Source organism: Amblyomma mixtum, chromosome 4 (genome assembly GCF_055824585.1).
Source record: "Amblyomma mixtum isolate Tamu chromosome 4, ASM5582458v1, whole genome shotgun sequence".
Lineage (NCBI taxonomy): Eukaryota > Metazoa > Arthropoda > Arachnida > Ixodida > Ixodidae > Amblyomma > Amblyomma mixtum.
In genome coordinates this window covers 78,785,985-78,907,880 of record NC_143015.1, presented here as the reverse complement: position 1 = coordinate 78,907,880, position 121,896 = coordinate 78,785,985, and the positions used below count along the sequence as shown (strand labels likewise).

The following is a 121,896-nucleotide window of genomic DNA, read 5'->3' as shown; positions in this document are numbered from 1 at the left end:
TTTCCAGCAAGGGAGGTTCGGACGGCTCACCAGAGCTGTGATGGATGCTATTTTGCAATTTTTTTTTTACTTTCTTAGCAATTCAGAATAATTTTTCACGCACTTCTGCGTGATATGTATTCCAGAAATATGCAGTGGTCAGCGGGCCAGTTATTTTTATTTTGTAAATTTGCCTCGTTTTTGATGTTGGAAGGAAGGAAGGGAAAACTTTATTTACACTAATGGTTTTTCCTGCGGTTTGGGGGCATCTTCAGAGACGTCTTGGTTCTACCCCCAGGAGCCTTCTCTGTCGAAGTCGTCCGCCTCTAATCAGTGGTCGGTTGCCCTCAGTCCAGGGCTCCGCTGGCCACTGCCGCCCGTTGAGCTCGCTGCACCAGACCTTGTTGGTCTTCACAGCAGTCGCTGGACAGCAGAGTCTCCCACTGCTCAGCACTCGGGTTTTCTATTTTGGGGACCACGTGTATGTTTTGGCAGGCCCATGTGATGTGGTATAGAGTAGGTTTTTCGTCGCACCAGGGACATTTCTCCGTGTATATCGTAGGGTGCATTTTGTTTAGTATATGTAGGTTTGGGAAAGAGCCTGTTTGTAATTGTCTCCAAGTGACAGCTTCCTCTCTGCTGAGAGATTTGTGCGGTGGGGGATATCGCATTCTTCTGCCTCTATAGTTTTGTAGTATGGCCGAATATTCCCTTGGGTGCTGGCGCGAGTTCGGCGGTCTCGTCGGATGCTCGGAAAGTACTGTATCCTCGAGCTATCCTGTCGGCCTCTTCGTTCCCTGCCACCTCCGTGTGCCCCGGTACCCACACAATTTTGTGTGGGATCTTGTCGTTTTGTTCTTCCTGGTTTTTAATTCTGTCGCTCGCTGCGAGGAGTATACGGAGGCGATCGTTGTGCATAAAGTGTAATATTACAATATAAAAAAAACCATCAGCAGGCAACTTCAGATTTGGTTACTGAAAGCTAAGCTGCAAGTTTACTGTAGCCTATCACGAGAAAATACTCGAAGTGTGAGTGAGCACTGTTTATTGAAAAATTCAATACTTCAGCATTTTCAACTCACCCCTGGTAAGACTTAAATCTATAAAATGCATTTTCGTTGGACTTCGCATGTAGGAGGAAAAGAGCGGAGGGGGGGGGGGGGGGGAGGAGTGAAGAGAAGAGTGAAAAAAGATATAGAGGCAGGACCACTTACGTGACAAAGAGGAACGATGCTTTACACATTCACGACATGAGTATTCCCAGCACAACTAAGTGGAGACTGTGAAGCGCGAAGAGCGGAATAAAGCTTCTGCCTCTGTCTCCAGCTGTCCGGTTTCGGTAGCGTAGCGGTCACTGATTCGAAAAAATACTACCCTCATCTCGTTTTCGCACCTGCTGCAAATACAGGTGTCAACTGTTTCTACTTTTTGCGAGCGGTAAATTTCGATGGCAGAGTCTGGCAGTGTGCGACGCTCTTTGCCGCTTTTCAAAGAATAATCGCTGTTGTTGCTGCTGGCTCCCAAATGCTTGTCGCGTAATGACTTACATTCATAGAAGCGGTGGACAGTGCCTTGCCAAAAAACCCTCGTGTGTGTCTACTGGTGATAGTCCAAATGAAGCATCTGCCCAAAGGGTCGTTTGCGGTTCTCAGTCTACTGCAAATTATTAAGGCGGAAGCCTTTAATGCCTCATCGTTGTAAGCAGGAGTTGTCGACAGAAAATGTCACGCTTTTCAATTGGTCGAAATGCTCGTGACGTCACAGTGCGCGAATTTCAAATGGGGCCAATTGTACTTTGGCTAGTAACCATGCAACCAATCAAAGGGATCGTATAGTGATGCTCCAACTAAGTGGGACTGAGTTTAGTTAATTGCTTAATTAATAAATTAGCCTAATTAAGATAGAGGAGAATGAAGAGGTCAGAAGACAGAGGAAAAGAAAAGAAAGACGCGCGTCGCAGCGACAACAGCATCCGCGGAAGGAGACGCTGCTGAAAAAAACAGATAAGTACGAAGCCTCGTTCGCTCCACCACCACGCACTTCCCCACTGAGTTCGACGTTGCTCGTTTCATATACGTTGTGTCGAACATCCTAGACAGTTCCAACATTTGACAGGTGAATGACAGAACACGATGGATAGAAATACAATGATATAAATATGAAATAGCCTAATTAACCTTTCTAGTTAGACCGCATAAATCAATAAAACCGAGAACGAAATTGGTCGAGTTGGGGAATCGAACCAGGGTCTCCGGAGTGCGATACGAGCACGCTAGCCACTCCGTAATGCCAGCTGAATAGTTTGGAATGAACAAAGGCGCGTCTAGCTAATACGGCGTCTTCGTTCACTCCAATCTTCCCCCTTTCCCTTACGGCGAGGTGCAGGTGTCCACCCAGATATGCGAGAGAGGTACATTTCCTTTCCTCAAAAAATAAATTTACCGTCCAGCAAGGCGTACAGCCGAATTGGCGATGGCGTTCTGTGGACTCCCTGGCAGCGTTGCAAGACGCTGTCGCGTTCCACTCTTACAGGCGAAGCTTAACATGTTAACCACACATCAGTAACACACGCAGACAGCCAATGGACGCGTCATTCGCTGGTAGCACTTGAATCATCATTCACAACCACATTCGTGGCAGAATGCTGTACTCAGGCTTTTTATTCGTCTAGAGTAAACATTACATGAGTGCGAAAATAAGCGGTGTCCTGTAAGGAGGACTGTTGGCCCTAGTTAAAACGAGTCGCTGCCGCGCTGAAATACCAAAACGTGCTGTACAGAAGAGGAAGTAATAACTTCTAAAGACCACGGTAATTATAAAATTTGCGAGATGTGAGAGGAAGAGACGGAAAGAAATTTAGTCACGTAGATTAGTGAAAGATGGTGATTTTTTAGATCTATGTGTTGAGCACCTTAGTATAGAATTGAATATCGCGCTTTATGTATGGATATTGCAGTAGAGCTGGATTCTACCCGGAAATAGTTTTAAAGAGCAGAGAAAGCTGATGACATTTACAGTGACTGCTAAGTATCTCACTTTTAAATTGTGCTCGTTGGGTTCCAACACACATTGAGATTGACGTAGGCAGCATAATATCTTAGTCGTACTTCGTTTATGAAAAACGGTGCGAAGGAACTTTATAACAACGCAGTACCTGTGGTAGGCAGCAAGGTACGCAGCTGAAAACAAACCTTTATGTGGTTCAACTTAGACCTTTAAAATTGCTGGTCATCAATACGGCAGCGCAATTTTTAATCCGCTGCGAGCTCGCCGGTTTTGGTGGCGACGTTAAAATCACAAAAAACTGATATCAAGGGGCAGCAGTAACTTATTTATAATACTTAAGTACAAAATATGGTCTCTATAATTGAATAGTATATATAATTTGTGTTTTTGTTATATACAAGACTTATTATAATCTCTGGCCGATGAAGGACCAGAAACATAACTGTATAATGTCAATTTGTTTCTAGTGTAACGGGTATAGTTTCTAAATCTAAGTTTTATTGTTAAAGAAACGTCGCAATATTAAGATTGCTTTCGCAGCCCTGCAAATATACGCCGCTCTTGTAGCAATATGCTCGTAGCCTTGACGAGCAATGCCTTTTTGTCTAAACCCTCTCACGTCAGTTTTCATTCGTCGCTATGCAGTTTTGCGAATGCGGATCACTGATAACAGTTTGCGGGCTGGTCGCATGTTTTCAGATATTCGGCATTTCAGATGAAAACAGTGGTGCTTTAAGTTGATGTAAAGGTAGAATTTATCGATGCCAAACTATCGCTGCCTTACTGCACGGGATTGTGCTAAACCTTTTCTGCACGAATAATATTTTACGAATAATGAGGAAACAATTCCAGGCTGTGATGAGACCCGAGACCTCAGCTCATAATCTGGGATCCATTATTCCGTCCTCTACATTTATAGAACACCTAGGCCCTAAGGCCTTGAACATTCTAGGCTGCACACTTAGCACGATAGCGATTTCTAAAGGTAAAGTCAGGCAAGACATCTGCGCCTTTCTGAGTCACACTTGTTTCCCATTTGAGTTTTAGTGAAAATGACCACAATACTGGCCACCTGTGGTGAGAACCAAACAAGGAACGTAAAAGAAAAAAAATAAAATGGTGAAAACTTTAAAAATAGCACAAACACTTACTTCATGCAGCAAACACTCCGAATGGGCATGTCGTATTTAAAAATTCGGCAATATTTATTAGTTTCCTGTGTGTCCTGGCAATGGACAAGCCTAGGAGAACGTGGCTGGCATCGGGCGGACCACCACCAAGGTGGTTCTTTTAGTCTGCATGATTGAAAGTTCAGTTTGGGCAAGTTGGTTCATATTTTCAACGCAAGAAACCAGCGTTTAAAATATAGGGAAACAAAGTTTATTTATTTGTTTGTTTTTTATGGTGTTTAGCTTCTTAAAGCGACTCAGGCTACGAGAGAGGCCGTAGTAGAGGGCTCCGGATAATTTCGACCACCTGGGGTTCTTTAATGTGCACCATTTCACCTCCATAAAAATGCGACCACCGCGGCAGGGATCGAACCCACGTCCTTCGGGTCACCAGCTGAGCACCATAACCTCTAAGCCGTCGTCATGGCGGCTACGTACAAAGTAAGAGCCAAGACAAGGCGGATGCTGTTGATGGAAACTTTATTGCGGACAAGTTGGTTCATGCTGGAAACATAGGTGACCAGTGCGATAAAGACGAGGCTAAGGAAACACTTAAGTAGGACCGTACGGGCGCTGTCCTGTGTTGAGTATATCGTTGTCCACCTATTTCCCGTGGCCACCAATAATGCTTCTGATATGTTTTTAGGTCGCAGCACATGGAGCAGGGGTCACACAGTAACTGCTGTTCGCGAAGGTTTTGCTTGATGAAGTAATAGCAGCTGGCACAAACATGCCCTCTTTCAGCGTAATGATGCAATAACTAAACGCCTGCCTGAGCGCAACCATCGTACTGGTCGATGTCAGCCGATACTTAGAACTCAACGGTCAATTCGTGAGTGTCGTGGTCTCCTGAGCTGTCAATTGCTAGCTTGGCTAAAATTCAAGTGCCGCTTTGTGGGATAAAGCAAATATAAAATGGCGGCCACACGTTGTCTTTAGTTTTGTTGGCGTTTAAGCTCGTGCTGCAACTAGCTCAAGAAAGTGGCAGCATAGTGTTCAAAACCCCTCGCTAGTAAATAATACTTGTAACTGGTTTGGTTTGGTTTGGTTTATGGGGTTTAATGTCCCAAAGCGCCTAAGGCTACGAGAGACGCCGCAGTGGAGGGCTCCGGAAATTTCGACCACCTGGGGTTCTTTCACGTGCACTGACATCGCACAGTACACGGGCCTCTAGAATTTCTCCTCCAAAGAAATTTTAGCCGCCGCGGCCGGGATCGAACCCGCGTCTTTCGGGACAGCAGCCGAGCACCATAGCCACTGAGCCACCGCGGCGGCAATATACTTGTAACTGGCTGGTCACCGTCACATCGGCAGTGATGGTTGTGCATCGTAAGTTCGCGACAGTGCCAGCCGTTTACGTACACTTGTAACGCATGAACAGCTTTCTGCACTTGGACAATGATTGGGTAGTGAAGGTTCAAGTTTTGAGTACCTTGTATGGGTGAGGCAGAGTAGACCTTTCTGCCTCTCCTGCAGTTTGAAAGGTTAACTGATAAAGAAAAATAGCTATATATTAAAAAACAACAACAGGAAAATACATGAACTCAAAAGAGGTGATGTCTTCACGCTTGTCCTTGACGTCTTTGACCCTATGAGACAACTTTGTACTCGACCCAGTCTCCCCAGGGCGCTCGCTGTTTACAAGTGTTGCGCAATGGCTCAGAAAAGTGGCCCTCGCGGGCGATGTAGTCGCTGCATAACTCATTGGAATCGGTACAACCTGTAATATAATGAAACCATTTATTAATGCACTGCAAAAACATCACAGGGAAATTACGAACTAACTGCTCAACAACATCCGCGTCCTAGCGTACATGTCATTTAGAACCGTAATTGCTGCTTAATTGCTTAATTACTGCTTAATGAGTAATTACTGCTTTATTGAGGTCTACTCCACATTGCAGGTTGCTCGCAATTGATTGCAGTCTCCAATGGGGAATGTCGTAAATCAAAATCATTTGCTGCTTCCTGTAACCCTTGGCAGCTTCGTTGAATTTACACTTAAGAGACATGAAAACCATCAAGAATTGGTTAATCTTTTTTTCCGGTGAGAGATATTTGCGATGGTGATAATAGTCCTGACAAATAGAATGGTAAGACAATTGTGTAACTGGATATTTGCTGATGAATACAGCTTGAAACGTTATCGTATTTGAAGGAAAGAAAAAAATGTAAGGGCCCCATAATTGTGCTATCTTTTTTCTGCCGTCTGATCGTACAAGAAGTTTCGAAAATGGTCTTCTTAACACCAATTTTTTGTAAAGAATTGGCTTCCCATTGGCTTTGCTCTGATCCACTTGATCGGCAAGCCAAGAACAACAACTACAACAGGCTTGAGTTACGCGATGGGTCATAGTGGGCTGCCATCAACGGTTCTCGCCGCTGTAAAAGTTAGATGAAGGCTAACACGACTTAAAGCACTGCCTTTCGTACGTGAAACACAGTTTCGTGGTAGCACTGAGATTTGTAGAACAAGGACAAGGAAAGATAGCAAACTGAAGGCTCACTAATAGGCAGAGCTGAAGAAAATACTAAATAATTCAGAAAATGGGGGACACTTACCGAGGAGTTGGATGGTGCGTTTGAGTTCACTCCTGAATATGTCCAGCACCTTTTCGACTCCTTTTTTGCCCTGTTAGAAACAACAAATGGTTGCGCATTATACAACATGAAACAAAAATGAATGAGTTCAAGTAAGGCTTCTTTAAACATAGCGTTTAACAAATTATCTTTTCCTTCAGACATGTGCAGAGGATGCAACGTCTCAAAAGGGGCTCAAATCAATTAAGTGTTTCTGCAGCGCAGGAACAGAGCGTTTGATGAGCGAGAAATGCTAGCTGGCAGCACACGTCTCAATGAAGACAAGGAAGATATCGAAATACTCTAGGTCATGGAGAGAACGACTGATATAATAAATTTTAGAATACAATAGAAAGCGAAGCTGCAAATACCTTCAAGATGCTTCACAGGGTTGTGACAGGTTTCCAATTACCCTTGACGCGACTGAGCCTTTCGGCTTAGCTTCTTTTAGGCAATTCACATTGACATTTCATGCTCAGCAATCCGTGACTGTAGGAAGAATATTTGCCTAATCACTAGCATCCAGTGAGACGGATGCCCTAGGGTGGTGCATCGCAACTGTTCAATAAAATATGGCACTAAAAACATGACGACGAGAATGATTTTGGTGAGCCCTTCTTATTAAGCCTCATATGTCTTGCGTACTCAGGGATCTTTCGGCTTTGGTACGGGTTTCAAGGCATCGAAAGTAAGGATGAGTGAGCGAGGCGTACGTTGTAGGCGAGACCCCAGAGCACAGGCCTTCCGACGAACACGGCGCGGGCTCCGAGGCTGAGCGCCTTGGCGGCATCGGCACCCGAGCGCACTCCACCATCCAGGTACACCTCCATCTGGTCTCCGACAGCAGCCACCACCTCGGGAAGGGCCTCGATCTGAATGCGAAAGTACGCTGTGTTTAAAAATTTATTCAACCACTTAAAATCACCCGAAAAGAATGCAGGAGCCCATACGTTGGCATGGAAATAGTAAGTAGTAAAGTCCTTGCACACAACAATCGTTTCACATGAAAGAAAATAAAACAATTTTTTTCAGCATTGGATAAACTGCAGGAACGGGGTTCACCCGTCGCGATGTGGTGTGCTTGTGCGTCTGTATAATTCACCGTTTTTAGCGGGCAGTGGCTGATAAATCTAACGGCACTTCAAGGACAAAGCAGACAAACACGAAAATAGGGCAGGAGTGCAGCCTAACAGTACGCTCAGAAAGCATAACAGGTAAGCGCGTTCATAGAAAGAATGAGCAAACAAAAATAATAGATGTAATTACGCTCGTAGATCTAGTAAGAACTGTCTCTGAATCGGTGATTACGTAGCTACCAAATATGCAGTAATTAACTGCGAACGAAAATGGTGCTCTGTATCCTGGCTTGCTGTTGACTGCATGCTGTCGATTGCAGGTGTTTTATTACCTAAAGGGGACGGTGTGGAATACAGCGGAACAAAAAGTGCAGGTAAGGGATCCTGCGTCGCAATCCTCCATGTCATTGACTTTCGCAGCTTTTACGTTAATTAGTGAAAGCGAACAAGAGCTAGTAGCGCCTTTCTTTGTCGCAGTCTGGATAGATATTGCATTTTCATATAATCTCGCACATTTATAAGAAAACGTTAAATAACCGTACCGCTCGGTAAAATGCCAAATAGGTATAGTCAGGTGAAGAGGAAACAACTTGTGAATGGGCTGCGATGTCGTTGCGGCCGCAGAGTAAAGTAGTATAGTAAGAAACTAGGCACTTCCGTGTTTGGCTCCGAAATATTCCTAAAATCCAATATAGGACCAGAACTGACAGGTTTCCACAAATATAAATGTGAATGCGCCATCAATACTATTCACGAGTTATTACCTTCAACGCCTTGATGCAATATTTTTTCCGCTGTAATAATTTACCAATTTGGCCTTAATTATGGCTTCTGTGCGTGCGAATGCATTCTTAATGCATTACTTCTTAAATAAAGTACATGCTTGTGTAACACAGCGACAAGGAATGTAATCAACGTCTGTTATTGCCTGGTAATCTTAACTTGAATGCTCCCATTGCAGATGACAGTACATCTGAGCTCATCTGAATGCTTAACAACTGCACATTTACAATTTCATGCCAGAGACAACGAGAAGTTTTCAGACTGCCAGCAGGAATCGGCAACAAATATAGCTCCGCAGCCGCGGTGGCTCAGTGGCTATGGTGCTCGGCTGCTGGCCCGAAAGACGCGGGTTCGATCCCGGTCGCGGCGGCTGAATTTCTTTGGAGGAGAAATTCGAGGCCCGTGTACTGTGCGATGTCAGTGCACGTTAAAGAACCCCAGGTGGTCGAAATTTCCGGAGCCCTCCACTACGGCGTCTCTCATAGCCTCAGTCGCTTTGGGACGTTAAACCCCATAAACCAACCAACCAACCAAATATAGCTCCGACATATGGCCGGAACGGTGCTGCAGTAACAAGCGTACGTGTACAAGTGATTATTGCCTCATTTTTTTATTGTTTTACTGTATGTCTCTTGTCCTTATGTGTTTTGTGCCATCACTCATGGTATCGTAATGCGCCTCGTAACGATCTATTATATGGCGCCGTACTCGCAGGGTAACGTTCCGAGTAAGACACAAGCGTTTACGAAGATTTGCCCGTTAGTCCTGAGAGGTTCTTTCCACATGAGCTCTGCAGTGTCGGTTTTAACTTCATCCGTAGCATATCGACTGGAAAAATGTGCAATGATCTGCACAACCGTTGCAGGAAAAAATAATTTTGCCTCTGATTCCGCCTCACGAAACAAAGCAACGCGCTTTGAAATTATTGCTACGCTTGCGCACGAGGAAATATGTGAAAAAAGACTCCTCTTGCTCTGAATGCCACGCTTCAGCTTTGGGGACCTTCCGGATCTGCATTCTTTGTGAGACGCTGAAGCTTTCCTGATTCCTTTCTACCATCTCACAGCAATAAGGCATGAAAAGAACTCGATGCGGTTAATTTTGGAAAAGGCATGAGTCTCATAAGTGTTCAAGCGTACCGACGCCGGATCCCCGTCTAGCTGTCGTCCGCCGTGGTTGGAGACAAGAACAGCCGCTGCACCATGCTCCATAGCTCTCAGCGCTGCCTCTCCTGCAAGCATAGAGGAAAAAAAAAAAAGAAAGAAACTCGGGAGGGAGCATTGGACGATAACCTTGAAGGCTAGCCCTAAAAAGTAAAAAGAAGAGAATAGGTATCCATGTGATCACACCATGTGGTAGCTTGCATTGATATCCATCACTTCTGCGATCGCGCATGCGCGGGCCTGTGCCAAAAACTGACTATAGACCAATCTTCTTCCTGTAGAAAACAGCGTCATTTGGGTGCGCAGACACGCGCACTAAAACATACCCACATCAAAACGTTAGGAACTCTCACTAGGAGAGCGAAAAACCAGGGGAGGGAGCGGATTCATGTGTACTTTGCTTGAGAAGGCTTGCCGCTTGTCGTCGCGCTTTCTCCGAAGTTTTTTTTTGTCCATATCAGCAACCATGAATGTGCTTTCATCCACTGTATGTCTTCGTGTAGATCACGACATCTTGCTCCCACATACACAATATTTCAGAATATGTCGAACGCAGACACTGCGCAGTCATCGTTCAGCATCGATTGCTGTTGGTGCCTTTTGGAAAAAACTTGGTTGAAAAGGATTGTATACTTTCTGTCACCAACTCCGGCTAGATTTTGCAATAGAAGCCCCAGGCCCAGTAATGGGATGGTAGACGCAGCACTAAAAGTTGCGTGGTTAGTAGTGCATTCATGTCTATCTACGTAGGAATGGGTAAGCACTGTGCGTCCGTGGGCGCACATTGAATGCCTGTCTCCCCGTACGTACAGTCTTTGTCAAAAGTAACCCGGCACAGGTGGTTTGATTCTTACTCCCGTAGCCAAGCACTTACGGCAGCTCCCTTAAGCTATGCATCTGTCTAAAGTAAGGTGAGCCCCTTTCCGCATGTTTTGACGCCATTTGGTCTTTAAGGGCGTGGTTAACGCTCCACTATACGGGTGCGAACCAAAAATCTGTTGCTCGGTTACTTTTGGCGAAGGGGGTATATGTAACCACCAAGTTTCGAAGAGGCAGTAAACGCATGAAAAGACTTACACCACCCTCTGCTTCAATTTCTCCACTGCTATACTTCCCGTTCTACGCGGAAGTGAAATTTTCCCGCCCCAGCAAAAACCCATCACAAGTGCTGTTTTTAGTCTGTTTGTGCCTCTCAAAAAGTGCTTTTTAACACTGACCGTTGTGTGCATTTGTGAGTAACCATACTAGACACAGTTCCCGTCATACCTGTGAGAATACCCTTGGCAACGATGGGTAGCCGGGTGATGCTTCGCAGCCAGCGGATGTCTTCCCATGTTGCCGCAGGTGAGAGAAGGTGGCCAATGAAGTCACCACTCGTAGGGTCAAAGGTGAACGCGCTGTCAGGACTCGATGCCTCCAAATTGGCAAACCTGCGCGGTAACACCCAACAAGCATTCATTAATATCCGTTCCATTAGATGCTTCAAATTAGCACCAGTCTTTCAGCTCTGCTGCTCGCCAACATATTGGTATGCTGTGATGCTATACTGCTGCAGCTCTTTTACCAGCCTGGGCTGCGAACGTACTGCATACTGACACTGCACGCACAGGTGATTTTTGCTATGAATCACAGCCTAGGTTTCGACCGAACTTCATCCAGAGGTCAAAAATGTTTTCTTAAGTGCTGCCCTTAGCACCTGCAAGTGAAAAGCTTGTTCATGGTTCCCTGACTCTTGTGATGTGAGAAACACTAAAGGCTTATAGAGACTATGCACGGCTGCGTGAAGCAACGCTCTTGAGCCTTAAAATTAGTGCGAGAACAATTGGTCGAATCACTGTAGGCAGGCGCGGTACTGCTTCGGTTCAGGGAGAAAAAAAAGCGGCACTTGCTCCCTGCACTCTAAAAACAAACCCTAACCTAAACACAAATAAGGCGATATAGGAGTAAAAACGACGTATGCTGTCCCCTAAGGAGTAAAAAGGGAATAAGCTGTCCTCTAGCGCACTCTCTTTCAGGGGCGAGGAGTGCTGCTGAACCCCGAGATAGATTTTCATTATTAAAGTAAGGAATACTTATGGTTGGCAACGAAACGAATTCCCTCTTCAGAATATGCGCAGTTCTAGTAGTTACAAAGTTTGCAATCCAGGTTTCAATCTTCTCTTTTTATTCCCCTCCAGACATTCCGTGCTGCATTTTAAAAACCTCTTTACGTTTCTAGCAGCATCAACCTAGTATTATTTAGAGTGGGAATATACCTCTGTAGCCTCTAGTAAGCACCCCGTATACATAGTGATCAAAATCCGCTCGCGAAATGGGGAAGCATCCCCTGCCTCTGAAAGCGAGTGCTCTAGAGAAGAGCTTACTTACTTTTTTCTTCCACAAAGACTGATTCGTGTTCGGAGTGTAAATAAACTAAATCGACCTCGACTCTTGGAGGCTCTTATACGTTGTCATGTATGAAGACATATAAATTAAAGCGTGGTGCTTCAGCATGACACATATACTTCCAGACACCACCTTTTTTGGGGCAAGCATGCGGAAACTATAGATTGGTGTAATGGAATATATACTATACGTCATGTTTATTTGACCTCTATACGAACCACAAATCGCCGCTATTTATGGTTTTTGCACTCCGACATGACCTAGCCTTGTTTTATACTCACTGCTGCGTTCCAGCTAGTTTTCACGACTTCAGCATTACTTCCCTGGAGGACTTGAGGAAAAATCAGCTTTGAACTCTGTATAAAGAACTGAGAATACCTCTGCCCAAAGTGAAGGCTTGCTAACATTATTAGACTTCTTGAATAAGGGAGATCTGTAGTTAATTGGATGAAGATCTGGCTTAGGCAGTATTTTCCTGACGCTCCAGCGTGTTATAGTTGGCACTTTACCCGCCGACATCGGACATTCAAAAAGTTCTACGACAGCATCACTTCGAGAACAGCTGACGTACGAGACTTTGCCCAAAATGCGTCACCATGTTGATTTTTTTATCAGCCTTACAGAGCAGCGCAATAGCAATCTTGAACATTCTAAACTTCGGATAGGTTACGTGGCAAAAAATTTTTTCTCTTTCGCGGTGTTCTAAATGCTGAGAGCGCAAAACTAGCCGCACTAGATAGTGCGGAAGGAAACCGAGGTGGGGTGATTCTGTACATTTTAGAAAGGCTGTCACTTAATGTCAACTCGTGGTATTTGAGTTTGTCGAAAGCATTACCTGATGGCTTAAGCTAATTGCATAATTATACTTAGAGGAACAGTGAATAATAATTAAAAACCACAGCCATTCACACCGATGATTTACGTCGTGTTGTGAAGCTGAACCCTTATACGGACTCATGCAGACTTATTATACGTTTATACATGACAGGACCGCTTAACTGTGCCTCGGATACTCTTTATCTGCATTGCATTTATTCGCCGAGTTTCTTAGCCAAACCATCCTTAGACGCCCTCCTGAGCTGCTCTGGATAATGTTGCACTGGGCTAACGGTGAGGACATGAGAGATCACCTGAGTCCCTGAGGAAGCCGGAACATGTTCTTGGTGAGGCTGATGGCTTGTCCGGCTACGGGGGAGTCCATGGTGACGACGATGGCACCGAAGTCCTGGGCTGCAGCCCTCCTCACCATTGACTCCGTGAGGGACCGGTTTGTGAATAAATAGATCTGCTGCCACAGCACCAGGTCCGGCGCACTGGCTCTGATGTCTTCGAGGGATGCGGTGCTCATGGCGCTGACGATCATCACTGTGCCGGCGTCACGGGCCGCTGCAGTGGAGAAACACTGGAATATGAGGAACGCCATGGCACTCAAAACTTTTTTAAACTCATTCCTCTGTGTTTCGTGTTGTGAAACTCCGAGCTAGATGTGTTCTGCCAGCCAACATTGGTACCCCAATTTAGTTCTTTTCTTTCACCCCCAGAAGATTACAATGTCTCCAAAACTCAATGCTAAAAATTGTAGCTTGACAGTAGCAAGGCGCCTTTAACTACATGAACCTGTAAAATAATGTCCAAATTACGATGACAACTTGGATTTTGCGTTGCGGCTTCTTAGTGGTTTGCGCCGTACGTGTAAAAATTTCCTTTCTATTACTCTGAGTGATGATTTATTACTGCATTTGATGCTGTAAGAGCCTGCACATAAGTGCATTACCACAGATACTGTATTTTGTAACAACATTCTGAATGCTTGTGAAAACCTTTAACAAGGTGGTAGACTTAAAGTCTTAGTAGAGGGCCGGTAGGTCTCGAAGCTAACCGGTGGGTTCATCACAGCTACGGGAGCTAGTGCTTCGTCAGCCTTGCAGCTAACTTTGATCTACTTTGTGATAGGAGCACCGAGCACGGTGTTGAGCTGGCTAATGTAGTTTCGTGTTATCTTGAACGCCAATTACTACCAACAGCCCATCGACGTAGTACATAGATCCGCAGCAAGAGATGCACTTCTCAAAGTTCACTTTTGTTCCCCGCTTGCAGCCATCGCAGTTAAACGACTTCCTTAAACTCATCTGCCTAATACACTCATTTGAAGGAAGCTAATTTTGACTCAAAGCAAGGAAAGAATCGGAATTTTTTTTTTCTGGGGACTTAAATGGGAAAACAGTAGTCTAATCATTCTCGCCTAAATGATCTTTTTTTAGAAAGTAGAGAGAAAAAGAACCACATGATTTCAATGAGATCAGAGTCCACGACCTTGACGTGTAGTTTAATGTTCTCCTCATAATAAGCTATAGCGCGGGCTGTCGAATCTTCTACTTTAGATTGTTGTTACGCTTAACCTAACCTTGAGAGTGTTCCCAAGCGCAGCCTTTGCTCATAGCGCTGGGCGAAGAATGTCGTGTTATAGTGAAAGCGCCACGTGCAAAACGTGGTCGAAGTTGTGTGAACGGCAGCTCACTCCTCTGTGAACACTCTGCGTGAACACGCAGTGAACAAGTGTTAACTGCCTGAACACTCTTCTGCTCTTTATGGCATCAAAACTGCCAGAAGCGAAACCTTGTTAAGCTACTGAGTAGGCATGAGTAGCGACGTGAGAAGTCCGTCTAGACATGACTAAGCAGCGTTTGAAGACCGGTCTGCGTATTTTGGCGTACGGTGCTCACCAACTGAGCAGTGGCGGCGGCTGTGGAGCCTTCTACTTTCGGCCGTAATCGTGTTGGTTTGTATGTAAGCTTACTGCCAGTTAACCCTATAAAATCTTGTTAACCTAACTCCTCATGGTTAGGTTACTAGCTACACGATCACACTCGAACATAGTAGGTTGTCTAGCCATGACCCGAGCACAGTTAATGGAGCGCTGTATGCATTACATAGAGGTAAAGGGGCGGAATTTCATTGGCAGAACGAGGCTATTTTTTGTACATTTGATCAATTATTAGTCACCTGAAGTAAGTAATAAACTTACGGTTTGTGGCTGAAGATTCGCATAAAAAAATTGTACCCTGTGCTTCCCGTGCTTTCGGTTACTGTTGACTTCATGAAATGTATATATGTTATAGCGAGCCCGCCATGTCCCCACCAGTACCTGCTCAACTGCTTAACAAGCGCCTTCCGTTCAGAAAATATTGCCACTGAGAGCAGTAACAGAGTCATCGACCAGACGTACCTCGACATTCGATCACGTTCCACTGTTAATTGCGGTTTTACAGGACATTCAACATTCGCCGCTGTGGACGGGATGGCGCTGGTATACATTCCCAAGGTTCGATTACATGCAACACAAATACGCACGAATGCACAAAATTGGACAGGCGAGCTAGTTTGCCAAAAGTGAATTTTAAGCCCATTGGTATGCAGTTTATACGTTTTATGTCTCCTTCCCACCTTTTATTTCTTGGTTCAAATGTTAAACGTGCTTATTTGTTGGCTAATCCATTACAGTAGAGGCACTATCAAGGTGCTTTGTATATGACATCTGTATACAGCTTGTTCTTGCACATAAACGTCGGCAATAAATAAGACTTTGTAAGAAATTGTCGACATAGAACAGTGGGTGGAGCAGCGTACGCGGCATACGTAGGTCGCGGGTATGCATCTCATTGGAGGTTGGTGGGTGTTTTTTCTCCTACTCCCTAATCATTTACTATTCAGACAAAAATGGTAGCAGCACTGAATGAAAATGGAGTAACCACCGATATTAAAAAAAAATTTCCCAGCGCTTTCGTTGTTTTCGCTTACTGCTGGCTTCCTTGAGATGTATGCCATATCAAGACCCTCATGCCCACACGCTAGTAAGCTAAATACCAAGCTTGTTGTGACGCGAAAGAGAGCGATAAAAATAGTTGATCAGAAGCTCTAGTTTATTTGTTGTGCTGATAACAACATTTCGTCGGCAGAGCCATTTAGTCCTCCGGGCAGAAGTGTAAACTGTGAGGCTTAACGTCCCGAATTGACACATGTTCTATGAGGAGTACCATGGGAGAGTACTTCGTAGTAATATATACCACCTAGTGGTGATCAACACGCGCTTACGTAGCAGAGCACGAGGGCTTTATTGCATTTAGCCTAGACAGAAATACGACTGCCGCCGCCAAAATCAAGTCCACGACCTTGTGGTCAGCAGCCGAACTCCAAGGCCTTCTCCGTGTGGTAAGATGAGAGGGTAGAACCGCATACACACAGAAACCATGCTAAAAGTTTGCTTAAGGTTCACGGCAGTTAGGAAAGCTGAGGTACTTCGGAGGCGATAAGGTTTGACCGTGCGAGTTTGGAAGCTATTCAGCTGCTTGTTATGGGGTATGTGAAGTGAAGGTTTTGGTAACATGACGTTGGAGGGTGGGCTTTGTTTGGAGCGTCCTCCTGATGTGCTAGTGGGTGTTGACACAGAGCACACAAATCTGCCATTTCATATACAGATTAACATTCGGTACCACACCGACAGCAGACGTGATTCCATATAGATGTTCGGCTTTTATTAGAGACATGCGCTTCAAAATAGTTGCTACCGAGATCTCAACGATGATAGCAGAATACACACTGCGTATGCGGCTCACCTTGAGCAGTGCCAAACTCGCCGACCCGGTTCGCTATCATGTGAGCGGCGGACGGCGAGAATCCAATAGGGAAGGATATCCTTCTGCCCAACACGGTGGTGGCGGTGTTGACCTTGGAGACGTCCACAAGAGCTCGGGGTCGGAATCGAAACCTGTTAGATGACGCAGGAGGAAACACAAATGTATACAAGTAATACTGACTTTGACAGAAAATACAACTGGAAAAAGAGTAAAAACGATCCCTAAAAACTCTAAACCTTTATCGTGTAAATGTCGTGTACGGTAAAGGTAACTAACGCAACAAGACCACCACTGCACTGTTAACATCATATTACTCTATTCAGTGCTGAGAAAAATTTCGTCAGCCCAGAATGTTTCGGCGACGCGAGCTGACCTTTGTAAAATCGCACAGGCCATTAATGCTCTCTGGTTTCTTTTATAGCCTGAAAAGCTGCTTTATTCTGACGATCATTTTTTTTTTCTACGGGCGGCTGGTCTGATGGATAATGCTAGGAGTATCCCCATTGAAAGAGGAGTATCGTCCAGGTCCTATCACTAGCGGGTACCACCAGCCGCCACCACCTACGGCGCCATCTATCGCCTGGCTGGATCCCAGCCACAAAGCTGGTATGTGCGTCGCGCTATAGCAGCGCGCGATTGTACTACGGGAGCTGCTTCCCGGACTGCTTTATTCGCATCTGTTGACGCACTCCTCGCTTCAGCGGTGACTGTATAAGAAGGAGAATCGTAGAATGCGGTTACCAAAATATATCGCGAGTGCAAACTTGCCGCGTACAAATATCTTGCCATTTTTATCTATACAAGCGAAACACCTGGTCACTAGCAGGCCTCTGACGTGCGAATTCACAGCGTTTCCAGATACAGCCATGCAGTGACACCGTTTATTTTGCTCTGCTTGCTCTCGCTTCGCGGTAGTTGAAAACTCACAGCTAAAAGGCTTCTCATTAGGTTAGCTCGTGACATTGAGAGCTGCTATTACTGAAAATTGCTCTTTGAAGGTAGGGAATAGCAGAGTAACTGTCTCACATCCTGGTGCGCACCTTAACCTCGCCGTCAAGGAACGGACAAAGGAGGAAGTGAGTGAAAAAAGGAAGAAAGACGTGCCGTAGTGGATGGCTCCGCAATAATTTCGTCCACCTGGGGATATTTAACGTGCGCTGACATCGCACACCGCATAGACGCTTTTTGCGCTTCGCCTCCACGGGGAAGCTGCGGTCGGGTTCGAGCCCGTGAACTCCAGATCTGTATCGAGCACCCTAACTACGGAGTCAGCGCAGCGGGTGCCTAATGCTACAGTGCCGCGTTCCCGTCGCAACACTGTCAAAGCCAACGTATGCAGCGTACACATATTTCATTACCGCCATGCTGCTCAAGGCGCGATTGAGGAGTCCACTCACCTAGGGAGCAAGTTATGCCCCTTCCCGTTCGTGACTACCTCAGAGGCTTCGCGTCCACGTGTGGATTTTGTCGGGTAGGAGGCTAATAGTGCTTTGGCATTGAAATAAGATTCCTCCCAAAGCTGCGAGGAACTGAACCCAGATCTTTCAGATTCCGAGGTTAGCATGCAACCCATAGGCCACAATACCGCGCAGCTGTGTGGCAAGTAACTGTGAACCTTTTATATTGTTGATAGAGTCGACGTTTGGCGCAGTTGCCGGTCGTACTGATGAGATCTTTGCTGCAGCAATTTCTCCATGTGCACGGCGTCGGCCAGGAACTCCGCGACGATGTTGGGCGGGTTCCGCACGAGGCCGGAAAAGAGCTGTTCTTTTACGCCGCGCATCAGGTGCCGCAGCTTTTTTTCTTCAGGCATGGCCGGATCGGCGCGATGGCAAAGACGCTTCACGTCCTCGACGTACATGGCAACACCCTCATTGGGAAGCTGAATTCGAGAGGACAGTGCACGCTCTGCGCTCTCCCGGCGGTCGCTGTTGGCGTACGTACTCAGGAGCTGACGTCGAAAGTCCGGCCACGTAGAGAAAGTAGTCTCATGGTTTTCGAACCACGTTCGTGCAGAGTCTTCAAGGCTGAAGTAAACGTTAAGCAGCTTTGTAGCGTCGTCCCAGCAGTTAAAGGTCGCGACCCGTTCGTAGTGAGCCAACCAGTCTTCGGCATCTTCAAACAGGTCGCCGTGAAAGGGCTTAGGCGTACGTGGAGTCTGAAGGGTGAGATAGGTGGGGCTGGCTGAAGGGACAGTCGTAGGCAGGGCGGGCAGTGGCGTCGCCATGAGTGGAGTGGTAGTTGAAGGCGCGCTGACAATAGGAAGGGCCTCGGGCGACAGGCCGCGGATCCTCCGGCTGGCACGATGGACAGGGGTGGTCACAAGAGACGGACGCGTCGAGTCGTCCTCAGGAGTAGGGAGCATCGGCCGCACCTCCACCAGTGTCACGACCAGAGGAGCCGTGAAGGTAGACGTCGGGAAGAACCCAAGACCGGGAGCCTTCTTTTTAATTATGGAGCCAGCTTCCACGACACAGAACAGAACAGCGCGCCACAAGAGCCCACCGCCGCTTCGTCGTCGTCTTCGACTCAGCGCGGAGGCCGCGCGGCGCGTTAGGCGCGTGGCATTATGCGTTGCCTTCCGACCGCATGCTAATTAGTAGTTGTCCCTTTAGAGACAGAAACAATTGCAAATACGTGAAAAATAACGAAATAAAGCGAAGTAAAAAAATGCTTTCGCGTTCAAAGCACGTAAGTAGACCTAAATACCCTCCGTGACCTTATATGCAGTGTCTGTCAAAATAAAAAGAAAATTGTCCAAGTGGAGATTTTCCCAACACGGGTGCCGTATGTCACACTGTCTGGCAAGATGCCAACATTGCGCCACAGCCCAGTATTCTAACGCTAAGCCATACTGATAACGAGGTACTCAGGTGGGACCTTCGCTACGAGCAAGCATTTTTTTTTCATAAAAAATACAAGCGTTTGTTTTTTGCCATGCGCCTTGCGGCAAGAAACAACTGAAATAATACGCTACCGAGTATTCCTAGAGCCGGGCAATCATATTTCTGAGAGATTTGTTTCCAAAAATACCACGTGTGATCAATTGGGCATGCTCGCAATGACACCGCAGTTGATTTCGCAGGGTTTTTTCCTACGAGACGTATGTATGGAAAAACGATGACGTGCAGCATGCACACTGCTGGACCGTTCGCATGGTGTTGAAAGAAGAAATAAAGTTTTAAGGATTGCATTTGAGACTACAAGTGACAGCAGCAGTGGTTCATGCCATCCCGTGAGAAAGACACTTCCGAGTTTCACATGAATGACGTTTTGATTAACCTGCAGTTTATCCCGGTAGTATTGGCTCAGATTTGCTGCTTCCGGCATTGCTAGCGCTACTACTTCAACTAATTACCACTACTCCCACCAGTACTACTCGCGGAGCTACTATCACTACAACTAGTACAGATACTGCAGTACTTATAGGGATACTACAGCTACTATCACGGCGTAAGCTCTTAACGCATCCGAAAGAGCCAATACAGTTGTCAATGTTGAAGGGCAACTCCAGACATTTTATAAAGTTGTTTCAAGAAAGTTTTTGTCGATTATGGCGTTATAGCTCTAAGACCTTCGTCGCATAGTTTTCATGTGTGGTTTTTCGAAATAATGAAAATAACATGTTTATCACAGCAAAACTTTGGTGCGCGAAACCGAAATTGGGTTTGTCGCAAATTGCGATAATGGCGTTACGATAGCGAAATAGAATGGTATCAGCTGCCACAGCCACAAAACCACTTGGGTGTACGTTGAATGGCTGCATCAGCTACTGTAAGCGAGACTGTTGCACATTAAGTGCTTGAAACGCCTCAAAACAAGCTCGACAATATTTCCTTGAAAGTATGCGGACGAACTATAGACATGAGTGCAGCTTGTGCCGGTGAAATCGGGACGTACCGACGGCACAAAATAGAAAATTTTCATTTGATCTGCGCGAATCAGGGAAAACGGATCAATAGACTCAGAGCAGCTGCCATGAAACTTCCAGTAAAATGCTTATCCGGCGAGGTGGCTCAACGGTTATGATTCACGGCTACTGACCCGAAAGACGCGGGTTCGACGCCTGCGGTGGCATTCGCATTTCTGCGGAGGCAAAATGCTAGAGACCCGTGTACTGTGCGGTGTCAGTGTACGTTAAAGGATTCCAGGTGGTCGCAATTATATGGAGCCCTCCACTACGGAGTTCCCCATAGGCTGACTCGCTTTGGGACGTTAAACCCCATAAACCAAACCATACTAGTAGAATGTATGCATATCTGAAATGTTGGTTGGTTGGTTTATGGGGTTTAACGTCCCAAAGCGGCTGAGGCTATGAGAGACGCCGTAGTGAAGGGCTCCGGAAATTTCGACCACCTGGGGTTCTTTAACGTGCACTTACATAGCACAGTACACGGGCCTCTAGAATTTCGCCTCCACAGAAATTCTTCCGCTGCGGCCGGGATTGAACCCGCTTCTTTCGGGTAAGCAGCCGAGCGCCATAACCACTGAGCCACCGCGGCGGCTGCATATCTGAAAAGTACTGCGGTTGAAATTTACGAATCAAGATGCTTACCTTGTGAAGGCCTCTGTGTTTTCTCTGAGCGTCTGCTCCTTTTCAGCACCGCTAGCAATGTAGCTCCTTGTTGCATTGTCAAGGCTCGCCTCTCCCAGGCGCTGGATGTCTGCTATGGTAACCACAAGGTTGTCTTCATCATTAAGCGGTTTTCCATGGATTCGATGGCAGGCCACTGCGCCAAGAAAATGTGGGCAGAATTTAACTTCACGTTCTGAGGTCACGTTAATCGATTAAACTTGACTGAAGCCAGTCATCAGCTCCTGAGGCCTCGATACATCTCACATAAGGAAGAATAATTTGGAGAGAATCGAGCAGGCTTCACAGAACGGAGGTCGCCTAAAAGCGGTAAGCAGAAAACTAGGCATAGGCGAAAATCAACTATTTGCGCAAATATACCAAGGGATGTTGCAATTTTCAATATGAAGATTTATTAACGCAGGCGAGTAGTGGTACACAGATATATACAGTAGTCGAAGTAGTCAGGGTGGTAATGAGATAAGGAGTGATGCAGAAAAAATTGTCATTCAGCTCTTAATGCAGGAGGAAGTAAAGAAAGCATGGGAAGCAATGCAAAGTGGGAAAGGTGTGTATAGATCATATATCCGCAGATGTGTTAAAGAACGGCGGTTGGAGTGTCACAGAAAAAGTGGTCACCTTATATGTGCATTAGAAGCAATGCAATGTGGGAAAGGTGGAGATCATATATCCGCAGACGTGTCGAAGAACGGCTGTGAGAGTGTCAAAGAAAAACTGGTCACCTTATATGTGCAACGCCTCTCGATCTCGAGCATGCAGGATTATTCGAACAACGTAAGCGTTACCTTATTGAGCAAAAAAAGGGATGTCAAGGAATAGAAAAATTACAAGGAGTGGAAACAAGACCACATTCACACAATCAATTAGATGAAAGAAACGTATGAAGAATGTAATTAACCCATATATATATATATATATATATATATATATATATATATATATATATATATATATATATATATATATAAGAGCCGCGAAGGAGAGATAGTTGAGAATACTTTAGCGGCGTATTGCTGATGACACTGCTTTGCTGATTAACTCAAAGGGTGAATTTTAAAGCTTGCTCAATGGCCTAGATTGGTAAAGCGGAACTTGATGCCTCTCTGTATCTTGTAGAGACTTGAATGACGAAAGGGCAATCTTTTTAGGGGGTTATGATAGGCTCTGAGTGCTTGACGCTTTAATGTGAGAAAAGAACGGCCTTGTGATGACAATAGCTACTATTTTTTCACGGAAGCGATCACTCCTACAGCATTCATTGTGTGTTGAACTGTACGCGCAGCTTCAGAGCACTTAGAATCACACAGTGACATGAACGGAAGAGATATAACACAACAGAGCAGTGCCTTCAATCGATATATTTTTATTTTCCAGGTTTGTTCCAGTCGCTACATTCACTTACACATAATGCACTGTGCGGGGGCGCCGAAGAGGACGTTTTGCTCTGTGTATTCGCCTGGAGGAAAATAGGGCCGATCCGTAATGTGCGTTCGTTAAAAAAAATTGCGAAGATGCAAAGAAGCTGTTTCCCGATCCTAAGTCTTCGCAGTAATTAATTTCTTTGGGTATACCTAAATCAAGAACACATCGGCAGAGTCTCAGTATGAGTTGGCAAGCCGCCGCGGTGGCTCAGTGGCTATGGTGCTCAGCTGCTGGCCCGAAAGACGCGGGTTCGATCCCGGTCGCGGCGGCTGAATTTCTTTGGAGGAGAAATTCGAGGTCCGTGTACTGTGCGATGTCAGTGCACGTTAAAGAACCCCAGGTGGTCGATATTTCCGGAGCCCTCCACTACGGCGTCTCTCATAGCCTTAGTCGCTTTGGGACGTTAAACGCCATAAACCAACCATAAGCCAACCAGTATGAGTTGGCGATGCCGTTTGCAACATGTTCTGCGTCCAGGCTCTATAAAATGTTTGGGTAAAGTCATAAATCTGCATTTTCTAGTTTTTCGCTTAGGTCTCTAGCCCCAAAAAACTCGTAGCCTTCATTCTAGCAAATTGTGTGTATCGATTCAGAGAAAACTGGTTAAAAGACGATCCAATCATAGTTCTTTTGAGCCACTTTCCTACTGTGTAAAGCACAGAGAAGAAGAATCCCTGCTCGTCTGCAGCTTGCTCAAACCTCTTTCGACAACATAACGAGTCAGCGCTCACGCACTGTACATAATTTATTTAAATCAAAGTGCCGTGCTAGAGCAAACGTAATAGAAACGGTATTTATGGTACTCACAATGAAGGAAGCAGATGACAACCAGGTGTACAATCATTCTTTCCCTAGAGGCTTGCCAGCGGAACATGTTAATATGACCTCACAAGGTGCCCGGAAGTTTTTTCCGCAGGCGACAGGTGATTTCTGCAAGCACACAGAGAGAAAAAAAAACAGAAAGGGAGGTTTAGAAGCGCTGTAATGAGCAGCTGCAGCAGAGTGGTATTCAGTGATGGATAGAGGACGCTCCTAATGCCTTAAGTTTCTTGTCCTGGGCATGGAGAGAGCGTATTTTTCTTGCATACTTCGGTAGCTATCTTGCGACGTTACTCTTAGCCCTTCTAGATAACGTTTCGGGCACTTGCTACCAGATATCGTAATCTAACAGACCAGCTTACTGTTCTGTGCAATCTTTGTGAAACACATGTATAATGGTCTTTTGCAGTTGCAGCAAGAATATTTGCGCTGGCATTTGCTGTCTTGTTACGTTCGTCCTAATTCTTATTTATCTCTTATGAAGGCCATTAAACACAGAACAACTAATTGCAGACCGTGTAATGATGGTGTAGAGACGGACAAAAATTTTTCAAAGTAAAAAAAAACAGCTGTGCTAACAATAACAAGAAAAAAGAGAATGTTCCGATTGTCGATACAGTATCGATAAGGTCCTGCTCACGGCTGTCCATGAATGCAAATACATTGGCGTGCTGCTACGTCGAGACTTCAGGTGAAACACAAATACAGATAGCATCACATGAAACCTTATAAACCTAGTGTTATTCTTTAAAAGAAGCCTCCGACTTGCTCCCTGATGGTGAACTACTAACCTACAAAATGATCATCAGGTGTATCCTATAATAAGCTAATTTCACGTGGTTCCCATTTACTAAATAACGCATACACAAACTAGAGCGAGTGGAAAGGAAGGCAGTGAGATTCTTTTTTAATAAATGCAAATTAACACACTCTCACACTGAGCTACTCAAGAACGCCTATATTCTCACTCTCTAGTGAACTTTAGGTAGATGCACCAGCTAATTCGCAAGCAAATACAAATACTTCGAGATACGTTAGCCTTCATACAACAAGGACCACAAGGCACAAGGATTCACAAGCGGTAACCGAAAAAACATTTCCCGCAGACGGCTTCAAATTGACATTTTTTCCCTCGAGAGAGAATGAAACTGACTGGATTCTTCAGTTCTTACACCTCTTCAGTGGATAACTTTGTTTCAGTGCTTACGCGCCACTTACATGAAACACCATTACAAAATGTCAATGTTTTTCTTTTCCTTCTCTGTAGCAGTTTTGTCTATAATGCAGTTTATTTCAAGATGGACAACTAATATTAATCTGTATATTTGAAAGCCCATTGTTCTTTTTTAGCGTTTTATTCTTCTCTTACTAAATCCGCTGTAACCCTGTAATAACACTAAAATGTTGTCAGTTAAGGACTATTTCAATGTACCTGTCGAACATATATGTGAACATCCCAAAATACTCCATATAAAATTGCCAGTGCCTGTAAATAAATAAAGAAAGAAATAAATGTACGAAATATTCACCAAAAGGCTAAAAGAGAGACTTGCGTGACGAATGGGGTCATAAATTGGAGGGTGTTGAAATGATTTCACATGGTCTCTATTACTATTCATTATTCACAACAGCGCGCGAAACACGGACAAAAGGGGGGAGAATCGACAAAACGTTGTCGATTCTCCCCCTCAGACTCCCAGGAAGAATGAGTGGGATTGGGGATCGGGGGTACTGGCTTTGGGGAAGGACATTCCCAAAGGTAGTGGAAAAGTGTGGATCTGGGCACGCCACAGGTGGTACAATCAGGAGGAAAGGTGGGGTGAAAGCATGAGAGACAGGGGGGGGGGGGGGGGGGGGGATAAAGCAGCCTTTCTGTAATTGTCGCCATGTGGCGCTGGATGAGGCCGACAAGGTACTGTGGAGTGATGGCAGTGTCATGCGGCTGAGTTTGTAGAATGTTGTGATTTGATGATATGTGGAGAGGCCCGATGAAGCCTGTTCTCAGGACCAAAAAAAAAATATGGAGGGCACTTAAGACTGTTTACGTTGCGAGGTTCACGACAGTAATTCCTTTCTAATGACACACCTACTTATCAGCATACTGGGGTAAGGAAACGCATACACTAGATCCACCATTATTTGCCACGAGGGGGCGCGGTTTGCTTAGCTTGTGTAGTGTTCCTGTATATGCTCCCGCAGGGAGCAGAGTTGCGCGTCTGTTTTCCCTCGCCGCTGCGAACGCCATTCGCCGAGAGGCGATCACATAATTTCCGTGACGTCAAGTGTTCAACACTCAGCGGAGAAGCTGACTTCACAGGCGCAGTGCCGAGCGAACCCTTGTCAGCTCGACGCCTCATGTGAGCCCGCGCTGTCGGCTACATTTCATACATTTTCCGTGTTCACCTGTGACGTCTGGTTTGGTGTGCTGCAGTGGTAGTGACGGACGCAGTCGTCGGCTATGACTGGGTGCAGTGCGCCAAACTGCTGCAACAGCACTGGAAACGGCAAAGCGTTTTAGGCATGCCATGTGGAAGGTCGGCGGCTGAACTGCGTCGGCGGCCGAAGTGGCTTTTGAGAATATGCCGCGATAACGTTAACGATAACGATAACGATAACAGATCTTGATGCCGCGAATAATTTCAGCTAGAAGACAGCAAATCAGCCTATAACCTCTGCTTGAAAAAAATCCAGGATTCGCGAAATGTTTTGATACTGCGGCCTAAGCCGACTCTACGAAGGAGTACAAGAATGCAACGCGGAACGTTAAATTATTTTTTCCGAACAATAAGAATGAAGCAGGCAGGAAAACCTATTACAGTAATCAACAACTATTATAATTTAATAACTAAGTTGAAAAGATAAATAACGCTTTTTTAATAAAAATGAGGAAAGTTAATAATATCAGCGTCTAATAGTACTTTCATGGTCCTTTAAATATTAGTCATTTCACTGCATTTAGCAACGAGGTAGATTTTGTGAAATGTTGTTGGGCAAGCAATTGAGTTTTAAATTTTTTCGTTATGTCAGACTCGCCTGTTCAATGCATTGGAGTTGCTTTAGTCTGCCTCCCTGCAACCAGCCACAGAATTATTTTAATGTGGTTCTAGAGAGATGCGTTTTCGTATTTTCCGCGCATAACTCGCACAGAACACGCGGCGGTGCTAGTGGTGAAAAAGAGAGAGAGAGAGAGGGAAAGGCAGGGATGTTAACCAGAAGGATTCCGGTTGGCTACCCTGCACAGGGGAAGGGAATAAGGGGAATTAAAGAGGAAAGAGAGAAGTAACGGGAAATAATCACAGTCTGTCAAAAAAGTAATTCATCGCTATACTCTTTTTGTTCCGCGCATGAATACAGGACTGGACAGACGCTGTCTCGTCCGGAACGGGAATGGTTGTTCAACTGAAATTGCTTGTTCCAGAAAGAGAAAAACAAAAACTAGTAGGCCGTTTCCAGTATCTCTCCGTCAGTTTGTCATGATTACAATTTGCTGTTAACCTTTGGCGATTTTTTTTTGATGCTGTATGCACACCCTTGGAAAATTATCGATTAGTTTTCATAGTTACGTTTATAAACTTGCCATCGAGTGCAATTTGTACTCAATTAAACCAAAAAGAAGCCGGAGCGCTCTACGCAGCGAGCTCTTTAAGGCAGCCTCGGCTCATGAACGCAGTGGCTTTTCCGCACAGCTTGGAACATAATGGCTAACCTTCGCGCAACTCCGCTCCCTGCGGGAGCATATACAGGAGCACTAAGCTTGTGTACCGAGATGCAGAGGAGGGGCTCATATGTTGTCACCTTCGGATTTATGGGGGATTGGGGCGGCTGATTAGCGTTTACGCTTTCAGCGATCAAGCAAGGAGAGTGGATTTTTTAAACACCTAGGTGCTCTTATTTAATCTTAGCGGCACGTTATTTTCATCTGTGAGGTTAACTGCGTGTGTAACCCTAATGATCGCTCTGGATTGAGTAGAAATAGGGATAGAAGTTTTGTAGTGATATCTATCTTCCACTGAGAACACACGCCTACTAGCCACTGGGCTGTTTGGGCCGATGTGCTGCTCCTACACATGTCTCTAAGGAAATTCGCAAGCCCGTCTGGACAGGGTCTACGTATCATCGGCTCTCCTTACCCCGCACATATCGCGTTTCGCAAAGCCAGCGTCTTTCTCTGATTACAACTTCGTTATTGTGTCTGTTGGTGAAAGCAGCATCCTAACTTCCAACCTCGTTGGGCTCTTTGGAATCTAAATGTTATGCTGATTGGCAACGAGTGTTTTAGAGGGCGCGTAAATTTAGCTTACCATTCTTGTTTCTTAAGGGGAATTCATTTACATGCAGCTTGGGAGATGTTTAAGCGGGAAGTGCGCCTGCATAGCAATTGGAGTTGGTTAGGTTAGGTCCTACTTTAGGAGCGCTGAAGAGAAACAATTGCTGAAAACACAAAACCTTTATAATCGTGATTGTGGCGCTCCTGTTTTGCACTCCGAGGAAATTGCTAGTGTGAAGCGCAAGCTTCAGAAGTTTGGCGCTGAATGCTTCAGGGATGTCCGTACTCTGTCTCATGCCAATTGCGCCTTGCACTCTCCGCAACAAACACGTCAGCCTACACGATGAGTTCCGTCATGTGGCTGCCCAGAGAATATTAGGACTTCACCGCGGTACTTCTTTAGTAACTAGCACGGGTTTAATATTTTTACAATTCGAGAAGTACTACACGTCCTGCTTTTCTTCTTCCTCCCAAGGCTGAGATGCTGAGGGTGTGGCGCGATTCTCCTCCCTTGTAAAGCCCTTTTAAGAGGATAAGTGCTCGATAATTAGTGGCTTTTTAACTTTAGTATAACTAGAAGATATCATTTATCAGTTGCTGCTTGCAAAGACACCTGGGCCTAATGGGCTTTCTTGAAAATTTAGCAACGCCTTTAAGCCCCTCTTGTGTCTGTGTCTAGTTAAGATTTTCGCCGTTAGTCACAATATAGGAGTTGTGCCACAGACGCTTACAAAAAGTAACATTGTATTGATACCAAAGAGCACTTAAAAATAAGAACTGCAACATGTAGAAAGCTATAGGCCCGGGACGTTATCTAAAGTAGACTTAAAGATTTTGAAGTCTAGGCGGATTGGTTAAACTTTGCAATGTCGACTCTCACTGGACGTCATCAGATATGTGGTTGGAGGGGCCCTTCCATTAAAACTAACCTACATATCACCCGGGCAGTTCTACAGTTCTGAAGCAACTACCGGGAATAACTCGAAATGCGTCAAATTAACCTTGCGAAGACCTTTCATCGAGTGCGCCACAATTTTCGTTCTCACCGTTAGAACTGGTTAATGTGGCTTTAGTTGTCTGCGAAGGAAAACGTCTTTTCTACATTAGCTGCTCCACCCACTTCATAGTAAACGGTTCTCTTTAACAACTTGTGTCCATCTTTTAGGTTGTCAAACAGGGGTGCCCATTATCACTACTTTTGTTTGCACTCTACTTAGATACGTTATCTATAAGCGCTCGTCCTTGTCTGTTCCCTCTGCATCCTTGTTGTTTTAGCGCTTCGAAAAATGTCAAATCTGCCCCAATTAGCCCGATCCGCTACCCTATGAGCACTCGGCTGAGTAGTGACACTCGAGGTTTTTGTATCCTTAAACAGCTCGAAGTATTAGCAACTGCAGAATATTTGGCGTTTTTCCGCCCAGACGAGTCCCGCGTGCACTAAATTTTTCGCTTAACCAAGCGTCTCGAAGCAAGTTCGCAGCACGGCAAAACTAGGACAGGAAGAAAACACACATGAGAGGACGGATGCTGTACTTGCAACTAAATAATTATTCAGAAAAACCAAGCATAAGTATAGCGCTATTTTTGACCCTTGGCAGTCAATCGTGTTTGTCCAAAAAGGCCACTTCATTACCATAAAGAAACAAGGACGGAGTGCTGACACATTGAGCACCTGGTTTTCTTTTGTGATACGCCTCAATAATCTTTCTTTCAATCTGGTCATTTTTGGGCGAAAGAAACTTAGTGTTCTGAAGAATGAGGCAGAGTTTTCAGAAAACTAAGTATCTTGAGCGCGGAAAGAATCTAGGTCACGCATAACCGAAAACTAAAATACAGATTATCAAAGTTTCAAGATCAGGACTATTGGAACAGAAAACTGCATCAGCACAGAGTCAATAGCCCTCAACGATTGCGAAATGGAATGGTGGGTATCCCTGCTCAGAATATAGACAGGAATTCGGAGGCAGTTTTCGGATGGAAATTGTTTATTTCTTTCTTTACTCTCTCATACAATCCTGTTCTGTACAAAAACGCCACATTCCTTGAAACAAATAAGTTCAAAGTACGTACTTCGTACGGCTATGATGCACTGCGAGTTCTTGAAACTCATGCGAACCAACTGAAAACACCCTTTCGAGGGCGACTGGTGGAGGGCAAGTTATGAATGTTACATTTTTAAACCACGCCGTAAGCTTAGTTGCAATGCCTAATTCATCCCATCCTCGAAACTGTTTCGTGGGGGACGTTCTGGATCTGAACCATGAGCTTTCAATGCGCAACTACCGTTGCAGTGGCAGATTTTAATTCTGCTTGCGTTAGCCTATTACTTGCAGAGCGAGAAGTAAAATCAACTGTATCGATGTCTCGATGTTTTGCTAGTTTACACTACATGGGCTGTTAATTAATCAATGTCTGTTTTCCAACTCTCTTCACAGTTACCCCATGAAAAGATAATTAATTGCACAATGGCACCGCATGCTACAAATGACAAGAAAATACTAAGGAAGAGTAAATTTTTTTAGTGTGTTTAAATTCTAACAGTTCCTTCGGAGATGCGTGCACAAGGATGTTTTGGTGCCAGTGGTTATTTTTTAAAAAAATGTCAAAGGCAGTGCCTGTGGGCATCGTAACTGCCTAACTAAGCCGAAAAATATAAGAGAGGACGAATACAGCTCACGCTAATGTCTTGAACCAAATAAACCAAACTTTGAATGCACGAGGCCGTCCAACAGTTATTATTTCGCTTTGACAACTTAGTAGCGTGAGCGGAGACTGGTTTTCCATGTCTAGATTGCAGCGACGCTGAACTTTTTTGAGGAGATTCGATATTGTCGTTGGGGCTTTCCCCATATAATCTCGAAAGTATCTTGCACAATTTCGTTATCTTGGGGGGGGGGGGGGGGGGTGAATTCCTCGCTGCTGTCCTCGCATGCTATACAAGATTGATTCACACGATGGACCGGGGACCAGGTGTCACGTGACTTCCTACTTCCGCCCCGTTAGGTCCGCGCCTGTTCACTGCAGAGAAAATGTCCACATGCATGCCTAAATATGTAAAGCGCTTACTCTTGCCTTCTCGTTTCGGATGTGGCAATAAGAGGCTAAGGCGTCCGCAAGGGCTTTCTGCATGCTACATCCGTCAACATCGCAGGCCAGGCGCGAAGACCAAGCTGCAGAAGTGGGGCGTCGTGTGATGCCTGGTCTGCGGACCAACGATCCACCTTTCGAACCACCTTCACCACAGGAAAAAACTAAAAACTTCCTCCCGCTCTTAATCTTAATTCTGAATTTTAACTCTTACAATCTGAACTCTCTAATTAATAATTGAGAAACAAAATAACCCTATTTTCTTGGATGAAATTCGTTACGACAAAGGAGGTATAAAGTTAAAAAAGAAAATCGCATGATTTTGAGCAAAACTAGATTTCAGGTCAGCGAATGGAGCAAAATTTGCTGTGGGTTATGGTTTATGGGGGTTTAACGTCTGCAAGCGACTCAGGCTCACCTGCTCTACGGAACGGTGAAAAATCATGAGCACTGGTCGGCGCTTTCATTTAAGCGCATATTGTTGCAAAAACGCAGCCTGGAGTGTACAGCGACCGTTGACCCGGGAAAATAGAGGTGCACGAATAAAAAGTACCTTCCAATGACCTGGACGTTCCGAATGGCAGCAGCAATTTTCGATATCCTGTTTCTGTGTTCTAGTTTCGATAACAGAATTAAACTGTGACACGAAAAAAACAAATCCGCCCAGCACTTCCATGCACTCACATGGAACGGTATGTTTTAGTGGTACAAGCGCTAAAAAGCTGCGCATTCGTTCTCGTCACCAAAATAAGAACAATTTTTTTAGCATTTGTACTTTATATCTCCGGCTGAATTTCAAATCTATATGCTACAATTTATAGTTTGCCCAAAAAGCTCTGCTGCTTTGTGCCGTCTGTAATACCACAATGTAAGGTTCATGCTAGGCACTCCTGTGAGGAACATCAGAGTATATTGGCTAATGTATATTAGTGCTATGACACGGAAATTCAAGTAAATGCACTTTCTTTCACCTCCTCAAAGGAGACGTACTCTCGTGAGAAATATGAGAAGGAATGAGCTTTAAGCACAACATTGCAAATTTCTTGGTTTCTTTTCTGACTTTAGTATTCCTTTCGGTTGTTGTAAGCGAAGACGTAAACTATTCAGTAAGCAAACAGTCTCTATCACACATAGTTACATAGTAATGAATGAACGAATGCTCAAACTTAGTTCCGTCTCATATTACTGACCTCTGTTCTTGCGGCGATCTCTTAGCGGGTATGGAATTCGGCTGATAAGCCAAAAAACGCGCATTCGGATTGCAGCCATGGCGGTGGCATTGCGCCGCCGTGGTTCGTTTTCTTTGTGATTTCAGTGATTGCTAAAGCATTTGCGGAAGTCGAAATTAATGCGAAATATCCGTATGAGTTCTTAGAATTTCGAAAACACAGTTACTCTCGGCGCTGTGGCCCAACGAATTCTCGCTACATCGCGCTAAAATACATGCACTTTCTAGAAGCATGTAGGCAAAGCAACCTCTTCAGTGCACGTAACCGATCGAAAGAGCCGAAATTTGTTGGACCACACTGCCGAGGGTAAACGCATTTTCGAAACTCTTAGAACTGATATGTGTCTCACTTCAGTGATGAAGACGAAGTGTGGCAGGTGCTCTTCACGCACTCGCACTCACAAGAGAAGAGGATGAAGTAGAGAGAATACAGATCGGCTCGACCGTGTGCTGCGTGTACTGCCTCTTAATTTCTAATTAACCCTACATACGGTACAACATATTTTGGCGAACAGTATGGGACTTCTTGTCCGGCCATGTCGCAGATGTACAGTGAGTGGTTTGAGCAACTACCGCGTCGCTGATGGTTGCCTCTTGTAGCTCTTCTAAATTCACAGCTGGGGATAGCAGGCAGACAAAATCGTCGTCAATTGCGTCAAACTCCGCTCACTACATGATGTGGTCGGTACGGGAAGGCGAGACAGAGCATCCGCAACCTAATTGTCATTGCCTTTACGGTATTCTACAGCATAGTTGTAGCGCAACAGGCGAGCCGACCAATGTGAAATTCCCAACGGCCGATGTGCCGTTCGTTTCGTCGACAGCAAAGTGACAATTGCACTGTGGTCGGTGCGTAGAGCAAAAGGCTGGCCACACAAATACGCGTGCCAGCGTTCGCACGCCCAAACGCAAGCCCACAGAGTACTTTCTTTCTTGGTGTGTCAAAGTACGGCACACAAACACAACAATTTGCAAGGAATGGCCGTTGTCTTGCTGAAGCCCCGCCACAAGGCCATATCCGGAAGCGTCAGTGGCTAGGACCACGGCAAGGGCAGGGTAAAAAAAAGTGCAACACGTCGCATGACGTCAACATGGACTTCAGTAGTTTAAAACTTGAATCCACAGCAGCGGTCCAAGCGAAGGCTGAGTCGCTTCCACGAAGTAGGGCGGCATAGGCTCAACGACGTCGGAGTAATGCGGGATAAACTTGGAGTAGAAACCAATATGTCCAAGGAGGGAGCGAAGCTCACCGATGTAGGATAGAGCCGGAGACTTCGTAATTGCCTCGAGGGCGGAAGAAAGTGGAAACAGTTCTTCACCGCTGACAACGTGCCACACGAAAGCGAGCTTCCAAACATCGAAGCCACGTTTGTGCTTCAGCTTGAGTCCGGCATGGGACAGGCGCTCGAGAGCAGTACGAAGGTTGGTCAGGAGCTTCTGCCGGATGGTGCCATGGACTATGGTGTAGTCGATGTAAAAGAGGACACCCTTGCTCCCTTTTTTGGAATGAAGTGCACCATCTTCTAAAAAGCCAGAGGCGCCGAAGCAAGGCCGAAACAAACTCGCATGAAGCGGAAGAGGCCATCATGGGTAAAGAATATGGTCGATTACCGACTCTCAGGGATCGGCGGTACCTGATGGTAAGCCGAGGCGAGGTCCAACTTCGAAAAACGCTGAGACCCGGCCAAGCTACGTAGAAGTTCCGTTTGAGGCAAGAGAAAACTGTAGACACGTACAGGCGCAAAAAAAAAACACGGACAGAGAAGAGACTTGAACAACACGAGCGCTCGTGTTGTTCAAGTCTCTTCTCTGTCCGTGTTTTTTTGCGCTTGTACGTGTCTGCTATGAACCAACTAGCCCAAAGGTCTGTGCTCCTGAGAAAATTGTAAACCGCAATATCCTTGTTCGGCTCATGCAAATCCACGCACATCCTAATGGAGCCGTCCTTTTTCGAGCAACGACTGTCGAATAAATGCACTTGGAAGCGTCGACCCGTTCAATGATGTCTTGAGCTTCAAGCTTCCGGAGTTCCTCGGACAGCCGCCGTGGTGGCTCAGTGGCTATGGTGCTCGGCTTCTGGCCCGAAAGACGCGGGTTCGATCCCGGCCGCGGCGGTTGAATTTTTTTGGAGGAGAAATTCGAGGCCCGTGTACTGTGCGATGTCAGTGCACGTTAAAGAACCCCAGGTGGTCGAAATTTCCGGAGCCCTCCACTACGGCGTCTCTCATAGCCTTAGTCGCTTTGGGACGTTAAACCCCATAAAGCAACCAACCAGTTCCTCGGACACTTGTTGTCGAATGGCAAACGGGAACCGTCGGTGCTTCCAAGCAACAGGAAAAACGGAATCCTGCACTCTGATTTTATGAAAGTAGCCACGGGCAACTCCGAATTCTTTGAAGAAGTGATGTTCGAAGTGTATACACGCAGCTCATGAGTCAACAGAGGCGTATCTGGTGTCCTAGAAAGACATTCCAACGATGCACCTTTGATCTTCATTTGCAGGGCTGCAATCGATTCCAGACTCAGCAGCGTTGTTCCTCCCAAGACAACGTATAACAGGATGCAGGTGATACGGTTGTGGAACTTTGCTGTGGCAACAAAACACCTCTGGACTATAATCCGAGGCTTTGACTAGTCCAAGAACTGAACTGTGGTTGATTTAAGTAGGAAGGTAGGAGCGAAGACTCGGTGGTACAGGTCTTCAGAAAGAGTAGACACGGATGAGTCGGTGTCAATCAGGAAGCGTATAGACTTGCCTTCAGTCAAGGCCGAGGCAAAAATCATTCTTGGTGGGAACAGCCGAAAACACAAAACGCAGACACAGAAAGGAACAACCTCGTTCCTTTCTGTGTCTGCGTTTTGTGTTTTCGGCTGTTCCCACCAGGAAGTATGAACCAACTAGCTCAGTTTTCTACTCTTTTAACGAGGCAAAAATTTCGTTTTTTTTTAGATTTAACCTTGAGAATAGACGCACTGCTGGAGTCCTCCGGCATCGATGGTGTGTCAGCAGTATCTGCGACTCGCTGAACTTGAACCGGATTCTCGGACGACTTGCAGAGGAAGTCTAAATGGCCCATCTTGCCGCACCGACGACACTATCGTTTGCGGGCTCGTCATGTGAGGTTGTTCGCCAGGTGGGCCGTAGAACGGCAACGGTAGCACATTCGCTCTGATATTGCAGAAGAAATTGGGCGAATACGAAGTGTGGTGGGTGCGTTGCACACATTCTCACGCAGAAGAAAAAAGGAAGAAGTAGAGGGAATACAGGTCAGCTCAACCGCATGCTGCGTGTACTGCTTCTTAATTTATAATTCACTCTTCTTACGATATAACGGTTTCCATGGGCTACACGCCTCTCAAGGATTAAGCAGCCCTACAGTAATAGTTAAAAAGTTAATTATTCAACACTAACCAACCAGCCTGCTGGTTAGAACGCATGAGCTGTATTCTGATGGACTACACCACTGAATGGCATGCTGAAAAAAGCGCTCTTCGAATTCGAAAAGCCTATTTTGAAAAGAAGTGTGTAAATTGTTAGGAGAACCAATTTGTATATGATTTCAATTTGTGATACAGACAGAGCGTGCAATATACAATTTTGCGCTTTTAAGATTCACTTCAATGGTATTGACAAAAAAAACACCTAATGTTTCGCACTCTGGTAGAATAGATGCATGAAATTCGTACCGACAGCAACATAACTGAAAAGCTTTAGGCTGAAAATCCGAGCACGCTGTATCATTAACAAATTCGTCACAGCTTTTTTTTATCCATCTCAGTGCCTTGTAGTTGAACGCTGAGAAACGCTGAGGAACGAAGAGGAACGCTGAGAGATTTCTGTTGTTTAGCGCGCAGAACCCAGGTAATCCCCTTTCAAATCATATTCCCCACAGTGGCCGCTGTGTGAAAGGTCGAGGAGGCCATATTTCGATAGAGGCAAAACGCGAACACTTCAGTATGCTATGTCATGTCAGTCCACGACAAATTTCGATACGTGGTCGATAATAATCTTCTGCTCTTTGCTTCTTCGTCCCGATAGCCCATATACAGATCTGGAACATGAAATAACTAGTGCCCACTTTTGAGCTTTTCAAATTAACAAGACTTTCGTTTAGATCCGGCCGTATGCATAATTCTCTTTGCCAGATATTAGAGACATGTTTGGCGAGAAAGAAGATTAAAATTAAATGACAGCTTTTTGCGCATTGCCTTGACAAAGCCGCTAGCCTCCTAAAGCCCACTAGTATCCTACGTGCGTATATCCTGCACAGTATATAAAGATTAGTGATTTTTTTCTGCTTTTATGCGAGAGCAAAAGGCAAACGATGCATTTGGTTGCTCCCTGCTAGTTTTTATTACGCCAGTCGTTTTCGTAAAAAAAAAAGAAGGCAAATTTCTTGCCTTGGCTCATTTATGTCTATGCTTATGTCATTTATGCTTATTTATGTCATTTATTGGCCATTCCTACAGCGACCACTGTTAAAACCCTTTTCCTGAGTTTAGCGTCCTTGTAGTAGTTGTAGCAGTCGCAGTAAAGGGCAATTCACACTATCGAGTCGTGGAGGTAGCGCGACAAGTTTACATCGATTTGGTCCGCTTCATCCTCGCTATCCTATTGCTTTGAAAAACGCGGCTAATTGATCGAAATCGGTCCCGCGACGTTTGTGAGTCGCTAGTGTGAATCAGCTTTTACACTGGCGAGTCAGAAACATTGTGCGACCAATTTAGATCGATTAGCTACTGTTTACGGAGCATAGCAAATCAATTTAAACCTGTCGTGGGACCTCCGTGCCTTGCCAGTGTGAATCCAACTTAACTGGAGGATGTTAGACAGGGGAAGGGAAGTACAGGCTGGTTGCCGTGGAAAAATTCAGCAGGATACGGCGAGAGCCCAGGAATGCGCATTCGGAGGGAGGTTGCCATAGAAGCCACCTTAGGGTGGTGAACGTGGAAGAAGAGTGTCTCGAGAGGGGCGAAACGTATAACCGTAGGCGGGGTGGGGTTGTCACCGGGAAAACCCGAAGGTTGGGTACTATGCAAGGAGGACAGAGAGTGTAGCGAGAGCGGCGGAATGTCAGTGCACTGACAGCAACTCTGTCAGTGCCGACATTCAGCTGGGCCAAAGGTTTGGCGAGTTACCAAAGCAACACGCTTCTACGCGGCACTCTGGTGGTGGTGGTGAAAAAAATTATTAAGAAAGGACAGGAGGTATGCTTGGATCAGCCCGTAAGGGACCGATCCTTACAAACACTAGGTGGAGGTCCCTAGTATGGGACCCCAGTGGCGGTGGCCGCCGCCCGGGCGCGCCCGACTAAGGTTTGTGATAGGTGGCTGACACTATGTGATAGGTGTCAGAAGATACCGCACTGCAGTCCGGCCAGCTGCCGTTAAAGGAGGGGTCAAAATGCTTTAGTGCTGCCGGGCACAGCAATGTATTGGTGAGAAGGCGGAGAAGGAGCCGCTCATCCGCCTTCTTGAGGCCTTTACATGGGCTAGGGTAAAGGCGATGACTGTTTTGAGAATAGGTTGTAATTTCTTTGAATGTAGACACCGGATTAAAATCGGGTTCCTGATCGGGTGGGGAGAAGAAAACAGCCCGGTGAGAGAGCGCGCGGCCGGCTACGTCTGCTCCCTCGTTTCCTGCCAACCCCTGATGAGCAGGAGCCCATATAAGGGGACGGTGTGCGGGGTCCGTATCCCGTATGCAATTTTGGTATATTCGATAGGCTAGGAAGGAAGTGCAGCCTTGTTCGGCGTTCCGACAGGCCCCTCGCGAGTCGGTGATTATGTATTTTGAATTGGAATGTGAGGCCGCGAGAGCAATCGCGACCTCTTCTGCTTGTGTTGCACTTCTGGCTCTGAATGTGGGGCCGTTAACTGTGTTGCTCTCGTGAACTACCGCGACCGTGTACCATCCCCCGTGGTGAGGACCGGAGGCGTCCACGTAGTATACACCTGTTTTGTTGCCATAATGTCAGGCTAGCGCCTCCGCTTGTGCAAGGCGCCGACCATTATGGTCTTCGTGTGACATGTTTGCTGGAAGAGGCCGCACTTGGAGGGCACGTCTCCACAGTTCTGGGATGTGAAACCTGTCTTCCATTGGAGGGGTGTGTTGGATATGGAGTCGAGCAAGAAGGCGGCGACCCGACTCCGTTAGCGACAAGCGCGTGTACTGGTTTTTAAGGTGCGCCTTCCGGAGCTCCCGGAAAGTATACGCCACCCCAAGAGCCATAAGCCGCCTGTTTGAAGTAACGATGGGGAGGTCAAGGGCACGCTTAATAATTTTGCGAAGGATGACCTCAAGCGCATCCTCCTCTTGTTTGCTTAGGTAGGGATAAGCAAACGAATGCAGAATTCGACTGGTTACAAAGGCGTTTGCCAGCCACAAGACATCATTACTTCGTAGCCCCCCGCGTTTGTTGGAAACCCGGCGAACCATACGGCCCACCTGGTCCCGCACCTTTTGGAGTTTGGCCAATGTAGTGTCTGGCCGTCTGTGTCTGTGGTTCCTCTGGCGCTTCTGTCGAGGGTGTTCGGGCTTGGCACTTGATCCCTCGTTTTCTGAGCAATCCCTCTTCATGCAATGCTCCAATGTCCGCGAAGAAGTTGCCCGCCAGCTTTCTCTTCTGCGCCACGTTCAAGACCCTGTGTGCCCTACTGCCCGCCTAGCGCCGTCCCTCGTGCCGGCTGTCTGCTGTGTTTTTCAGGAGCAGGTCGCTGCAGTACTGCCATCCAGACACGCGTTCTCCTGTGCCAGCTCCACTCACCTGTGCTGAAGCCGTAACCCGGACACCGCGCTTGCTCACCCAACCTGCGTGTCGCCGCAGCCCTGCCTATTATGTTCCATCGTCGCCCGTGCCACCTACGTCAGCCTCGTTCCCCGCACCCGTCGACACCCTACGAACCGTTGGCGCACCGACAACCGTCGGCCAATCTGCTATGCTTGCGGGCTTCCGTGTCATGTCGCGCGTCTTTGTCGTCAGCGCTTTCCTCGTTCTGGTGATGATGTGCGCCCGTGCAGACACGATCAAGAGCTGCCCTTGCCCACTCGTTCTTTTGGTTCGTCTATGCCTCGCACACCGTGTCAAACTCGCATACGTTCAATGTCCCCAATGCTCCGGCGATCGGATCTCCTCCCTGAGAAAAAATGAATGCCGCAGTTCCGGAGGCATGAAGTGCGTATTTTGCGAACTAGTTTGCAACACATGGATTTAGGCCTCCTCATCTATCATTTCGTACCGTCTTATGCCCTGAGACAATCAATATCGCATTAAAAAAAACCGCTAGATCATCGTGGCCGCAGACCACCTCACGCGTTACGTAGAGACATCGGCTCTTCATCTGATACCGCCCACTATATTGCTTCCTTCATGCTACACATTCTTGTTCTTGGTCATGGCACTCCGAAAGAAGTGCAAAGTGACCACGGCCATGTTTTTCTCTCGGACGCCGTCGAGGCCCTGCTAAAGCAATGCCAAATCCTTCTTCGCTGTACCAAAGCCTATTAACGCCAAACCAGCGGCATGACTTGGCGGTTCAACCGCTGACTCATTGACATGCTCGCCATGTACGTTAATGCCACCCAGTCCAACTGGGACGAAGTACTGCTTTCGTCCCGTACGCATATAGTACGGCTACGCAGACAACGACGGGGTTTCCTCCTTTCTTTCTCTTATATTGCCGGGAGCCTACATCCACCGTGGACACCATCCTTCACTGTCACCCTGAGCCTTCATAGACCACATCACTATCCGACGCTCACCTGTATGCCGAAGAATGCCGGCAACTTTCACGCTCTTTCAATACACAGCTCCAGTGGTACCAGAAGCAGCGTCGGATTCCTCGTACCCTCCCGCGTCCTATCCCTCCGGTGCACTCGTTTGGCTCTGGGTGCCTTCCTCCACTCGCAGCCTCACCGCGGAACTGCTTTCTCACTGTCACGGACCTTACCGCATTCTGAAAAAAATTTCTCCCGTGGAATACAAACTCGAGCCCCTCGCTCCCTCTTCCGACCACCGTCACCGGGAACACGAAACTGTGCACGTCCAGCGCCTCAAGCCTTCTTATGACCCGTCGATGCTTTCCTCCCGGTAAGTCGCCATCATTTCTCCTTTTTCGCCGGGGAAGTCACTCTAATGCGACCGAGCGGCAGCAGTTCAAACAGCGCAGCGAAGAGGTCAACGAAGTGCAATCGGAATCCTGAGTGTCCGCTATGCACCCTTGTCAGTCTCCCACCCTGGGTATGTGCCGTTAATCCTGAGGACATCATCATCATCATAATTTTCATCAGTGGCACCTGTGAGTGTGTCCGTTGCGACGGTCTTCGATCAGCGGCCAACGAACTGCTTTTCGAATAAACACCTTTACAGTTTACATATTTGATGCGTTCATACTGTAACGCGCTCGCAGCCGCACCGTCTGCCAGAGAAGGCTTACTATCACGTTTGTACTGCCCCAAACTGCAAATTTTACTTTCGCTTGTTATGCAGAACGCGACGCCACCGATCCAATGCCTCGAGCCGGCAGCTGTACACTGGCAGGCACACACAAGTGACATTGTAAATGGTAAACGTGGAGAGAAACAAGCAAAAAATCTTGACAAAGTGAGATCGTCTTCTAACCTACTCCGCGGCTTTTCCTTAAAAGAGAAGAGGCAAAGTTATCTTGTGGAGACTTGTTGCTTGTTGTTGTGAAAGGAACTGCTGAAAGGACACGGCGTAAAGTAAAGCGGTGAAATCGCTTTTCTACGACGGCTGCCTTCTTGCTACTGTTTATAGCTTTAAACGATACTTCCTGCACCGGTGCGTTTTGGGGCCGATTCCTAAAAGCCATTGGACTTAACAAATTTGCGACCATTGGTTGGTGAAGGGCCGTTTTAGTTTCACTTCCTGTAGCATGTTCAATACCGCCAGTAAGTTAATATAGGACAGGATGAACAAAGCCTTTATCAAGAGTGGTTTAGCCAGTGTCCCAAATTGTGGCTCGAAATGGTACTTTGGTTCGCGTGCTACTCTTCATGAGCATTGTTTTCAGCTCACACTTCACCAGTGGTGCCCTCTTGTGCAGAAAACATCAGGATCATAATAACTTTTTGTACAAATTGCTGGCTTGTCTGATTCAAATTTTGGCAACTGAAATTTACTCGAAATGCGGGCTCTTACAACAAATCTGGTATAAAGGGAAACACGGCTTCAAACAGGACAAAAGTTGTTCCATTGTCGTTTCTCAACATAGCAATATTCTAGCACTTTAAAATCAGCCAAGCGATCACTCTTTTAATGCTACAGTATTACGATGGTCGTGGAGGCGAAAACTGTCCGGTGGTTTCGACGTCTGTGGGACGCCTCCGCCCGGCAGTTGGGGTTTAGAGGAACTTGGCTCTCACCACATGCCCCTCGTCAACCTTCCACTTCTCCCTTTGCCCCTCTCCCCGGTCGAGGAGTCAGACACCTGTAGTAGAATTACTCAGCAAACAGGAAAATGACTAAGAAAATGACTCAGACAACCACAGTTCTACATGCAAAATATACAGCCCTGAGGAACAATGTTTGCGAAAGGTGGCTCCGCAAGAGCAACCTGGATCTCAGAAGCCCCACCGGTAGCTGTGATTGAAGCAGCCATCTGCAAGTGTAGTGGCGCTTCACTTACCTACAGCGCCCCTGCGGCGATGATGGTATGAAGAATTGCAGCGATCTAACAATGCGGCGCATTTTGTGTAGTTGCAAAGTCGGAATTGGAAAAATCTCAGTTCCATTAAGTTGGGGAGTAACATGCAATGGGCTCAGAATGAAAACCGAATCATAACTGGAATAGAATCAGAACTGGAACAAATTGGCGAGCGAAAGAAGCATGCTGTCGCATTTTTACCACATTAATAAGATTTATCACCGAAAATTTTTCTTTGTGCTATTCCCGCTGCAGTCTTGCACCGACAGCGTCACTATGCACGCCACTATCAAGTCCTGAATGGGATATTATTGCTTAAGCCATAAATACAAACACCCTTTGTTTAAAAGGCCCAGGTTTTAAACGCCATTTTCGTTGTATATGTCATTGCTAACGTGAGCTTACAATTCACTGGCACATAAAGCGCCCTGATCATGGCCACATACTATCCAGCAGTTTGCACGCCTGAGTAAGAGAGTAAATAAATAATAAGGTCTGAGTTCAGTCATACGGTTACAAAGAAAAGAAATCTGCCCTGTTTTTTGGGTCACTGAATACACAAGATTTTGGAAGCTTCATTATTCGGATGGCCTTAGTTTCAATTGAAACGACACGCGGGCATGTGTTGCATTCAGGTTAAGTAACCTTAGAGGCCATGCAGCCCATTTAACCGACAGAGGCACGTTTGGTCTTTGACCTGTGTAGCCGTAGGCAAAATGTAACCAATATTAACGTGTCTCACATAGCACATTAGCCATGTGGAAGTTATCATACGAGCTATATATGCGATATCCTTACATCGTGGATAAATGGCGCATAGTAATTAGCTCATGCTTCAGTACAAATATTTACCATATGAATAGGCCCGCAAAGATCTTGTGGTACACAGAAGGCCAAGTTTGTGCGAATTTATTGCAAGACTGAGTAATACGTGATTTTTGTTAGGGCTTCTTTTCTTACTCCATGCTTTGGCTGATTTCGACCTTTGAGCTTAACAAAAATGCGACATTTTGAAATTTCGTGCAATATGAAATTTTACTGTGTTCCGGCTCAGCTGGCCTCCTCATATTAACTGAGATCTGGACTAAGATGCTACCAAATAATTTTTATTTATTAGTATGGTGATACTTTTGATAAATAAAAAGAGAGGTATGGTTTAGAAATTTCTGTCGGCAATTCCGTACTGTTCCTACGTATGAAACGTAAAGAACGATTTCTAAAGAAGGTGCAAGGTCCGGTTTTGCAGATATTCAGTAGCTTGCACTCATGAATATTTAACTGCAGCGATTAATCAACGAGTTTAAAGGTATATTTACTGTCAACGGCTAAGTATTCGTGGTAACCTGTTTTTCTCGACTTTGGGGAATTGCGCGCAACTCGCGAAAAGTTGTTACCCAAATATTTTAGGCAAAATTTCGATTCCTATGGAGATAAAGATATAGCTAAGATCGTGTTGATGGCCTCTCCTTTAGCATTTTAAAAAAATAAACGATAAAAGCCAGAATTCAGGCTTAGTCAAAGAATTTGTTTCCCAATACATGCCACAGTTTACTCGTTGCGCACAGCATCTGTGAGAAATTCGAGTTCACGATATATCATGTGGGTTCCAACACGCTTGCTATTACTCCTTTCAGATATGTCATTAGTGTACAGGAAAATGATTTGTTTGATATAATAAAATTTATTTTAGTGTCTTGCATTGTTAGCTATACCAAGCAGTACCATGTTAATATTCTCAGTTGATCAAAATTTTCAAAAATGATTTTGTAACGTTTTACTGTAACATCTTCCTTTGTAGAGTGCTAAATTTGCCTCTCACGTCAACAGATATAACTGATAACTGGCGCACAAAGTAACGTACACCAACATGCTTTGGAATTTATTGAGGTGCACCGGTTAGCTGAGCAGTGAACTGCAACAGTGAGTCTGCAATGAGTTCGCAGGTTAATATCGAAAAATAAAAACTGAAAACCTACACTAAAATTCTCTTTCTGAAAGAATGGATAATCAGGTAACATGCCAGAACATAAAAGCCTGTTGATTGATTTTAGTAGCCCATGTTCATTGCATGCAGTTTTATGTAATAAATACACAAGCGAAATTTGAAGAGAAATGTTTCACTCAGTATAACTTTATTCATGTTTGCATAGAACAAAAAAGAACACATTATGATTTTGAGAAAAATAATATCGAAGATTACAAGTTTCATATACACATGTTTCTATGTGCACAAGGAATCGAAGTCCTTGAGTGTTAAAACGCTCCACGCCTGCAGGAAGGCTCTCCTTGAGCGTTTCTTTGTCTTTTTTTGCATATGTCACTGTTTGTTTTTTATTTTTTTCTCTTTTAATTCATCGCGGTGCAGGTAACATTTACCGTGTAACTTTTGAACGGCATTAGAGAGAATGATAATTCTTTTTTTAAAATAGTACAATAGTGTTTGCGGTTATAAACACAAATATAAGTGCAAAACATCATTTTTGAAGAAGACTGTCATGATTCTCGCCATGAACCAATAATTCACTTTGTACAAAACTGTGTGCATTGCAAACTGGGAGCTTTTTGCGCGAATCTGGTGTTCATAGCGCTGATTTGATTGGTGCTTATGAATCTGAAAACATTCCTTGTGCATGTCCCGTGCATTTAACCTTGTGTAGCCTTCTGAGTGAGTATTTTCTCACAAAAATGTGACCTTAGCCTCACGCGTATCCACATTTTCATGTATTCGGAGTTCGCCGCTCCATGTCAGGTTTGTGCAGCTAAAAGCAGCCTTAGAAAAATGTTTACCGGACTGCAAAACAATCAAATTGTCTATTTAACAAGTGATAGTGATTAGCTTTGAGCAGTAACTTTTCAACACCATTTGTGGATGTACGCAAGTGTGTACAAACTGCTTGGAGAGAAGTGAGCAGTGTGCTTCTTGCAGCTAGACAGCTAGATGCGCTCAGCAATGCGTATGTGCATTTGCTTGTCGTCAATACTTTTGTCTAGAATGCTGTATCGTCTCCTCTTTATATTAAACAAAACTGCATAACTGCATAACAGACAGCAAACTTTTCCCCATTACCATTTTTTTTTATATCTGGAATCACCCCACCCGTCAGCTGGGGAAAAACTAATTTAGGGTAAATAGTACGCTAAAGCTACCTTCAACACCTGCGTGAAGGAATGGAGGAATCATTGTATTTCTGACAATGCAGCCACGACCTAAGGTAAGACAGCGCTGAACGAATAGAAACCTGCGCTACGGTCTGCTCCATCCGCAGTGGTAGACACGCGTGGCGCCGCCTCTCGCTAATATAGGTTACAAGGCGCAAATGTACTTGCGGTAGATGCAGTAAATGTTTCTGCACGCATCCCTTGTAGAAACGATGGCCAGCATAATCGACGATTTTATTGCGAAGTTGTTTTTCTTCGCGATTAGCCATTAGCTCAATAACTGGGCTTCCTTCGTTATCACCTTGGTTAGCTCAGGTAGCGCAGGTGGCTATGAAAAGAAAATGGAATCAAATATCTACAGTTCTTATGCGCCCCCTTGCCACAGATCTGTGACCATCAAGGCGCTTCGTACATAGTTGTACGAAGAAAATAGTTTTGAAGGTTTCTCGAAGTAAAACAAGTAATGAGTTCATTTAGACCCCCAATGAATAAAACTAGAGATTTCATTTTACGGAAATGGAGAGAGGCTGATGAGAGGATAAAGGCTTATTTTTAATTCAACTGGACTTCGTCTTCGTCCTGCTGCCTGTTGCACGCGTGGAGCACGCCACTACGTGAAACTACAGTGCACAAGAACAAGGGTAATGGAAAAAGCGCGAGCTGCTGCGCATAGGAGGCTTGAAGCCGGAAATGTCGACTGCCGATAGGGGTGTCGACATAGGGTTAACGGCACTGGTTTGCAACTCCCGACCGGATGACGCTGCGTCGCTACTGCCTCCATCGCTCGGCCTACTTCGGTTGTCGCCATTCTTCGGGCGTCGTTTGCTCGTTGGAGGCTTGCAAGCGAATAGGTAAGTTAACCTCGAGGAGTTAACCCTGTGGAGTTACCCCTGCATCTAGTTTAATGTAGTGAAACTTCTTTCAGAAGAGGGGAGCACAAAGGGCCGTGGAACTACATGTTGAAGAAATTTAAATATTCCTGAAACGTTCGTACATTGTGACTTCAGCCATTTTTCGTGAAATGTTGAGCTTGCGAAAAAAAAAACATCCTTCACAGCATATCTCATGTAGATGTTTATTACGCACTATATGCATTTCTAAATTTCACTGTGTCCTTGAATTGTATTTGTAATCACAAGTTTATGCTTTCTGTGGTTGGGTTGAAAGTGGGCTGATTGCTGCTGTGCTGCTTGAAACATTATTGCGATTATTTTTTATTGAGTCCCTTGCAGTCGTGCCTGGTCCTAAAACGAGCAGAGGTTTTTTGAATTTTACAATAAATAATACGCTTGAAACTACTATTTTAAAAGCTTGCATGCGCGAAAGCACTGGAGACGACCATCAAAGATCCGGCTAACTTAAGTGGCAGCTAGTTAGCGTCTCCCCGCCTCAAGTTACTGATTATCAGGGCCATTATTAGGCGTACATCATTCGCTGAAAGTCGCGGCACCTTTCGAGATTCGGTAACTCGTCAAACGCGCCAATGCGAAAAGGATGGTTTCGAAGTGAAGCTCGAACGCTCGAGTGGAACGTTCTCATATCAGAGAATGAAGCACGGCGGCCCACGGCGATGAGCTTTCTCTAAGTAGAAATACTAGCACATTTCACTTCTTATAAGCGTTCAACTCAGAAAAATTCTAGCGATAAGCTCTGTGACCTGGCAGCTTGTATATGAGCCGTTTTCTCGCACACAGAGCACAAGGACTTGCTTGCCTGAAATTAGGGAGGACGTTTAAAATGTATAACTGAGTAAAAACATACGGCAGTTGTTATGGCATGGTATGTGTTTCATGAAAGCCGAAACTAATTCTTTTAAAGATAATGTTTTTGAGGTCACGAGAAGCTTTTTGTGGCCTAGTAATACCAGTGTAGGCGGACGTAAAAAAACAGGCGAATCTTGGTAAGTAGTAAAGTGGCTGAAAAAATTCCAATAGCAAACTTTTTAAATATTACCGATGAGCCGCTGATTTCATTCAGAGACTTGTAGCTGGCCGTTAGTAACAGTCATATCAGTTTTTAGAATTTGGAAAACACGATTACCGTCGCCGCTGTGGCTTTAATAATTAAGGCCATTTCTCGCGCTATTCGAAAATCGCGCGCGTGCGGGCCCAAAGCGACATCAATAAAATCGCGACCCTCCGTGACGCACATTCAATGTGACATTCTCTGTCCCGCCCAAGCGGGAGCAGCTAAGTGGCGAGGAGCGGTGAGCACTGCAGCACATACAGGGTTGAGTTCGTCGCGTGGTATGTGCGTCACGGAGTGTCTCGATTTGATTGACGCCGCTTTGGGCCTTCCCGCAATATCGTTATTTTCGAACGGAGGCTAGATGGCCCTAATTAATTAGTCGAGCCGCGGCGACGAGGAAATCGCGTCTCAGAAATTCTAAAAAGTGTAGTAGCTCTTACTAACGACCGGCTAAAAATCTCTAGTTGCAATTGTGCGCCTATTCATAATAGTTATGAACTTAACAATTCATCATCATCGTAGTTATCATCATCAGCCTGACTACGCCCACTGCAGGCCAAAGGCCTCTCCCATGTCTCTCCAATTAACCCCGTCTTTACTAATCAACATGATTCGCTTGTGTTTTGACGTCCGCCAACATTGATATTGGTATGGCGCAAAAAGCATCTCCCTGAATAATAGTAAGGCAGCAAGTAGGACTAGTTGGTACTCGTTCTTGATCGAAAGAACGTTACTTCGTCACAAAAGTGGCAAGAGATGATAATTGCAAAAAAGGGAGGCGATAATTGCGTCAGCCTGACTTCTGTTTCACTTATAGAATGTGAATTTTCACACACGGAAAATACACGAAATTTAATGTCAGTGCTACTGATTTGCATACAGTTCACGTAGGTGCATTGGTTTGCGTGGTTCGTTGGTTTTTCTCTGTGTATATTCGTTCTGTTTCTCCCAACAAAATTAGTTGTGAGTCTTCGAATGTCCTTTGATCAATCGTGGTTAGTCCTTGTCTCTATCTCTATTGTGGCGCATTAACGTCCTTTCAGGCATGTATTTAAAAAAAAAGCAGTGGCAGCTTCACTGAAACACAGTCCACTGACCAAAGAAAGAGGATGAAGAAAGCCGGGAGAAGCATCAGAGAATGAAATTCAGGAGGTCTTTGCTGATCTGGAGCCTACGGACGCATGGATAGAGTATGCAGCCTTTTTAACCAAGCCAAGGTAACCGAGATACGTAAATCAAAGATAACCGTGTTGTTTATTCGCTCATTCAACTGCCCATCCTCAACTTCCAGCTTACTAGCATCGGCGTTTGATCGCCGAAGAAGTTGGAAACGTAGAGCATCACCTCAGGAGATATAACGTTGACGTCAATGACGCAGTTTTGACATTTTCCAGGTCTCGAGACCTTCCCGTCCGGGTTTACACCTATAGCAATATTGAACGCCTCCGAGACGTGGCTCTGACTTGCCAGGGCCCACCTCTATCTGTATTTGTCACGTTGTGATACTTCGCGATAAATGCCACAGTTGAGGTCCTACCAAGGCTTCCGCGAATGGCTCATGTGATTCTTCCTTAGTCAGAACATGTGATACGGCACAGAGTGTACTTAAATGTTCAGTGACTACGTAAATGGCCATGTCAAGGATCGCAGGGCTGTAATCTGTTGCGCATAGCCCGAGTGATAAATGGCTACGTTTGTGTACTCCCGTCAGACGTCGCAGAATTTTCGCTACGGGAAAAAAAAAACATCCTTCTGCGTGGGGGTTGAGGGGGAACGAGAAAGCGCACTTACTGGCCCGAGGATTAGCTACCTTCCGGGATCCCAGGGGCGTCTCATCCCCCTCGCGAGATGAAGAGCCCCTACGGTTCGATGAGATTCTTAATACATACCAAGAAATTCTAAATCATTACAAATTAGGCAGAGCGACATTTCCAAAACCGAATAGACAACTCACTAAAAGCGAAGAGGTCGTGTGGCGCAAGCTTCAAACTGGAGTTTTCCCGAACCCGTAGCTCTATAGTAAATGGCACCCGGATATTTTCAGCCCCAGGTGCAAGCGTTGCAAGGGCATAGCGGACATGGTCCATATGATATGGACATGTCCTAGCTTTGGAGAGCCTCACAGAACTGCTGAGTCCTGGGAGGCACTGCTTCTGAAAGAGGACGAAAAAGAACAACGCACTTTCATTCGTCTCGCCCTGGCCGCTGCCGAGATCCAGGAGATTCCGGTCGACGGTTAAGGGGGAGGACATGGCTGGGACCGAGCTGCGACTCGGATCCGGGTCAACCTTCTGACGGGTGTCAATAAATGTTATTTCTCTCTCTCTCTCTCTCTCTGCGTGCTCAGGAAGTGCGAGAAGGAAAGCGAGACTGTATTTGTGCATTATTATTTTAACACTTCTAACAGATAGGGCAACATATCAACTTTCTCCTTTAAAACATACTGGGTTCCTGTCCAAATGCTTGATTGCACTGCCTACAAACTCAGAATCAAACTCCAAATCAGTTCAGTTCCCTTCAAACAATGAAGAATGGCCGAACAAAAAGTGAAGCAAGTTCATTGTGTCCGACTACCTTTTTTCACTGTATAGAGTGACGACTGGTTCTTATTCTAATAGAACGTCTGCTCTTGAATTTCTCAGTTTAAGTATAGAGGGCGAGATAATAGGAATTAAATATTACACAACTCAAGCTAAGTACTCCGACCAACATCGATCGCTCCAGCTGCAATTGACAATTTTTTTCCATACGCAGCAACTCCGCTGTCGAACACAAGAAGTTTGCACGAGTCTGTTTTCTTTCCGAGTACAAAATAAATTCTCTTCGTCTGCAGTAAAATGTTGGCGAGAGGAAGTAAGGTATGCAGCGAGCATAACGAGTTTACGCCTAAGTGTTGCCAAAACTGCCTTAAGAAGAATCTTAAAATGTACGGTCTTTTCATAAAGGAAAATTTATTCTCCGGCGTTTGTGATGTTACAGCGCCTAGTAGTCATGCGCTGTATAGAACGCGGTTTCTTAAAAGACATTTACGTCATTATTATTCTCTTTTGAATAAACTGGGAAGCCTGACAGGAAAGCTTCTATTGTATTTCGAAAATAGCCAGCGTCTTTATGTCCTTACTACTTGTGTGGCCAAAAAAACATAAAAAAGACCTTTCAAAACAACAGTAATCTGCCTTCGCTTTGGCAGCGCTAGGCCCTTGTAAACAGGATAATTACCTCATGCGCAAGGCTGACCTTCTGACGTAATGATCGCGGTGGTTTGAAAGGTGGCAGGCTGCAGAACCGGATTGAAGGCTGGACGTTAACCTCGGCAATGTCTAGACCACCTAGCTTCGCGCTGTTCCCAAGCGAGTGATGGGGAAATTATTAGCCTCGTACGGCACGTGGCGAGAGTTTAGAGGCGTCGGTCGTATGGTGTTTGGCTGACACACAGATGTGCCAGCGAAATGCTTGATCTGTTTGAACATTTTCTCTATTGTTTTCATTATAAGGTTGTAGGCCTATTCACGCCCAGCTTTCCAGCACATCTCCCTTATCACCATCTGCCAACCCCCAGTAGCGAATGGCGTGTAACTTATGACCATATTGGCGCTTGAAATTGAGAGAAAACTGTAGAGTGCGATGAGACGGTGCCTGAACAGGCTGATACTGGCGGCATACTCGCGTTACGTGCTGTGGAATTCGCCTAACAAAATGCTTTGCGCGCTATCACCGTCTGGCTATGGCGGCCTGAATGAGTGAAGGTAAATGAGGTGAATGAGTGAAGGTAAAGACAGGTCATTTGGCCTGTTTTTATAGATTACGAGACTATAACAACAAGGACGCTACTTTAACCAAAACGGATCTTTTATGATGCAGAAAAGGCCAAAAATGAATTGTATGCCTTTAATCATCGGCCGATTTCACGAGTAAGCAGCGTGCGTCGACGCAGTTTTTGGGCGCGGATTCGAGAAGATATGCTGTAACATCAGATATGCCCGAAAAGTTGCCCCGGGCAATACGCACACGAGGGGTTTTTAATTAAAGGCGCGTTTATCGAATAGTCCGTCAGTCAGTCGTCAGTCGGTCGGTTGGTCGCTCGGTCAATCAATCAACAAATCAATCAATCAATCAATCCGTGCCATTTATTTCAAAACAGTGATCAAGCAGCCACTTTCGGTGGTTTCGTCAGAGGTTTCAAATGAATGGGGGTTTCAAACTTTTCAAACGTTTCTAAAGTTTCGAAGGTTTCAAACGTTGGTTTATGTCAGGTTATATTATTTTTCGTAAATAACCATTTACCGGTAGAAAATCTCTCAGCGGACTTCAAAACAAAGCTATCATGAAGCCGCGCTGTGCATCACCCCCGCAGCTGCATTTCCGCGTGTAGCGGGCTTTTTGTTCTCACAGAAATTGAGATTTAGTGAAAATGGCCTGAATGAGCAATAAACACTCCTTTCTGCGTTTGACAATAAATATTTGGCCGTAGAATCACGTCAATGAATTCTTAAAAAGCTATAGCATTAGTGTTACTAAATATTCAGGCGTCTAATTACTGCAAAAAGTACCGAATTTTAGAGTGATTTGCTAACCATTGCTGCGTAGTCTGCTTATATTCCTAACATTGTCAGCGCGCTTTGAACTTGCAGACCTGCATCTACTAAAAGCTTTGGTTAAGCGCACAAAGCAGTCTAGTCTCGTCATTGCTCGCAAACACCTCAGTGGATCAGTGGCTTTGGCGTTCGGCTTCCAATCCCTAAGTCGCCGGTTGATTCCCGGCCGCGGCTGCTGTATGTTCATGGAGGCGAAGAGCAAAAACCCGCATGTGCTGGCCGATGCCAGCGCATGTTACGGAGTCCAAGGTGGTCTGAATTAATCCGTAGCCTTCCTCTACAGCGTCATTCAGAGCCTATGTGTCGCTACGGGACGTTGAACCTAAAATATACGAATTTGTTTTTGCAAGCCCTTCAAGCTTTCCTGTGGCCGGAAGAAGTTGTTGAGATCTCGTGGCGTACACTTCGATGAGGGGAAAATATTCACGAATGTATTGTAAGCCGGAGTAGTGAGGACAGCATTTTTGTGCATGCGTACGTGACCCTAATTACCTGGCTCAAGTGACTTAAATTTCGAATAAAGCCACTCATGCGGCTGCCACTCCGACGTTTCAGCGCTTTTTAGGAGCTTTCAGCAGGTGGACGCACATGCTTGCGGACAGGAGGCGTACGCACATATTGACGTGCGCGTGGGTCCTCCCATATGACTGCTACTCTTTTTCGGACGCAGTTTCTGATGATTACGGACAGCTGGCGGTCTTCGCAACCGGCTTCCGTAGAATCGCCCTAGAATCAACTCTTCAAGAGAGCACCGCTATATTGTGATGCATGAGACACACGCTGTGAATAAAGTTTTGGTGTACTGATTCTTGCCTTGAACTGGGTGCTGAGCAAACAGATTAATAAATGAAATTTACTAGGTGCGGAAGCAATTAGCTGAATGTGCTCGCGACATGGAGTAGAGTCGTCCCCTGTTGAGAAGCATAGTACAAATGCATATCAATAGAAAAGACACGTAATCTTTCTCGAACGCAATCTTCTTAGTCTTTTCACACCTCGCTAGTATGTACTATAACAGCTCGGGAAATCGAAAGGTCGAAAATGCACACAGCTTAGTGCGGCTATGTACCTAAGCCGATTTAATATGAGCAGCGATGTGGCGAAAACCTCCACTGCCCTACCTAGTATTTCGATTCTTTTATTTCAGTAAAAGCTCCGCGGGAAAGAGCCCGAAAGCTTAAGTTCCTCAGCCTAATGAAACAGATGGTTTTGTTCTTGGTTTATGGGGTTTAACGTCCCAAAGCGACTAAGGCTATGAGAGACGCCGTAGTGAAGGGCTCCGGAAATTTCGACCATCTGGGGTTCTTTAACGTGCACTGATATCGCACAGTACACGGGCCTCTAGAATTTCTCCTCCAAAGAAATTCTAGCCGCCGCAGCCGGGATCGAACCCGCGTCTTTCGGGCCAGCAGCCGAGCACCATAACCGCTGAGCGACCGCGGCGGCCCTAATGAAACAGAGATAATATTTCTAATGTACTATTGGTCAGCATAACAAAAGAACAGCGCCTTTCGAAGCCCTGTTTTAGGACAGGGTTTTTTGATGCCAACATAGCCATAATGAGGGGCGAAAAATTTGGAGAAAATAAACGAAATTACGCCTGTACAAGCAGTTAGGCATGCAAGAACGAAGTCATTAGTCATAGCTTAAAACTGATGCGTCACCTCTCAGCAAACAAACAGGGATCGATAGCGGTTCCAAGCGAAAGAGTCCTCTGAATACTAGTTGATATATTCCCTCACAGGATTCCTTCCCACCAAGCTAGAGAATTAGGTGTGGCACATATTTTTTAAGCTTGGGGTCACGCTAGTATAGCTATGGTTTTTTTCTTCAAAGCAGTACTTTATAGTGACTAACTGCAGGTTGTTTAAGATGAAACAGAGATTTTTGTTCTAATATCGCGCCTGTCTACGTCAATGTGAGGTATATACGTACTCTTCACGTGATATTACATATACATTATGATATAGCTCTCGCAATGAAAACGCAGGATACTAAGTAACTCATCTCGGGGTCTCTACTCACATTTGCGGTGGCGACCTTCGCAGACCGCTGCTCGCCGTCAATTCAAGAGTGAACGTCGGAGTGTAACAGCGCTGCAGGAAAACGTGACCTTGAGTGGCAAAACGGAAGGCGCTTCGCCGCTTTTACCGCGCCTATGCGCCGACGTAAGTCACAACGTCCGCCACCGATTTCGCAGTTGCGCAAGACAAAGAGAGAGAGACTGAGGCGATAAATAAGCCGTCCGGGAGATCATTTCAAGCGACGTGCCAGGCCGTCGGCCCGAGGCAAGTAGCCACTGTTTCAAGAAAAACAAGTTGCTAGTGCAGTTACCCGCCGCGGATTACATGCTTCCGTCGGCACTTCGTGGTAGTGTGTGTGCTGGACGAGAAAAAATGGCTTTGTTCAACGGGGCTTCAACCTAGTCATACGAGCGAAAGCTTTGTTAAGCATGGCCTCAAACGTCTCACATCAAATGCAAAGGTCACCGGTCAAGGCCAATTGTCAAGGTCAAAGGTCAAGGTCACATATTCCATGGTGATAGTCATATGATCACGTGGTCGTACTACCATTTCTTGGGCCATACCATCACGCAGTTAAGTTCGAATTGAACTTGTGAGGCATTGAAGATCGTTGTCGATGTGGTGCCCATTTTCTGAAATGAAATATGAAGGTCATGGTCAGGTACCCAGTGGTCATAGTCACATGATCACATGGTCATACTACGTTAGCTTGGGCCGTACCACCAAGCACTCAAGTTCAGCTTGACCTCGTGAGGCATTGAAGGTCACCGTCTCATCCACATCGATATCGGAAGTTGTACCCCGAGGAGTAAAGCTCTAACTTTAAAAGTCATGCGAACAGTTTTCGTTATTCGATGCATTGGTAGTTTATTCTTGCACGCGTTAAATAAGGCAGCGGATAGTGGAATCTCGAAAGGATACTTCAGATACACTGTGGAGATTCCCTTGTGCTGAGTGGTGGTATATTGTCATGTAGTCGTGGCTCATATCCAGAGAGTAGAAAGAAAGCGAAAAGGGCGCATAACAAAGCTCTTTCTTTGGGCAGGCTTGCGCCTACAATGGACTGAATGACTCGGTGGTGGCGTAGCAACGGGCGTGCTCGGCGGTCGTCGAACAAAATGCCCGCCGCTCTCGGTAGTGCTCAATTTAAAGCCTACTGCGAACTTTCGAAACACGGCGTGGAAAGTTACTACAACATTCTGGAACAACGTAGAATCGGCTCCGCCTGGATGTGATCAATCGAGAGAAATCCAGGCGCGTCTTGCATCACAAACAAAGCGATGAAGCGGCTTGCCGGCAGCTTCGAAGAATGAACAAACAAACGCTACAAATATTCGCGGCAATATTTTATACTACTCAAATGAAAATAAAAACATCATGGGGCCAGCAGCCAAAAAAAGTTCCGCACGTGCAGACATTAGCAAATGAAGAAAAAACCAGTAGCCTTCGGATAGAACACAAGTCTGCATTTGCGACAGACGGACAGGGATTTTCCCTAAGCTACCGTCTATGTGAAAGAGGTTGTCAAGGCTGCCAAGGTATTGCTTCTGGCAGCGTTGTCTGGCAAAGGTGAATGACGGTGTTTGGCGAAGCTATTCTCCGCACGTGCTTTCGCGCTCATTGCATAATAGACGCAAAGAGAAGAAATGTGGCCGACTTTTGCTTCAACTCGTTCGTAAAAAAAAATGCAAAGTGGTGAGCTGGCCGCAGACACGTAGCAGATTCGCACTCGGCTGCTTTGAGACGGCAGAGCAAAAATTACGAACAGGATGTCGTCGCGCAGCTGTTCTGCCGAAGTACGCGAAAAGCGCATATTCTGCACAATGTGACAGCGCATGAAACTCAACTGAACACGAATGTTCGCCTGCGTACTGGAGACTTGGCTGGAAAGCCGCAGCATTGGCTTCTCCGGCAAAGCACTTTCGAAGTTCGCGCAGAGAAACAAAGACCATAGTAAATGTGTTGCTTTACGCAAGGTATAAAATCGCGCGAAATAAAAGTTTCCTAAGAATCGTGAATTTTTCAGTAAATAACCCAGTTCGAAATAATATTACGACAGCTCTCCGAATAAGTCGAACTTTTACCTGCCCACCATTTGGCAATAGGTGACAAACCCATTTTCACTATTTGTTACCAGCTCAAGCATAAAGAGTGGCTGCCCTTCAGCGAACTGCGAACGGCGGGCCCTAATAATTGCGATAATAATTATAAGAAAACATTTATGGCACTAATAGCATATAACGTCACAATGGCGTGGGTAAATCAAAGCCACCGTGAAGTTTGCTGGATTTGGCCCAAAGATAAAACCATTTTAGATGCAGTGAGACACAGCCAAGGATAGTGAGAGGCAGGTGAAAAATACATGCCCAGAAATTCTGGAAAGAAGCATATGTCTACGGGAAAGAGTTTAAGAACGCAATTTTTTAATGTAATAATGGATTTCGCTGTAGCAGTCAATTTATCCGGAGATTTTGCCTAGACAGACTAGAATTTGTTTTGCGATTAACAAAAATATCTAATTAACAAAAATAGAAGCGGCTAGGAAAAAGCTAGAACCCAGAGCCAAACAAACAAATAACAAAATATTCGAAGCTCCTTTCGTCACGTGGATTTGTCCCTTTCTGCTTTGCTGCCGGCGCTTCTGACATGAAGCCACTCTTCCGCCACCAGCCTGATGCGCTGGAAAATTACCCGCGCATTTCTTTTAAATGAATGCTCCAAGGTCGTCAGCGTGCTTGCAGACTTGAGACCTACATACACGTTGGCTAATTTTTAACTTTGGCGCCACGTGGGAAGCCATCGTGAAGGAGTGGGCACTCAGCGCGTCGGACAGGGGAGGCAAGAGGGGGCGGGAACGCCACAAAAAAATTGGCGAAGTCTTGCATACTCCGGTTTTCTCGCAGCGCCGGCGACGAAGTCACCGAAAAGCGGTTTGAAAAAAGGCAGCGAAGCCGTGTAGACGCAGGCGATTGTTAACAGACAATCGACAACAGACAAAAAGAGAAAAAAATCGCTGTGGCTTAGCTTGGTTAAGCCCGGTAATTGCAAAAGCAATATCCGTACCTACGCCATGGTACAGCTGGTAGTGTAGCTGGTGGTGGTGCTTGTGGTTAGACTTGTGGTGATGCATCGGTTATACAATCCAATCCAATCCCATCCAATCCCATCCCATCCCATCCAATCCCATCCCATCCCATCCCATCCCATCCCATCCAATCCAATCCAATGCAATCCAATGCAATCGAATCCAATGCAATCCAATTAAATCCACTCCAATCCAATTCAATCCAATCCACTCCTATCCAATCCAATTCAATGTAATCTACTCTAATATAATCTAATCTAATATATCTAATCCAAACCAATCCAATCCAGTCCACTCCAGTCCACTCCAGTCCAATCCAGTCGAATTGAGTCCAATCCAATCTAATCTAATTCAATCTAATGCAATCAAGGTCAAATGAAGGTCAGTGGTGGTCACCGCCGCGGCACAATGGTGGTCACCGCCGCGGCACGGCAAAGGCGTGAAAGTGCAAGTAGTATTGCTTTCGCAAGAAAGCACGGAAACCAAGCGTGCAAATATTCCATACGCTGCGGGGGTGAGCGAGGCACTTGCACGCATTTTCAAAGGATATGACGGGCACAATGCTCATCAGCCTACCAGCAAGTTAAAAAAGCAGCTGGTACGGGTTAAAGACCGCCTAGAACGCTCAAGATACCCTGGTGTGGTGTACAGGATACCATGCCAAGGCTGTGACGCTGCCTACATTGGCGAAACTGGAAATTTCAGACGAAGGCTCAAAGAGCATCAGAATGACGTCATGAACGACCGCTCTACATTTAATGCTTTGGAGGAACACAACGCATCAACAGGACACCCCATTGATTGGGGCGAAGCATCTATCATTGCCACAGAGAAAAACTTGTCATCGCGCCTCCTTTTGAAATCACTCAAAATATATCACAAAGCATGCTCTTAACAGGACACGTGGTAACCTGCTGGAAATCTACAATCGCTCACCAGGAAATTTTAAACGTATATAAGCCACTGTCGTTCCATGCAGCGCTCTTGTGATCAAGGGGACCCGTACGGGCCCCGAAACGTAAAAAAAAAATTCCTTTTTTTTTGAAGAATTTGGCCAGTGTACGTTTGTTAATTACGCTATGTGCGCTCCTCGCGAGATGGTATTCCGTCAAACTCTCAACTATATGTAAACAGCCACCTTCCGTTAAACGCTTTCATTGTGCAAAACGGACTTCCCCATCATAGCGGCGCCGCTAAGCCGATAATGACATCGCAGTGCGCCGCTATTTTGAATGCGCTTGCGCGGGCCGTTCGGGCAGGGAGCATGGAAAAAGTGCTGCGAAGTTCAGAGTAGTACAGCTGCCCCAATCAAATGCAAATAAAGCAGAGCTAAGGACGTCATAAACGAGTCGCGGCCTCACAGCAGCGATATGTTATCATTACCGCAAGCGATGTCATGTAGTCCAACAATAATAGGAGAAACCTCCGATGTGTTTGGTTTGGTTTGGTTTATGAGGTTTAACGTCCCAAAACGACTAAGTCTATGATTGGTTTTGGTTTTGTTGGGTTTAACGTCCCAAAGCGACTAAGGCTATGAGAGACGCCGTAGTGAAGGGCTCCGGAAATTTCGACCACCTGGGATTCTTTAACGTGCACTGACATCGCACAGTACACGGGCCTCTAGAATTTCTCCTCCGAAGAAATTCTAGCCGGCGCGGCCAGGATCGAACCCGCGTCTTTTGGGTCAGCAGCCGAGCGCCGTAACAACTGAGCCACCGCGGCTGCCCGATGCGTTTGATGGGCAGAGGAAAAAAGAATCCGAACAAATGGCTGGCATTGTGCCTGATGTAACGTTTTTCGGGCCTGCACGCGATGAAAAATAACGACTAAAAGCATTTTAAATACGCTCTTGAGTTTCACTCAAAACGCTATTATAAAGCATTTTATGTGAGAAAGAGGGCTCTTTTTCACTAAAGAAACATTTCTCAAGGAAGTTTTTTTTAATCGTTTGCAATGGGATCGATCCGATGAGTAAAATAAGCCTTTCTGGCAGCAAACAGTTTTTTTAAGGTAGCAGAACGTTTACAGTCCCGCTCTGTTAAAGATAAATTAAAAAGGCTTTTATTTTTGTTTACAGTGGCTACGCGGCCATTACTTATATGTTTGCATATTTTGCAGCAGTGAATGAAAGATCGATAGCTTACTTCTAAGTGTCTAGTTCTTAACCAAAAAGGAACCCGTGAAGGCGGCTTTTATGCAGTCAGAAAACAATTTCAGAAGTTCCTTATATGAATCATCAGAGGATATGGACTCGAGAACAAATTCCCAGTGTAAGACGCATCTAATTTATCAAAATGGCTGAATTTAGAGAAGGTCACTTAGAATCATTGTTTCTTTCTCTCTCTCTCTTGGTGGTATACGGCTATGCACAATTAAGTGAAATGTTACTACATGTTGTGTAAAATTTTATGTTTCTGCTTAATTTTCATGCACTTGTCTACTAAAACAGAGCACTGTTTCTCGGCTGTGTGATTCATAACCTCGTTCTGATGGTCGCATAGACAGCTGCATGTAGACTACAACTGCAAGTCCTATATTACGCACTCGAAGTGTGTGCTGAAATAGAAATATTGAGAGACAAAATCTAGGAGGGGCTTGGTTGTGCCAGTGCTCTGTGATTACGTGCAAAGAAATGGCGTTTTGCACATGTTATTGATGCATGCGTATAACAGATGGTTGAATACGAAGAATGAAAAAATGAGACTCAAGTCCTTAAATGAAATGTGCTGGTATGGAACTGAAGAGATAGTGCATGTGCGCTATCCTTTCTGCATATCAGCCGCACGTGCGTTTTTGCTACCGATGTAATACAAAGGTAGGTCACGCTGCTGGCCTCCACTATCCTAACCATCTGGTACAATCGTAAGGTGAAATAAAGGAAGTTTTTTAACGCACGTGCTATATAGTGGTCCTGTATTACTTCTTATACGTGTTAAAGCCGAATACTGGCTATGCTATACGTTTGAAGGCTGCTTATCATTGTTGCACATTACAACGGTGGGCATATATTGCCGACTACGTAATTGAAGCCACTACTGTAGTTCAGGCAATACCTGAAACCTTGTTTTACCTCTCTTCTGAGCAGGATATGTTATAGAACATTCTACATTGGTATTATTCAAACATATTACAAACAAGAGACGATGAGAATACAGTTAAATATATTGCTTACACGTCTGGAGACTTTACGTGCTGAGACTCTTTCATACCTTTTAGCCATGGGGCGCTTAGTTGGTGAATTGATGCTGTGGGAGATAAACCCTTTGTACCTTTATAGGGAACATATTTCGCCAGGTGCCTCCACATGCGATGCCGTGTCAGCCATGAAACTCGGTAAAGAAATAGTATGACTGCGCCTCTTCATGAGTCGGGTGGAAAGAATTCCTCGAAATACCAGAAAAATCCTCCAAAGTGCAGTGAACGGCGAGGGATTAAATCGTGTTCCCAACAATTAGAATACAATGTGAGCCTGAGATGCGCATTGAAAAGTTTTATAAATTATGTGTATTTTGAAAGTCGTTATAGCCAAGTAGCTTTTAAAATCGTGCAAAGTCTCCAGGAAGGGTTGGTAACGGTGTGCCTTAAAGATGTTCAAGCAATCACTGTACGGTTATCAAATGAACCTTTTACCTTGCTTTTTTAAATGCACATTGCGTTTCTTCGTTAGCACGGCCGTGAGTTATAATTTGTATTACGCTCCGAAGTAATTTTTCTACGATTCCATTCGAGCTTCCTTATCACATATCGAACTGAAATGGAACTAAGAGGTTATTCTGTGCATTTAGGGCGATTTTCCTTGAGTTTTTTTAAAAATTGCATCAAGGTGTTCTGGCGGGGTAGTTGGTTATGGAGCATCATAAAGTGAAGAGCGCCGTATGAGACACAAACATGTGGACAAAGAAAAAGAACGTGCACAGCGCTGACTGTCAGCTGAAGGTATTATTTCCGTGACATCGAGTATAAGTGCACGTACGACAAGAAATTGATTCAGAACATCCATGTCAAGAATAGGAAAAAATAACAACAAAAACAATTGCTCAGGAGAAGAGCAATACAATGATTGTGCTTCCCCCAGAAGAGACAGTTGTTTGTCTGACAGTTCATTTGAAGCGGTGCTGACTCAAGAATTTTGCAGCCTTCTATTCTTCAGAGCCTCGATTATTTGTCACGTTCATTTGTCACGATTTCTTGCCACCACTGTGGTATCACTGCACCGCGGCACGGATAGCTTATCTGCGTTTTTTGCTTCTTCGCAATCTCGAGAGTGAATGCCGATGTGACCAGATTCTGAAGTTTATTTTTTCTTTCTTTTCAACAGAAAGACGGAGCCGAGGCAAAAGGCCAATTGGCCTGACGAGGTTCCGGCACCTGAAGTAGGGGCAGCGGTGCGCAGCACATAGCAAAAATATCCAAGCATGATAACATTACGGCAATCAAATACGAAGAATTAGTGATATTATGTACACAAAACGAGATGAAGAGGCACAGTATTAGAAAGTGTGGCCGCGGTATATAACACACAGGAGATATAATCTATATTGACATAAATGCAATGGCATAACAAGAATGCAAGTAAAGAAGCGCTGCATGCATTTGAGACAACGTCAATAAAACACAAGATACACAATAATTATACAAAAGAAGGGCACAGGCCCTGCAAGGAAAACATAAACCATGAAAACATTGAAAATTTACTACTTAAAACAGTGCGCAGGGACAGGACAAAGTCGAGAAACACACAGACACACAACTGTTTCTCGACTTTGTCCTGTCCCTGCGCACTGTTTTAAGTAGAAAAAATGAACCAACTGGCCCCGCTACTTTCCATGAAAATTTTACCAATGACTGAAATCGTAGTAAGTTAAAAAAGTAACATGATATGCAGTAAAAAAGTAAAAATAACCAATATACGCCATAAACGAGACAACCTAAGAAGTTTTCGTGTTAATAGAGGGTCAGTTTCTAACAAAAGCTGCTTGATTTTTTTCTTCAAACCATTTAGAGAGATGGTAAATTCAGTTTTAAGGATAAACACATTGAGAATAGTTGGTACCTAGTAATTCAAACTTTGTTTGCTGTAGTTTGTGAGGATTCTCGGTACTACTTTCATTATTTTGCGGAGGGGGTACCTCATTCTCGGGGTATCATTGGGGGTATCATATAATCGATTTTTGTGTATATGCTGCAGCAGGCGAAAGTTACAAATCTGCTTAGTGTTTAGCAGACTATATTTTCTAAAGAGTGGAGCAGTTGGCAAATTTAGCGGTAAGCCATAAAATCCTTTTAATGCCCGCAAGGCTCTTTTTTGGATTGTGTGAAGTTTTTTAATGTTACCAGCTGTTGTGGTTGCCCAGACTAAAATAGAGTACGAAGAAAAGGCATAATATATTGCTAGCTTAAGCCAAAGAGGTATTAAAGGTGTGTAAGAAGAAGAAGAGGACGACTCCGCAGTGGCGCACTTCGTCGTCATCGCTGGTGGTTCGGGCGCGAGTCTCGTGCTGGAGCTGCTTCCTTCGGCTGGTTCTGCCGTCCTGCTATGACCTGACCGCTGCCTGCGTTGGTCGCCGTGACCCATTAATAGATCCACTGTTCAGGTGCAATTTTATATGGCATCCAACAGCTTTACTTAATTCATTAGTTAGTTTTGAAACATGAACATTTCAGGACAGGGTTTCATTAAACCAAACGCCAAGAAATTTTTTGTTAGTAATCCGACTTATTGTAGTGTTTTCATATTTTATATTGATAGATTGCGACATGGGGAGATTAATAGGTATGAAAATAATGTAGTTCGTTTTTGCCAGGTTGAAACTTAGGTTATTATTTTGTAGCCACAAATGAATTTTTTTTAGATAAGAATTTACACTTGCTTCAAACTCCGACTAGGAAGTAGCAGAAAAGAAAATATTAGCATCATCCGCATACATAAATAATGAGGTGACCATGGTATTTTGGAGGAATCAATAATATAGGTGATAAACAGGAGTGGTTCTAATATTGACCCCTGCGGCACTCCCTGTCTAATAGCACAGTGCCAGGAAGATACATTATTTACCTGCACATACTGAGATCTATAACATAATGTCACGCAATACCATGCATGCCATAAGTTGCTATTTTCTGCATGCTGTGCACAGTCGAATGCCTTACGGAAATACAGAAAGAGACCAAGCGTGTATCTTCAATGTTCGATATTTTTCAATAATTTTCTCCATCCTTGTTAATAAAGCATGTTCTGTTGACTTGTTCGTCTCTAATCCGCATTGTGAGCTATCGATGATGTTATATTTATGTAAGAAGCCCATCAGCCTATTATTAATGACACCTTCAGAAAATTTAGAAACAATTGACACAACTGAAATAGCTTGGGAACTTTGTAACAGTCTTATTTTAGTCTTTCCTTAAGACACCGTCCAGGGCAATATGTTGTGCAGACTGCACGGTGCCTTAATGAAGGATTATAAGAACACTGCTACAAAGATGCACAAGTTAAATCTGGCCACCTGGGCATTCACTGCTGAGGTTGTGAAGGAGAAAAAAAAATCTGAAAAAGCAATGCGTGCATTGAACAGTGATACCAACGTGATTGCAATAAATGGGCACAAATATACGCGAAAAATAATCGAGGCTATCAAGATTAGGAGGCTGTGCAATTCGCTTTTCCCGGCACCTTGAATTGCACTGTTGGACAAAGAATTGTCTCTTCTCAAGGAAGCATAACCATTGTATTGCTCTTCTCTTGTGCATTTGTTTTTGTTGTGTTTTTTTGTTCCGGACATGGATCATTAGTTTGAATCACTTTCACTTCATTTGTGTATTTATACCCGATGTCGCGGAAATAAAACCTTCAGTTTGTAGTCAGCGCTGTGTTCTTTGTCATTCTTCGTCCCATTGTCTGTATCTCAATTTGGGGGATTCACTTCATGACGTTCACAGATATTGTTTCACTTCTATTGTGCACTTCATTGGTGTCTATGTTCTGAAGCGCCGGTAGGAAATTCGTTTCACAGCAGAAAATTCAATTATCTGTATCTCTGAGTATAGGGTATTTCATTTATATTACGCTAACGTGCCAGCACTGTGGCAGGTTTTGCGATGATTAAGCGGGCAGGTACGCCAAAGAAGAGAGCGTGTAGGCTGCAAAAAGAAAACAGCAAATATTACATACATAACTGCATGGACGAAAAGTTTAGAGTTTCTTAATTTAGCTCAGATATGGTCACCAGCAAGTGTAAGCCAGTGAACCTTTCATCACTGCGGGGTTTATAAAAGTTCCCCTTAATAGAAGTGCATACCAAAAAAGCCAACAGTAACTAAAACCAAAGGAAGCAAGGAGAAGTTTTATTTTTTGGCATGTTTTTTTTCTCAAACCTGAGAAATTAGTCGTGGCTGACGTTTCCTCTACTTTGTGCTAAATTTCCAACCATTTAAAGTGTGATTAAGCTACAAACTAGTCACTTAATGAACACACCCTCATAAAAAGAACACTGACTAGTGCCTGCCTGGTTTCACGAACTGTTGACTTCATTTGTGCAGAGTGCCCACGTATCGCGAGCATCCTCAAGCAGGTGCAAAGCTGAGCTGGGGGCTCCAGAGGGTCGGTTGGCGAACGTTGCAGTTCAAAATTAGAACGTCTCGATGACCAGAGCCCCTTTCTGGGTGAACCACCGCTCTTGGCGGCATGCTGAAAAAAAAAATTAAAAATTCTTTAATGAGTAAAGGAAATGGCGCAGTAATTGTCTGATATCGCGCTGGACACCTGAACAGCGCTGTAAAGGAATGGAGAGATGGTAGGAGTTAAGGAAGAAGAGAGAAAAACGTGCCGTATTGAAGCGATCCGGAATTAGTCAATTCGACCACCTAGGGATCATTAACGTCCACTGATATGGTACAGCACACTTGCGCTTTTGCGTTTCGCTTTCACCTTAAGCGACGCCGTCCCACAACCCCGTTCGGCTGCACTGAGCCCAGTGTGGCGACTGGCCGTTTGGCAGAGAAAACTCCCGCTACCACGCGGAATTCAACAAATATGGTATTCTTCCAAGACAGAGTTGCACCACAAATTGTTGAAACAGTCAATCGCAGCAAGTTACACTGAAGTAGATCACCCTTCGCAGCTAATCTGGCGAGAATATTGGCATCTTTCGAGCAGAGGGCGTACCACACTTCCACAGCTGGAGTAGCGCACCTATTCCAGTGCGGTCTGTTGACCTTAATACTCTGCATTTCATTTCAATTAGTTTTTCAACAATCACAATTACTTTTTCGAGCTGCAGTTGCATCTACCAAAGCTTCTCGTCCGCAATGAAATCAAGTGCGAGAAGTAGCCTTTGACCGCTGCTGATTCCAGTAACTGCGAGGATGCAAGTTCGGCATTATGTCTCTTCCCAAGCAAGAACTGCTCTGGAATGCAAGCGTTTCGCTTTTATTAATTCACATGCTTTGCAGTTGTTTGTTGGTCTGCAGCTATCTCACTAGACCAGCGATCGCCACTTTTTCTTTTTCTATCCGCAAGCTGTCCCGAAGAAAGCGAAATATCTTTTGTCTTTATTCAGTGTGGGCAGAACACCCAGGTATACAACAGCCCCTAATACATTCATCTCCGACTGCTGCACCACACACAAAATATGAGCTCATTCGAAGAAAAGGGAAGTGGCCCCAGGGAGAGCACTGCCCTCCTTCGCCTCAGTTGTGCATGTTTCGAGCGTTTCCCATCGCCTTGCTTCCCCCTATTAGTGACACCTCAGTACGCTTCGCAGCCTTCCTTCTCCAAATTGCAGCCGCCTCGGTGCATATTACATCTTGTGCAACACGCTGTCCGCAGTCGCATGTTTTGTCTATCAGAGAAGAAACACGTGCGCCGATGACAAAGGCCGGAAAAGCTGTAATAGTCCTGCAGCTGATGGTACCAACTGTGGGCAAGAGTTAAAGCCTGCCAGACAACATAAAAATTTGCCGAGCACTTTTTTCAGGACCTGACGACGAAGACGCTTCCCAATAAGCCAGCCCTATTATTTAGGAGCTCTCGAAGGAACGACTTCGGGATGTTCTCGTCGCTAAATTTTGTTCTGTTGATTGTATCTTTATGCCACATGGGCATTATAACATACTTTTTCACGCCAGGTCACTATGGATAGCCTGGCGCCGTGCCTACTTTCTGCGTGTCAGTAAGTAAAGATGCCACGACTGTGTGACACCAACGAAGGAGAGCCTTTTTTTCTCCAGTTGCTTATTTTGATTCCCTTTTTTATTGATTTTCAATAAACCACTTCTGAGAAAACAGAATCCTTTCGTTGGCTCTGTGTGGCCGCATCAGTAAAATTCCTCCGGCATGTTTCTGGGCAGGTTTTTACCGCCGGTTACTTTTTTGTTGCCTCTCGAGGGCAGCAGCAAGGATAAGAGCTTGTCTGTGTTTTTCACTCATTCGTTTCTTAATGCGATCTTTACGTGAAACGTGATTTTCAATCTAGCCCGCAACCATACCATAATGAGAGACCTATTCCTTGCCCGAAGGCTACCCTGTGAGACGGCTAGCCGGCCCTTCTGAACAGATAGAGCAGACGGTTCCACGGAAGCCAGTTAGGCGGCCTGTGCTACTCCGTCTACCATTAATAAGTTTTACCTGCCGGTGATAATGGGATAAAAACGTGGTTATCAGGAGTTAAATTTGGGGGTTTTCAATGTGAATTAGTCGCTCTTATTTGCTTTTTCTTAATGTTTTGAAAATAAAAAGAACTTTTCAGTTAACTTTGTCTTTGAATAATGCCACTAAGCAACTAAAAATCAGAAAGACGTCGTCGCATCGTATCATCAATCTACGAGTAGCCAGCACCGTCTAGAGGGAAACTCGACCATCTCCATGCTTTTGTTGCGGAACAAGCCACTAAGGAAAGGGGTGGAGAAAACATGCCCATTCGGTTTCAGATGTGTCGTGATCTTTCAACCCCAGATACAACCTTAGATTCCTGCCATATCCGAGAAACTTGGGGCCTTGTGAACTGTCCTTATGTTCGAACGACAAATGAAGCATAATTCTACGGAATTGAGCGACCGCGATACTGTAATTTATGGCTACAAAGGAAGACCGTACGACCGAGGTTCGTTTTCAGTGCACCTGGCGGATGAAGAACACAACATCCCGATATACCTTTTCGATTGTCATGCAGTCGCAGCTACTGCGTCAGGCATAAAACACACTCAAAGCTCAAAAACACTACTGCCACGGGCGAATCAACATTCTAATGCCTATTTCCCGTTCCGTCGCATTATTGCAGTCGCCATACAATCGCATAGAAACCACGCCACACGCATAACACACTGTACGCGAGCGGCACGTGGGACTCAAACTGCTACCGCGAGGGAGGAACGGCGGCCCAGTGTGATACGAAGGGCATCACGACCCTTGAAGCGGAGGCGAGTGGATAACAAAACACCCTATTCAAAACTAGTCAGGAGAGCGTCAAGGCAATTGAGGTTCGCCTGAGCGCAAAGTGCTGTCCGGTTACGCTCGTCGCCACTGAACGCGAAGGGGAACCAGCAGACAGGCCACCGATGTCGATTCTTGGGACAGCCAAGACAATAAATAGCCTGCGTTATAAACACAGACGGCGAAGACAGCTCCAGGCAGCAAGGTGTTGGGTTGGCACCCGTTTCTTAAGCATTGTGAAAGTTACCGTGCTGTGGTGCAGTGATCTAGGTGCAACAATGGCGTAGAGGTGGAGCATCCGCCTCGCGTGCGACAGGAACGGGATGCAAATTCTGGCGCTGTGCAATCCTTCACCGGATGAAAAAAAGAAGAACTCCGCATGCCGATGGACTTGCATAACCAGGCCTGAGGTGCGGTCTGCTCTCTGGGATCAGAACCGACAACGCACTTCCTCACCAGAACAGGATTTGACCACACCGTTGCAGCACTTCGCCACAACCTCCTGTATGAACAAACCAACTAACCCTAGGCCCTCAGTTCCCAGCGGCAGCGGAGCAGCTGCCCAAGGCGGCGGTCAGACCTGTGTAGCAGCGGGGCGTGCGTAGAATCTCTTTCTCCGGTCAGGCCGTTGTTTGTAACTGAGCCTGGAAATGTGTAACTCTAGAACCTTATCTAGTGGGGCAAGTCTAGATGTGCTGTTCGAGTAACTAGGGAATAATAAATGGGATATATCACGTGATTTAGTGAAGTTAGGAGGACTGATGAGACGCATAAAGTGGTAAGCGGTGAGCACGTACTGTGCTGTCACTGATCAGTGGACAGGCCAGAACGAAGTGTGGGATTCCTCATCTATTGGGGCATAGCTGGCGACATAGAGAAATACCACAGTATTATCGAGTGGGTGGTGGTTATTGTAATTTCGTTGAATAAAATGTACAACTCAAGGTGGTACAGACCTAGGCACCTACATCAAGCAATGATGACCAGATCGTAGAAAGCTTCTGTAGGGACGTGGAATCGGCAATGAGCAAAGTAAATACACAGGAGACTAGGTAATTTCAACACCGACGAAGGAAAAAAGCCGGCTGGAGACCACGCAGTCGGTGGCCATCGCAGGGGCTTTGGCAGTAGAAGGGCGGATTTGTTATCAGAGTTGGCAGGGGGAAGTAATTTACCCATCATAAATATGGTTTTCCGCTAACGAAAGAACAGAAAGTGCACGCGGAATAGCCGCAATGGGGAGACAAAATGAAATGGAGTTCACACTTTTCGCACAACTTGGCGTTGTGCAGGATTTGGAGGTCCTCGGAAAGGTGGGTTGTGGCGACCAGACGATGATGTGGTGTCGAATTACCATAGACTCGAAGAAGCTACGGAAGCAAGTACTGAAGCGGGGTCCCTTTTTATGCGAAGCATAATTCTAGAGCTACACTACAGCCCATCGAGCGCGGCGGTGGAGCTACCATTGACCTTTAGCGTGACCACGTGACACCACGTGACAACATGACGTCACAGCAGAGGAGAGATGGGCTGCCGGCTCGCGCGGTCGGCCGCGGCGGTGGATGCTCCACATCAGAGGCGCTGCAGCTGACCACGTGACGCTACAGCAGCGGTATAAAGCTGAGCTTGGCTCGCTCTCCGGGCACTTACGAGGCGGCCAGGTGTTGGGATGCCGCCTAGAAGCAGGGCTGATTTGAATAGGGAATGGTGGCGGTGGTGGAATAACTAAGGGTGTTTCCAATGTACTTTCCATGGGCGCCAAGAATGCTGTTGTAGCCGGTGCTGGGGCAGCGGTTGTACACTCTGCATTGAATTCACCGATGATCCCGTATATAGCTGCCACGGCAATCCTTCCTACACTTCTAGTGGTTGTATTAAAATGACCAAGTATTCAACCAAGGAAAGCCATGTATTACCAAGCCCAGCCATCAATATGCTTCGCATCTGACTATGCTTAACCTTAGCTAAACCTCAGCCATTTTTTCTCTATTAGCGTTTAACGTCCCAAAGTGACTCAGGCTATGAGGGGCGCCGTAGTGAAGGGCTGCGGAAATATCGACCACTTGTGGTTCTTTAACGTGCACTGACATCACACAGTACACGGGCCTCTAGAATTTCGCTTCCATCGAGGGATCGAAACCGCTTCTTTCGGGTCAACAGCCGAGCGCCATAACCACTGAGCCACCGCGGCGGCTGAAGCGATGCCCTGTTAAGGAGTTAGCGATAAGAAAGTAGAGAAAATCAAAACATCGCTCTAGAACTCATATTCAGCTTTAACTGAGCACGCAGACCTTAATGTTAAAGGTATAAACGAAAATCGAAGGGCTACTAGTACGGAGTGCGCAGCAGAGGTAGGTGGTAGGATAATTCGTCAGGATACAAGCAAGCTCTTGTAGGAGACGGAAGATCTGATTAAGACACGCCAAAGCAAGAAGCATCGAACCGAAGGACGAGAACTAGCAGAACTATAAAAGTTAATGAACAAGCGCAAGGTAGCCGTCATACGGAAGTTAATATCTAGAATAAACCATTCTCTAAAGAACGGAGCTAGCCTAAAAGCGGTGCAGAGGAATCTAGGCAGAGGCACAAATCAAATGCATGAGTCAAGAGACAAAGAGGGCGATGTCATTAGCGCCATGGGTACAAAAGTTAAAGTAGCCGGAAAGTTTTTCACAACTCTACCGAGTAGCGAATGTAATCAGGATGTATTTGAGATATGCAGTATCACATAGTAATGAGACATCACGCCAGTGAGGAAAGAAGGAAGGAAATAGACTTTAATGGATAATGGAGAGGTCTGCCTGGTTATAGGCCTGGCATGCTACTCCAGGTGAGGATGAAAGGAGAGGGTGAAAAAAAAAAGTGACATCAAACATACTCAACACTCACGCACTCTCACACACACAATGATCATCAAAGTATGTTCACTAAAACCGTGTCCCTTAGATGACTATCCAAGTACGTCCACTAAACCCGTGTCCCTTAGAAAAACTAAGAGAGATTTTGTCCCTCGCTCAGCCGAAATTGCATCAGTCCAGGGTCCAAGGACATGCTCCAGGTGCACGGGGTCGTCCTGACGAAGTCCTAAAGCACCTAACAGTGCCTTGCGATGAGTATTAAAGATTTGGAAGTGGCAAATCAAGTGTTCAATATCTTCGCGCACACCACATGTCGGGCACAGAGGGCTACTTGATACACCAATTTTATGAAGATAGAATTTAGAAAAGGCAACGTCCAGACGAATTCGGAGCAGGCAATTACAGTCACGTCTATTTAAATTCCGGGGCATGCGGAATTCACAAACGGGGTCAATGCGAAAGAGGGGTCTGTATTGACGCCGAGGATCACACCACAAAGAGCGTTGCGTCTGCCAGGCTTTAGTAGCGAGAAGTCTCGCGCCATCACTACGACAAAAGGGTACCGGTAGAACCAAGGAGGTGTCGCCATGCGCCGATCTTGCTGCACCGTCAGCACGATAATTGCCTGCGAGGCCGCAGTGAGCGGGTAACCACTGAAGCACAACACGATGACGTAACTCACAGGCCTCGGTGTGTAACCTATTCAAGTCATCGACGATCTGCTCTTGAAGGCTTCCTGGTGAATTTATCGCCTGTAGTGCAGCGCGAGAGTCACTGAAGACAACCCACGCTGTTGGTGGTTGTTGTAGGATGTAAGTAAATGCAACACGCAGAGCAGCCAGCTCGGTAGCAGTAGTCGAAGTGCGGTGACTGAGTATCGCTGAAATTGTGGTGCATGTCGACGGAATCCAGACGCCAATCGCAGATGACAAGGACGTGACAGAGCCATCAGTGTAGATGTGACGGTACGCATTGTAGCAACTATGAATGTGCTCAAGCGCAAAGTATTTAAGTGCAGGATTGGGGGTGTTTGTTTTTCTTTTAATGCCAGGGATTGTGATCTTAATTTGCCATGCTGCATACCTCCAAGGTGCGGTGGAGGTTGTGACAGGACGCTGGTATTGTGATGGGAGAAAGTTAGAAATTTCCTCTATGCAGTACTCAGCGAGTGGGTGGTTTGGTACACGAGCCACAAACCGCACCTGGGCATGAAGGAGCTCCTGGGTTAAAAGCACTGACGCCGATAGACGTCTGCTCTTAGCTAGAGTACCCATTGTTTAGGTGTTTTTGGGAAGGCCGAGACAGATTCACAAGGCTTTAGCTTGCATGGCCTCAAGGATTTTAATATTAGTTTGCGAAATACCCTCCAGAGCTGGGAGACTGTAGCGCAGAAGGCCTTCACAGAGGGCTCCATACAGTCGAAGTAATGATGGTGTAGGACAGCCTGTTCTGCTGGTGGAGAGCATACGAAAAATACAGGCGTAAGAGCAGAGCTTGACTTTCATCTGTTGCACATGTGGGGACCATGACAGTGACCTGTCAAACGTTACCCCCCAGAAATTTCTGGGTTGTGACACACGGTATTGTAGTACCAGCAACTTTCAGCCCGTAGCGCGAAAGATCACGCCTTGAAAATGCAATTGCTGAGCTTTTATCGGACGAGATGACGAGACCGCGCTTGCTTAAGAATGATTCAATGGAGCCTATTGCCCTCTGTAGACGGGCATGCACAATGCGCCTATTGCGTCCGGAACACCATATACAGATGTCATCTGCATAAAGGGAGATTTCAACTGTCGGTGGCAAGCATTTTTCCAAGCCAACAAGTGAGAGATTGAAAAGGGTGGGACTTAGTATACCCCCCTGAGGTACTCCGCGAGATATTTGATGCGGAGCTGTGTCACCTTCACATGTTGACATAAAAATCGATCTCTCATGAAGATAGTCACGCAGCCAGTTATACATTCGTCCGGTAATGCCAATTGATTGTAAAGCTGAGTGAATTGGCTCATGTGTGACGTTGTCAAATGCTCCCTTCACGTCAAGAAACACTGCAATGGTCATAGCCCGCACTGCTTTGCTGCATTTGACACAATTGGCAAGGGCAATAACATTGTCAATGCTGCTGCGTCCTTTTCGAAAACCAGACATGGTCGGAGGATAAATTCCCCTGTTCGTCAGGTCCCAGGTTAAACGGGAGTGAACCATTTTCTCCATCAACTTCCCGACGCAACTTAGAAGGGCTATAGGACGATAGGCGTTTAAGTCAGTTGATGGTTTTCCAGGCTTGAGGATGGGTATGACACACGCACGCTTCCAACACGTTTCAAGGCGGCCGCACTCCCAGGAGGGGTTATAAACTGCAAGGAGTTGAACCTTGGCGCTACTTGTCAGGTGAGAGAGGGTAGTGTAGCTTATTCCATCTGGTCCAGGGCAGGATCTTTTATTGGTAGTTGCCAGAGCCACATGAAGTTCATCCATAGTGAACGGTTCGTCAAGGAGGGCGGTGTTAGGTGAAGAGATAAATCCTTGGGGAGATAGTGGCACCGATACGGCTGATGAACGAGCAATTATCTTAGAACAGAAAGCCTCCGCTGCGTCGAGACGAGAAATATTCGCATTCAGAGCTACGCACTCAAAAGGATTTAATGGTGCCGGCTGACTACTGAGGCTGCGCACAATGCTCCAAATATTCGAAAGGGGCTTTCTGGGATCGAGCTTTGCGCAGAAAGATCGCCATTCCCGTCTTCCGAGTTTGTCCAAATGGCGCTGAACGTGTTTCTGTGCACGCCTAGCAACGCTGATGTCTTCTCTGTTATTGGTCCTGCGTGCTCGTCTCTCTGCTCTGCGGCGAATTGCTCGAAGTCGCTCATATTCAGCATCTACACTTGAGTACACTGTTGGTAAGGTTACAACTTTAGTGCTGGTCGTTTAAGCACGTGCTACAGCATCAATAAAGTTTTCATAATCAAGGTGGGAGAGCTGCAATTTCTCTACTGTGTCAGAGAAAACATCCCAATTCGTGTAGCGTACCTTACGCCGCTCGGAACTTAAAAAAGCACCACCAACCTTAATATACGGAGGTAGATGATCGCTACCATGAGTTTCTATGTCTACATTCCAAGTTGCTGAAGACGACAGATGCGCAGAAATCACAGAAATGTCAAGGGCACTGGACCTTGCACCTTGATAAAACGTTTCCAGGCCGTTGTTGAGGAAAGTTAAATTGTTGGACTGTGCAAAATCAAATAACTGTTGTCCTCTGGCTGTTGATCTGGTGCCTCCCCAAGCAGGATGGTTTGCATTGAAGTCGCCCGTTATGATGTGTGGTGCAGGAGTACTACGTACTATATCCTGAAGGCGGTCAACGTCGAATGTGACACGCGGGGGTATATATCTAACGATCACTGTGAATGACATAGTCATGATCTTGACGGTGGCTGCAACATATTCATTCCGTGAGTCGGCAGGTATCGGATGTGGGATCGAGGTGACGCCTTTCCGAACAGCTAAAAGAACTCTGCTGATGTCAGTGCCGGTCATCGAGTTCTGAACGGTATAGCCTGAAAGACGAATGGTAGTACGCAGACGAGATTCTGCTATGGCAACAATCGGGAAACGGTGTTTTGAGACAAACTGTCGGAAATCAGACAATCGTGGACGAAGGCTACAAGCATTCCATTGAAAGATGGTGGCCGTGTTACGGATGCTTTGCACGCTAGGGAGAGTAGCTGGTCTATTGACTGCTACTGCCATTGTGCAAGAAGAGATGAGATGAAGTCAAGGATTGTAAGGATGGCCTGTGCCACCGGCGAGGAGAGTGGTGTAAGAAAAGCGCGGATGGCCTCAATAAGTGAGCGCAGTAGGGAACTGGTACCGTCGGAGTTTTGGCGAATAGATCCTTCGCGCGAATGGTTCCATGCTGTATACTGCGGCTGCCGTGGAGTATTCAGACTTGTACTCGCTATCGGAGGTGGCTGAACGTTTTGGCGCTCTGGAAGAGGAGGGAACTCAACTACGTCCTCAAGGCGTAGGTGACTCGCTTTATCTTTATCTTTATCCGATTGTTGAGGAGCTTTCTTCCCCGCGATGATTTTTTTCTGCTGCGACTGTTCGAATTTTATTTTGCTCAATTAAAGCAGATTTTGCTGTCTTATAATCTGTATTTTTGGAGTTCTTGTATTTGTAGATCATCTTCTCCTTTTGATGGGCAGTGCAATGAATAAAGGTCGCTTCATGCTGCTTCCCGCAATTTGGACAAAGAGGGTCATCACTTGCACATTCATTTCGGCCATGGCTCCCACCGCAACGGGAGCAGCGCAAGGCAAGTCGACAAGCGCTAGCCACATGGCCGAAGCGCTGACATTTGGTGCATTGGCGCGGTTTTTGAATATACTCGTACACACGGTATCTTGTGTAGCCGAGAATGACGTATTGCGGCGCAGATTCTGTCGCAAATACAATCCGGATGTTTTCTGAATTGCCAAGCCGGCGGACAGATTTGATTGGAGCTCTCTGTAGCAGCGCAGAGTAAATCTCTGATTGAGAAACATCCAGGGGGACACCCTTAATGACACCAACACCGCAGTTGCTGGGACGAGGTTCATAAGTTTGAACGGCAACTCCAGCTATGCTTGTTAATTGCAGAAGGCGTTCTGTAGCGTGCGCTGTACGGGTGTCAACTGCCAGAAGGTTTAGACGCTCGTTGGGACGAACTTGAAGAACACCGTCTGAAGCCACAGATTCAAATCCTTGTCTCAATGTCAGTGAATTAAAGCGGGTAATGCGGTGTCCAGAATCCACTGGCTTGATGACAACTGTAAGGTTGTGCCTAGGCGTTTGAGTTACATTGGGAGTGTCTACACTCAAAAGTGACCGCTTTGAGCTGCGACGACGCTTTGAAGGCACCTGAAAAAATTTCTCAGACCCTTCTCCGGACTTCGCAGTGGTGTCCATGTAGATGATGGTAGACGAATCTGACGAATCAGAAAAATCATCCTGACCTGAAGGTAGCGGCAGATCACGGCTTAAATTCGAAGCTTCAGGGATGCGATGTCCATGGGGGTCTGGATATGCTGGTCCTGACGCAGCTCGAGCAGAAGGGTAGCTGCAGGGCACCAAGTGTGAGGTAGCAGGTAGGGCTTGCACAGCAGGTATGACCAGCTGAGCTAGGCCTGACGGAATGCTAGGAGAACCAACGTTTTTAGATCCCTTTCAGTTTGAAAGCTGCGGTGCGCGGATTGTCGCCTTTCCGTTTCCTTCCGTGCGGTGGCGCTCGCCACGCTGTTTGCCCGACCAGCGTGGCCCTTCGCGTCTACGCCATGGTCACCGCCGCCTGATTTGGAGCAGCCAGCAGATATCAGCATGGAAGATATCAGCTGTCCTGTGCCAGTTGTTGGCAGTGACGCTTATCTTACAGTATAAAAAAGCTTCAAGCAAGGGTGCTTAAAGCATCCCACCAAAAAGATGCTAGAGTTTACCAACATTGTAAACAAAGCAATCCCGATTTCTTTGAAGGAAGGTCCCGTTTTTGAAAGGGACGTTTTTTGGGAGCTGCTAGACGAGCATGAATTGCAAAACCTTGTTCGGCTTGGATGTGCAGAGCATATGGCCACTTTTACATGCCAAGTGCTGCATTTTGTCATAGTGACACGCATCCACTTCTAGGCGAGAGACGTGAACCGTCGGCTAGAGAGCAGAGAAATATTGTCATTGCAAATAAAAAAGCTCGCCTTCAAGTAGCCATTCCCTCCGTGCTTCCGACTTAGTGTGTCTGCATTTAATGTTTGTCTGTGTTCAATGAAATTAACATTCTAAAAATGAAAGTGCAGTACGCTGCTCCTGTTTGTGCTATCATTGCAAATAAAAAGCTCTTCTATAGTTATTCCCTCCCTGCATCCAGCTAAGTGTGTCTGCATTTATACTTGTGTTCTCTGAAATTGGAATTCTAAAGAACGTGCAAAATGCTGCTCGCATGTGCGGTGCTTCGTTGATAATATAGCGCGGAATTTCGTGACTGATCTAGAAGCGGAACATCGCTAGTTTTATCCTTTCATTAATGTTTCGTGCATTCTCCCGAAGAAATATTGATAGCTCTACTCCAACATACGCATATCATCAGCGCTAAACGTCGCAAACGTGATGCGATAAAGCGCAATGCAAACGATTGGTTTTTTGCGAACTGGCATCAGCCTGCTCTTTATCTCACCCTTACTAGCCAGGTGAAACATTTCTTTAACCATGAGGCTGAAGTTTCAACGTGACAGCTCCAAAAGTACAGCAAATTTGAGTTCGACGCGTTCGCTCCCAATGTTATCGCGGATGAGAACAGGCTGTCGCAGCAACTGCCAAGCGCGAGTGCTCCGGCGCCTCCGGGCCGACAGCGACAGCAGCGCCGCGTGGTGAGTGGAAGCGGACGGGGGCCGCTTTCTCGGGCGCGGCGCGGGGGAGCTTGCAAACTGAAAGGGATCTAAAAACGTTGAGGAGAACATTCAGGTATTGAGACCGGGTGCGGCACCGGCGGAGCCGCACCCACCGTCGGAATCATACCCCGATGTTGCAGTGCAGATTACTTGAACAGAAATGTTCAACACCGATCACAAAACATCCACAAAGATTAGCAGAGACGAGCGGGCACAGCCCGACAGCTCCCTGACTTCTTCGTCTTTCATATCCGAGGAAAAAGGAAGTAATAAAATCCTTAGAGGCAATGCGAAAGGCGAATACAGCTGGCCACGATCAGGTAACAGCAGATCTGTTCTAGGACATAAGGGACATTATCCCATAAGAGCTAGCCACCCTGTATACAGAATGCCTAATGACCTCGAGCGTACCGGAAGCTTGGATGAAAGCTAACATACTCTTAATGCATAAGAAAGTAGTGGTCAAGGTCTTCGAAAATTGCAGACCGATCAGCTTACTGCACATTGCCTGCAAGGTATTCACTAAGTTAACGGTCAACAGTCAGGACAACCTTAGGCTTCAGTCAACCAGATGATCAGGCAGGTTTTCGCGAAGGATGCTCTACAATAGACCATATTGACAGCAGGAATCAGGTTCACAGAACATGACCAACCCCTATACATAGCCTCCCTGGATTACGAAGAAGCATTTGACTCAGTCGAAGCATCAGCCGTCATGCAGGCATTTCGGAATCAGGCTGTAGAACAGCCTTACGTACAAATGTTGGAAGGTATCTATAATAGGTGCTCAGCTACCATAGTTCTGCGTAAAGTCGGTTACAAAATTTTAATAAGAAAAAGTGTCAGGGAGTCATACCCGATCAGTGTTCTTCTCTTCTCCTCTTTTGTCTCGCGCTAAGCCACCCTGCAAATCATGAATACCGGATCTCGCCATAGTTGTTCACCGCCTGTTTACAGGAGATATTCAGAGGCCTAGATTTGGAATACCTACGGATAAGAGTAACGGAGAATACCTGGGTAATCTGCGATTCGCTGAAAACATTACCTTGCTAATTCACTCGAGAGATGAACTGCAAAGCATGATCAATAAATCAGAGAGGCAGAGCATAACAATGGCTCTTAAAATTAATATGAACAAAAGTGAAGTAATGCTCAAGTGTCTCGGAAGGAAACAACAGTTAACAGTTGGTAGCTAGGTGCTGGAAGTGGTAATCGAATAAGTCTAATTAGGGCAGGTAGTTACGGCTGATCTGAATCACGAGAGTAAAATAACTAGAAGAATAAGAACAAAGTGAAGTGCATGTTCACGTTCTCTCAGATCATGAATGGCAGTTTACGAATATCCGTCAAGACAAAAGAATATAACCGCAGTATTTTGCCGGTCCTCACCTGTAGGCCGGAAACGTGAAGGTAAATAAAGGCTTCAGCGTAAATTGAGGACCATGCAGCGATCTATAGGAAAGAAAATGATAGGTACAACTTTAAGAAAGAGGGGTAGGTCAGGCTGGTCAGGCAACAAACGCGTGTCCATGGCGTTCTTATCGAAATAAAGAGGAAGAAATGGCCGTGGGCAGTGCATCTAGTGCGTAGGATATATAAGCGATGACCCTTAAGATTAACGGAATGGATTTCAAGAGAAGGCAAGCGTTGCAGTGGGCGGTAGAAAGATAATTTGGCGGAGGGGAATAAGAAGTATGCAGGAATTGGATGGCCGCAGCTGGCACAGACAGCTTTAATGGGACAGAGAGATAGGATAGGCCTTTGCCCCGGAGCGGGCGCAGTGACGCTTAAGATAATTATCGTGATATAAATGACGGAATCCGCTTCTGTGGGTAAGGAGCGTGTAGGAAGAACCACTTGATGTCTGCGTCACCCTTGTGTCAGGCGGCCGAGCAGTGTGCACCAGTGGATGGAAACTGAAGTCGCAAAGTAGACAATGGCTTTCGGGGAACGTATTGCTAAGGTATTATGATTTTCAGCGATTCCAATGATCAGTTACAATACAAGGTATACAAGGTACACAAGGTAAGATGTCAAGAGCAGCAGAATACACCTACGTCGGTGTATGGGTAAACGACAGACAAATATAAAGGGAAAAGCTCCAACAGACTGTTAGGGCGTAAGGGCGAAGAAAGGTCACGTTAATGAAACGTAGGGTCTTGTGGGAGTACAACAAAGGTGAATTACTGAGAGGGACTTTGAAAGAATTATGATGCCAGAGCTTGATTTTGGGAATGTGGTTTCGCGCTTAACGGCAGCAGTTCAATCGGGACTAAAAACAAATCAGACATACATGGGAAGACTTGCACTAGGTGCGCAAGGCAAAACCAGAAGAGAAGCAGGGCAGGGGGACGCATCATTGAAGGCAGATGGTAAAATATTTGAATAATGCCTGAGGAAATTGGACGATACCAGGCAGGTAGCTAATGTATTTAAAAATTTGTACATAAAAAACGTTGACTAAGAGGTTAGGAAAGTAAACAGTAAGTATGTCGGAAACATGGACGGCACCAGGGGCGCATATGCCGGGAAGGGGGCTGGGCGAGCTGCGGCCTCGGCATAGGTAGAGGAGCCACCAGAATGGGGCGACGCGAAGGCGTCGGTGTAGCTAAGCGGCGAAGCGGTGGGGGCAGGTGAACTAAGGGCGGCCTCAGCAAACCGCACCGAAGCAGCGATAGGAGCTGGAGGAAGACTGAAGGGAGAACTTCAAAGCCCTGCCGCTGCATTTCGTGCCTGAGATGCGGAGCAAGCAATGATGGTGGTTCCGGTGGACAGGCCAGCACAGACAGCTGACGGGCTACCTCCTCGCGCACAAACTGCTTTATTTCGGCGGATAGGCAAGAGGGCTCGATGTTCGGGGCCAGTCCTGCATGCGAGCGCTGCTTCTGCCGGGTGGCGACCCAAAATACGCTGCTTACATAGCTCGTCAAAGCTCTGGCAGAGCTCGTAGACCGTCGCGCTGGTAGTCGGACTGTTTGCAGTGAGCATGTAGAAGGCGCCGTCATCGACGTCCTTCAAGACGTACCGATTCTTACTATCCTCGGCCATAATCGAACTGAAGCTTTTGCATAAGCCCGCAACGTCCAAGGTGTAACTTGTAAAGCTTTCTTCTTCCTGCTGCGCTCGCGACTCTGTAGACGCTGCTCAGCACGATATTTGCGAAAGGCACGACGGCACGAATACTTCAGCACAAGGGATCTGAATGCGGGACAGGTGGTGATGTCCGACTCGTGGTTCCGATACCCCGGATTGGCAACATCAGCTAAGTGGATTATTGCGTTGGTAAGCTTGAGAGCATTATCTCACTTGTTGTGCCGGTTCACCGTGCGTAGGCTGAGAACAAGTCCTTCGACATCTTCATCGCAACTACCACTGAAGACATTGTGGTATCGTTCACGTATGGCGCCAGAACAGGTGCCAGGCGGAAGCGGTGCTGGTGGTTACTGGCTCGTCTCCACCATGGGGACGGACACCATGCGACTGTGGAGTTCCAGGACAACGTCGGAGGTGTGGATCGTGGATCCACCAAGTGATGAGTGGATTTTTTGATGGGTCACGGCTACCAACGCAGGCAGCAGCCAAGTGACAGCAGGACAAGACAGCCAGCCGGCGGCAGCAGCTTCACATCGAGACTCGCGCTCTAGCTAGCCACCAGCGATGACGACGAAGCGCGGCAGCGCTGAGTCATCCTCATCATCAGCTTACAACAGTGTTGACTCACAGGGACTGAGAGAAATGGGAAAGTAACAATTAAGTACGTAGGAAACAATAAAGGCGAAATAAAGAGGTTTAAGCTGAAGGTAGAAAGCGCGAAAGATAAACGCTGTACTATTAATATGGAATACAAGTGGACTTTAAAAGTACATAGAAAGTGGGAAAGGCAGTACAAGAAGAAATTGTGTTATGGTAACTAAAGAGCCAGTGCCCCGCTCTTTTAGGGGGGAGGAGGGTCTTAGAAACTTGTTTTTTATTTGTCGACTTAACTTGTTGAAACTTGGCACGCTGGTGTATCATAGAATGCTGATTTCAAATAAACATTTCGATTTCAAATATCGAACCACGAAGAGAATTTATCACTAAATATTATCCCAATTAGGCGATACCTTACGGGCCTTTATAGTAATTTATCAGTTAAGACAAGCTTTTTTAAGAATATGGAGGCATTTCCAAAGGTACACAGCACATCCTTTGTTCCTTTAAACATGATATATTAGCAATTGGGCCAAGTGTGGGCTAATTACTGCCGCATCATATTTTATTTCCAACTTTGTTATACATTTATGATCAACAAAATGACTTTATAGACATTTTGTTAGTTTTAGGATATGGTTTGGGCCATTGCAAATTTCTGCTTATTCTTAAAAATCTTTTTTTAACTGATAAATTACTATAAAGGCGCGTGAGAAATGACAAAATTAAGATATTTTATTTTGCCGTATATTTTTTTTCCAGATGAGATATTTGAAATCTAAATGCATATTGAAATCTCAATTTAATGATGTACCTGGGAGCTATGTTTAAGAAAGATATGTTAAGAAGGAAAGAAACAGTTTTTAAGACCCTCATCTTCCCAGGGTGTCTTAGAACGCGAAGCAAGAAAAACAAATTTTACCAAGAAGATGACACATCTGCATTGCGCGGTAAATCTGCAGAAACAATTCAACATCTTTTAATAGATTGTGGCGGTATCCACCCCGATGTCGAAGCAGGAACGGTAACTTTCCCTGAAGCCCTAGTGTTTAGAGGTAACAATAGTGCTCTGAATGAATCTGCACTTGAGGCTAGAAAAATGTTGTTTGAAGTTTGGTGGACCAAGAGAGGTGACATAAGATTAGAAGCGCAGGATTAAAAACTATATTTAGGAAAAATGGTGACTCCGGGTTTTAAGGCACGCTCGGTTAAGCGTTGCAGTGAATTAAAAGGAGGTATCAGCTTTTATATTCCGTTTTTTTTTTTCACGTATCACCTCATCTTTCACATCACTGCCATCGTTCGTTTGGAGAACCGAAACGGAAACAGCACGGGAAACGAAATAAAATATTTAGCAGTCGCAAGTGAATAACATGCCGTGATCCATGAATATGCTGTAAAAATAACGTATTATGCACCATTACAGAGAACACATGCAACTAAAATTAGGTGTCTACTCTCTATGACGCAAAATCCTTCATGTCTTCTCTTTTCTTTGTTGCAGCTGATAGGTGCTACTTTGATGCTTTCGAACTTTCGGACTTCTGCCTGAGAATGGTATGAAGCAGAAAAAAAATAATAATGACACCGCATCAAGTTGAATTTGAACCAGCGATGTGGAAAACAGCTACGTTTCCCGATGCCTTGGAGCCCCCGACCATTATAGCAGCCACTCTGTCTCCGCGTTGTAATTGGTGGCTTCTCTGGCAATGTTTGTGAAGTCGTCAACGGCGAGAATGTTAGCTATGGCCGCTGAAGAGCTGGCGACGGCTATGACGGGTCAAGGAGCGAAATCAAACGGGAGACGCCATGCTTCACTTCACTTCACTTTAATACCTTAAAGACCCTCGTTAGAGGGCATTACATAAGGGGTGGGGCACACAGAAATGAAAAACAGAATGAATAACAGATAAGTTGAAAGTTATACAAATATAAGATTATCACTGAGCAAGTACACGCGTGATTTCTTCGATGAACAGTGATTGGCATGTGATAGCAGCAAGTTCTCGGGGAAGGCCGTTCCAGTCGTTCGCGGGTTGGGGGGAAGAATGATGAAGAAAATGTAGTGGTGCGGGCGCGAGGTCGCGACACTTGCTGCTGATGGCCGGTGCGGAGGGAGATGCGTGGTGGTGGTGCGCAGATGTAGGGTTCCTGTCGTAGCTCAGAGTAAAAAAACTTGTGAAACAAACATAAACTAGCAATGTAGCGGCGATGAGCAAGGGTAGGTAGGCTGGACTGTGATTTGAGGGATGATATGCTGATATCAAAAGAATACGATAAATGAATGAATCTAGTTGCTCGGTTTTGAACTGCTTCAATTGAATTACAGAGATATCCTTGCTTTGGAGACCAGATAGGAGATGCGTATTCTAATTTTGATCTGACTAATGATTTGTATGCGAGGAGCTTGACATGCTGAGGTGCAGAGCGTAGGTGTCGCTTTAAGAATCCTAGTGTTCTGTTGGCGGATGATATGATGTTTGAAATATGCGTATTCCACGTAAGATCATGACAAATATGAACACCAAGGTATTTGTATGATTGGACAACATCGAGAGGAACGTTTGATATGCTGTATTGGAACAGAAGAGGGTAACGGCGACGATGGAACGACATATGTTTGCATTTACTTGTGTTAAGTGTCATTAGCCATTCACTGCACCAGTCTTGCACATGAGTTAAATTATTTTGAAGGGATTGTTGGTCGAAGGTGTTAGTGACTGTTCTGTAAATAACAAAATCATCAGCAAACATCCGAATATGGCAATCTAATTTCTCAGGTAGGTCGTTAATATAAATTAGAAACAAGAGTGGCCCAAGGACGGATCCTTGGGGCACGCCTGAGGAGACTGGTAGGAGGTCAGACATTTGGTTATTGACAACGACTGATTGGAAGCGGTGAGTTAAGAATTCTTTTATCCATACTAGTATGTCGGGATGCAAGTTTAGGCGAGAGAGTTTTAGAAATAAGTGGTTATGAGGTACCTTGTCAAATGCTTTAGCGAAGTCGAGAAAAATTGCGTCAGTTTGGAGGTTAGCATCAAGGTTGGCATGCAAGTCATGAAGGAAAAGTGCTAGTGCATGCGTACTGCCTAGCACTTGAAAAAGAGAGCTACTGCTTGCAGCGGTCCTTAATGCATAAAAAAGGCCAAGGAAATCGAAAACAGCTAGAAAGTAAGACCAGGTAAGCTACTCGGGACCGCACACCTGTGCCATGTATATCGCATAAAAAAAACGTAATTTTTTCATGAGTAATATACGAAAAAGAAAAAAACGTGTTCTATAATAGCAAAAAACGTCCGCCGAATTTTAAGACATAGAAATCGAAAAAATCAACACTCTATACATGACACTTAATCATTAATACACATGTTCTGTCCGTCATGTACACGCTATTCTTCAAATTACCATCACTTTTTAAAGCACTTTCTAAAACTTGTCCCCTTAAATGTGAATTTCGGTACAATCTGGTGGCTCGAGCTGTGTGTCCCGACCACACCCCTCTACGATTGCGTGTGCTCGGCTATAACTGGACTAACAATAACACTGCCTTCGCAACAAAAATTAGCTGCCCAGAATTTACCCGGTGATGGGTGTTTAGAGAGGGAAAGCAAGAGCGCAAAAATAAAAGCAGACAGATGCCCGGGCCATTTAATGTGTCAGTTGACCAGATTCTGTTTGCATAATAGAGATAAAAGCTATACCATTGAAGCCCATTAAGTGACTACTGCATGACCGCTAGTATTGTCAAATGCACCGTTCTAGCCAGATTCTGTTTGCATAATAGAGATAAAAGCTATACCATTGAAGCCCATTAAGTGACTACTGCATAACCGCTAGTATTGTCAAATGCACCGTTCTAGCAGTGCTACACAACACTGCTCTGCGCTGTTTTTTTTTTCGCCGTGCTGTTTTGCCCCCGTGCTATTTTTTTGTGCGCCATTTTGACGCATCCCGTTTTGTCGTGTGCTGTTCTTTCAGGGTGCCACGGGTCGCAAGAGGGGGGGGGGGATACCTTCTTTCTATTGATTCACCCCATTCCAAGACCTTCAAAAAGGGCGATCGTGTGCAATACTCGCTATAGTATTCTGTCCTGCATTCAATCGGCGTGGGCAGTTTCCGTAATCAGATTGACAGGCTTCAGTGCGGCAGCTAAGCCATTGCTGGTGTACCCAAAGACCTGTTTCAAAACATAAAAGGAAAAAGATGAGCCAAGCCATATCTCCGCATGGCAAGAGCAGCGGAGGTGCTGTGCGGCCATCGAGTGACGTATAACGTGACTAAAGCAAAAAACACGTAAAATGTGCCCGTTGTTTCACACTCTGAACCGAAGGGAGTAAAATGGAAGTAAACTGCTCCTAGTGCACTTCCTTTTACAAAAGGCAGAGCGCTAGACGACAGCCTACTCTCATTTTACTCTCATATAGGCCTATTCTTTTTTTCTTTCTTTTATTTCTTGCTTAGACGTTTGCCTAAGAAGGGGCTGAGGCGAAATGCATAATGTTGCCTGACAGGGCTCAGCCCCCTACTACATGACAAACAAACATATAAATTGCAAAAGTCCGGCGGTCCAGTACAAAATAGTACCGTTGGTAACGGCAAAAAGAAGCGAAATCAAAGAAGCGTAGGCAGAAAAGTAAGCATTATACAGAGCAAAATACATACACACTCAGCAAAAAAGACAGAAGCGCTTGACAAGAATTTGCATCATAAATGAACGATGAGTATATAAATAAGAAACAAAGACCAAGACATATACATGAAAGAGTTCATCAAATAACGAAGTTCTACTTTAGGCTTATTCTAGCCTTCTGAAAAACAAGGCATTATGGACATATAAGCGCAAAGAAGAGTACAAAGACGCGAACACAGAATCACTAATTGTTAAAAAAGAAGGACTACAACATGCTTGCATGAGAAATTTATGTGATCGATATAGGCGACATCGCTACAGAGAAGAGCTCCCTTACATTCATTTTTGAAAGTGGAGAAGAGTTTACTGTAATTGATATTTATATCTCTTCTATTGAGAATTTTGATAACTTGAAAAGACAGTGCTTGACGACCATAATTTGTCCTTATCCTCGGCATCTTTATTTTCTGGTCTCTGATAGCGTACAAGGTTACTCTGTCTGTGGATGTGACATACAAACGATTTTTATGTATCCATTGTAGCAACTTAAAGTAGTACGTATACCTTATCTGCCCTCAGCATACTGCACTTTATAAAAAGTGCATGCGTTCTTAGTTCCCTTTTCTCGCCATGATAATTTTCGCATGTGCGTAACACTTTCTTCTGTAAAGTAATTAATTTTTTGTAATTAGAATCAGTTGTCGTACCCCAGACTAAAATACCATAACTTATTCTAGAATAAAATAGAGAATAATATAGTGTCTGCTTCTTTCAAGATCGAATCAAGTGCTGGATTCTTTAAAGACAACCAACGACCCGTGATAAGTCGGACTTAAGGCAACCAACATGGCCGTTACAGGACAGATCACTGCTAGACCATACACCCAAGAATTTTTTCTCAGTGACCTCCTCCAACAGGCTACCTTCATATATGATGCTAATAGGGTTCTGATCCCTAACGCTGGTGGGTTCAAAAATTACGTATTTAGATTTTGTTGCATTTAGAGTAATGCGATTGGCTTGTAGCCACCTGGAAAGTTTTAATAAGTAATCATTGACAAATTTTTCAAGGCATGTTTTTGTTTTTCCTGTAAAAAATATATTCGTGTCATCAGCAAACATGATTAAATGAGGGGATCCTGGTATCATAGTTATATCATTCACATATATAAGAAAGAGTAATGGTCCCAAAATTGGTCCCTGAAGGACGCCGTGTTGTATCTTCATTTTACTCGAAGTGCGATCGTTTATGACTACATATTGTGATCTGTCTTTCAGGTACTTTTCAACAGCCTCAGTGCAACGCCCCGAATCCCGCAGATCTCTAGTTTTTTTATCAATATATCATGTTGCACAGTATCGAACGCTTTCCTATCATCTATAGATAGACCAAGGGTGAAGAGTTTCTTCTCTATGTTTTCAATAATTTTTTTTCTTTTATATTGTCACCTAGCAGTTGGTACAGCACGTAGCACCGCGTTCAGACGGCAGAGGAACGCCAGCACCGAGATGATGCCAGCGCACACCGAGACGGCCAGGATGGAACGTCCAGTTTCGTCTTCTTCAGCAGCGAACAACGTGGCGCACGAGCTGCGTGCCGAACAGCCGCCGAGCGGCTATTGTTGTAGACACGGCATTACCCTCCCTCTCGGAAAGAGCATCGGCCCGATGCTTTAACAAGAAAATAGGGAGAAAGAAACAAAAAAAAAACAGAGTAACACACAGCACTTAGTCACTGAATGTCTCGCGAAAAATAGGGCTTCATCCGTACTACATGAACAATCTCTGGTCTCTGCTGACGGCGAGTAGTCCGGGAAGCCCCATCCGGGAGAACTTCATAGGTTACGTCACTTAGCTGACGGAGAACTCGGTAGGGGCCGAAATACTGTTTGAGCCGTTTTTCGGAAAGACCACGGCGTCGAATGGGGGTCCATACCCACACTTTGTCGTCCGGGGCGAACGTCATCAGTCTGTGGCGGCGGTTGTAACGTCGGGCGTCACGGTCTTGTTGGTTCAGGATGCGCACTCTTGCAAGTTGTCGAGCTTCTTCTGCGCGAAGCGTGAACTCCTCGGCGCCAACGTCGGGGTCGCGGCCATCATGGGGCAGCATTGCTTCCAACATTGTCGACACTTCGCGGCCGTACAACAGACAGAAGGGCGTCCTCCGCGTTGTTTCCTGTTGAGCCGTGTTATACGCGAAAGTAATATATGGCAGGATATCGTCCCAAGATCGATGCTCAACGTCAACATACATGGACAGCATGTCGACGAGAGTTTTGTTGAGGCGCTCGGTCAGGCCATTCGTCTGGGGATGGTAGGCGGTTGTTTTCCTGTGAGTAGTGCCACTCAGCCGCATAAGGGATTCCAAGAGTTTGGCAGTGAAAGCGGTGCCTCTATCCGTGATAATTAGTGCTGGAGCGCCATGGCGGAGGACGATGCGTTCCACAAAAAATTTTGCAGCCTCGGCTGCTGTGCCGCGCTTGAGGGCCTTGGTTTCAGCGTAGCGCGTAAGGTAATAAGGGCTTGTTCCGTAGACTTATTTGCTTGAAAACCATACTGCGCATCAGCTATTATTTTATGTTTCTGAAAAAAGCTGGTAAGTCTATCATTAATGAGGAGCTCAAATATTTTTGAGAATACAGTTAGAACAGAGATTGGCCGGTAGTTATTCATATTTGTTGCACCGCCGCCTTTATACACGGGTACTACTTTAGGTCATCTGGAGACTCCCCAGTAAGAAGCATTAGGTTGATTATATGGGACAACACACGACTAATATGATTATGATTAACCGAACCCAACCCAACCCAACCCAACCTAACCTAACCTAACCTAACCTAACCTAACCTAACCTAACCTAACCTAACCTAACCATACCTAACCTAACCTAACCTTCATAATCCTAACCTAGCCTTTATACCGTCATTTCCAGGCGCTACGTCACTTTTCAAGCTTCCGACTATTTTGCAAATTTCAGTTGGGCTGCAAGGAAAAAGCGAGATAGAGCTCATTGGACTGTTTGCATTTGTATGGGTGCGTATGCGCTAAGTAAGCTAAGCAGCTTACGCTTACGCGCCGGGCTATAAAAGAAACCGCAAGGCACACAAGAAGATTGCTAGGATCGGTGGTGCCAGCACCACGTGTGTGACCTTGAAAATCCCGCTGACGTGGGAGGGGCCTACATCGGCCAGAGAGGTCACTGTATCAACTAACAAGCACGGCAACAGGAAATGTCATTAGAAAGAGGATGTTGGCCCAATTTACCATCGTGCTGCTCAGTGGCACTAAACTAAAATACCGGACACGCGTGGTGATGTTGTTGCGCGCGAGATAATCGACGCGTTTCAGATCGGAAAGAAAGGCGGCACGTGTGTTAATGATGCTTCTATTGCTCTCCGTGGGAATTTATTCTGTTTTTGACACCATCTTGCAATCGGACTTTTTGTCGGGGCGAGTTCGATCCGGCAGCGGTCATTATATTTCGATGGAGGTGAAATCCTTGAAGCTCTTTCTGCTGTGCGATGTGAGTGCACGTTAAAGAAGCCCAGCTAGTCGAAATTATCGACTCTCCTCTATAACGGCGTATCTATTACAGACTAAGCCAATTCGGGACGTTATATTAAAAACCAAACGAAACTTTTTCTGAAAAGCATTTTTCTCGCATGTTGTTTGCGGTAATCCTCGAAACCATCTGTCTTGTTGGTTGTTGCTTTTTGTTGTTAATGCTGATAATTTATTCTTTTTATTGTTTGACTCTTCTACACTGCTTCTGCTACAAATCTGTGACACCGCTTTTGTTAAGGCGCTTTTTTTTCATTAGATGTAACGAAACGAAGGTTTCATGCGTTTGTTCCAAAAAAGTACACTTGTGCTCGTCTCGTGCGCATCTCTTTGGTTGATATTTCTCTATTTTATAATTAGGGCTGCTTGTGTTCTCGACCAAATAGCAATTAGTCATGTGGTGTGATATTTGGTGTCAATGAATATTAGTGCGGAAACACTATTCCAGTTTGAAAACCCCGAGCAAGAACTTGCGATGTTTTTATGCTTGCGGTGTTTGTGTGTTTGTGCCATGTGAATTAAAAAAAATAAATATAGATAAAATGAATATCCGCGACTGGGGTTTGAACCCACCGCGGCACGAACGGTTCAGCTTCGCAGGCCACTTCGCGAGAGCACTATCGCCCCCTTTTTATATTCAACGTGCTATTTATAACAATGATGCGACGCTATATGCACATGAGCTATCTACAAACATTAAGAAAAAGTGGCCTATCAACACGCATAAGCAACGAAGCAAGAGAAAAGTCAATTTGGAGCACATAGCTAATACGTCATAACAGCTAGGACACTTCTAAGCAACAAAAAACTAGAAAAAAGGCAATCAACAACACAGCTGAGAGAGTGAGCGCCACTCTCGTTCAAACTTATCCTGGGCATACAATTCTTTTAGGTGTGAAAATCATTCTACAGAAATGGTCTTGAGGAAAAACAACCAATTCAGAACGTCGATCCATCATGCGTGTTATACGCAGGCTGTGTAATCTAAGTTAAAAATAGCATATCTAAGGGTTCATCAACAAAATGTTAATGCAGAGAGAAATCGTACCGAATGTGGCCTCAAATTAAGTGTTTTTTAATTTTGTTTAAAAAAAAGGTATCGCCGCAGCAAAGGGGCATCCCGTTAAACGGCAACACAGTCTCGCGCTGTGCATTGCATACCATTTTCTTCATAAACTAACACTACTATAAAGCTAATATCCGAGCTTTTAGCTATGTGGCTGCAGTGACAGAGAGATATCCGATGCATGAGATGGAATGGACAATGTTGTGGCAGAAACACGGCCATTGAGCAATACGCGTTGACGTTGACAGCATTCTTGCACAAAGGGGGCACTGGAGTAAAGGGCGCCGGCGTACATTGGGTAAAATGGCACTGACGATTAAAAAGCTAAAGACGCGCATAACTTGCTCTTTCGGTCAATGGGACACCTCAGTCGAGCTTTCAGACACGTAGCGTAGGTGTCCGGCTGCAAAAAACTTCGTGCGCACAATAGCTTGTGCTTGGCAATGCTAACACGCGAGCCATTTTTTGTCCTGCTCGCTCAAAAAAGCATTTGGTAGTGTTTGCTTATGTCATCTTTCACATGTTGTCTTAGCGTTCTTTCAGTGCACAGCGGCACTTCGACCATATAGAATTTATCCAGGGTGTTTACGGCGGTCTTGCTGCACTGACGATAAGCAGGGCAGGCCTTCGCACAAGTGCTTTTATGCTCCATGTTGACACTAGTTATATCTGACATTGGTGCTTTCGGATATAAATTTCACATCATGATGCCATGTACAGTGTAGCGCGAATGCATCGCTGATGATCTTAACATTATGCTGGATGTTGTTGCAATTTTTCTCAGCAATTTTTCCGTGCCCGGTTTTGTGCGATTTACAGATAACTTATAATCGAAGAGAAGTTGCTCCTTTGACGCGAATACCTGTGTCCGTATGGCTACGTTTTCGGCGGTGCTGCGCTGTCGGAATTTTGGCATTCCGGCATCTCGTATTGCATTCGCGAGAATGCAAGAATAAATCACAACTATGCTGCGAATTCCTGAATACGGGAAGTTTTTCTCTTACTCTGAGTTCAGAATCTCGCTGCAGAAAATATGTCGGGCTTTAAATGAAACAGTCGAGCTTATTGTTCAAGCAATGAATGATTATCTCACACCTGTTATTATGGAGTGCGCTGTAGACGTATGCGGTACGATTGTTGAAAGACAGAACAAGTTCTCTGAGGAGAAGAAAAATCTGTTTAAGAAATGCCAGAGCGTGAAAGCATCTAACCCTACAGCTAGAATAGAAGTGGCAGAGCCACGAGAGCTAATCAATGGGTGCAACGTAACCAACATAGAAAAGTTTATTATGGAGACAATCGAGCATGATCTATGAACGCAGGTAGTTTAAAGCAAGTGACGCGGAAACTAGGCAGTGGCAAAAATCAGATGTATGCGCTAAGAGACAAACAGAGCAATGTCAATAGCAATAAGGATAAGATAGTTAATGCAGTCGTTGAGCTAAACACAAATTTATACAGTAGTTAATGATATGAGAACGCTAATGAGGGTGGCAGTAGCACACAGCAATGACGTATCCAGATCCTGTCGAATAGGACTTAAAGGCACACTTAAGGGCAATGAAAAAGGTACAAGCAGCTGGTGAAAATCACGAAGCACCATATCAGCTGAATTATAGTGGGGAGATTGCGCTAAAAGAAACTACCAACCCTGAATACGCAATTCCTTATGGCCCTGGCTGTACGAGGAGCTTGCAAGAACGCTAACATCATCTTATTCACAGAGTGAACACGGGAGGGAAAACCTCAGGATGCTTGCTAACGTTTCCGTCTGGGTGAGGACAACGTTTGAACGTTCTGACATGTCCACTTGTCGAAATGTAGACAAGCACCCTGAGGCTTTACCCTCCCGTGTGCACTTTGTGATTATCACGAACCATGTGACCAACCTCTCTCTGCCACTAACGTCATCTCGGTATAAAAGAAAGCAGACGTCAAGGAACTGAAAAATCCCATACCGATAAGCTTACTCGCCATTGGGTACAAGGTGTTTATTAAGCTAATCTTGTGTTATTGTTCGTTTTATTGTGGTTTTACATTCCGAAGCGACTCAGGCTATGAGGGACGCCGTAGTGGAGGGCTCCGGAAATTTCCATCACCTGGGGTTCTTTAACGGGCACTGACATCGCACAGCACACGGGCCTCTAGAACTTCGCCTCCATCGAAATTCGGTCGCCGCGGCCGGGATCGAACCCGCGTCTTTCGGGTGAGTAGCCGAGCTCCGTAACCACTGAGCCACCGCGGCGGGGTGATATTAAGCTAATCGCCAACAAAGTAAGCACAACATTGGATTTCAATGAACTGAATTATCAGGCGAGCTTTCGTAAAGGTTACTCCACAAGCGACCATATGCACAATTTCAAAAAGGTGATAGCGAAATGCGCCAAGTATAACCAAGCCCCATATAGAGCCCTTATTGATTATGAGAACGCGCTTGATTCAGTTGAAACCTAAGCATTCACGCAGTCATTACGGGAGCAGAATGTAAGTGAGCCTGGTGTAAAAATAGTGGAGGATATTTATTAGGGCTGCACAGCCACGATAGTCCACTATAAAGTCAGCAATGATATTTCAGTAATGATGTGTGTCAGGCAGGGAGACACGATCTCGCCAATGGTATTCTCCGCCTCTATAGAGAAGGTATACTTCGAAACTGCTATCCCAAACTGTTCCCGATTCTGGCCTGCTCCCCACCTCTCTACAGAAGGCATTTATAGCCTTGAATAAGAACAGTTTGGGGGTAACAGTATAGGGCCCGGCGACGCTATAAAGCGCAGGCGCTGAGATCGGCGTTCCCGCGATATAAGAAAATAAAGATGGACAGTGCGTGCTCGGAGCGCACGCTCGGCAAGGAGCTGTTCGGAACTAGAAGCCTGCCACGCTGGTCATCTTTCTCTGGTGCTCCTCTGCGACCCCGTAAATCGTTAACAGTGGTGACCCGGCGAACCGTGCCTTCTATCCCAGCGGCGTCCTAGCATGGCGTACTGGCAGCACCCAAGTTTCGACCCGCCGCTCCCAGCGTTCCGGCCTGCAGGCGTCGGCGGGTGGTTCGCCCAACAGGAGGCTGCGATGTACCTGAACGGTATTACCATCCAGTCGTTTAAACACGCAGTCCTTTGCGACATCATCTGACCTCCTGCGTCTGCTCACCTACTCTGCCTTCGGCTGCCGGCCATACGATGAGCTGCGTGCGGCCGTCTTGGCTGACTTCAGCGCCTACTATGTTCCGCCGCCGCTCTACGACGCACCGGACCCGTTTTCGCCGCCGCCAGCCTCTGGCCCTGCACCGGCCTCGCTCGCGCCCACGCAGCCTTCATCAGAACCCGGCCCGCCTCAGCAGCACCTCGCCGCCTCGCCGCCACTCTAGTCCAGTGTCTCCGGCCTGGCTTCTTTAGCACCGACCGCACCAGACGCTACCGCATCGCTTCCGGCGGCACATCCTGCTACCCCGGTTACGCTAGCAGCAGTTTGCGACGACTCCACGGCCAGAAGTCCGCAGTCATTCCCTCAGCAGCTCGTTGAGGTGCCTGGCCTACCGAAGTTTGCCACGTAAGCGAACTCAGCGACAGATGCGCCTCGCGCCACCCCGCTCAGCGTCTGCGGCCATACCGCCTCCCATAAGGACGATACAGCGTCTACAGCACAGCCCGGTGAGCAACTTCTCTCATCTGCAATAGTGCCGCCGTCAGTCGAGCTCTTCATCGACGAGTGCCCCATTCCGCCAACTTCTTTTCCCTGCTGCGTAGCATCGCTGCCAGCCGAACGCTCACCTGCCGTCTCATCGCTCATTCCGCTAAAGCCGTCAGTCACTGACCTGAGCGATCGTGCTAAGGGCGAAGTGAGATTGCTGGCACCGCAGCATCTGTCAGATACCAGCCCCACTACCCAGGCGGCCACACCGCCTGCCCAAGGGGCCCCACCCCAAGCCCTCAGTACTGTCAACCGCTTCTCGGAGTCTGACCCTGGCAGCTCGACACTGTCGCAGCAAGCGTCTGCTTTGGTGCCTGACTTGAGCCAGCTTCAGCAACGAATGGTCGAGCTACCCACACCGAGTAGTGCGGCAGTGGTCCATCCACCAGCTGTGCCTCTTGCTGTCAGCCAGCCGTCTGATGTAGCAGTCTCAGCTGTACGGCCTGTAACTGCCACAACCTTCTTGCAGCCACCCACCGCCGACCATGCCCACACGCGAATCAGCACTGGCCAGTTGCTCCGGACTGCCACTCTCGCTTCACCCAAGCACCTGGCATTGAGCCCAGCAACTTGCTCCGGCATCGTCACAGCGTCGCCGTTATGTCGACAGTCCCACCACAGCTTCTGCCAGTTCATGGAGCCGTTTGGGCCGCTCCTGTGCTTGTGACCGCGTACACGGCGCGTCAGATCCTCATGGACATCAGCCGCAACGTTCCAACACCGATGACACTTGTGTACAGTCGGTGACGGCCCGACCATGGCCGCCCCTGCCCCCATGTCCCTTGTCAGATCGGCACCCTCCATCATTCGCCCGTTGCGCAACAGCCAGGCTCGTCCACCTGAGCCCGCGCACTCCACCCGACAGCTCTTCCCGGCCCCTGACATGAACTTACCGGACCTTGTAGCGACTCCGTGGGGGCACTGTTCCTCTAGCTGCCTGCTTGCCTGCCGTTGCTACTCTATCTCTGCCCCGTCGGCGCGTACATTTCGACGTTCCGTCTAGGCGGGGGGCCCTATTGCGCCTGGCGACGCTATAAAGCGCAGGCGCTGAGATCAGCGTTCCCGCGATAGAAGAAAATAACGATGGACAGCGCGTGATGGCGCGCACGCCCGGTACGGGCTGTTCGGAACTAGAAGCCTGCCACGCTGGTCATCTTTCTCTGGTGCTCCGCTGCGACCCCGCAAATCTTCAACAACAGTTAATGAAGAATAGCTTATTATTCTGGAATTCGATGATAGTATTGCCTTGCTTAATCGCTCAGGAGATTAATTACATAGCATAATCAATGACAAAAGAAGTAAAGCCGAGAGGCGGGTCTAAGAATTTATATGCAGAAAACCAAGGTAATGTTCAACAGTCTAGGAAGACAACACCAGTTTACAACTGGGAGAAAGTGGCAAAGAAACACTTTTACTTAGTGCAGGTAGAGACCCCCGATCCGGATCCAGAAAAGGAAACAACTGCAAGAATAAGAATGGAGTGGACCGCATTTCTAAGGTTCGCACCGATCGTGAATGGCAGTTTACCAATGTCCCTCGACAGAAAAGTCTATAACAGCTGTATCTTACTGGTAGTCGCCTATGGGGCAGAGAAGTGGGTTGTAACGAGAAGGGTTCAGGTCAAATTGAGGAGAACGTAGCGAGGTATGGAAGACAAAATGATAGTAGTGTAACGACGAAGAAGTGCCCGCGTGGCAGCGGGACTGCTCTCGGCGAGCGCGTGCTTCGGGTAGGTGCTGCTGGAACCGCTGTTACTGAACGCAGTTCTACACTTTGTGCTTTGTGCTGTGCTGTGCTTTGTGCGTTGTGGCCGAAAAACCCATTGCAAGTGGTTGTGGTGCTGGATACATAGCATCGGCTGGACTCCTACAAGTCATCGACGACATTGAAGCCGCTCCTACACCGTCGCTCGATACTCTCACCCTGGCTCCCCTGTCAGACCGACCACCCTCTGATGTCCTGTACAGTGCTGTCCATTGAGACCTTCATTCGACGTGCTGCGAGCAGCTGTTCGCCCTTTTGTGCGAATTTCGTTCATCTTTTGATGCGTGCCAAACTCCACTCGGTCGTTTTCCAGCTGTCACACATACCGTCGATACGGGCACCCATGCTCCTCTACGCCAACGACCATATCGCGTGCTAGCTCCGGAGCGTCGCGTCATCACCGAGCAAGTGGACGACATGTTAGAGCACGAGATTATACAGCCCTCGAAGAGCCCATGGTCTTCTCTGGTCGTGCGCGTACGAAAGAAGGACGGCTCTATCCAATTTTGCGTGGAATATGGACGGCTGAACACTGTTGCCCGGAAAGACGTCTATCTTCTGCCACGCAGAGATGACGCACTCGATCGCCTACAAGACGCAGAATTTTTTTCTTCACTCGATCTGAGATCTGGATATTGGCGAACACCCAGGCCGAAGACGACCATGAAAAAACAGCATTCGTCACACCTGATGGGTTATATGAGTTTAACTTAATGCCATTTGTGCTTTGCAATGCCCCTCCTAAATTCTAAAGAATGATGGATAATACCCTACCGTACCTACGTTGGAAGACGTGCTTCTGCTGCCTTGGCGACGTCGTCGTATTTTTGGCCGAGTTCTCGACACAGCTGACTCGTCTGCGTCAAGTGCTGACTTGCCTCACCACCGCAGGGCTGCAATTAAATTTGAAACAAAAATGCCATTTCGGAGATCGCCAACTGACCATCCTCGGTCACGTCGTCTCTAAATACGGCAACCTTCCGGATCCCTCAATACTTAGTGCGGTTGCCGAGTTTCCGAAACCCTGCACGCTCAAAAGAACTCCGGAGTTTCACCGGCTATGCTCATATTTTCGGCGCTTTATCCGCAAATTCGCTACCATCACTTCAACACTGACATGACTTCAAGCCCGAAATTCCTTGTCGATCTGAAGCTCCAAAGTAATGATTCTTTCGCTACACTACGCCGGCACCTTACATCCCCACCCATACTTCGCCATTACGACCCGAACGCTCCAACCGAGATCCACACGGATGCTAGTGGCATTGGCATTGGTGCTGTGCTTACGGAACGGAAGCCTGGATTTCATGAATATGTTGTCGCCTATGGAAGCCGCACGCTGTCTAAAGCCGAGATCAATTGCTCTGTGTCCGAAAAAGAATGTTCGGCCATTTTGCGGGCCATAAGCAAATTTAGACCCCACCTCTATGGCCGCCCGGTGTACGCAGTCACCGACCACCATGCTTTATGCTGGCTGTCGTCCTTGAAGGATCCATCCGGCCGACTTGGTCGTTGCGCATTGCGATTTCAGGAGTACGACAGTCGAGCCATCTACCGTTCCGGACGCAAGCACTCTCACACCGGCGCCCTCTCCCGGTCACCGCTACTTGCCGACGATGTGACCCTCTCTAGCATTGACCCCGTGCTATTTTCATTACGTCCTCCAAATATGCTGCTGGAGCAGCGTAAAGACGCCTGGATAACCTCTCTCGTGGACCTCTTTTCCAGCCGCACTACGCCAGCGCCCTCCCGCTCACTTCGTCGTCAAGCCCGCCACTTCAGTCTGCAAGACGATCTTCTTTATCGCCGAAATTACATGCCAGATGCTGGAAGATGGCTATTTGTCATACCTCGCCACTTACGCGCTGAAGTCTGCGCATCTTTTCATGCCGAACCGGAGAACGCTCAGGCTGGTTTCTTAAAAACATGCACACCAATTCGGCACCATACTACTGGCTCGGTATGTAGACCTTTCCCCGAAAGTACATTCGCTCATGCCATGACAGCAAACGCCGCAAGTCACCACCGCATTGCCTTTCCGGACCATTGCAGCCTTTACCTCACCCGGCCGTCCATTTGATCGTGTGGGCATCGACCTTTGTGGGACCTTGCCGCCTTCTACTTTCTTGTCACCGCTTGATTGTTGTCGCCGTCGACCATCTTACGCGCTATGCCGAGACGTCCGCTCTTTCGGCGGCTACAACCAAAGAGGCAGCTTTCATTCTTCGCCACAGTGCTCCCTGCGAGCTTGTTAGCGACCGTGGCCGCATGTTTTTATCAGATGTTCTCCAGGCGCTCCAACAATAATGCCGCGTAGTTCACAGAACAAGAACGGCGTACCATTCTCAGACGAACGGGCTTACGGAAAGGTTTAATCGGACGCTCGATAACATGCTCACGATGTATGTCACTTCCGACCACTCTAACTGGGACCTCGTACTTCCATTTGTCACATACGCCTATAATACCGCTGTCCAGTCTACTACTGGGTTTTCGCCATTCTTTCTTCTTTATGAACGCGAACCTACCTGCCTGCATGACACCATTCTCCCCTAACATTCTGATGCCTCTGACTGCTCGCCTGCTTCCGAAATCGCCAGTATGCCGAAGAACGCCGCTTACTCACGTGCCTCAATCAACATCGACAGAAAAAACGCCGTGATTGTGGCCAACCCTTTACCTTTAAGCTGCACCTTTAAGTGTTTGATGGGAAAGCGTTTATGGGTCTCCTCAGCGATTCAAATTGATCTCACCTGCATATTACCCGATCGCGTGGTCTACTAATATTAACAGATCACATAAGAAACCAATGTCAAGTGACGGAAGCACACAGTCGTTCGCGTGAATTTTGCTATTCGCGTAATCACTACTCCATTAATCGCATCATGCTCAGTTGTAAGCTACAGCATTATTTAAAAGATCATGCGGCGTACAGTAGTCCGCAGACCTGTATAGAGCACTCGAACTCCGTGCCGTCTGCGCTACGCAGCTTGCAGAGCGACGTCTAGCTGCTGCGCCTGGTTCAAAATAGCGCATCTCTGAGTATGGCCTGAGCATCAAATATGCGCTATCTACAAGGCGCGGCAGACTGCAACGTTACGCTCCAAGTTTCTTCAGCAGAAGGCTCAGCTTCACCTGAGATTCTACGGAACTCAAGCTTACTTAGACACACACGGCCAGGCCGGCCATGCATGTGGACCTGGCTCACACTAAGGATGAACATGAGACCTTAGTGGGCTTTAGTAACGCAAGGGTTCATTTACTAATCAATGTCAGAGCGAAAAAGTGTCTCGCTTAAACAAAATAGTAACAGATTACTACTATATTGTCGTCTATTGTTTGGTTCTGCTTCCGTTTCTTCGTTATTCTTTTTCGAGAGAGAGGAAGGTGTCAATAATACGACACATACCAATAACCCTTAAAAAAATTTAAAAAAGCCTGTTGTCCGCATTTTGATTTCGGTTTTAACTGTTGCATGCATGTGGGAAACAGCTTGTGATATTCTAATCGGTTCGCCAGAGAAACGCAAGATGGCATGTTAGCTCACAGGGCAATAAGACGTGCTCTGGCTGGAGGTTCGCGAATATTCGGATTTCCAATTTCGAGCGAAATGCCTTTGTTCCTTTTGCTGAACGAACCAAATAGTACCGGTTCAAAATTGATGTAAACTTTTGTAATAACACTGCAGCCTTTAGAATATGTTTTGAATACAGTCGAGCGCGCTTTTAACGAACTTTATGATTGCTAGGAATGCATTCGTTGTATCCGAGGTTCGCATTAAATCGATATTTCATTTAATAGCCAGAAATACGGAGTTCGACAGAACTGGCGTTGGTTTCTCAGAAAAGGTCGTTGTGCGCGTCAGCTTCTTGGAAGGAGGACCTTGCCCCTCGAAGAGCCTTCACGCATTTCACGCCGCCTACATAATCAGTATAGCATTCAACGCATTTACGGAAGAACCCTAGCATTCAATTCATCTGCACTTCCACGTGCCATTATTCTTTGGAATCATCTTCCCAACAGTATCGCATCTATCGGCTACCACCAATCATTTCAAGACCAGCTGCACAAACATTTTCTTTAACGACATTGTGTCTTGTTTCAGGTTGTTCTGTGTCCTTGGTTCCCTTTTCTTCTCGTTGGTATTTTACAAAGTTTTGGTTTCTTGTGCAATTTCAACCATTTGTATGTTTTTTATGGCTACTGCTTTTTCTTTTGATGTGTATTGGGCACATGCGATGCATTCTTGCTACTATTTTAATTTTTGTTGCCCGCGGTGATGTATGTCTTGTAGTTTCGTTTTGCCCTGTATATTTATAATTGTGTTCAATTTTTGCCTTGTATCACGTGTTGTTTTTAATTTATTCTTCCTATTTGCTTAATCTATTGTTTTTGCCCCCCTTACTCAATGCCCTTCTGGGCCCTGTAAGGTGTTTTGAATAAATAGATAAATAAATAAATAAATATCACGTCGCTTTCCATGCTGTGCAGAGCGGTCATGCATATGTTTCTTTCCGAGGCCAAGCAACAAGATGCTTTAAGAACATGATTTAACAAATCGTGATTGAAAGAATTACGGCTACAGATTTGGTGTGGGCCTCCTCGCTTTCAGATTTTTGCCAGTTGGTGAGTGCTCGTAGTTCATGTGGATTGTCTTCGTCAGTGTAACACTCTTCGCGACAATGAAGCCAACCCCCTCGGCGAGGGGGTTGGCTTCCGAATTCATTGACGTCCGGCTAATGAATTCGGAAGCCAACCCCCTCGCCGAACACTGCGAGCGCGCCGACCACCTAATAGCCTTCGAGGAGGCGAGCGTCTTGGCCGTGGAGCCAAACCTGTTCAAGAGGCGACATGTGGAGTCATGGTACATGCGGCTCACAAAGGCGGCGATGAATAGAACTCCACGAACGCTCCCCTCTGCGTGCGTTAGTGGACTCCGCCATATGCTAACAAAGGGAGAGCGAAGGCAACACCCCGCTGCTGCTGGCACACTTTAGTCACCCCTGAGAAGGGACCGAGTTGGTCCCGAAACGTTGGGCAAAATTAAAATATTGGTTGGCGTCAGTTTTTTCTCTCAACTATCTGAAAAACCCAACCAGACGGACCTCCGTCGAAGATGTTTTCGTTCAAATTACACAGACTTGTTAAGTGCTTCACCTGATGTCCATAATTTGGAAATTTAGGCGCATTTCAGCACCTTAGTGAGCCCTTTATCAGAAGACGATTTTTCTGTTATTAGCGGCGATTTCACGCCGGAGGAGGTAGAGCATGCAATCGATTAGTTATCAGTCGCAAAAACGCCTGGGCGTGACGGAATTTCAGGCGAATTTTACAACGCTTTTAAATCCATTCCCACTCTTGACCTGGTGCGGGTCTTCACGGTGATGTTCAATATAGGAGCCCTTCCTCAGTCTTTTACAAAAAGCCACACAGTGCTAATTCCGAAAACTGCGGATGAAGGAAAACTGCACTCCTTAGAAGGTTATAGGCCCATTACATTGGCAAACGTGAATTACAAAATTTTTGCTAAAGTCTTATCCAATCGCCAGTAGTTCGCAATGTCGGTATTAATTGGATCTCATCAGACATGCGGTTTGAGGGGCCGCTCCATTCAAAGCAATGCTCACACTGAGCATACAAATCTTGAATATTCCTCCAGTTCTCATGAGCAGCTTGCTCTGCTTCAGATCGACCTCGCGAAAGCATTTGACCATGTTCGCCATTCATTTTTGTTTTCACTAAAACATGGTGCTGGACTAGTTGGTTATTCATACTTGGTAGGAAGACAGCGCAAAATCGACAACCACAGGGAAAGACCAGACACAAAAGAACGATTGTGAAAGCGTTCTTTTGTGTGTTTTGGTTATCGTTTTTTCGCTGTCTTCCTACCAAGTCTGTTTTCACTTTTAGAGCGAGCAAACGTGGGGCCTACTGTACTTAAGGGGGTGCAACTTTTCTACAGCAATTGTTCAACACCATTAATTATTAATGTCAAGCTCTCGAACCCCGTGTAAACACGCTGTTTCGTGAAGCAAGGCTGTCCGATGTCACCTGTGTTTTTTTGCTCTTTTCCTGGAACCGCTTTCTTTGAGTGTTTTGCGTAACCGTAACATCCACGGGTTCCCTGTTTTGGGTAATGAAGTCAAATTGATAGCATATGCTGACGATCTTGCATTTTTATGCATTAACAAGCCCAGCATGGCTGATGTGTCTATAATGTCCACGATAGATCGGTTTAGCATCGTTTTGGTGCTCAAATGAATCACTCCAAAAGTTCTCGGCTATGGTTTGGTTCATGGGGCACAACTCCACTCCTGTACGCTGGAATAAAATGGTCTTGTGGGCCTCCTAAATATATTGGTGTTTCACTTCAAGCCTTCAAATCAAGTGCGCATTACTGGAGAGAGCGAGTTCCGGCCGTTGAGCGTTATGCTCAGACGTTTGTCCCGCATCGGCTTTCAATGCTCGGTCGAGCCCAGGCATGCAACACCTTTCTGGCAACAAGAATTTATTACGTACTCCATGTCCTTCACTGCGCCAGACATTACATAGAGCGTTTCCATTGTACATTTGCGAAGTTTAGTTGGTCTTCCAAATTTGAGCTCATGCGGCGTGATAAGCTATTCAGGCCTGTTTCTGCAGGATAACTCGGCCTAGAGCACCTGTAGGTGACAGAGTTGGTTGCCCGTTTCTTTTTTTTTTTGTGATTGCTCCCAACCGATCATTACAGCATTCTTGCAGGTTAACTTCATTGATCTACTTCCGAACTTAGCAGTTTCTTCCAATTTATCTGAACGCCCCCATTTACAAGGCTTTATGCAGGAAGTATATGCCTCCGTGCGTTTTTTAACAGTTCGGTTTTCAAATGAGTACTTATATTTTGTTCCGCGCAGAGATCTGTACAAGAAATTGATAACGACGCTCTTCTCGCCCCCATTGTATCGTTCTGTCTACTTTGAGCTCATTGGTCAGTATGTTTTAAAGCGAGTGCGTAAAATGCCAATTTCTCCTTGCACCAAATATATTTCTCTAAATTACACGCCGAAACTCTACTTGTCAGTGGCTCGGTAAGAAAAACATTTTTGTGTCCTCTGTAAACTGCCGCTTGTGCAATGTGCTGAAACAATTGAACATTGCGTTATGGGCTGAAAAAACGCAATTTTTTGGGGGATGTGCTGCAGAGGACGCTAAAGAGAGATTTTATCCTGAATTCCTACAGTGTGCGCTACCCTGTTGTTTCTCAACCTGACTCGAAACCCTATGATATGATTCTTTCGATTGGACTTCATAGCCTTTGGAAAACGCGCATGCAAGACCGCAACTTTGAACCTGTTGTTTCGGCCAGAATTCATTTCAGCCGAATGTTGCTGCAGGTAACGGACATTTGCAAAGAATTGGGGGTTTTACCTGATTGGCGTCCTCTCCTGATGCGATGTGTATCCTTGCCGGCCCTTTAGTTCTGTTATGTTTTCTATCATGTTTGTGCCACGTAGCACCTACCTAGGTGCTCCGTAAATAGTTTTTTGGGTGTGTATACAAACACACATATATATGTATATATCCTTTTTGTACATAACCATGCAGAATAAATACCATGAAAGAAAAAAGATGCATACGTAACGTTCCATATGCGTGCTCACCTAGCAATCTAAAAGACCTTGGTTCGATTCCCTGTATCTGTACAAGATTTTTTTTTATTTGGGCAGTCTCGTGTTACGTGTTACAACGCCAACGGCGCACAACGCAGACACCTGATTTTCTCCGTCGCGAGCTCATTAACGATATCGCCTTAATACAGCTCGTCTGAACAAAGTAATTGTCTAACAACTTTAGGCGTAAGCAGGTACCACAAGGATAGAAGGTGGTCGGACGAATATTTTTTATTTCTTTACTTAGATATACTGCCGGCCAATGTTTTGGACCAAGCAGGATGGGCATACAAATTTAGAATACAACAAGAATCTATACAATGCGAGAAAGAACACATGGGAAACAACACATTTCTTAAAAGACCAACTATATGAGAAAACTAATATTGGGTAATAAATCGCAACAATATTGCCGCGTCTACAACAATAGCCGCTCGGCGGCTGTTCGGAACGCAGCTCGTGCGCCACGCGGTTCGCGGCTGAAGAAGACGAAGCTCGACGTTCCATCCTGGCCGTCTCGGTGTGCGCTGGCATCATCTCGGTGTTGGCGTTGCTCTGCCGTCTGGACGCGGCGCTACCTATACCAACTGCTACGTGACACTGGTGGAGGTTGCGGGCTCGACGTCCCATGTCCAACACCTCTTCAGACAGCCGCTCATCGAGTCCCGACCAGCTACCCCTTGTCTGCACGCCCGTTCACCGCAGCAGCCGCCGCCTCCTGGGACTGGTCCCAGAGTTTGGTCTCCTCCCAAAAGAGGCACGCACTCATCGACCTGGTGAGCATACCACCATGGCTCAGGCTAGCGCTTCACACTTGACGCTCCAGCAACCCCGCGTGCCAGCCAGCTTCCATGGCGTCACTTTCGAAGACGTTGAAGACTGGCTTGACCAGTTTGAGCGGGTTGCCGATTTCAACCAATGGAGCCCTGCGCAGAAGCTGCGGAACGTGTATTTCGCCCTCGAAGACGGAGCCAAGATTTGGTTCGAGAACAGGGAGGCCGATTTCCAAAGCTGGGATACCTTCCGCCAGCAGGTGCCGGGATCGTGCGCGGCGCCTCCTGGACGCTCGCGTCCAAAAGCCTAATGAGACAGTTGCCATGTTCGCCGAGGACGTGACCCGTCTTTGTCGGCGCGCTGACCCAGATATGGCGGAATCCGCGAAGCTCCGCCACCTGATGCAAGGTGTGAAGGACCAACTCTTCGCTGGTTTGGTCCGGAATCCCCCGCAGACGGTAGCCGACTTCATCAAAGAGGCGACCGCCATTGAGCGGGCCTTGCATCAACGCTGCCGCCGAAATGACTCCTTGTGCGGTGAGCCAAGCGCCAGTGCGGCTTCTTTGAGCGTGTCCAGCGACAATGCGTCGCTGCGTGAGCTCATACGCGCTGTGGTCCGTGAAGAGCTGCAGAAACTGACCCTTGCCTCGTCTGACCCGACGGCTGCGGCTCTTACCGAGGTTGTGCGCGACGAGATTCGTCAAGCATTTTCACCGCCTCCTCCAGTCATACCGGAGCCACGCCCCATGAGCTACGCCGCGGCTCTCCGTTCCGAGTTGCCACCTGTGCAACGCTTGCCGTACCACCCGCCGCCGCCAACCGCTCCGCCACCGTCATTCTACCAGCGGCCTCAGCGAGGACCTGCCATGCGTCCACCGGCCCGGAAGGCGGCTGTTTGGCGCACTTCTGATCAGCAGCCGCTCTGTTACCATTGCGGGGAAGCCGGCCACCTGTATCGCCGTTGCCCATACCGTGAAATCGGCCTCCGGGGTTTCCCACGTGACGCTCCTTGTCCCCGTTTTGGTGAGCGACCCCACGAAATAGAGGAGTACCTTGCTGCCCATGACACCACCTCTAACCGCCGACCTCGATCTCCGTCTCCCGCACGCGTCACGTCGCCCAGCCGCCAGGCTTTCTCAGATGGACTGCGGGGCCGGTCTCCAAGCCCGCGCCGGGGAAACTGAAAGCGGCGACCTCAGGGGGGAAGGTTGCTGACAGCGGATATAACGAAGACCCCCGAACGCCGCCGGAGCGCGATGCCGAGATCCCGATGCCGCCGCAGCACGATTCTGTGAACCCGAGTTTCCCTGACACCGATGCAGTTAGCGCCGACCTCCGCATTCACGTTGACGGGCACCCAGTGACTGCTTTAGTCGATACAGGCGCGGACTTTTCGATCATAAGCAAGCACCTCGCGGATCGCCTCAGCAAGGTAAAGACAGCCTGGGATGGACCTCAAATTCGTACTGCTGGCGGTCACCTCATGACGCCTGTCGGAAGATGCACTGCTCGAGTCACCATTGCCAATTCTGCTTTTGTTGGCACTTTTGTTGTTCTGCCGCACTGCTGCAAAGACCTGATCCTCGGAATGGACTTCTTGCGTGAGCATGGTGCCATCATAAACCTTCCTGATCGTCTGGTAACATTTTCGACCCCTGGAACGATTCCAGCCGACACCGAACCACGCAGAGTGGCCCTGCGCATAATCGACGCCGATGTGACCGTCCCTCCGCGATCCTGTGCCCTCGTTACCGTCATTTGTGACGACCTGTGCAGTGCTGACGGCGTAGCAGAACAGAACACTGCGCTTGTGCTCTCCCATGGGGTCTGCATCGCCAGAGGTATCGTCACGCTACGGAACGGCCTAGCAGATGTCCTTCTAACGAATTTCGGGACCGAACGGCAACACATCGCCAAGGGCACTGCGGTCGCATACTTCGAGGGCATCGCCGAAATTAACGACTGTCTTGCCCTCCAGAGCGAAACGTCCAATTCTTGCACACCTCAGCTGATCCTCGACGTGAACCCAGGCTTACCCCCAGCCGATAGGGAGAGCCTAGTTGGCCTACTGCATCAGTTCCAAGACTGTTTCTCGTCTACGTCGGCAGTCAAACAGACGCCTCTCGCTAAGCACCGCATCATTACGGACTGCAGTACCCGACCAATTCGGCAAAACCCATACCGTGTCTCACTGCGGGAGCGTGAAGCCATAGCTGAACAAGTCAAAGAGATGCTGCAGGATGGTGTTATTCAGCCGTCGAGGAGCCCGTGGGCTTCGCCTGTGGTTTTGGTTAAGAAGAAGGATGGTAGTCTGCGATTTTGCGTTGACTACCGGAAGCTTAACCAGGTTACCAAGAAAGACGTCTACCCGTTACCACGCATTGACGACTCTCTTGACCGGTTGCGGCACACGCGCTACTTTTCTTCGCTGGACTTAAAAAGTGGTTACTGGCAGATCGAAGTTGACGAGCGGGATCGCGAGAAGACAGCGTTCGTGACGCCGGATGGCCTTTATGAGTTCAAGGTCCTTCCTTTCGGTTTGTGTTCAGCTCCAGCAACATTTCAGAGAATGATGGACGCTGTTTTGTTGGGCCTGAAATGGCAGACGTGCTTGGTATACCTGGACGACGTTGTTGTATTTTCGCCAACGTTCGAAGAACACCTCCAGCGCCTCTTGACCGTGCTACAGGCTATACGATCTGCCGGCCTGACGTTGAAGCCCGAGAAATGCCACTTTGGTTATGAGGAGCTCCTTTTCCTGGGCCATGTCGTCAGCCATCGTGGAGTCCGGCCGGATCCTGCTAAAACAGCTGCCGTCGCCAACTTTCCCACTCCTTCGGACAAGAAAACGGTCCGGCGTTTTTTGGGCCTTTGCGCGTATTACCGGCGGTTCATTGGCAACTTTTCCCGACTTGCTGCACCGTTGACGCATCTTACAAGAGAGGAAGTCCCATTCACGTGGACAGAACAGCAGCAGCAGGCATTTGATGAATTACGGCGACGCTTGCAAACCACGCCTGTCCTTGGTCATTTCGATTCTCGTGCGGAGACTCTCGTCCACACAGATGCCAGCAACGTGGGTCTCGGTGCTGTACTCGTCCAGTGGCAGGACGGCGCTGAGCGCGTAATAGCATACGCCAGCCGCACTCTGTCTCGTGCCGAATCTAATTATTCCACGACCGAAAAAGAATGCCTTGCCGTGGTATGGGCTGTGACAAAATTTCGACCTTACCTGTACGGCCGACATTTTCAAGTTGTAACCGACCACCACTCTCTCTGCTGGTTGACGAACTTACGGGATCCCTCTGGCCGCCTCGCGCGTTGGAGCTTACGCCTTCAGGAGTTTGACATGTCCATCGTCTATAAATCAGGGCGCCAGCACAACGATGCCGACTGCTTGTCCAGATATCCAGTCGAGGCTGCGCGCGACGACGACGAACCGGACTTTCCTCTCATCGCAGCCGTAGACGCAGCGACTATTTCCAGTCAGCAACGTGAGGACCCGGCGCTGAAACCTCTCATCGACTTCCTAGAAGCCCGTACCGAGGAGGTTCCCCAGCCCTTCGCAAGAACGCAGTCCTCCTTTTGTCTGCGCGACAACGTGCTGTACAAAGCCAACTTTTCTCCAACCGGAAGCGACTACCTCCTCGTCGTTCCAGCGAATCTCCGTGAAGAAATCTTACAGGCGTGTCACGACGAGCCCACCGCAGGTCACCTCGGCTACGCCCGCACTCTGGCTCGGATCAAAAAGAGCTATTACTGGCCTAAGCTTGCGGCGACTGTACGACACTATGTGCGCACGTGCCGTAATTGTCAACGACGAAAAACACCCCCTGTCAAGCCAGCTGGACTTTTACGTCCCGTTCAAGTGCCCAGACTCCCGTTTGAGCAAGTTGGCATGGACCTTCTCGGCCCTTTTCCAACTTCATCTTCGGGAAACCGGTGGATTATCGTCGCTACAGATTACCTTACGCGCTACGCTGAAACCAAGGCCCTCCAGCGCGGCACAGCAGCCGAGGCTGCGAAATTTTTCGTGGAACGCATCGTCCTCCGGCATGGCGCTCCAGCACTAATTATCACGGATAGAGGCACCGCTTTCACTGCCAAACTCTTGGAATCCCTCATGCGGCTGAGTGGCACTACTCACAGGAAAACAACCGCCTACCATCCCCAGACGAATGGCCTGACCGAGCGCCTCAACAAAACTCTCGTCGACATGCTGTCCATGTATGTTGACGTTGAGCATCGATCTTGGGACAATATCCTGCCATATATTACTTTCGCGTATAACACGGCTCAACAGGAAACCACGCGGAGGACGCCCTTCTGTCTGTTGTACGGCCGCGAAGTGTCGACAATGTTGGAAGCAATGCTGCCCCATGATGGCCGCGACCCCGACGTTGGCGCCGAGGAGTTCACGCTTCGCGCAGAAGAGGCTCGACAACTTGCAAGAGTGCGCATCCTGAACCAACAAGACCGTGACGCCCGACGTTACAACCGCCGCCACAGACTGATGACGTTCGCCCCGGACGACAAAGTGTGGGTATGGACCCCCATTCGACGCCGTGGCCTTTCCGAAAAACTGCTCAAGCAGTATTTCGGCCCCTACCGAGTTCTCCGTCAGCTAAGCGACGTAACTTATGAAGTCCTCCCTGATGGGGCTTCCCGGACTACTCGCCGTCAGCAGAGACCAGAGATTGTTCATGTAGTGCGGATGAAGCCCTATTTTTCGCGAGACATTCAGTGACTAGGTGCTGTGCGTTACTCTGTTTTTTTTTTTGTTTCTTTCTCCCTATTTTCTTGTTAAAGCATCGGGCCGATGCTCCTTCCGAGAGGGAGGGTAATGCCGCGTCTACAACAATAGCCGCTCGGCGGCTGTTCGGAACGCAGCTCGTGCGCCACGCGGTTCGCGGCTGAAGAAGACGAAGCTCGACGTTCCATCCTGGCCGTCTCGGTGTGCGCTGGCATCATCTCGGTGTTGGCGTTGCTCTGCCGTCTGGACGCGGCGCTACCTATACCAACTGCTACGTGACAATATGATTGCAAAGCTGATATTAATGCATAATGAATCAATAAAGAGATAATACCTGATCATACTAATAACCGTGCGCGCTCTCAGCTCATTCTTTTAAGAAATTTAGGAAAAATATTTTCGAAACATGCTTTCACAATTGTACAAAACATGATGCAAATTCCTTCTGGGATATCAGTTTGTGACATTCTCTGAGGTAACTCACTCGCTTTAGCGTTTGTCATAGACACCAGATATTTACTACTTTGCACGGATATTTTGTTCTAAATCGAGGACGACATTACGTCAGGGTATGTTGGCGGTCGCTGAACTCTGCTTCAGCTGACCCCATGCAGGAATGCGCGAACTTTACGAGCCTCGTTTTTCGCACCACCCTGGGTTATAAGCTCGGAAATTATACCCTCTCTGGCGCACAGCCAAAAATATCACCCTGAATAGAGCTTTGAAACTCAGTAAACACAATGCAGGATGTCTTTTATTACATACTTCTACCTTCTTTTCCACCTATCCTACCCAACAAACAGGAAACCTGATCATAGCTGTGAAACTTCCTAAACTTATTTCTGGATGTGCGTCATCGAAACTGGCATTGACATGCCACACTGAAAAATTCAATCGATAATGGGAATTTTTCAAAGGCAAGAGAAAATCTCAACCCATGCCCGGCCAGTCTGAAACCAATATTATTTTTAATGTTGAGGATCCTTAGCTCAATGCTCCTTTCATCAGAAAAATATTAACGTTCACATTTAAACAAGAAGTAGGAACCGGCGAAAGGACGCGTTCGCACGCGATTTCACTCAAACCTTAGGGTTGAAGAGTTGAAGGCGCGCAACCTTTACAAGTAATATGAAACTGTACCTAATTAGAAAGTGAAAAAAAAGATAGGTGCGGCACCAAACGATCACTATCGCAGGAGGGTTTCTTAGAGCAGCATTGCTGCACAATGGAGTCGAACCTTTGTTATTGGCACCTTTCGTTGTTAGCGTATGGTCTTGAAAATGATATGCTCCCTTACCCACTAATGAGCTGCATTTCTGTTACACTTGACATTCTGTCATGTTATCCTTCGTGGCTTTTTTAAGGCAAAAGGTTTGGTTGGAGTGGTAGTGTAGGAAAAGAAATCCAACAAGAAGAATAAGTTTATGATACTCTGCCCTAATTTTGGTGAGATGAACGGTAGCGGGGGGCTGTAATGAAAAAAAAAGGGATTTAAGGCGAAGCACGCTGCCTTGGAATCTATTGGAGAATGTTGCGTCAGGTCATCAAATGTGGCCACCGACGAGTACACGTCGCCAGATCAGCGCGTTGGCGGAAATAAACAGTAACGGAGAACTTCCTTGATATTGTGCCACGAATTGAATAACTTTCCTGCTCAGAGATCAATCCGTAGGAATATAAACTGTTTCCTCTAGATGGATATTATATAGCAATTCAACAGAAGTTAACCTACAGCTTCTTTCTTTTTTCTGAATCTGCTGTTCTGATTCAGCTGGATGCACACACAAATTGATCGCACATTTTGTACAATCAACAGTTTGAAAAAGTCTATGCAGCATTGCGGAAAAGAATTTCAAACCTTCCTGTGGCCTTACGTTACAGTACTCATCTTCGTTCCATCCTGCTGTGCCCCTTAGGCGACTGTGTTTCTTTCAAGCTTTAAGTTTCCTTATGGTTCCTCCCCACCTTGTGGTTTTTTCGTCGTAGACTACCCTAACATCGCGACACGGATGTCTCGTTTGGGATGGCTCGCCGATCAAGTGCCCCTTTCAAGGGAGCACTAGTTGACAGCGTTTTTCTCGGACTTCTAGCCGTCCATTCTGTGCCAGCCGTACAAACAACTAACCGGGTTAACAGTTTCACCCAAAGGAGTGCCTGCCACTTCCTGAGCTTTTCGCCCGTCCACAGACCCGAACGTCTAGTAAAGCAAGCACAGCACTCTTCCATGCGTATCCGAGGGAAGATTGGACAGACGAGCACGTCAACATGAACTGGTGGGCGAGTTGGTCTGACATATCTAGGGAAGCAGCGCTACGGCACAGGGCCAAAGGGAAGAAAGGGACGAACACATCGCTTAACTGACAAGAAATGGTTATTCCGGATGCTAACAGCATATATATACTCTTTTGCACCTTAGAAAAAAACAAAAGAAACAGAGAACAGCAGATAGTGTCAATCCTAATCACTATGCTCATGCAGCTGTATCGCGTGTGCATCGATAATTTGAAATCAGGAAGTTGTGCTCTTTCAACGAGATGGCAACCGAAGGAGTGCTGATACAATTCGCACCCAGCTTCATGATCTCAGATGCCTCAATAATCTCTCGTGTAAGCTTATCCTTGTGTTTAGTAAATACTTGGCTGTTTTTGAATTCTGGGTAACATGAACACTCACGACAGTGAATACCTATGTGGCGGGCCGCGTTCTTAACATTGTTTCCATGCTGCTTAAGTCTTTCATTTAGACACCGGCCAGTTTGGCTGATGTATGAACCACCACTCGTCAACGGGACCGAATACACCCCGTTGTCTTGGCATGGCACATTCTTCATCCTGTAGGTTTTTCTTTTTTCTTGTCAGTTCAGCGCTGTGTTCGTCCCTTTCTTCCATTTGGCCCTGTGCCGTAGCGCTGCTTCACTAGATATGAGCACGTCAAGCTCTTTTATATCTCTCACAGCTTCTCCGGTAACGTCCCCACGGCTCGTTGGTTATCGACAGGTAAATAGTGAGGCAAAAAGACCACCGTGACAAAATCACCGTCGTTGCAATCAGTCAGTTTGCGTCCGCAACCAAATATGGTTTCAGGAGCCCCCTACATTCCTCTTCACCTAGAGTATGTTGATGCGCTGTGAAGACGAGGGAAAATGTAAAACGCAGCATGGTTTGTTTTAACATAGTTTCCGAACAGATGCAGTAAGAAAAGCAAAACTGTCGTCAAATATAAGGCGGTAAGGTCAAAGTGCCTCCTGCGCACGTAGTGCCTGATTTTTGTCTGCCGGATCCCAAGGGTGAGGTTTTGTCCTGTGCCTTCTGCAGAGGTGCACCGCAGTGATGCACTCCGCTTAACACCTCAAACGAGTGCAGCCATCTTTACGTGTATTTTATATCATATCCTAGCCCCTTACATGCCCAAGCTTTGGTTGACTCAGATGAAATTTTTTAAATTTCATGTTGCTTTCTTTATGTTGTGGGGTTTAAAATCGGGGAGATATAAATTCGTTCACCCCGTTTAAGCGCGGCTGACTCAGTTCAAAACCGCGCGGACCCCGCCCCGTGGTCGCGTACGCTACTGAGCGCACGCCGACCACGGCGGGCCGTGCTCTACGGGAACAAAGGAACGACACACTGGCTGACACAAACAAGGCATTTATTGCTATAACAACAATAACGCCAGCTAGCAACAAAATACACTGAGGAATCTAGGATGTCCGACTCACCAGCACGGCTACGAGCGAACGTCCACCCACGGTAGGGCAAAGGGATAAACTCCGAGGTCGAGCGGGACGGGCTCGGCGGGAGTAAGTTCCGACCAAGAGGCGCCCGTCGACGAAGAGCGAAGCTGCGAGCGAAACGTCCGTTCGCTTCCCGGTGCCGAGGGAGAAGAGACCCCGTAGCTCCCCGCGAGCGCGCAGCAAAACGCCATCCGTGGCGCTGGTGTCGCTGCGACGCGAGCGCCCTCCCCTGTTAGTGGAAAGTCACCGAACCGAGAGGAGTGCTTTGCGGAGGAGCTAACCACAGGGAACTAGCGCGTTGAGGGAAAGCGAACGCAGGGGACGAAAGCGTCCCCACATGCCCCCAACCTTAAATAGACCCACGCGCCTGCAAGTTACATGCTATGGAGGAGTCTCCTGGTCTTCATGCACTTGAGGCAGGTCGTGCAGCGGAGGTCACGCCGACAGAGTGCACGCAGTCTTCCGCGGTATTCCGAAGGCGGCGTGAAGGTCTCCGCTGGGACGACTCGCATGGCCCGCGGACTATGTGCCCGCAGGCCCGCGAAGAGGAGGGCCGGTTGACCACTGCAGGCCAAGATTCCGCAGTAGTCGCCAGGGCAGCAGCCAGAGGTGGCTGCTGTCTGGTCTCGCCACGGCTGCCCCGGATGGATGCGGCGAACAGGATACAGGCCGCTCCGTCGCAGCAGGCGGCAGCGAGGCGATGTGCACAGGACAGCAAGCCGGAGTGGCTCCACTGGATCTGCAAAATTTCCGAAACACACTCCGCACGCCTTTAACGTAGGTCACGGGAGAGGAAACGGCGTACACAAAGGCCTCGTGGCTCAATGCTCAACTCGCTAGCAAAACGTGTCGGGCGGCAGTGCAACACAAAGTTCGAGTGAACAAAGCCCTTTCTTGAGTTGAACGAGAATGCTCGGTTCATGCGAGGTTAAAAAAAACGGGTGGGCCAGCAAAGTGAGCCCCCTCTCAACACCACGGTCCAGTGGTCGTGTCACTTTTGACAAGGTGCAGGCAGCTATGAATAGCCTTAGGCCTCACTACCATAGTGGCGGTCGATGACCCCCAACAAAAGGAGGACCCGAAACGGGTTTCGTGGGCGCAGCCGCGAGGAGACGTCAGTTTTGTGGGGTGGTCCTCCCCGCTCACTGCACAAAGCAGCTTCTGAGCGATCGGCGCCCACCGTATCGGACGGTGTCGGAACGCCCGGTGCCGAGCTGCAATACCAGTGAGCTCGCAAAGGCACCCGTGGCTCAGGCCACCCGGCTCCCGGAGCCGCGACTCCCAGAGTCAAAAAAGAGACAGCGAGAAAATATATACAGAAAACTCGGACCACCCACGCGGCTTCTGTAGTCACTCGCTTCGGGCTCGGCAACTCCGCGGGCGCTAGGCCTCGCGCTCCCTCGATGCGGACCAAGTGGTTCTTGAAGCAACTCCAGGAAGAAAAACTTGACAAAAAAACATGCTGAGCATGTCGAAAAATTCAAACATGCTGCAGCGCAATACACCTCGCACTCAAGAAAGCATGCCGCAGGTCCTAGCGATCAAAATTCACACTAGGCCTACCACTTGTCAAATCCGGACAAAGAGCGTTCCTCGAACCGAACTGACAGTCGTCCAATGTTCCAAGAGCAGGCCCCACGTTGGGCTGCCAGATGTGGGGTTTAAAATCGGGGAGATATAAATCCGTTCTCCCCGTTTAAGCGCGGCTGACTCAGTTCAAAACCGCGCGGACCCCACCCCGTGGTCGCGTACGCTACTGAGCGCACGCCGACCACGGCGGGCCGTGCTCTACGGGAACAAAGGAACGACACACTGGCTGACACAAACAAGGCATTTATTGCTATAACAACAATAACGCCAGCTAGCAACAAAATACACTGAGGAATCTAGGATGTCCGACTCACCAGCACGGCTACGAGCGAACGTCCACCCACGGTAGGGCAAAGGGATAAACTCCGAGGTCGAGCGGGACGGGCTCGGCGGGAGTAAGTTCCGACCAAGAGGCGCCCGTCGACGAAGAGCGAAGCTGCGAGCGAAACGTCCGTTCGCTTCCCGGTGCCGAGGGAGAAGAGACCCCGTAGCTCCCCGCGAGCGCGCAGCAAAACGCCATCCGTGGCGCTGGTGTCGCTGCGACGCGAGCGCCCTCCCCTCTTAGTGGAAAGTCACCGAACCGAGAGGAGTGCTTTGCGGAGGAGCTAACCACAGGGAACTAGCGCGTTGAGGGAAAGCGAACGCAGGGGACGAAAGCGTCCCCGCAATGTATTTACCTTCTCATTACTGTTCTCATGCTGCATTCGCTATCTTTACCTCTCTGAGGTTTTAACGCTGAGTATGAAACGCAACACGACGAAGAGGATCGAGAAGGACTCTGCACAAATTTTTGACAAATTTTGCCAGCCATCTTTGAATAATGACAGCATCAGCCCCGTTTTAGAGAAAAAAACCACTAACTTTGCGCCGTGCTTTGAGCGCTATATGTACATAGCTAAATTGCAATTCTTCCTTCCTCCTGCCTGCCTACCACTGGACGCTATCTTGCGGCGAAATCTTAATATGACTTCGCAACGCGCAGCTAGGATCCTTAAAATCATTCGTGATTCTGTGTTAGTACAGTACAAACGCCAGAATACCCAGGTAGAGTTTATTAGTTTGCTGTTTACATGAGTTGGATCCGTGGGTCACTACAATACCAGCTTTGCAAATGGCACAGGCCGGCGATGCTAGTAGCGAGCAAAAAAAAAAACATGCAAACAGACGACTATAGAATCAGGTTTCTGCCAGGGGAAGGTGGCGTTTGTATCCCGTTATATATGATCATATTGGTGGCTTTTCACAGCATTTTGCGATCTGAAATGGCCGCTAGACAGAACGATGGCGACGATGGGCCATTTGAAGACTTATTTAGAAGAATCCACCTGCAGCGCCATCGAGTAGTGTTAGTGTTGATGTCCTTATGTGTGAGGTTGTATCTTGTCAATTGATGCTTCCGAACAAAAACAGTTTAAGAGCCTGCAGACAAAATTCTTCGCACGAAGCGTTGTCCCAGTTTTAAAGACTGTTGGAATTACTACAAACAGATTTGATTATCGTAGGAGGGGACATTAATCTGCCAGATCTGGACTGGCATGGTCAACCCCACTTTCAACCTGCAGTCGGTCGTTGCAGCTAAGAGGTAATATTATTGTAAACTCCTTTTTCCCTCCAGCAGATGGTACTGGAACCAACACGTGGAAAGAACATTCATGATTTAGTATTAACAAATCGACCCGAGTTAGTGAGTTCCGTAATTGTTAGTCCATGAATAAGTGACCATAATGCCGTGTGTTGTGAACTGAGCACGCAATATTCCACGGTTACTGGAACGAAAACCACGGAAATATACAATGACGATAAAGTGAACGTAGACGGCATCAACAGAGAATTTAAGGCATTTTTTCATTGTTTGAAACAAGAGCAGAAAACGAAGGTGTTCCAGAATTGTGGAGTCTACTAAAGCAGAAAATGTACGAAGTGAGGCATGATTTTGTTCCGTCAAGAATATTAACCGGTAGCCAAAGCAGAAGTAAACCTTGGTTTACGAAATAGTTGCGTTGTCTCACTCGTAAGTGACAATGATCTGATTGTATTTTTGATACCGATCACTGAAAACTGGAATAAACTGCAGGAAATAACACGGCAGGTAAAACTGGCTATAAGGGCAGCTAAAGATTCGTTGTCCGATTCATTTCATACAAGGCTGCAAGAAAACCGTAAGCAATTTGGGAAGTATGTAAAGAAACTGGAAGAGATAGTCTTTCACTACCGCTCCTTGTGAGTGGTGATAACTGTGTGCACAAGGACGTCGTTAAGGCAGAATCTTTCAGTCACTACTTCAGTTCCGTTTTTAAGCCGGTGACGGAGCAGGATGGCTCAAGCGGGCAGATTACCAATAGACAGAAAACGGATATAGAAGACATAGTGATTGGAACACGTGGGATTGAAAATTTCTTGACGCTGTTGAGTAACTCAAAAGGAGGGGGACTGTTGAATTGGCAAATAGTTTCTACAAGCTGTGCGCGCTCGTTTGCACCGTTCATAATAATAATTGTTGATAAATCGCTGCGGAGAAGCGCGAGCGTTTTGCTGGTGCAAAAAGCAGGTCGCAGAAATTGTATTTTGAACTACCGCCCTATATCTATGACATGTGCCGCGTTTATAATATTAGAGCAGAATTTGTACACCAGTGTTGTAGCGGATTTAAACGTGAATTCGTAACATAACACTAATCTACATGATTTTCGGAAAGCGTTGTCCTGTATCACCCAAGTCGCTGAATTCACATATGACTTAGCAGATGCCTTGGACATGCGGCTCTCAGTGGACTGTATATACATTGATTTTTAGAAAGCGTCTGCTACCGTACCCTATAATTTGCTTATGCAAAAAATGTATGCCTATAATATTAGTACTTAACTAATATTTTGGGTAAGAGAGTACTTGCGACTTACTATCCAGTTTGTTGTGAGCGGCGATTAATCTGAGGTGACGGAAGTCAGATCCGGCGCGCGCCATACAAGGGTTTATTGGTTTATTTGGGTTTAACGTCCTAAAACACCTCAGGCTGTCAGGGACGCCGTAGTGAATGGCTCCGGAATTTTCGACCACTTATGGTTCTTTAACGTCCACTGACATCGTAGAGTACACGGGCCTCTAGAATTGCACCTCCACTGTAATTCGGCCGCCGCGGCCGTGATCGAACTTGCGTCTTTCGGGCCAGCTGCCGACCGTCGTAACCACTGAGACACCGCGGCGGGTATACGAGGTCTGTTAGAAAAGTATCCGACCTTTGGCCGAAGAAAAAAAACTGGCATAACTGGAGCGTTAGAAACCTAATAACCTTCAAATTAGTCTCCTTGGGGCTCCATATACATCTCCCAGCGGTGCTGCCATTGTTGGAAGTATTCCGAAAAGGCCCTTTTCGGAATGGAATTTAGCTCTGCTGTCGTTGCAGCCATAATGTCCTTTCTTTTCTGAAATCGTGCTCCTTTCAATGACCTCTTGATTTTAGGAAACAGCCAGAAGTCGTAGGGGGACATATCAGGAGAGTAAGGAGGCTGTTGAACTACAGGAGTCTGGTTTTCCGCCAGAAAAGTCTGAATCAAATGCGAGGAATGTGCAGGAGCAATGCCGCAAGGGATGCGCCAATTTCTTGTTGACCTCAATTCCAGTCTCTTGCGCCGCACAGCGCCACGTAGGCGATGGAGGACATCTCTGTTACTCTTTAGTCATTCTTTGACCCTGTGGGGTGCGTACTCGTGGTGTGCCACACAGAGCGAGTCAAAAAAGCAGTCAGCATCACTTTGACATTGCTGCGCACTTGGCGGGCCTTCTTTGGTCTTGATGACGTGGAATGCGTCCTCTGTGACGACTGTGGTTTGGTTTCCGGGTCGTACCCGTACACCCAAGACTCATCACTAGTGATTATGGCGTCGGTGAAGTCAGGGTAACTGTTTGTGGAATCCAGCATCTCCTTTGAGACTTCAACACGAAGCTGCTTTTTCTCCACTGTCAGCAGCTTCGGCACGAATTTCGCTGCCACTCTCTCCATGGCCAAATCTTCGGTGATAATGGAATGTGCAGAAAAATTGCTGATGTCCACCTCTCCCGCAATTTCTCGGATAGTCACACAACAGTCCCGCATCACCACAGCGTTCACTTCGGCAATTACCTGGTCATTTCGGCATGTTGATGGCCGACCGGAGCGTGGCTGTCTCTCCACGGATGTGCGGCCGTCTTTAAACCAGTTGCTCCACTGCTTAATCTGTGTGCTGCTCATAGCATCATCACCGAAAGCCGTCTGAACATTTCGAATGGTTTCCACTTGGCTATCGCCAAGTTTCTGGCAAAATTTGAGGTAGTAGCGCTGCTCCTCTCGCTCCGCCATTTTCCTTGCAACAAAAAACCGACGAGAGCACTGCGCACTGCCTCACTCAGACGCTGCTTGCCAGCGACTGACGCTATCGGCAGGCGGGAAAAAATTCGTGCATGCGCCCGAGGGTTCAAGGTTGACTGCTGTAAGCGCGCTTGTTTCATATCAATCAGGTGTTCGCAAAAAAAAAAAAAAGTCGGATACTTTTCTAACAGACCTTACAGGTCGTGGGTTTGGATCCCACCGGCGGCAGGTGGTTGTTTTTTCTTCTGCTTTTCTAATCAGTTATCTTTAAACGATAACATATTCAGTAATATTCTAAACTGATCAACACCACAAAATAAATAACTTAAAAAAAATCTCCTGTGCCCCTTGGTTTCTGTGGCTGTTGGCTTCTGTCATAACGAGCCCCTCATCCCCTTCCCTTGTTTGCTTAATTACCTCGTACAAGGGTACGTCTTGAGCCCACTGCTATTTTTGTTTTACGTTAATGACGTCACTCATGCAATTGAATCCCATATAAGGCTGTTTGTGGACGACTGTGTGCTCTACAGAACAGTCACCTCAGAAACAGACACCTACATGATTCAGCAGGATCTGGACAAAATATCTTCATGGTCCGCAAAATTGCGTATGAAACACAACTTGAACGAAACAGTATATATGGTATACACAAAAAAGGAAACCCCCAAGTTCGAACCTAAACCCTAAATAATTCTTTGTTAAGCCGTGTATTTGAGTACAAGTATCATGGAAATAGAACTCAGTACGTTGACATAAATGGCAGTAAATCTTCCGTGCTGGCTGTATCAACTGGAGTCCCGCAAGGAAGCATACTTGGGCCACTGTTATTCATTATCTATGTCAATGACATTGTTCGATGCACATACAGGGCTCAGTTTGTCTCGTACGCAGATGATACGACGCTTTTTGTTAAGGGCAAGACAGAAGCAGACATTGAATTGCTGTCGAATAAAGCGCTTGGCGATTTACACCAATGGGTTAACGCAAACTGTTTAAGGATAAACCCGTCTAAAACACAAGCAATTTTATATTCACCAAAAGGAAAACATCAGCTGACTTCATTGAATCTACGTCTAGGTACAGATCGCATCCAAATAGTCGATACAGTGAAAATACTTGGTGTTCATTTCTCAAAGCATTTAACTTGGAACAAACACGTTGAGTACCTTCAATCGAAAATATCCAGTGCTATTGGTTTTATTGCGAGATTGAGAGAAATTTTGCCTACCAAGGTTAAAATTATTCTCTATGATTCCCTAGTATTATCTCTTCTTCAGTACTGTATTATTGTCTGGGGCACGACTGGTATGACTGACTTAAAAAAACTACACTTACTTCAAAAAAAAGCAGTTCGGTATATCGCTAATGTGTCTTTTTTGCACCACTCGGCCCCCCTTTTTGAGAAATATAATGTTCTCCCAGTGTTTTGCCTATATAACTATAGGTTAATGCTAATATATAAATCTTTTGTGAAAGAAAAAAGTAATTTTTTAATATCTTTAGCCCAACTACAAGAAAACGCCAGACCTCGCCTTACGAGGCACAAGGAAAAATGGCTTGTACCTACACCTCGCACCTCATACCATACGCAATCTTTGAAATATATTACTCCCACATTACTCAATAGTTTAGAGTCGTCGAATTTCGATCCAGCATACGAACCTAAACATACCATTAGTCTGTTCTGTCGGCAGAAATTATTATAGTTGTCTTAGATCTTGTAATGTGAGAAGTTTTCTGCGCTGTAATTATTGTACCCATGTCCCTTGTAGAAATTTACTGTCGCTTCAATTCGTTACATACTGTGTCCAGAATGTCCAACACATTGTACTTCATCTATTTTTTTCTTTGTTTTATTTTTTTTTCTGTGTTTGAAGCGTTACAAACTGTTGTTCGCCTTGCAATGTTGAATTTGTATTTATTTGTTGCTCTTGAACTATATTGCCTCTGTAATATGTATCTGTATTTATTTTTCCTTTGTTATGGTGATGTTGTTTCCGACACGCTGCAGTGCCACCATGTAGGGGGCCGGGGCCCCTGTCAAGCTGTTTTTACAGCTTTTAGTCCCGGCTCCTACCTTTTCGAAAGGAAAGGAAATAAAGAGAGAAAGAAAGAGAAAGAAAAGAAAAGGTGCGTATATTTTACCTCAGAACTAAATTGGCACCACCATGTCGAGTATACTGTAGCCAAGGCAAGTGGTGCATTAGGTTTTCGTCACCGCAAAAGACGAAATTGCGAATTAGCTTGTCGGGATCCGCTTTTTAAAGCCAATGTAAAATCAGTCCTAGAATAGGCGAGCACTCTTTAGGATCCACCAACTCAAGAAAATAAACAACAATTTGAGCGTATACCGAACATGGTTGCACGCTTTGTCACTGTAAATTATGAATGGCAGTTCAGCGCTACAAGAAGAAAACAAGAATTAAGTTGGAAGCTGCTAGACGTTAGACGACGAAAATTACGATTACAGTTATTTCACAGTGTATACCTTTCACAGGTAAATATAGAAAGAGAAATAAATAAGCGCCTTTAGTATGTTTTAACGTATCGACCATAATTCAAAAGTACTCGAAACTTCTTGCGGTACAAACTTATTTAAGACGCCGTTTTTGCACTAAACAATTAGAGACTGGAACCAGTTGCCTCGCGATCTTGTCAGCATTGTATCTTGGGACTAAAACTTCAGTTGGTAGATTGCGCTTAACCTCAGCGTTTGTCCAGTTTCTTTGACCGTGTGCAACTAAGCAGCGCAGCATTTATGAGAGCATTGTATCGAATGATGTATTCTTTTCGATGCTGAGCCGAATGTTGGCTGGGGCTCGGAGTATTTTTTTTCTCGACGTTTATTGCTCTTTATTGTTTTGTGTATAATGAGTATCTCAAAACAGTGAGGGACGAAATCAAATGCATTTTGTCTGCTTTAACTTTGTATCCCCTACCACCTCTGTAATGCCACCTCGGGCTGTGGGTACTGATTAAGTAAACGAATAAATAAAGATACAGCGGCCATCAGCACAATGGCTTTCAAGAATAGAAGCCTCAAATTCGTAGCCAGAACTTTAACTTGTCTTTCATGATCGTGAAGCGCTTTTTTTCCACATGAGCCTTTGGTATGTGGTTACGGTTTCGTTTCCAGATTTGGCAATAACGGAATAAAAGTGGCGATGGCGAAGTGCGCAAAAGATGCGGACAGCGAGGTTTAGACCTTCCGTTCGCCACGACTTCGAATCGCGACCGTCACCATAAGTATGATATCTCCTTGTTTCCGCATTTCTCGAAGGTTCTGCGCCGACAGACGAGCAACGCGTTTTGATTCGCATGGGCATTTCAGTTCTAACGGAGTAACATCTGAGATCTGAATATGGGATGCGCTCTGGCGGAAAATAATGCCATTGATGACACGCACGATGGCATCAACTCGAATCTGTATAAGCAGTCCTACTTCCTATCCAAACCCTGTAGAGACCAGAACAGGCGACAAAATATAAATAAAAAAAATTTAGTTGAGCTCACACATACATCTCTTTAAAAAGCCATTTCACTAGAGTGAAAAAAATAGACCACATATAAAAACAATGCATTGTCCCACAATGAAGGGTCTAAAAAGGCTGTAAATTGGTTTGCTGGGTCATTGAAGCATTTGTGCACCGTAGTTTCGCTTTCCTTACGGGAATCTGCGGAGCCCTTTTTAAATGTCTAAAGACGAGCAAGTTTGCTTACGAGCCAGACGGCGTTCTTCGTAATGCCTATCCAGCGTTCCAACTGCCCAGAATTGCAGAACTATTCTAGTACTGCACACTTCAAAGTGTAGATTTTGTGGCAATGCTCCAGGAGCCTGACAACACAGAATTGAAGGAAACCACTGTGGCCTACAAAGGTTGACTACGCTTCAGAGTAGGAACGAAGGTTGGCAAGAAACATCTTAATTGTCGGCTTTTTGCTTCTTTTTGCCCTACCATTTCACCTTCAAGCATCGGGTCAGGGAATATACTAACTTTTGACGCAGCAAAGGCGCCAAGCACTTTACAGTAGTAAGTCGCTGGGAAATAGCAGAACACAAACGTGTTCCTCAATCCGGTAAAATTCGATCTACCCACCTGGACATCACAGGTTTTCCAACTGGCTCCTCGGAGTATTGACACTGAGGCTGGTGGAGAGCATCACCGTCAACTCCGATTGCTTCATTTTTTCTTGCCTTGAAATATATCTTAACAATTATTTTGTTCTCCCTTGTTGGTTATTCTTTTTGACTGTGATAC

The 121,896-nt window shown here is 46.4% G+C and overlaps 1 protein-coding gene across 1 annotated transcript; it reads right to left on the bottom strand.

The window, feature by feature from the left end:
• Positions 1-4,617: 4,617 nt before the first annotated feature.
• LOC149347144 (2-Hydroxyacid oxidase 1-like) lies at positions 4,618-53,781 on the bottom strand. Its single transcript, XM_089586898.1, has 10 exons — positions 53,606-53,781; positions 23,599-23,721; positions 21,331-21,505; positions 16,755-16,906; positions 13,272-13,527; positions 11,023-11,186; positions 9,733-9,824; positions 7,448-7,606; positions 6,717-6,786; positions 4,618-5,874 (listed from the first exon to the last, which is right to left on the bottom strand). Exons 2-10 carry the CDS (start codon positions 23,663-23,665, stop codon positions 5,744-5,746), a joined length of 1,266 nt encoding a protein of 421 aa, XP_089443024.1. The 5' UTR covers positions 23,666-23,721; positions 53,606-53,781; the 3' UTR covers positions 4,618-5,743.
• Positions 53,782-121,896: the final 68,115 nt, after the last annotated feature.

Excerpts from the sequence above, each read along its gene's own strand:
- LOC149347144 (XM_089586898.1), bottom strand. The coding sequence starts at position 23,665 with ATGTTCCGCTGGCAAGCCTCTAGGGAAAGAATGATTGTACACCTGGTT. Across the intron at positions 9,825-11,022 it reads TGCCAAGGGTATTCTCACAG|GAGAGGCAGCGCTGAGAGCT; the intron begins GTATGACGGGAA and ends CTATGCTTGCAG. Across the intron at positions 6,787-7,447 it reads TCTGGGGTCTCGCCTACAAC|GGCAAAAAAGGAGTCGAAAA; the intron begins GTACGCCTCGCT and ends TGTTTCTAACAG.